Source organism: Toxorhynchites rutilus, chromosome 3 (genome assembly GCF_029784135.1).
Source record: "Toxorhynchites rutilus septentrionalis strain SRP chromosome 3, ASM2978413v1, whole genome shotgun sequence".
NCBI lineage: Eukaryota > Metazoa > Arthropoda > Insecta > Diptera > Culicidae > Toxorhynchites > Toxorhynchites rutilus.
In genome coordinates this window covers 304,185,931-304,287,472 of record NC_073746.1, presented here as the reverse complement: position 1 = coordinate 304,287,472, position 101,542 = coordinate 304,185,931, and the positions used below count along the sequence as shown (strand labels likewise).

The 101,542-nt window shown below is 39.5% G+C and overlaps 1 protein-coding gene across 3 annotated transcripts; it reads left to right on the top strand.

The window, feature by feature from the left end:
• The first annotated feature begins 217 nt into the window (after positions 1-217).
• On the top strand, positions 218-91,178 carry LOC129779352 (calcitonin gene-related peptide type 1 receptor). Of its 3 annotated transcripts, none has more exons than XM_055786764.1 (10): positions 218-597; positions 33,132-33,290; positions 43,469-43,646; positions 43,739-43,829; positions 45,088-45,179; positions 65,190-65,316; positions 75,331-75,432; positions 90,121-90,239; positions 90,407-90,587; positions 90,651-91,178. In XM_055786764.1, exons 1-10 carry the CDS (start codon positions 558-560, stop codon positions 90,918-90,920), a joined length of 1,359 nt encoding a protein of 452 aa, XP_055642739.1. In that variant the 5' UTR covers positions 218-557; the 3' UTR covers positions 90,921-91,178. The 3 variants fall into 3 exon arrangements, with proteins under 3 accessions (XP_055642739.1, XP_055642740.1, XP_055642738.1); XM_055786765.1 differs by having other exon boundaries at positions 568-686; XM_055786763.1 differs by lacking the exon at positions 218-597 and adding an exon at positions 3,732-3,836.
• The last annotated feature ends 10,364 nt before the right edge of the window (positions 91,179-101,542 follow it).

Genomic DNA, 101,542 nt, shown 5'->3' with positions numbered 1-101,542 from the left:
ATTGATAACGAAGATGTACACAGAGAGACTTTTCATCACTATCTGCGAGAGATTGGGAGAGCGATGAGCGACGCCAGAACGCAGCACAGCATCCCGCGCTTAAGAACAAGAGATGTTCGTTCATTCTCTCGCTCACATCTTTCATCAGTTGCGTGTTGCCACTTGAACTTGGGTAGCCGTTGAATTGGAAAATTTCTTCACACTCAGCGACAAACGATGGGATTGTTTATTTGGGATGTCCTTTTTGTTGGGATGCTGGAAGAGGTACATCGTAACGATTGGTTCAGTCGAACATTGTCTTTCGACCGGGTCGGGTTGGAAATTGTAAAGTTGCTGCGGAATGAACTGTTTGATCCTTCGGACCGTTTGATGTTGTAGTCGATATGGTTTGTTGCAAATTTACGAGGAAGTGTACAGGCCAAATAAAAAGTTTCAATTGGATTGTTTAGAAGCCAAAGATGTGTTGTTCCGCGTGTTTAAATGTTGGAAAACAAGTGGAAAAATAATCTTTATCAAGAGTGATTTTGTAGTATTTGAAATCAAGTGCGAGTTTAAGGATGAACAATACAGAGGAAACGATTGGAGAATCCTTGTTGGGTAGATACATTTAACAATGTTAATAAATAGTGTTTATGTTGTTCAGATTTGCTAGTATCGGTAAAACAAATTAAATTAAAATATAAACGGTACATATTATTTATTTGATTTTGAATTTAAACCTTTGAACATAACGATACACGGCGGAGTCTGCTTCCTAATTACCTTCCAAGTCCTAACTTATCCGCACAATTCATCTGGGTTCGGTGAACCCCTATTCTCAATGGTTGAATGGTTTCGGCGCTTTGTGTAAAACTGAAAACAATGAATTTGGATTATAAGCGGTTTTATCATAGAAAGTATGGAATGGTAACGACTGTGGATAGCGACAAAAAGAATTAACTGTGATAGTGTGCTTTCCAAAAGGATGCAGATCCATATTGAGATCAAATATAAGTTTTGAATCTGTTCGTTCGTATCTAGTTGGAGGAATCATATTCCGTACCACGTATCATCATGGTTTCTAGGATTCATATTTTATTGAGTTCTCTGATAGTATTTGAGACTGTGTTGATTCTATTTGGCGTTGTTTTGATTCTAATGAAACACGTAAATTCTTGTTCAATAGAGCTATACTACTGGGTGAGTGAATGGGTTTATATTTTGGGTTCAGTAGAAAGATTATGCAACTAACGAACATTACAATAATAAAACTCGAAATCTGTCAATTCATTCATTTCATTTTCTTCACGATCGTATGCTTACAAACAAGCTAACTGATGAACTCTATTACATCTCTGAAGACTTGGCAGCCTGTATGAAATGGCCAAATGGCGTGTTTATTCGAATCAGTTCTTCCCAAGGATATGAGTAAGGGAAGGTAAGGGAAGCGGGTGTGAAATGGTCATGTTAAAAAGAACTGCAATCGTATCTTCCGGAACTTATTAAACTTGAATGCAGTTTATTACAATTCAATATACTGTTTTTCGAAAAAAATCGACCAAATGCTTTACGAAAAAATATTTTTCAATGTTTTTTACTGGATGGACATATAGTGGGGGAAATATGGACAGGTTTGTAATATACGAAGTGAAGAAGTTTATCGCTCGTGAGAGGAATAATTTTACTCATCCAAGTCTGAATTCATCACGAATTTCCGTTAAATAACGGAAAATTAAATTAATACACCTAGAAGTGATATTGTTCTTTTCAGCAGTATAAACGGAAAACCTTTAACTATTTTGCTATAGGTTCCAGTCAACTTCAAGACGGTCCACCTTTGGCGATTTGATTTCCGTTCATGGACGCAGGGCATTCCTTAGGAATAGAATAAACAGAATTTTCACAGCCCATCTCACTCTCACTGACAACTGTTCGTCTCACCCCACCAGTACAATTATTTCAATAATTTAAAATTTTCACTCACAAATGGATTTACTTTTTCGTACATACCTAATATTGTATCTCTGTTACATCACAAATCGAAATATAACCATCAACGAATTGAATTTTGAAATTAAACCTGAATGCTGAATATCGTAGCCGTAAAAATCACATCCACGCGTGGAATCATGTTTTATTTTCTGGTTTTTGTTTTCGTTCTCCACTTTAGATCATTACTCATTGGCATATGTTGGTTTGAAAGTTATAGATTAGCATGTAGAAGGGGTTCTCATCAACATAAATTTGAAATTCATAATGTAACTATACAAATCAACCACTTGTCCATCCTACCCCCACTGCCCACCTTATACCAAAGACAGACATACAACTGTACTAACGTTGTAAGGTACCATCGTAGCATGACACACATACTTTGGTTGTACATTGTACCGTATGTCAAAAATACAATCAGAAATTTGACCAATTTTCACCACATATTTCAAAATTTCCACTTCTAAGTTATTAACTTAAGAAAAAGTCAATGGAAAGAATGTTTACCAAGTATTTTGATTCGGTGTTGTCAATATTTGTTGACGCTACCCACCACTACCCGTCTATGGCGCTGCGCACGGTTGGAATTGACAAGCTGTAGCCATGTACAATGGTGAAACAGGTTGGTACAGATACAGCGATTGTACCGAGTTGCTTGCATGGTTCTAGCGCTGTACATGGTGTCAGACATACAATTTTCGATGTACAACGCTAGTACAGTTGTATGGCTGTCATAAGTATTACCCGCATCTCCCCTAATGGTATTGTGAACGGTGGACTACAGTGCACTATTCGAGATACCCTAAAAGTTGAAAATAATAAACAATAAAATAAGTAAAAAAAAACTTTTTAATTTAAATGGTTTAATTGTGATTAAACATAATAATGTACTAAACGCTAGAAAATAATTAGGCAAGTAGCAAAACGTTTTGTTACTTTATCAACACACTTACACTTATGCTAAATCTTTCACAATACACGTTCGGTCATTGGTATGTAATTTCACGAAGAAATGAACATTAAGGTTCCAAATTTAAATTTGATTTGTTAGAATAAATCGTATCACTCACGCAATACAAAAATGTCCCCGACTTGCATATACTTGCAATGCCGATTTCCCCCAGGCAGCTTGGTTTCGATGTCTCTGTTAGGGAACACATTCCGGAAAGAACAAAAGTCCCCCCTACTTTCATGTATTCACAATGCTGATTTCCCCCGAGCAGCTTGTTTTTGATGTCTCTGTTAGGGACCCGCCGCATGTGTCGTCAATTTCGACCAATCACAAGTGGGTATTTCCGTTAAGAGTTAGTGAGTTTCATTACATATATTCTTTTCCTCAATATAAAAATTTGTTATGGTGTGCCGAAATCGATTGACGCAAAAATTTCATCAATCCATCATTGAATGACTGAGCAATAAGCGTTGGAAATTGGGCAATTTTCACTATGTACTCGATTTTCATCAATATATTCCCGAAAGTCGTAATCTTACGTCAAAACATGCGATTGAAATCACAAAAATGTGTATATGAACTGATACCCGCTTGGAAATCCACTTCATTCAGTCCCCGGCTCTAGTGCTATTCGGACGCGTTTAAAAGAAGCTTGTGCAAATCGATACAACGGTCGAAGTTAGTAACGTGATGTCGAAGCGGAGAAAGAAGACGAAAAAGTCTTCCCTTAATTCAGTTGATGGTACGAGTGGTGGCTCTGCCCCTCAACGCAAGCAAAAGAAACAGAATATTCTGTCTCCGAGCCAAGCGAGACAGTCATCAGTGTCATCGATGTCTGGTGCATCGGTGTATAGCACCGAGTGGTGTTCCAAGTGTCGCGAGTGGAAAAGTACAAAAATTACCGCCTACAACGGTAAAATCTATAGCGGTTGTTAAACTGATAAAACAGTGAAATGAGCTTGGTGTATCTGCTCAGTATAAGTTTTGCAGTTTCGGTACAAAGATAATGGTGAAAGACATGGCACACTATGATAAAATTTTGTCATATTTGAAGGAGCTGAAGGCAGAGTTTTTCACGCACGATCTGCGAGTGAAAAACTGTATAAAGTGGTTTTGAGAGGGCTTCCTGACATCGAAACCGATGATATCAGGCAAGATCTTGAAAACCATTACAAGCTGAAGACGCTAGCCATTCATCCGATGAGAAGTCCAAATTATTTTTTTTTATTTAAATCGTTTATTTTTACAGGCTCAGTTACATAGGTTTAAAGGAGCCGAACTCCTTACTGTATTGTTACTAGTATATAAACATTTTTCCTTAATTCTAATGTTAATAATATAGGAAACCGATTACTCGCGGTCGACTCGAGTTTAGAAGGGTGACATATTTTCTTCAGGAAAAGGAGGGGATATGAGGATATATTGACAATGATCACACTCACACTCTCAATCACACTCATCATACTCAATTCTTAAACCTATCTTATATCTAATATGTATTTACATTTCATCTTATTCTTAAGAAGGGATCCGATCTCTCACAAAGGAAAAGGAAAAGGAAAAACTAAGGGTATAAGGACAATCACATACGAAGATCGATAGCTTTAAGGAATACATATATTTGGGACATGTAATCAAGGTCTAACCGAGCCAACACGTCTCTCACCGGCATCATGGGCTGCCTTCCTCGGGCCCGAAGGGTGACTACTAAATTCGATCTGGCGACAAGATACAGCTCGCACGACCAAACAACGTGCTCGATGTCGTGGTAACCTTGGCCACAAACACAAAGATTGTTGTCGGCAAGATTAATACGAAAGAGTAGCGCATCTAACGAACAGTGATTGGACATGAGTCGGGAGAAGGTGCGAATAAAGTCCCGACTCAAGTCCAGACTTTTGAACCATGGTTTGAGGCTAACCTTAGGGATAATCGAGTGGAGCCACCGGCCCAATTCATCTTCGTTCCATTTGCGTTGCCAGTTAACTATGGTATTTTTGCGGACTAAAGAATAAAATTCATTGAAGGTGATTTGACGCTGATAAATATCGCCTTCAATTGCACCTACCTTTGCTAATGAGTCAGCCCTCTCATTACCCGGAATTGAGCAATGTGAAGGGACCCAGACAAAGGTAATGACATAACAGCGTCTGGATAAAGCACTCAAAATTTCTCGTATTCCCTCAAGGAAGTACGGCGAGTGCTTTTCCGGCCTCACTGAACGGATAGCTTCGACAGAGCTAAGACTATCCGTTACAATGTAATAGTGTTCAACAGGTCGTGAGGCGACGCTGTCCAGCGCCCAGTGTATCGCTGCCAATTCAGCAATATACACTGAGCAAGGATTCTGAAGACTGTGTGAAGTGCTAAAAAATTCGTTGAACACTCCAAATCCTGTGGACTCATTCATAGAGGACCCATCAGTAAAGTACATATTATCACAATTGATATCCCCATACTTTGCATCGAAGATCGTTGGAACGATCCTCGATCGAAGATAGTCTGATGTTCCATGGATATCCTGCTTCATGGACAGATCAAAATGCACAGAGGAATTGATGTAGTCAGGAAAACAAACACGGTTGGGAATATACGAAGAAGGATTAACCTGCATGGAGACGAATTCATGATATGAGCTCATGAATCCAGAATGAAAATTTAGCTCGATCAGCTGCTCAAAATTTCCGATCACCAATGGGTTCATAACCTTACACCGGATGAGGAACCGAAGAGATAATAAATTGAAGCGATCTTTTAGTGGGAGTAGGCCTGCCAAAACCTCGAGACTCACGGTATGCGTTGAGGGCATACATCCCAACGCGATACGGAGACAAAGATACAGAATTCGCTCGAGTTTAATGTGGTGTGTTTTGGCAGCTGATTGAAAACAGAAACTGCCATACTCCATCACTGAGAGAATAGTTGTTCGATACAACATTATAAGATCTTCGGGATGGGCTCCCCACCAGGTGCCGGTAATTGTACGGAGAAAGTTTATTCTTTGTTGACATTTTTTACTCAGATACCTAATATGGGCCCCCCAAGTACATTTAGAGTCGAACCAGACCCCAAGATACTTGAATGACATAGCAAGAGTGATCGGTTTACCCAAAAAGGTTGAAATTAGTCAACAAGTAATTACCGTGATCGGCTTTATTTGATTCACTTCAAGCGAGGAATGATTACTATGCAGGTGTTGCGAGAAATAAGGTCGATGTTTTCGCTCACCATAAGCTGGGAATCATATCGGGGTGGTTCCAGAGATGTCACACAGTGTCAACGCTGTTTGAATTTTGGACATGGCAATAGAAATTGCCACATTACACCACGATGTGCGTTGTGTGGGGCTTCTCACTCAACAAACGAATGTCCCACTCGTGAAAATCTTACCGAATACAAGTGCGCGAACTGTGGAGGAAACCACCAAGGCACAGACAGGCAGTGTACGAAACGCGAGGAATATAAGCAGATCCGAAAGAAAGCTTAAATTCCGAAACAACGCAATGGTAAACCGAGTAAATTTACTCTGCGCGGATGAACTCATGCAGATTTTTACCTCCATGTGTGCAGCCTTCCGTCAGTGCCGAACCAACTGAAAAATTACAGGTGTTAGGTTCTTTTATAGGTGCTCCCTTGGCCGAGTGTTTAGCGTCATAACTAACATGCCGGGTGTTCGGGTTCGATTCCCGTTTTGGTCGGGGGAATTTTTCGTCAAAGAAATTTCCTCCGACATGCACTGTGATCACGCGTATTCTAGAGCTTGCCACTCAGAATGCATTCAAGGCGTGTTATTTGGCATAGAAATCTCAACTAAGTACTAATAAAAATGACGCAAGTAATACTACGTTGAGACGGCGAAGTTCCTCTAGGAACGTTAGTGCCAGAAGGTTCTTTTATAATCAAATATGGATCATAATTCCATACGCTTTATGATATGCAACGCTCGCTCCCTGAGAGCGAAAAAACTTGAGTTGGCGGATGAAGTCCTAATCAAGCTGTTGATGTTGGTGCGCTGACAGAAACACTCCTGAAACCGAATGATAACTTTTCGTTGCCCAACCATTGCATTGCTCGGTTTGATCGTGACAGCTCCAGAGGAGGTGGAGTTGCAATCATAATCAAGAAGGGCATTTGTTACTCTATCTTGTCGCATCTGAAGACCAGTGTCATCGAAGCCGTCGGAGTTGTAATTCATACTGAAACCGGAAGTGTGAGGTTCATAGCGGCTTACTGTCCCCAGCAATATTCGGCTAATACTGGGCTGGCGGAACAGTTCAAGCGTGATATTCTTCATATTCTACATATTCTCACCATGAACAGTGGCAATACTCGTTTCATCGTGTGTGGTGATTTCAACGCTCGTCACTCATTGTGGAACAATCAACGGAGCAACACAAATGGTACCTTACTATATCATCATTACCAAGCGTATCAATACGAGATTGCCTTTCCTGACGATCCTACGTTTTACTCTCCAGCGGGAAATCCTTCGACATTGGACATCATCATCACCAACACAAACGTAACCAAACCGAAGGTTTACAATGAGCTTAGCTCTGATCACTTTCCGGTGGTGTGCGCATCGAACATAACTGTGGAAGCTGCTCCTCTCCTCAAGAGGAAGGACTACTACCGGGTTGACTGGATGGCCTTCGGTCGATTGGGGGACAATAATGTTAGTGATGACATGCCATTGGTGACGACAAATGACATAGATTATGCCCTTAACGACCTACAGCGTGCGATAACAACGGCAGACGAGGCTCTCATCCGCCAGGTTCCTGTTCGGGGTAATTAAGATAGATTCCTATACGCGGCATATTATTAGATTACGCAACATTTATAGGCGGCAATTCCAACGGACCGGTGAGCTTGGTAGAAAACATGCTGCAGCTCTCCTCTCAAAAGTGATTTCCTTCAGGCTAGACGCAATCAAAAATAAAAACTTCGAGTGCGATATCCGCAACCAAAAGGATCACTCTCGTCCCTTCTGGAAGGTTGCCAAGGTATTGAAGTCTCGTCCCAAACCAATCCCACCTTTCAAGGCCGGTGACTCATTGAAAATCACCTCTTCAGAAAAAGCTAACGCATTTAGCGAACATTTTTCCCGTTCGCATCGTATTGGGCTTGCCTTCCGCAGTCCGTACGAGCGACAAGTAAAGCATTCAAAATTCACTAAAAATATAAAAGCCCCCGGATTTGACGGTATCTTCAACTTAGTCATTAAGAAACTTAATGATAAAGTGTATCACTCCTAGCCAATATTTTCAACAGATGTATGGAGCTTCATTACTATCCATCTGTTTGGAAAGTGGCGAAAATAATACCTGTGATCAAACCGGGGAAAGATCCCACATTACCCACCAGTTATAGGCCAATAAGCTTGCTCTCTGCTTTCAGTAAACTGTTTGAGAAACTTCTTCTCAACCCTTTATCAGCATTTATTGATGAAAAAAAAATTTATTCCCCCAGAGCAGTTTGGATTCCGAAGGGGTCACAGCACTATCCATCAACTGCTGAGGCTCAAAAATAAAATTCATGAACACAAAGCTGTATCTAAGTCGACAGCCATGGCATTGGATGTTGGATGTCGAAAAAGCTTTCGACAATGTCTGGCATGATGGGCTTATTTACAAACTTTGCCTCCTCAATACTCCAGTTTATCTGGTTAAAATAATCCGCAATTACCTTCAAGATCGAACATTCAGAGTTTCTCTGGGTAGCGTAGAGTCAGAAACCTGCCTCATCACTGCAGGTGTTCCCCAAGGTTTCTAATTTCATATAACATTTTTACGTCAGACTTCCCGAACCTTCCAACTGGTTGCAACTATTTCTTCTTTGCGGATGATACTGCAATTACAGTAAAAGGGAGAACTCAGAGGGAATTGACGAATAAACTTCAGATATGCCTTGATATCTTTGTTTCGTATGCGGATTCGTGGAAAATAAAAATTAATGCTTCGAAAACTGATACCATCATCTTTCGTCATAGATTATCCTCCAAGCTTATACCAGCGCCTAATTGCAAAGTAGTAATCGATGGTGAACCGATTGAGTGGTCATCACAGGTCACTTATCTTGGTGTAACCATCGACTCCAAACTACTCTTCAGCCAGCATGTGGATAAAGCTTTAATCAAAAGCACGATTTTGATTAAAGCTTTATACCCGCTAATTTGTCGGAAATCCAAGCTTTCCGGATCTAATAAACTTGCCGTCTATAAACAGATTGTAGCCCCCGCCACATTTTATGGTACGCCGATATGGGATTCTTGTGCGGAAACACATCGCAAGAAAATTCAGAAAACCCAGAACAGGTTCCTCAGGATGATCCTCGGCGTGCCACATTCTACTAGAATAACTGAAATGCATGAAGAAGCAGGCATAGATACAGTTGAAGTAGCACTTACTGAAATGCATCAAATTTTGATCATATGAGATCTCTCACTTAAATTCTTCATATAAATTGATGTTTTAGTAAATAGTGTAAATAGTTGCATTAGTTCTAGGTTTAGGTATTAGGGTTAAAAATAACAAGTGCCAAGTCACAAAAAACTATATATTTCATTTGAGGTCAATAATGATAGCAAAACTAGTTTCAGTAACGATAGATAACAAAGTTGAAAAGCGAATGATGCTGTATCACTTATAAACAAATAACAAAAATGTAAACCCATCAAAATGTGGAATAAAAATCAACTTTTAGTTTAGTAGTAGAAAATCCACTTAGTTATCGAATGTTCACGAATGGCGCTATCGATCGATGATTCCAATAATCTGGGAGGGGGTATTATTTGCGCTGGGTATGAAAATGTGGCTACACTACACTACAAATTGTTTTGGGTGTAACAATTCGTGTATCAATCTTCCGAAGCATGGCTAAATTGTTTCCGAATCTAGAATCGATTCATTGAACGTGCATGTAGAACTAACATAATAAATAAACAAAGTACTGTTAAACTGCCTGGCTGACAATGAAAATCCTGTCATCTGTTGGTGCAATTATGTGCTCAGTCACAATAATTCCACACCAATCTCTGTACCATAAAATCGATTAATACTCCATACGGTACAACACATTTCCATTTCTCAACCTGACAGTCAACAATGCATCGCATCGCCACCCGTACCATTAGTGTTAATCAACTGATAATTATTATTTTCCATTACTGGTGCTGAATGCGACTGACGCATTCAATTATGAATGAACTTCCGGTGGGTCAGCAATGTTCCTGTGCACCGAACGAGTCCTAAACGAGTGAAAACAAACCCGATTCCTAAGCTTCTCTGAGGTTGAGGTTGGCAGAAGGATAACCAAGCTTAATTAAAAAACCTTTTTTCACGTGTAGAATACAAACCGGTACCCGATGATTGATCCGTCTTTGTGTTTTCTCACTTCCGTAATTGGCAAAAGAGAAAGGATTTGCACCGGTCGCAGAGCTTTTCTATTCCACTGAAAAATTCATTGCACGCTCGTTTGGCACAAGTTCAGAAAGCTTCCATTTGCGAGATTTCCCACAAAAAGCAATCGGACTTGGGATCGCCGCCGTTTCGTTTGATGTTGTTCATACTCCCGAAATATTTTAAGTCTCTTCGCGGGAATAAATTAGCTGATGGCGTGTTATGTTTTATTAAGTAAGTCAACTTGGGCGGAATTAATGCGACGGTGTGAAGGGGGGTGATTTGACCAGCTTGTCTTTGAAGCCTGGCTACTGATTGACACCTCATTTCACCAAATTGGTTCGCCCCATAAATCTTATCAGATCTATTGATGGGACCACTTCAATTTATCACTCGCTGCACCAAAACAAAAAAAAAAGAGTCTCCGATTAGACATCCACTTCTAGTGATTAATAGATTTTGTTTGTTTATTTAGGTTTTTTGTTTGTTTCTCAGTCGAAGGCAGAGTTTCTTTGCCTCAGGATAACGTGCAGATTTTTATCCTATCATCTGGATATTCATTAGGGGCCGAGGAAGGTTCATATCAGGAAAACATAGGCGAAATTACTCACAGTACATTAGAAACCGGTGAATATCTATCACGCATGACGATATGCCAATGATATGGGAGCTGAATAATTAATTTGATGAATGTATTTTTTCTTCGACATGCCTAAACGGAGCTCCTATAGCAAAGCGATTAGTGTGATTAGCATTGATGATGTGGATGGCCTTGGGTGTACATCTAAATTTGACTACAACATATTCGGGAAAAAGAGGACAAATTAATAATGATTAATTATATCGACTGGTGATAGTCCGTGGTACTAAAACAATGTCTCCATTCTACTTTCCACCGATACATTATTGAGTAATGATAACTCTTCCACAAGATCTCAAGTCTTATGTAGTTTCTTCGCCATGTAATGGCCAATACAAGCATGTTTTTATTTTGTTTTTTAGTTTATTAGAAAACTTTTTGAGGTTTTTGACGTAGAATTGAAAATTCCGTTTGGTCGATTGGCACATGCAGAAATAGGAATAGGGACTGTACAGGTGAAGAAAGATATTGAAATTGCATTTGCCAACAGCTCCAAACATCGAGGTTTTTATCGACGCGAAGTCTGATAGTGAAACACAGTCAACTCTTCCTAACTCGATGTTCTGTATATTTTCCTTAAGGGGGTATTCTAGTGTAGAGACACGAATTTCGGACGTTTTTTCGAACTCCGTAAAAATAAAACAAAGAATATTTTTACTATCCATTATATCATTATTCGTTTATCTATCTTTCAACAATAAAACAAAAATAGGACGGAAAAAAAATATTCATAATTAGAATAGTTACATGCTGGTGAAGTGAGGGTGTTCAAAAAAAAGTTGTGCCATGGCGTACACGATTCCAGTCCTTCTGGTTATCTGAAACAAAAAAATCGAACAGATTCTGAATCAGTAAAGATGTCGCTATGGCATGAACCTCGGATAAGTCAAAAACATGGGTTTTAACAAAATGGCGGCCGTTTGAAAACAAAAATGCTGTTTAAAACGTTTTTTTTGCGTTTACCGATTTTTTAAAAATAGTAAAATTAAAAAGTTATAATTTTTTATTGGTTCATGCGATAGAGAGATGTATGCAGATTATTTTCATATAAATTTGACATAAATCGGTTCAGTAGAACTTGAGATATCGTGTACGCCAGTTAGACAAAAACTAGTTCCGAGAGAAACGCGTTTGAAGTTCATTGTGATGGCCGTAACAGGTTAGATACCACATCACTAAGATGGCTCTAACTAGGTAAATAATAGGATTTTCGATAAGTCCTTTCTAGAGTATATTCTTGAATGCCTAAACTACAGAAATATGGTAAAAAAAAAATTTCGATTTTTTCAGATTTCTAGACTAGAATACCCCCTTAACTCGATGGATTTCATCGCACCTTTGATTGATTTTACAAGCATTCTTCTCTCCATAACTCGATACCTACCTAACTCGATGGTCCCGATGGTTACTGTAACTTCGTCTGGAAGATAGAGTGTTAAGAATAAAAGGTGCAATTTTGGTCTTTTTTAAATTTTTGTTCTCAAATCCGAGGTAAAAAGATGAAAAAGATTCCCCTTGTTGGTTTTTGTACCATCAGGCAGTCTTCAGAAAACAAACTCAGCGCTGCGCTTGAGTTGATTTTCATCAGCGGGCGCTCAAAGAAAACTCTTATTCTATCTTGGTGCGAAGAGCACAAAATTCATAAGCACGACAGCGCAAAATGTACCCGGCGCAGAACTCAGATACTAAACATTTCCCGCGTAACTTTTGAAAAGGTCCTATGTAACAAAAGTAAACAAATCAAGTTAAGGGATGCACACTATTAGTTTTCAATCATTGAATGCATTACAAAAACAATCGTTCATGTATCTATCTTCTTCATCTTTTTATCGCCGATACAAAAAATATCTAATGTGCAGATTCGGATTTCAAGCACTCGGCCGTTACATCGGACGCCACTTTTCACCGACGCTCGGAACGTCCGAAGTAACAAAGCAGTCGAAACAACACGAAGTCGTACTTTGGTCGTTTTGAGTTTTTGTTTCTTACACGCGTTGTTAGCGATTTCAGTGCAATTCAACGAGTGATAACAACAATAATCTGTCTTTAGAACGAAACGCTGATATTTGGATTGCTGTTTAGTAGTTAGTTTTAGATTCTCATCGTGCAACGTAATATGTCCGCAAACGCGGCAGTCAAACCGTCCAATGTAACATTTTTCGTTCCTAGGCTTCAAATTTAAGCTCAAATCACGGAACAACAGTTACGATTGGTTTTCCAGAGTTATTCTTAACTGCTAGGGGTGAAAGTAGTGATAGAGATCGATACCTTTCAAGACAATTCGCGGATTAATGTTCGGGTCTTCAACTTAGTTTTTCTCGAGTTGACGAAAATGTTACATTGGACCTTTTCAAAAGTTACGCGAGATTTCTTCTCACTTGTGTGATGCGCGTCTCATTCTACATACACACACACATACACATCAAATTCTAGCGCCCGCTTTGTCTTCGTTCATTCTAAGCAAAGCATAAAAACAACAGCGCGTCCCCATACACACCGCCTCAACAGAGAAAGCAAAGCAGACAAACAAGATTCGAGCGCGGTTTAAAATTGGGCATAAAGGGTGTGTCACATCAAATTGCATCACGGAAAAAACGCTGTAGAAATTTAATTTTTAGGAATTATATCTTCAGCTTTCGCTTATAATCAGATAAGAGTGTATAGATCACGTTGGCCATGCTTCACTGTCAATTTTTCGTAAATTTGGAAAAATGTCGTCGAACGAAAAAGAGCGTCGTGAATTAATCCTGCGCACTCATTTCAAGAATCCGGAGTTGTCACATCGGGACATCGGTAAGATGCTGGGAATCGTCCAATCCACGGTCAGCAGAGTACTAAAACGATACTTCGAGAACCTAACCATCGACCGGAAGGTGAAGAACGGCAAAAATGGATGCTCCGTCAGTGAAAAAGATCACAAGCGCGTAGTTAAGCAGTTTAGACGTGATCCGAGAAGTTCGGTCCGGGATGTCGCCAATAAGCTGAATTTGTCAAGTTCATTCGTCCAGCGGACCAAGCAGCGGGAGGGCCTGCGTACATACAAGGTTCAGAAGGCTCCCAACCGCGACGAAAGGCAAAACATGGTGGGGAAGACGCGAGCCCGGAAGCTGTACACCGAAATGCTGACGAAGCCGCATTGCCTGGTTATGGACGACGAAACCTACGTCAAAGCGGACTTTCGTCAGCTGCCGGGCCTGTTGTTCTTCTCCGCAGAGGACAAATTCAGCGTTCCGGAGGAGATTCGCAAGCTGAAACTATCCAAGGTTGCCAAAAAGTACATGGTGTGGCAAGCGATCTGCTCTTGCAGAAAGCGTAGCGCCCCCTTCGTGATGACCGGCACGGTAAACGGGCAGGTTTACCTTAAGGAGTGCCTACAGAAGCGCTTACTACCACTATTGAAGCAGCACGAGGGCCCGATCATCTTCTGGCCGGATCTCGCTTCGTGCCACTATTCAAAGGACGTGTTGGAGTGGTACGAAGCCAATGGGGTCACCTTCGTGCCAAAGGAAATGAACCCGCCCAACGCGCCGGAGCTTCGCCCAATAGTGAAATATTGGGCGATTATGAAGCAGGCCCTCCGGAAGAACCCAAAAGTTGTCAAATCGGAGGCGGAATTCAAGAGAAAATGGATTTCTGTTTAAAAAAAACTACAACCTGACGTTGTACAGAACCTTATGGACGGGGTAAAGAGGAAGGTGCGAGCATACGGGCTTGGGCTCGAAGTATGAATAAAAAGAAAATGCCAAAAGTTGTTTAATAGTTTTTATTTTACTATCTAAAATTTTCAAAAGGATCGGTCTACTGGCGAATTTCTACAGCGTTTTTTCCGTGATGCAATTTGATGTGACACACCCTTTATACACCGGTGTAAGGATATGGTGCAGAAAGGATGTTCGAACTTTAAAGCGAACGGTGTTGAAACTAAACATTTAAACTTTGTTTCGGTGCGCGTTGATTCGTCCGGGCGCAGGTGTGCGCAAGGAATGAGAGTTCCACTGGGTACAAAACAAAAAGTTGCACATCAGCACCGCGTTGCTTTCCGAAGACTGCCGTCAGGCGGAGAATGTTTGTGTATTTTTAATTCACCTTTATGCGTTATTGTGTTATGCTTTTCCAAAGGTTAATAATGGTGGAAGTGGATTTAGTATATAATATCCTGTGATCACTGTTGCCACATTTTAATCTGTACCAGAGGGGTTAAAAATCTGTAATTAAATCTGAATTAAAATTTAAAAAAAAAATCGATATTGCGGCGTACAAGTCGTAATGTACCTTAATGTTGTTTTGTTCGATTGTAAAAAATTTCACACACGAAAAAATCTGTACCAATCTGTACAATTTGACGGAAATCTGTACTCTGTACCGTACAGATTCTGTACCAGAAATAACATTCAGAATGTGTACTTTTCCAAATAAATCTGTGCGTGTGGCAACACTGCCTGTGACTACATTATGTGTCAGCTGCGAAAAAGACTGATAGTTTCTTTTGATCTTTTAGAAGAAGAAAAAGTCACAGGAGAGTTGTGTCCAAGACACGACCGCATAGTTGACGTAGGATTCCGTTAGGCTATCTGTTGATTTTGGATATGTTAGAAGAATTACATCGTTCAACTCTTTGATAATGATTTGGTGGCCCTGAAAAGGACCATTTTGTGTGGTTGTTGGGTATTGTTTGTTCACTCCACCAGTGTTTACCGAGTGATAATGACAGTGAGTGATGATGACAGAAAGGTGGTAAACATTCGTTGGATGGTGCGTATCAGATAGAAGATGCCGAAGTGGAATGAGATATGATGAAAATCGAGATGCCTCTTGTGTTATGTATGGATGATATAGAGAAAAATAATATAAGATAATTATCAATACCAAACACAATTATAAATTATCACACCAGTTAGAACATGTTACTTTAACATAGAGAAAACATATTTGAAATGGAAAAGGTTATTTTCTTTTATAATTTTTACTTTCTGAGTGTTCATTTAATCTTTTATTCTACCCAATGCGAATTTTAATTGGACTAACAACTCTTAGTACTATATGTAGAGCATATGGGAAATCACTTTTTCGAATATTTATTTCTTCACTTTTCCAATTTTTTCGCCGTATGAACGTATGGTGAAAATGAACACAACAAAACAGACAGCTTAAACGGAACGGTCCGTTCTCGAGCTTGAACACACTTTGTTTTTATTTATGAAAATTGAAATGAATCGTTTCATAATTCAAGTCATTTTTAACACTACTGCTACCATATACAATTTTACACTTACACTTGTGCTAAATTTTTCTCAAAACATAATCGGTCATTGATATGAAATTTCACGAAGCAACCAACATTAAAGTTCAAAATTTAAATTTTATTTGCTAGAATTAATCATATCACTCACCTGACTTGCAATATAAAAATGCCCCCGACTTGCATATACAGGGTTTTCCAACTTTAAATTCCGAAAGTAAATTGAAATAAAACACACTTAGAATTCGAATTTCGATGAAACTTTTATTTCAAATTAATATTTTGGTTTATGCCATTATGCGTGAAATACAACATCATTCAAATGTCCACCTAGGGCTTCCTAGCACACCTTGATCCGGAACAGGTAATTTTCGATGACTTTTCGGCAGATATGGAGCGGTATCTCGGTCATAACTTCACGGATGTTGTCTTTCAAATGTTCAAGAGTTTGCGGAGAGTTGGCATAGACACGGTCTTTCGCATAACCCCACAAAAAAAAAGTCTATCGGGTTCAAATCGCATGATCGCAATTGGCATCACCAAAACGCGAAATTATGCGTCCCTCAAATATCGTTCGCAATATGGTCATGTTCGGTCGTGTTGTGTGGCACGTAGCGCCGTCCTGCTGAAACCACATGTCATCCGTATCGATATCTTCAATTTGTCGCAAAAAAAAAATCGGTTAACATGAGGCCATAGCGCTCACCATTCAATGTTACCGTCTCGCCGTCCTCATTTTCAAAGAAATACGGCCCGATGACTCCACCAGACCATAATGCGCACCAAACAGTGACTTTTGGCGGATGCAATGGCATCTCAACAATCACGTGTGGATTTTCTGAGCCTCATATACGGAAATTTTGGGTGTTCACATAGCCACCGAGCTCGAAATGTGCCTCATCGCTGAAGAAAATTTGATGCGAAAATTCAGAATTTTGCTGCTGTTGTTCGTTCACCCAACCGACGTATGCCCGACGCATTCCATTGTCACCACGCTCTAATTTTTGTACCAGTTGGACTTTATATGGATGTAGGTGCAAGTTCAAATGCAAAATTCGCCACAATGATGTGTTTGACAAGCTCAATTGCTGAGCACGCCGTGGAATCGAAATATTCGGGTCATCCTCCGCACTGGCAGCAACAGCAGTAATATTTTCGGTCGAACGTACATTACGATGATGCACAGGTTTCACAACATCCGCTACGGATCCAGCTTGTTCGAATTTACGCACTACATTAGCGATTGTGTGCTCTGTAGGCCGTCCATGACGACCAAAATCCGTCCGTAATGCTCGAAATTTGCCGGTTTTCCATCATTTTTATAGTATAATTTAACAAAATTAACACGTTGTGCGATGCTAAAACGATCCATATTGTAAAATGGAACTAACGATATGACGCTTTGGTTGACAGCTATGTCAAACGGTTGTCAGCGCTGGGCTGTATACTTTCGGAAGCCCGAAATGGAAAACCCTGTATTTTACGTATTTTATGTTTTACGAAACTTACTGAATTTTCCGGTAATGAAGAGACCTTATTTCAACTTTTTGCGAGGATCTGCGTACGCAAATCCTAAAAACCTCACCACAGGGCACATTATGGTGAGATTGGATTTTTCCAAACAACATATTGGTTGAAACACAGAAAGAAAAGGACGATGAGATTTTTTCATTCGAAAAAAGTGTAATCTCGATTGTCCTGACTGCTGCTGATTGCAGTTCCAGGATAGCAAGCTTATTTAAGGCACGTGTTGTATGAGATTCCATTAAAAAATGTTGGAACATTTTAATAGTGAACCAATTAACTACTGTTTCCATATTTTATTCGTAGAAAGTCTAAAAAATGCCTTACAGTAAAGATACATCTATCGTTCGAATGTCCATCATTTGGAATGGCTATATTTTGTTACTGTTCCATCGACATCGAAAAAATAATGTGTGTGCTTATACTGTGTGTGTATAGATTTAATTGTACCTTCTGTTCCTAGGAAGAAGAAGAATGTACGATAGAGGAATATATTGGCGGGTCAGAGACATAGAAATTAATAATTACCTATTGTTCTTTATTTAGTTATCAGTTGAATAATATTTTTTCCATTTAAGAAAAGGAAAAGGGCGACATTTTAAAATATTGAGCTGTATGTAATATTGTGATCTGTATGGCATAGAAATATTTAATTTGATTTCAAAAGCAAAATGACGAATATGACGGCAAATATCTGTCCTGAAGATGACGATGACAAAGCAGGCTATTGAAAGAATTTGCACTCCGAATCATTTGACCGTTTAGTCATGAGCACTATCTCGAATATTCCCTTTAAATTGTAATTAAGATGGCTCCCAGCCATTGGCTTGTTCGCCGCCAGGTCTTAAATATCTCCATCTCTCGCTTAATAGGTTATTTGATTACTATTAAATTAATTTTAATAATAACATCCGAAACCCCACAATTATCCCTGCGGATGCAGCACTCTACGAGACTCAATATCAGCATGCTTCGGTTCGGTATGCTTCTTTTGGTAGGGTTCGATCTCATCGACGCTGCCCCATTCCAGGCAGCTGCTGAAAACAAATCTGTGGGATACGGGAAACTACACATCCCGAAGGAGGATCATTTTTGATGATGGAGAGATGGCTCGTGGCAACTCGGACAATGAACAGCCTATTAGTATTTTCAGTTCATTACTTGTTTACTCAACCCATCCTAGCTGCCACTTTTGATTGTGTCTCTTATCATTCAATTCCACTGGATTGACGCAGTGGTATGAACGAAAATCACGCGCAATTAGCCACATAATATATCCTCAGTCCTCAGAGTTTTCTCGGTTGCCTCCCGAGTATTATATGAATTGTTTTATTAACATATATTTGTTTTTCGGAAGTTCGTTTCGTCAAGGGGTTGAACAGAACGCGTTTATAGAATAACACCATTGCTGTCAGTGAATCATGATTCAGCTTTTGCCTCAGTTCTAATGAACGCTCGTCTCTTCTAAACTTCTGTAAGGGTAGATTCCAAATCTGTGGTATAGATGTAATGAATTCAGCAAGTTATTTACAAATAAGTTACTTTATGTTCTTAGAATCGCTAGATTTTTTCTCTTTACGTTTTCGGGTAGCTATGAACCCGAAAACATAAAAAGAATAAATCGCATTTTTCGATTTTCCAGATTGAGGTTCCCCTCAATACTAGACGGTCTATAGAGGTGTAAATACGCACACTCTTCACAGATACAGACAGAATTGAAGCAAAACTTCAAAGCTGTAATTTTAATTCATTTTAAAAGCCGTTTTAAACATATATAAATTCATTATATTTTAAATTGCAAATTTAGGATTGATTGCGAGTACAAATTCATTCATCCTCCTACGTTCAGAGGGGCACCCGGTCGCACATTTATCTGATGCTGTCCCTACAAGCTCAGTACCAGCAAGTACCATATAATTCTGTTTCTCGTGTATCGATTGCATGTTTTCAAACTCTGCTATACAAGGAACAGAATCACCATGTGAACAATCCTTTCCAACGTTACGCCCGCCGTTTCCGGGAACTGTACGCGTACACAGATCTTTCTCTCTCTCTTTATAAGCATCTACCCCATCAGAAGACGAACAGAATGAATTATTAGATGCGAAATGAAAAGTGGCTTCGGGACGATGGTAAAGCTAGTCTTGTTTTCTGTTGCATTTCATCCCGAGAGAGAAACGAATTCGGGTGGGATTCTGGGTTTTTGATTGCTTTGGCACTATATGGGCACATGTTTGCGATCAATGACACTCATATTTCGGTAAGTTCGTTGGAAGGTCTTCGTATCCTGTTATGGTCGCGTGGGAGACACGAAATATTGCTTAGTGTTGGTCACTTAGATTGTTAGTGGTATGCCGTAGGTCAAAATATTTTTGGGGTTTGGCTTTGTTGAGGTTTGAATATCAGGACGAGAATTTTTTACTATTTCATTATGCTAAATGATAATCTACTCATATGGAGTCGTTTCTGATGCTCCGTGCAATTCTTACATATGAGATGGGCCATAGTAACGTCCTTTTTTCGAATAATTTTTTCTTAGAAGTGGCATCGTCAGGTAGCCTTGTTAGTCGTTATGGAGCAGTTCACGAAGCAACAAAGTGCTCTTTGTATTTAAGCTTTTTCGTGAAAGTGGCTCTTGTCTTCTGTAAGTGATGATCGTTTTCTTCGTTTCAATCGAGTCCTTCGAGTTTTCAGAATACACACACCTAATTACACATTTTAATTCTCAATGTTTTTGTAAATTCAAAGTCAAAAACAGACGAGTTACGGTGGAATCGAACGACTTTGAAGTTCGTTTTCTTGATTTTCCATTTTAATGATTTCCTAGAATTGGCGGGTGTGAACAAAAAAAAAACAAAATAAATGGACCTTTTGGAATAAATAATATCGTTTCCACACGAATTCGAATGCGTCAGTCGATAAAGTCTGTTCCATTTGGAATTTGGCCGCACAAAATCTCCAGTTTATCCATGAAATAATACAAGATCGTAGAAAATATATTTTTGAAGATTTTTTATTAGATTTTAAAGAAAAAATACAAGAAAAATTATACTTTTTGAAGATGAAGAATTAGAGACAATACTCGATCAAGATCAAGAACGCAAGCAGAACTTGCAGTATTATTGGGAGCCGGGCTTGGAAATATTGAGTTTGTTAAGTAAGATTTTATCAGTATGACGCGTTTATTCCACTTGTCTTCTGTCATTCATTCGACTGTTCATTTTCAATATCCCGATAAGTGTATGATTTTCTCATTGAGACAGCGCCTTGCTTATTCAGTTATTTCTGAAATTACTCCGAAATGGCAACGCAAATTGGTGTTTCAAGCAGAAATGCCAACAAAAGAGCAAGATCTGCTCGCACATTCACAAAAATTGCTAAGGATTACATAAGCTTGGAAGGCGAAGAAGCATTCCGCAAAATCGATCCGACTAGCGAATGCATTCTTTGTTTTTGTTATTCGGGTTTAAGAGCGGTTTGGAAAATAGCGGATTGAAACTTTGGTTCATTGATTCCAGCTCGTTGTCGTCTACGATGACCCTTGGTGGAAGGTCATCATATATTTTGTTTTGGGCACATTTTTTTTATCTCATTTATTTATTTGTTAGGCTCATTAGCATTTTAGCTGTAACAGAGCCGGGTTTCAATCGTGTACATGTACATATGTTTATGTTTCTATAAATTGTAAATTACACAGAAGTTAGTAGTAGCCATTTAGGCGTAAGGGTATTCTTTCTGTTCATCCATTGTTCAGCAGACCGGACAGCGGAGACAGTTGATATTGATCATTGTTGAGTTATTTATAGAACAGCAGCCCGATGTGTCTTGCAGAGCAGAGCAGTTGTATGGATGAATCGATCTTATTTCGACCGTGGATCGATTTCCATCGCTGATGATGGTTGCGTGGACGTAGTTATTCTATAACAACATAAAGATGGTCAATTGAGGGCCCTGAGTTTGAACTCACGATCGATCGCTTGGTAAGCGAACGCGTAACCAAGTGGCTACTAAGACCCCCTTTTTGGGCACATTAATGGACTTATTTCGGAAGCCAAAGAAAAAAACCGCAAAAGATAATCTAATGGACCAAATTTGTCTCAAATCCTACGTTTATTATGCTTTCTACAAAAATGCTTCGAAAATGTCTCCTGGCTGACCTTACGGTAGCTGGCGGGATCTTTAGCCATGATCAGCTGCTTCACCGTTTTGAACACGAAATTATTAGAGTAGATCCAAAAATTAGCTATCGTTTGCAGCTGGATGACGTTGGGAGGGTTGGCAGTGACTGCCAGAAAAATGAAGCATACATTTCTGCATAATTCAAGAAGAACTAATCAAGCAAACGGGACCAAATTTGGCATGTGGAGGTTTTAGGGGTTGTTGAACTTCGATCAACAGGACTGAAGATTTCCGAAATAATATCCTCCGGCACGATCCGATTTTATATGGAGATATAATTTACCTATAAGTTAATTCATATTATAGTGATTTCGTTTATATATTAATTCAATCGCTTACGTTTAGTTTCCTTTTCAATTCTTCTAGTCCTTTGATTTCTGCTTCAACTAACTGCCCAACTAGCGTGTAGTCCGTAACCTATATCATTAAGATTCAGCTTTTTATTATTTTATTTTATTTTGCTGTAGGTTTTAGAATTGGACTCACCACTAGTATTAAGTAGAATAATAGAAATTTTAATTATATACTATATATACTAAGTAGAATAATATAATTTTTAACTATATAAGAAACGATCCTGTGATTCCAACTGTGATAATAGTTTTAATAGGCACTAACAAAAGACTCCTTCAACACGCAATGGTTTGTCTACTCCTTTATTCGGCTGTCATCGTTGCTTCCGCTTTGCTGTCAATTGTTTCATCGTTGACGCTAGGTGCAATACCTTTGACGGTAGGTGCGTATACAACATCCTCCCCCCAGGTGAGCTTAGTGACTCACTACTCGTCGCGCCGAACGTCCAGAATAGCCAACTTAGTTACTGGCCGCTCATACACGCCATTGATGGTGCGTACAACTGCTGATCGGATACGGCCGTCTCTACCCGCGCAAGTTCCTATGACCCTTCCTTTCGGCCAACAATCACGCGGAAGCTTCGGGTCGACTATGACGACGACATCATCAATAGCTATTGGTCTGGCATCGGAGAACCACTTGGTTCGTTTAGTGATTTCGGGTAAGTATTCCGATAACCATCGCCGCCAAAATTGGTTAGCAAGGATCTGTGACATTCGCCAGTCCTGCTTCAGGGCAGCGCCACTGTCGTCGGGAATCGTCAAGGGCTTAGAACCGTTGGATGAAACGAGCAGCAATTCGTTCGGAGTGAGAGCTGGAGCAGAAATATCGTCGATGGGAACGTGCGTCAGAGGACAGTAGTATTGACAGTATTTTCGATCTCTGTCAACATGTTGCGCAAAACCTCATCAGACGGCTTTCGGGATACTTGGATAGCCATCAAGTTCTTCTTCACTGTTCTGATGAGTCTTTCCCAGCAGCCGCCCATATGCGGGGACGCTGGCGGTATAAATACCCACGAGGTGTTGCTGGTCACGAACTCTTTCATCAACTCGTTCTGATTCAGTGCTGCATACGCTGTCTCCAGTTCTCGGTTTGCTCCGACGAAGTTGGTCCCACGGTCACTGTAGATGGTGCTGGGCACCCCACGTCGAGAAATAAAATTACGCAATCCCATTACGCACGAACTTGCAGTAAGGGAGTGCACCACTTCGATGTGTATCGCTCGAACTGTAAGACAGGTAATCAACATACCCCATCTTTTCTCCACTCTTCTGCCGACAGAGACTTCGATTGGTCCGAAGTAGTCGACTCCTACGAAAGTAAATGGTCGCGAAAATGCGGCAAGTCGAACCGGTGGTAGGTCGGCCATTACTGGTGGCTGTGGAACCTGCTTCTCGTTTTTGCATCGTTGACAACCCCTGCGGACACTTGCGTAGTCGCGGGATCCTGTACTTCTGACGTATCTCGTTCATAACAGCCTCGTGATTTTGGTGGTGGAGTTTTTCGTGGTAGTGCTTAATGATCAAATCGGTAACGTGATGACCACGAGGGAGGACGATAGGATTTTTGGCATCTTCGGAAATGTAAGTGCAAAACCGTGTTCTCCCGCGCATTCTGATCAGTCTGTTGTCGTCCAAAAACGGTGTCAATTGGTACAATTTACTGTCCTTAGGAACCGTGCCAAATGAGGCTTTCATATCTTTTTTGGCCGCTCGGAGGATTGCGTATTCGGCTGGGTATGATTCCTGCTGTGCACAACGAAGAAGATATCTCTCGGCTCGTTGGAGTTCCAGCATAGTCAGTGGTTGGGTGTAAATCGGATGTTTCTGGTTTTTACGTCGACAGTTCTCGGGGAAACGATGAACAAGTGCGACTACATTGATGAGCCGCTTCCATTTTGAAAAGTTAGACGCGGAGATCAGTTGAATTGGTGCAGTATAATGGATAAACAAATTAGGACGAAGCTCTGTGTTGGTCGATTTACCTCTCGACACAAATTGCGGCCATTCTGAATCGTGTCCCCATAGAAAGTCAGGAGCCTGGAACCATCTACCTTCGGGGGATAAATCGGGACGACCATCCCACTTCGTGGCATCATCTGCTACATTCTGCTTGGTGGGCACCCAGTGCCACTCGTTGGTTTCAGTGATGTCCAGGATGTCACTCACGCGGGCCGCAACGAACTGCGTGTATCTTCGATGGTCGGAATTAATCCAGCAAATTACGTCCCACGAGTCGGACCAGAAAAAACGTTCGGAGATGTGTACGGAAAGCGTCTCGATTATCGTTTGAGCCAGTTTCGAACCGATGACAGCCGCAAGTAGTTCGAGCTTGGGGATGGACAAGAACTTTAACGGGGCCACTCGGGTTTTAGCTGATACTAAAGCACATTCTATGACGCCGTCTCGAACGAAGCGAAGATATGTAGCTGCGGCGTATCCATTTTCGCTGGCGTCCACGAAAGTGTGGAGCTGTACGACATGTCCATCGCCGAGTGTGGTGCGAATCCGATAACAGCGAGGAACTCGGACATTTTCCACCTCTGGCAGAACATTCAGCCACAACCGCCATTTTTCGTAGGACACGTCGTCAATTCGTTCATCCCACATCACTCCGGAGCGCCAAATTTCCTGTAGAAGCACCTTAAGAAACATGAGGAAATGTGCGATAAGCCCGAGAGGGTCGGATATAGTCATTAGTACTCGGAGCACCTCTCTTTTCGTAGGACATCGTTTGCCCTTCAACAGAGCTTGATCGTATCGGTTCCACCCGATTTTATACGCAAACGAATCCGATGTGGTGCACCACCACATCCCTAATACCTTCTCAGCAGCGACATCGGACGAAAGATCCAGATTCTTTTCCTGGACAGCCCCTTCTAGAAGTGCTTTTAATACCTGGTTTGAATTGCTGATCCAGTTGCGGATCTCAAACCCGCCTTGCGAGTGGATGTGCTTTACTTCCTGTGCCAGTTGAATAGCCTCGTTCTCTGACTCAACGCTTACCAGCATATCGTCGACGTAGTGTCGTTTTATGATTACGTCCGCAGCGGCAAATCGTTCTACATTGACGTTTTTATCGTACTGCGCACAGCTCGGTGAACAGCATGCTCCGAAGGTCATAACCTTCATTACGTACGTGTCGATATCTCCACCTGGATTGCGCCAAAAAAATCGTTGGCATTGCTAGTCGGCTTCCACAATTTCCACTTGGTGGAACATCTCCCTAATATCTCCTGTTAGATCGATACGGTTTTCACGGAACTGAAGCAAGATAGAGTACAGCGAGCACAATTGATCCGGACCTTTCAAGAGCGCGGAATTTAACGACTTTCCGTAGGGTGAGGCCGCGGCGTCCCAAACGATCCTGATCTTCTCGGGTTTGTTTGGGTTTGTAACCGGACAGACTGGCAGGTACCAGACCCTGGAAAATGTTCGAGATAGTTCCTGTGGTAAAATTTTTCGGATATATCCTTTCTGAAGATATTCGTTGATTTTGCAGTTAAGAGTTTCCGCTAAGACCGAGTCTTTCTGCATACGTTTTTCCATGGAGTAAAACCGACGGAGAGCCATCTCTCGACTATCAGGCAAACGAATATCGTCGTAGCGCCAGAGTAAGCCCGATTCGTAACGACCGTTTTTGAGCTTGGTAAGGGTTTTTAGAAGTGTTTGTGTTCGACGTTCCTCTGAAGATAGTGGGATGTTGTCTGGCTTTACGATTCCAAGACCCTCCAAAGCGAAAAATTTTTTCATTGCAACATGTAAGTCTTCATCCGAACCCGGGGAGTGAAAAGCGCATTGCACAACATTCTGTGATTCATTTGAGCTTCCACCGAAAACGGTCCATCCTAAGCGTGTTTTTGCTGCTACCGATTCGTTCATCAAACCTTCTTTGTATTTTAAAATCAAACCGAGATGGGCATGCTTCACGCCGATAAGAAGACGCGGTTGAGCGTTTTGATAGGAATCGACTGGCAAGCGTCGAAGATGCGGGTAGAGGTCAGCTAATTCCTTCATGTTGAGTGACTGACAAGGAAGCAGCAGCTCCTTCACCGTTCTCACGTTGTGGAGACGGAATTCTTCGTTGCCTTTCTGAATCCCGGTTATTCCCAGGCTTACGATTTGAGAGGTACCCTCGAAGCGCTCATTACCGCCTGTCCAACGTAGACTCAGTGGACTAACCTCTCCTCCAAGTTGAAGTGCATCGGCTAGTTCTTGGTCGAGAAGTGTCAATTCAGAACCGTCATCAAAGAAGGCAAATGTCTTTAATGTTCTACTGGGACCGCGAAGAATCACGGGAATATAGCGGAATAGTGCATCGCCTGACATTGAACGATGAGTATTACATCCGTATGATTGACTTGTACCTGGTTGCTGAATTGCAGTAGCACTCTGTGACGGTGTGGCTTGCTGTACTGGCTGCCACGTTTTTAGCTCATTGTGCAACATCTCGTGATGTAATAGAGTACATCCATTTCTACCGCAGGGTTTTGATTTGCATTTTCCATTATGCTGGCGGAGGCACTTGCGGCATAAATGAAACTCCCTTACAGCGGCCCACCTTGCGTCTCGGGAAAGCTCCTGAAATCTCTTGCATCTGTCTGCCGTCTTGCAGCCCCCTTTACATACAGGACATTCGTTTATCGGCACGTGTGGCATCTTCACAGAGGAGTGATAACTAGAAGATATTGCTGTAGAGGGTCCGTCTGGAGATTCAGTATGTGCGTTGAGAAAGACGTTTCCTTTTCTGAAACCATGGCTTTCGTTTCTAATTTTATTTGGTTCAAAGGATATTGGAGTTGTCACGGTACTAGCCGCTTCGGCTAGAGAATACAACTAGTTTCCGAAAGTCCCCAAGTTGACCCTGGATATCAATTGACGATAGTAGCCCCAATCCAACTTAATTGATGGAGGAAGTTTACCTACCAATTGTTGTAGGAGTGCAACGTTGTAAAGGTGGTCTTCTAGCCCACAAGCATCCACGGTGGCACAGAAGTTTTGGACACTTACTGCGAAGTCGACAATGGTTCCTCAGGGATGGTAAAGCATTGATCTTGGCCATTAACGAATGTATAATGGCCTCCGGTTGGCCAAACAGCATTTTGAGGGTGGCAATTATGCCCGGGACGTTTGATGGATGCATCAGTCGACTTTTGACCGCTTCGTAGGCTCTGCCTTTTAAGCACTTTTGCAGTCTGACTACGTTTTCAGCATGAGTGAAACCGCACATCTCCGTAGTACTATTGAAAGTTGATAGAAAAATTGGCCAGTCATCGGGACAGCCAGAGAATAGAGGCAAATCTTTCGGGATGGCTTGGCGAGCAGCTAGATGTTCCTTCGAAAGCACCTCACGTGTTTGTACTATGGGAGTAAGCGATGCGGAGGGACCGAGATTTACTGGAACGCGCCTACCTTCGAGTTGGTTGACAACGGTAGGATGCGATGGCATGCCGTCGAAGTTCACGGGAGCGTGTCTATCTTCGGAGGGATTGATAACATGGCTATGGTGAGGGGGAATATCCGCGATCGGATCTAGATGACTGGGATGATCAGTTTGAATTACGGAACTGCGCCTATATTGATCCATAGGTCTCGAATCAATTCTCTCCTAATTTTGTGATAAACATTCCCTGGATCGCAGCGTCTCTCGTGTCAGTCGTATGGATCGGTTCTCGTTGTTTTCATTGACTACTTGGCTTTGGTTGCACGTCGAATGTTGCTGAGGATTGAATACGTTGCTCATCGCTCCCTCCTGCTGTACACGGTTTACGTCGCAGACCCAACTTCCCACACAACTCATGCCTCCGTGGTGGCTTCCTTCAAACGGCTGAGTCCTCTGTCGTAATAAATTATATTTTTTGTCCACGTACGAACGCCTCTTTGAAGTTTCCATTTGATCAAGAGCACGTTCCTCTTCTAGCTTCAGAAGCTCCAACTTTACTAGATCATTATTCGTCGAAGCATGAGCAGCAGCCGGTGATACCCTCCGTGGTTGCTCCGAAACTGCCTTTCTGCTATACTGCTTGCTGGCTTTGGCCTCTTTCAGTAACATCGTCTTGAACGGCAAGATCTCATCAGTTTGCTTGAGCGATGGAATTGCTGTAAACAATTGATTCGGGGCGATCGCAGGTTTCTGCTTGCTGCAACCTGCTTCACTTTTGGCTAGCGTAGAGTTTTTGGCGGGATTCGAACTTTGTTGCTGGAGCCCTTTTGTGGCAACACAGTTGGGACAGACCCAGCTTTGGTGTTCTATATCCGCAGTTACGTCCACGCACGCGAAGTGATGCCATTTGTCACACTGGTCGCATTGAACCATATCGTCCGTATCGGCTCCTCCACACGTTTTGCAAGACCGACCGGGGATGGTTCCATCTTGTTTCGGCGTCGAATCCTTCATTACTACCACTGGGTTTTTTGACGGGACATTTTCCGATCGCGCTGTTGGTTTGGTACGACCCGGCATTGTGACGGCAGTCGATCAGTCAGTTGGTTAAACGTAAATTATATGATGTTGAACTTCGATCAACAGGACTGAAGATTTCCGAAATAATATCCTCCGGGACGGAAATAAAATTTACACGATCCGATTTTATATGGAGATATAATTTACCTATAAGTTAATTCATATTATAGTGATTTCGTTTATATATTAATTCAATCGCTTACGTTTAGTTTCCTTTTCAATTCTTCTAGTCCTTTGATTTCTGCTTCAACTAACTGCCCAACTAGCGTGTAGTCCGTAACCTATATCATTAAGATTCAGCTTTTTATTATTTTATTTTATTTTGCTGTAGGTTTTAGAATTGGACTCACCACTAGTATTAAGTAGAATAATAGAAATTTTAATTATATACTATATATACTAAGTAGAATAATATAATTTTTAACTATATAAGAAACGATCCTGTGATTCCAACTGTGATAATAGTTTGTCTACTCCTTTATTCGGCTGTCATCGTTGCTTCCGCTTTGCTGTCAATTGTTTCATCGTTGACGCTAGGTGCAATACCTTTGACGGTAGGTGCGTATACAACAAGGGGTCATGAAACATTTCTAAGGTGGTACAACGCTCCTCCTGCCTTTCTAAGGGGGGCTGCTCTAGATTAGCTTTGACAGCTACTTCTTCAACCGTTGACTTGTTGTCCTATTACTGTTTTGTTCCCTATTACTAGTGTAACTATAAACTCCTTAGGGGTTTAGCACGAGTTGGCGACGTGAGCAGAATTTATCATTGAATTGTGACTTCTGTCTGCGTATCATGGTGGATATTTCTGAATCCTACTCAAACACAATGGGTTTAGTCCATGGACCATGGTTAATGGGTATGGAAGCACATAATATTACCATCAGTCATTTTTGTCTGATTCACATTCGTTTCACATCATGGAGATCGTCTTTCTCTACACCTTTCTACACACCAATTATGACTGTTCGTTTTTAAATCCTTATTCGACACTTTCATCTTCCAGTTTTCTATAATGTTCCATTCTTAATGAATCTTCTTCGTGTTACTGTGATCCACCGATCGGGGCGACTACTATAGAAGAAAGTATAACAAATGTTAATATAATATAATCCGAACTGACTTCTACGAATCGAAATGCTACCTTCATTTTCAAAATTACCGATTTTCCATCGTCTCTGTCAAAACTGCTTTCATTTAATGCATCCTCATCTTAGCCGTAAACATCACCGATCGAGTCGAAAAAATGCCGTTGTTATGAGAATAATCAGCAGCAACAACCGAAATGAGATGAAGAGTGATCATCAACACCAACATTCAACACCACCATCATTCAATTTATCATCCTCATCTTATTTGTAGATATCATAGGCTGAGTAAGACTCGTTGCTCAAACGCTTCGAGTTCGCTCTATTCATGTCATTTCTCAATAGCTGGTGTTTCCAGCTGTATGTGTTCCCCAGGATGGTGTTCGCCATTCGTAGTTTTTTCCAGCACATGAAATATTAGCCGCAACAGCAACAACTGAAATGAGGTGGAGGTGAATTTTTGTGGTTCAAAAGTAATGTTAATAAAGACTTTCTGTACGAGCAAGTAATTTGACTTAGGCTTGATTATCTTGCTCGCTGAAAGAAAAATATCTTAGCATAACTTACAACATGGAACATAGTTGTAATTGTAACAGAAGATACTATTTGCGACTGTTTCTTCAAACAGCTAATACGTACTCGCCTTGTTATTTTGAGTGACAGTTCAGCGAAAGGGTGAAAAGGAAATCTATGCAGTGATACCATTTCACTCAGTACAAGGAATTATAGCTTAAACGATAGGCGGTGCTGCTTGAAGGGGACATGGCGGGGATACATTCCAGCACTTTTGTAGCACTTTCCGTCGCTCGGCCGACACTGTGCTTATAACCGCTCGAAAATATAGGAAACTGGGTTTCCAAATGTTTCCGAAGTTCTCGCATCTAAAGTAAGGGTGGCGTAACTCACAAATATAAAGCAGTGACGCTAAAATTCGATGGAAATATCAAATAGCCGCTTTGTTGACATAGGGCTATAAATTTATTTTATTTAATTCGCTCGTTTATCGCTTCGGATGTTAATTTAGATTGCATCGAAATAAAAAAAAGTACCTTTTTATTAAAAAGTTTTGGTGGGCCTCAAATGAGCCATGGGCCATGGTAAATCCATGATTATTTTTCCCTCACGATAATAAAACACTGACTATGTATCGCAAGCGTTATTCTTTTTCTTGGTTTGTTTGGCTATAACAATTATCGTGGTGGTTTTTTTTCCAGTTGATCATTGCCAATTATATGTTTGTTCCCTTATTCCACATTTAGAATCATTGGGTTAAATGTAACCATTCCCAACTACATTAAGCAACGCATAAAAACAACAATGTGTGTGAGTGATGTTTTGCTTTGGCCATATCAATTAGTTGTTATGTTTCCAGTATCCATACACACGTAGCAGTGTCTATTCTCTGCATTTTCAATTCCAGGCACCGACTGACATATGACTGATTTGCAGTGGCATATTAAAATAATCTCTCGCAGATGTACTAGTTGTTAGGTATTGACGGTGCTTCTCTGCATTCCAATGGACAGAAAAAATGCATGTAAAATATAATACTTCCAATTTTCATCAAGTTAAACCTTGTCTAGAGGATTGAAAACATCAAGAGAATTTCGATTGATATGCAATCATCAGTTCTGTCCGAAGCACAAACAGTTATTAATGTTACCGTTCCATAGAAACCTGACCTGTTTTCTGATTTGTCACTATTTTTGAAAGACGAAGTTCTACGTCAAAAAGAATTCAAAACGGGTGATTGATGGTGTGATAATAATGAATAACACAATATTTTCGCGAGGAATGGTTTCACTTCACCCACGAATTTCCACAAATTTTCTGGGACTAATAGCAAACCAAAATACAATCAGCATATCTAACTCACAAAGAGTGAAACGAAGCTTCCCAAGGCTATGACCATTTTTCTTCGAATCAAAATCGGTGGTGGCTAGGCGGCAGGAGAGCTGTGATTCTGCGGAATTTCCAATATCCGCCAACACGACGGATCCATCTAAACATAATCACTTCATTACCATAGAGCCTTTTTTCGGAGAGGTCACCATCCGCTCCGCTAGAAGAGCTGTGGCTTCACGAGATGTGTATGTCTCCCAAAGTTGTTTTCCGGTTGCGAACATCGATGCACGGAATGGAGAAGGCAATAGCCATCCGAAGCAGAGAGACGGATATTGCATTTTCTCTGTTGGTTTATTTTAAAATTAATTCTATCAAGCGTCGACTAAAACAGTTGGGGGTGTTTCTATGTTCGATGTTATCCTTCCTCACAAAATTATCTACTGGCCATGTGAGTGGAATTTTCTTGGAGCAACCGAAAATAAATGGTGAGCCATAGCACAGCACGTCAGCTGTCCAGTTGTGGGACTTTCAATAAAATATGAATTCATTTCGTATTGACCGCAACGGGAAAATGCGATTATACGTGGGAACGGGAATGTTCCACGCTCGATGATGGAAATTCTCCTGATCCTGTGAATTGAGAAATGGGATGCGGTATATCGGCATTGAGGAAATGTCAAACGGAAATTTTAAATTTATTTTGTACACAATCAATTTATTGCACTTTAGTTGAAATGATAAATTGTTTCTGATACGGTGGATTAATGATGTACAGAGCTCTCGCAGTTGCATATCATATATTTTCGTCAGCTTACGATGCAGCATTTGTGATTGATGCAACCCATCCTATTGCTATTTTTTGTGTGAAAAATCCAGCTGAAATATTGTCAATAACCCGCTTTCCTGACAAGCAAAGGCTCATTATTACCCACTTGTGTTGAAGCAAATGCGACTCAAGTGTAACCTATTTCCCATATTGCAATCAAATTGGCTAGATGATTTGATGTTTATTTTTCCTGTTTTCGTAACATTGCAAAAGTGTACACACACGGGATAACGTTGAATCGTTGCGTGCAGAAGAACGCTGCTGCAAGTGAACTGTGCAAACGGAAGGGAATCAATAACAGAATTAATATTTTTGAGGAAATCTCGTCCAGCATCACATCCGAGTGGGTCGCACATCGTACTACGTGGTATACCATTCCATTGCCAACCATTGCCGGTATGTAGACGATTCTATCCAGTATTGACAATAGGGAGGAAATTCTGAATTAGTGCATATTCTGTTTTACTTGTATGCACTGGCGTTGTTGGTTGAAGGAAAGTGAGTGTAATCAGCTGCCGTCTGAAATATTTTATGAAATATGTGCAAAGTTTGGTATCAAAGTTGGTAGTTTATGACTTGGAGTCATGAAACAAATCTTCTTCATATGGAAAGTTGAATATTTAAATTTGTTTTTTTCTTATTTTGCAGAAAACGACGAGTATTACGCCTCGGTAGTGATGAGAGATCACGGTGCAGCTCAGGATGGAATCCATTTTAACAGACTGAAATACTCCGACCCTGAGACGCTTATGCGTCATCTCTATTACAGTTGCTTCAAACGGAACTCGAACAAATCGCTAGAGCAAGGTACGTATTTTACAAATGGTTTATTTAGATAAATTGTTGAAAGAACATGTCACAGGAGGCTCATTGCTTTCCATTACTTTTACCATATTCCGCGAATCTCGTTGATGTTCACAGAGTTTTACACACAATTTTTTTTTTCGCTGTATTACTGTATTCATTATCCGTCGCTACACTCAAACTAGCGTTGCCAGAAAACATTTTGTTTTCGGCAGAAAAAAATGCTTTTTTTGTGTCCTGAAGTGTCAAGTGAGCAAAAAAAAAACATCTGTCTCGAATGCTTCAAAGTGTTTGTATGTATGTGAGCAGACATCTCTTTCTTTTGACATAGGACTATGTCTTTGATTTCTATATTGGGGGGTCACTCTACGAAAAATGTAACGATTTATTAAGAGTTCTCAAACGCATATTACTCAAAATGGTTATTGCGACATATGTTGTGTTATATATCATTAGACAGGAAATTTATCCAGAATTGTTTTTGCTTGAAACATAAACAGTGAATATAGTAAAAAAAAGCTAACAATTTGACGATTTAATTGGGTATGTTTTCTTTCGATTGCAATATCCACTCGTTCCTCCCCGACGCAACGAGCAATCTTTTTGCCTGAATTCGGGCGTTAGCTCATGATGTGGGTTGATGCATAAAATGAATTATTCTTCATTTATCGATAAAAGGCATTAATTTTATATTATATTGTATGTTGTCCAATCAATTTGTGCTCAATTCATGTTTTTATCGTGTAGGTCTCACTACTAATAATTTGTGTAATTGTGGTCCAGAATGTCATAATATCGAGTATGTTGTTTGGTTATGTGAAATGCAATAAATGAATTTCAATGGCTGCTGATTTAGAAGATCGAAAGGGTATACCCACGTAAATCAGATTATGATAGTTTAAGTAGTCGCGATTTTACAGGGCTATAAAGTTATTACAAACAATGTTCCGGACAACGTGGTAACGAAGGAGATAATGCTATTTATATCTATAATATATTTTTGTAGTCATAGATTGATTTGACTCAAGCTTATATTTATGTACGTCTTAACTTTTTTTTTTCTTTATTATAGTGACTTTCAACACATTTCGGCATTTCCATTTTTGGAAGAATGTCGGGAGTGAGAATTGAACTCGTGATCTCTGCGTGAGAGGTATGGATGTTACCACTACGCCAGATCGCCTCCCGAAACGTCTTAACTATTTAGACTTGTGTTTAAAAATGATACATGATGACTCTTTGTCTTCTTCTGCATGATTGAATAAACAGAAGGAAAGGGTAGTAATGGCTTTAATGGTATTTTTGTGTACATTTTTGAACAGAATGCGGTACCGAATTCTACCACGTTATGTCACCTAACCCGTTGAAAGGATACAAGTACATACAGGAAACTATTTTTCCAGAGCATCCATTTGATGTATGAAAAGAGATAAAAATACAGATTTTGAACAATGAAAAACTCAATTTAAATGCAATTACTACACACAATCACAGTCCTATGTCAAGATCCCGTCCGTGCCCCTAGGCTCAGACCCATCAATGCAAGGCTGCTTTACACCTAGGTAGTGCGGACTGAATCAAAACGGCTGTCAAAAAAGATCCAACAATCAGGAGTGTTATTTTTCTTATGATGATCAACACAATAAAAAAAAATTATTATCAAAGGCAAAATTAATTGAATTTATAAAATGAGCGAACTAAATTTTTCCTTCAATTGTTTAATTAACCACTGCATCTCTGAAAGAGCATCTCATATTGCAAGGTACAGAACCTGACAGAATATCAACAACCTCCAAAAACGAATACAACATTTTGATGTTTTGAATTTAGATATAGGATAGGATTTTGCATGGCTTTTTGATGCTTTCGGAATTCTACAACAAGATTCTACGATGTTGTCAGAATATGGATTAGGATATTCCCGAATGAAATCCGCGTAATTATGATCCGCTAGAATCATACTTGGCTGGGGTGCGAGATTTTCAAAAAGTTACCCTATAGAAAATGTTTACCACCTCTAAAAAATATCCTATGCCAAATATCAGCTCAATCGGACTTACGGGAGAGTGGCGCAGAACGGTTGAAGTTTGAGTTTTTTGAAAATCGAAAATCACCCAAGGGGGATTAAAGGAAATCGGGGTTTTCGAAAAAAAAAATGTGATGCCAAATGTCTTAAAATTGCATGAAACTAGTGTCATCTCGAAAAAATAATTTGTTATCAAAAATCGACACTCTGGGACTTTTTTTCGAGGTTTTGTTTCGGAGTACGAGACGAAAAATATGGTTTTGGGTACCAATAAAAATAATTATCTCGATTTTTCATTCAGAACTTGTTGCGAAATGTTGATTAGCACGATAATATACCCTAGGCAAAATATAAGCTCATTCGAACTTCATTTATTAGTGTTGCAGACGTTAAAATTTGAGTTTTTTGAAAACCGAAAAATCGCCGGAAATCGGGGTTTTGAAAAAATGTTTTTGATGCCAAATATCTTAAAATTGCATGACACATCGAGATTTACAGTTATCTAAAAATTTTTTTTTGTTAAAAATCGACTTTCCAGACGGAAAAACGACCAAGTGCAGAAAAACAATTTTTTTTCGGGATAACAGTAAATCTCGACGAGTAATGCAATTTGAACACATGAAGAACCAACAAATGTTTTTGAAAACCCCGATTTTCGGTGATCTTTCGTTTTTAAAAAAAAATCCAATTTTTACATCTGTGACACTAATAAATTAAGTTCGAATGAGATAATATTTTGCAAAGGGTATATTATCGTGCAAATCAACATTTTGCATCAAGTTCCGAATGAAAAATCGAGATAATTATTTTTATTGGTACCCAAAACCATTCGTTTCGTCTCGTATTCCGAAAAAAAACAAAGTCCCAGAGTGTCGATTTTTGACAAAAAAATTTTTTTCCGAGATGACACTAGATCTCGACATTTCATGCAATTTTAAAACATTTGGCATCAACTTTTTTTTTTCAAAAACCCCGAATTCCTTCACTCCCCCCTTGGGAGATTTTTCGATTTTCAAAAAAATCAAACTTTGACCGTTTTGCGCCACTCTCCCTTGAGTCCGATTGGGCTGATATTTGGCATAGGGTGTTTTTTGGATGTGGTGAAAATTGTCCCATCTGCGTGATGCTCGTTCAGGAACGGCAGCTGGATTTTATCGAAGTACTCTTCTCGATAGATTTGTTGGTTGATTGCCAGACCGCTCGGCTTAAACCAAGGCTTTGAAATGCCCCGGTCGGAAATGGCGATGTACAACATAACCTTTTTTTCAAACTTGTGCTTGAACTTGTATTTCACTTCAGGCGGTGTGGATGACTTGTCGCTGGAGTAGTAATTATCATTTCCTGGAATATGCGTTTTGTACAGCGGAAAATAGCTTTCGTCGTCCAGAACGAAAGACGTTCCGCGGAATTTTTTGGTCATCTACCGACACTGTGTTTTAACTGTCTCAATCTGCTCCTCCGTGTATTCCGGCGACCTCGTCTTCTTCCTGCAGACGATTCCTTTCATCTTGAGGGTCCGATGGATCAATACGTGGGAGCAGCCATATTTCCGACCGGCGTCACGCAGGCTGGTTGCGTTCTTGTTGTCAAACAGCTTCTTTAACGATGTCTTCCTCTGCTTCGTCATTATCGTCACCGGACGACCACTTCCGACCTTCCGCTCTACGTTCAGGGAACCCAGGATACGATATACCGTACTGACAGGTACATTTTCTTCCTTAAAATGTGCCACCGTGAACTTTTTTCCTTGCTGGAAATGCGTTTCGTAGAACCGTACAATGCGTTCGCGGAGCACGTGCTGTTTCGACGCCATCTTTGCTTTGACTAAATTCAAACTAGCAAAACCAAACACGCCTACTGTTTCTAGGGAGCCCAAAGAGCAATTTTTTTGGAGAAAGAAAATTTTACGCTCTTTATTTGAGTTACTGAGAGGTATTGAAAAAAATCTCATTTTTTATTTAATACCCGTTATTTCCCTAGCTCGTTTACACTTTACTCACAGGTGTTTGGTGCAGTGTGTCTGGGCCCGCCGTTGACTCCTCTGGTCGCTGCTGCGGTTCCTGTCCTGGACGTCGTTCTGGATTTGGGTCTGCTGCTTACCGGAATATCCGGTGCGGTTGACTTCAGGTTATGTGGGTTCTGCTTTACGGGTTCATGGATTCTGCTTCACGAGTTTGTTGCGATCTCTATACCAGGATGTGGGTTCACTGCAGTATCCTACTCTGTTCTGTCCGGGTAGTATCCGGGTTCAATCCGGGAGCTCACCTGCTCGGTCGGATGCCAGCGCAACAGGAGCACGGACGACGACACAGATAAAATGATCTATCGTCACTAGATGATGTGGGTGGGTTTAGTTTCGCCTCACCATTTGTAGCGCTATTCGATGTTCGCGCAACTTCCTATAGATGGACGTTCTGTCCTTATAAATCCGTATTACAAAAACTTCCACTTTACAAGTTGAGGTTGAATAAAAACTCTTTTCGTGAGCGCGTCTGGTCTTGTTCCGGTGGCTCAAGCAAGTGCCCGAGTCAATCATGGCGAAACTTCGAGGAGCCCGCTGAGTCACATTCGGGTCGAGTCATCATGCATCTCGTACAGTCGTATCAACCGTTGCGATGAATATGTGTGTTGTATTGTGTTGTGTGGGCTGTGTATAACACCTAAGTTGGTGTTGTATGTATCTCTGCCTTATGCCGTCTTCCTAAGATCTAGATAACTTTTTTAAATTTATTTATTATTTTTATTTATTATATTTATGTTTTTTATCAATTTTATATATTTGTATATGTGTCCTGTCTAGCTATGGGTGTGTTCCACCGTTTTTGAATGAAAAATGCAATTTATTTATAACCGTGGGAGGAGACCAAGCCTCAAACAATCCGAGCAAACAGGTGACCTATCACAAGACATCAGAAAACAACTCGGAATCGTGCAGTCAACGGTGAGTCGTGTGATTAAACGTTACTACGAAACTCTGACCATCGAACGGAAGGAGAAATGCGGTTAGAATGGATGTCCTATTTGTGATCAGGATCACAAGCGTGTCGTGAAAGCGTTTGAGCGGAATCCCAATCCTTCGGTAAGGGATGTGGTCAAAATATTGAATCTGACCAGGTCTTTCGTTCAGAGAGTCAAGGACCGGGAGGGACTGTAAATAATGTACATAAAATAAATTGTAAATAAAAACAAAAAAAATATCTACAAAGAGCAGCTCGACGGCGCCAGTGGTTGTATGGTTAGCGTAACAGCCTCACAATCCGATCGGCCTGGGTTCAATCCCAGCTGGCGTCGTTGGGATTTTCTGAGGCGAAAAATCTCTGGTTACGTCTTCCTTCGGAGCGGAAGTAAAAGAAGTTGGCCCGGCTCATGAGTTGTTGAGTCTGATAGGTAGGAACAGGTGGAGTCGCCTCCCTGATGTCGGTGATTGGCACTAAAGTGGCGGAAATAGGCCGACGAAAAATAAGCGAAGATAAAAAAAAAAAAAAAAAAAAAAAAAAAAAGAGCAGCTCGATGTAAATTTTCGTCAGCAGATAATAAGGTTCTCATTGTTATCGATTTATTTTTTGGGACATTTTTCGTTACGTGAATACTCTACCATCACTTCTTTTCTAATCTATCGAATCAGCGGTGAAGTTTTCTCATTTTTACTCCAGAAATATTGACGAAAATAAAATACTAATCAAGTCGAGTAAGACGGACACTCCACCGACAAAATACAAACATTTAGTTTTGAAAACAATTTGATTATCTCCTCCTTCTTTTATTAAGAGTTGTCCACTAACTACGTTTGCGATTGCAACCAGATATCATGGACGAATCAGCAGAGGGATTTTTATAAACGTAATCCCAAATTGTCATTCCGAATACCTGTAGCTATTTTAGACATGAAAAATTGAAAAAAATTACAAGCACTTCTAGGTGATTTTAGTCTAGCCTTTTTATTAGATTTTTTTAGGACATATTTGAAGACATCCAAAACTTATCGAGTACATAAACTTGAATTTCCAGTTAGTGTCCATCTTTCCCACCCCAGGTGTCCACCTTCCCCGCCAAGTGTCCGTCTTTCTCGACTCAATCTTTTTTTTTTCAAAGATGCCGGACACATTAATTTTTTAAAATTTCTGCCTCAAAGATAAACTTTATTATGAAAAGAGACATAGACTATTGATTTGTGGTGAGATAGCTATATGTTTTTTGTGAATTTCAGGAAAAAAATCAACTTTTACTAAGAGTGTCCGTTAGGGTGGCAGCGAAAATGGTCATGTAAAATTTCAAAAACCGACCATATACATTTTGTTTATTGGCCCAAAAAAATTATCTGTGCAAAGTTTCAGCTCGATCGGACATGATTTAGGGGTGCCTCAAATCGCTCAAAATTTTGATTTTTTGATCCTCGAAAAACTCGAAAATAAAGGAAATTTAGAAAATCGTTTTTTTTTCGATGCCAAGTTACTTAAAAATGCATGAAACGTCGAGATCTGGTGTTATCACGAAAAAAAAATTTTTGGCCGAAAATCGACTTTTTGGGAAATCAAAACTTTGAGTGCTTTGAGGCACCCTTAAATCATGTCCGATTGAGCTGAAATTTTGCACAGGTCATTTTTTTGGACCAATAAACAAAATGTACATGGTCGGTTCTTTAAATTTGATAATTATTTTTTTCCATACTTTCATTGCCTCTCAGGTTATGTCCCAAAAGGTCGATTTTCGGCCAAAAATGCTTTATCTAGATGACACCAGATCTCGACGTTTCATGCATTTTTAAGACATTTGGTACCGAAAAACAGGAAGATTTTCGAGGATCAAAAAATCAAAACTTTGAGCGCTTTGAGGCACCCCTAAATCATGTCCGATCGAGCTGAAACTTTGCACAGATCTTTTTTTTGTCAATAAACAAAATGTACATGATCGGTTTTTGAAATTCGATGATGAAATTTTTCCCATACATCCATTGCCACCCTAGTGTCCGTCTTTACCACCCTTCCCCTACATGCTCCAAATCGTGACGAACGGTAAAATACGGTGGGCCCGGACACTGTACACCCAGATGCTGACGAAGCCTCATTGTCTCATCATGGATGGATAGATGATGAGACTTTCGCCAAGGCGTACTTCCGGCAGCTAAAGGGTGTGTCACATCAAATTGCATCACGGAAAAAACGCTGTAGAAATTTAATTTTTAGGAATTATATCTTCAGCTTTCGCTTATAATCAGATAACAGTGTATAGATCACGTTGGCCATGCTTCACTGTCAATTTTTCGTAAATTTGGAAAAATGTCGTCGAACGAAAAAGAGCGTCGTGAATTAATCCTGCGCACTCATTTCGAGAATCCGGAGTTGTCACATCGGGACATCGGTAAGATGCTGGGAATCGTCCAATCCACGGTCAGCAGTGTACTAAAACGATACTTCGAGAACCTAACCATCGACCGGAAGGTGAAGAACGGCAAAAATGGATGCTCCGTCAGTGAAAAAGATCACAAGCGCGTAGTTAAGCAGTTTAGACGTGATCCGAGAAGTTCGGTCCGGGATGTCGCCAATAAGCTGAATTTGTCAAGTTCATTCGTCCAGCGGACCAAGCAGCGGGAGGGCCTGCGTACATACAAGGTTCAGAAGGCTCCTAACCGCGACGAAAGGCAAAACATGGTGGGGAAGACGCGAGCCCGGAAGCTGTACACCGAAATGCTGACGAAGCCGCATTGCCTGGTAATGGACGACGAAACCTACGTCAAAGCGGACTTTCGTCAGCTGCCGGACCTGTTGTTCTTCTCCGCAGAGGACAAATTCAGCGTTCCGGAGGAGATTCGCAAGCAGAAACTATATATATATATATAAGTTTGCCAAAAAGTACATGGTGTGGCAAGCGATCTGCTCTTGCGGAAAGCGAAGCGCCCCCTTCGTGATGACCGGCACGGTAAACGGGCAGGTTTACCTTAAGGAGTGCCTACAGAAGCGCTTACTACCACTATTGAAGCAGCACGAGGGCCCGACCATCTTCTGGCCGGATCTCGCATCGTGCCACTATTCAAAGGACGTGTTGGAGTGGTACGAAGCCAACGGGGTCACCTTCGTGCCAAAGGAAATGAACCCGCCCAACGCGCCGGAGCTTCGCCCAATAGAGAAATATTGGGCGATTATGAAGCAGGCCCTCCGGAAGAACCCAAAAGTTTTCAAATCGGAGGCGGACTTCAAGAGAAAATGGATTTCTGTACAAAAAAGAAATACAACCTGACGTTGTACAGAATCTTATGGACGGGGTAAAGAGGAAGGTGCGAGCATACGGGCTTGGGCTCGAAGTATGAATAAAATGAAAATGCCAAAAGTTGTTTAATAGTTTTTATTTTACTGTCTAAAATTTTCAAAAGGAACGGTCTACTGGGCGAATTTCTACAGCGTTTTTTCCGTGATGCAATTTGATGTGACACACCCTTTACTGTTCTTCACCGCGCAGCACAAGTTTAATGTTCCGGAGGAACTAAGGAAGCATAAACTTTTAAAGTTTACCAATAAATACCTGATTTGGCAAGCGATCTGCTCATGTGGCAAACGGAGTGCGTCGTTCGTGACTAGCGGGACTGTAAATGGGCAGATCTATCTTAAGGAGTGTGTACAGAAGCGTCTGCTTCCTCTGTTGAAGCAACACGAGGGTCCTACGATCTTCTCGGATTTAACTTCGTGCCACTGTTCATAGGATTTTCTGGAGTGGTACGAAGCCAACGGGGTCACTTTCGTACCCAAGGACTATTAAGAAGTGGATACTACGGAAGAATCCCAAGGAGGTCAAATCTGAGGAAAAGATGATGAAAAAGTGGGTTTCCGTAAGGAGAAGAAGAAGAAGCTGCAGCCAGATGTTGTACAGAACCTTATGAGTGGAGTTAAGTGTGAGGTGCGAGCATACGATTATGGTATTGAAGTTGAATGAAATAAATATGCCAAAAGATTACTAATGGGTTAAATTTTTTTGTCTGAAAGTTTGAAAAGGATCGGTCAACTAGGTAATTATCTATAGCGTTTTTTTCTGTGATGGAATTTGATGTGGGACATCCTTTAGTCAACTGTGAAAAAATATTTTAGTTTTTCTATGTTAACTTTACCACAAACCAAAATAGAAGCGGGAGGTAGAAACAAAAAAAATATATATTGTCAAAAACAGAATATCTGAGAGATAATTAACTCACCGTATTGCGTTTGGGTAGCCCACAATAGAAATATTTTCTCTTAAGATGTGCTTACTTCACTGGATTATATCGAATCCCCCAAGTGAGTCCGGCTTTCGAAGTTCAACATTCAACTGTTAGTATATCATCTCAACCCCATGGTATTAGTCGGATGGCTTCATTTTCATCCCATAGTTCGAGAGAAGTTCAACAGAAAACTTTACATTGTCTGCTAGCGAAGCACGGCACTTTCGCATTCCATCGGGTAAAAGGGGCGCTACTAGCCTCCAGTGATTCTGAATAAAAATGAAAAGTATTTCTTTCGAAGAATCATCAGTACCCGATCCAATCAAAATGCGAGGAGAGATGAGAAAGTTTTTCTCGGAGACATCCATCTGAGAATGAATCGGTTCTGTTTGACTTTGACACATTTGAGCTTAACCTGATTCAATTGCAAGCCACCACCGATGGGTGGGTGGCTGTTTGAGGTCGGAAGCACATATATGTTAGAATGGTATTCTATCTTGGGAGTTTGTCAGTAGGACGAAAGTTATCCTCTGTTTGTCATCTCGCTCAGTATTTTCCAGTGCAAATGCCAGTGGTTGGCACCGTATTTTTCAACGACAGCAATTCCGTTGAGTGGATGGGAATTTGGAAAAACAAGATAAGATATATGACTTTAGGAAATTGTCCTTCTCGTTGCAACTTGAGATAAACACCCGTCGGCACCATTTTGATGAGCTGTACAATTAAAACAGCTTTACTGGCAAGATCTAATTAACTAGCGAAAACAACTCATCATTGTACACGAATCATTGGAGTCAGCACTGTTTTCAAATGTTACTATTTTGGTTTATTCTATCGGCGATTGGAATAGCCCTTCAGTGAACACAATTAACAAATTCATCAAAGTGCAATAATCATATTTAAACCGAAATTACGGTCGACTAAGTTCTTGCATATTAAGGCGTGACAATCCTATTTCCTGTATTGCAGTGGCCTCCGCGGATGAAAGCCGCAATCCGGATCAATATCAACAACAGCTGCAGCTGTTCTGCCCGCGACGTTTCGATGGATGGATATGCTGGGATCCACAGCCGGCCGGAACGGTTGCCGAAAACAATTGTCCAAACTTCGTCCTAGGATTCGATTCCCGCCGGATGGCATACAAGGTGTAAGTACAACATTTAACTCTAGAAAGCAATTGTTTTCCACCGAAATGCGTTGCCACCGCCCTTCAGCGTCGATATTTTCCATCGCACGCAGATGTCATGCCAATGGTTCCTGGTTTGCTCATCCCGAGTCGGGCAGGGAGTGGTCCAACTATACCAATTGCATCGATATGGACGATATGAAGGTAGGTTAGTTAAAGCATCATCATCATCCCGGATGATGTATTGCGTATATGTGAAGCTTTATTGGCCTCATTCGGTCCAGAATGTGTCGTTCCGACATTACCGCTGGAATTGAATTAGAATGGGTTTACAAGCAGTCCCACAAGCGGGCATCTGGGATTGAGCGGTGGAGTTGGGGCAAAGTTTAGTTTTGAAAATTTATCTTTCTGTTGTAGAGCGGAAATTGCTCGGCAGGATATGGCTCCGATGAAAATAATTATAAACTACTAACGAGTGGGTTGTGCTTGTTGTTTGTTTTCCATTATAGTGTTTGACTTTTGTTAATGTAGAACTCATAGTATTCCCTATCATTACGATGGAATCTAGTTTACATTAGGATATATGTGTTATTTCAATTTCAAACAGCTACCGGGTAATCTCGAAACAACAGATCCATTTTGAAATCATTTATCTCAATCAAATCTTTTATCTCTCGCAGATAATTTTGAAGTTATTATTATTATTGGGATAGTTACAAATACATGGAACTGATTTTCCCAGAAAATTAATGAAGCTGTAGGAAATTTATGGTTTCAGTTCCGAGGATTCATAATACGAAGAACGCAAACTAGTTTTCTTCTTTTGAGAACCGTACGGAACCATTATTCAACCTGTCAATTAATCTCACCGTTTTTTTCAACCTTTCGACGGTGCACAAAAAGTGCTATAAAAACGACAAGAAAATAATAGTGTTCCGTTGGAATAGAGTTAGTGGATGCAGTGGATTTTCCTTTCCGTTACCATTCATCTCCTGGAATTCGTTTAATTTTCACACTTCAATGTCAAAGTGTGAGAAATGATGCCCTTTCACTGCTTGGCTATAATTTAACAATTCAAATGTATTTTACATGAATTCTAACTAACGAAGCGACTCCATTTGAGCGATAATTGGGCACACCTCAGTGGGTGCATTGGCATCCTAATTGGTGTTCGGTACAATTGTGCAAATCAAACGTAACAATAGCGCTTTGGTTTTCGCTGCGTTCGACGAATTTTGGTTGCCCAGCATCCACCGCTCGCTATGGATAGTTCCATTCAGTTTAGAATCTATTTGATCTTGTATGTTTTGGTTTCACTTTTGTAGCTTTGATGTGCCTTTTTTGCGTTACCGTTAATTGAACCAATTGTACGATAATTATATTCGGCAAGTTGAATTGGATGATATTTTAAAATGTCAATTATTTCTGTATATTTATTTCCTTCTTCTTCGAACAACGCCAGCTGCGTCGTCTTGTGAATGATCTCTTCATCGGTGGCTACACCATCTCGTTCATCACGCTCGCCGTGTCCTTGTGCGTATTTTTCAGCTTTAGGTAAGTTTTCAATCGATCGCATACCTTATTCCAGATAGCATTCCGGCTAGAATTGTCAGACTCGTTATTGTTACACGCTTATTTGGTGCTTCGGCTGTGCGTCTGCTTCGCAGCATAACTTCAAGCGGAGCACCGATTCGATGGAAAAACTTGTTACGAGGCGCGAATCATTTCAGCTTTTTGTTCTCTGCTTCAACGGAAAAGCTACGGAACACTGAATACCTCTCGTTCAACATATGAAGATAAAGTTTCATTTATTACAATTTGCGAATGGTATGGCGCCATTTCTTGTATAATGCATACCTTCGAAATATTTATGGTGTTGTTGAAAACTTTGTATTTATTCAATTCAGTTGTTGTGCCAACGAAAAAATCAACATTCTCACGATTCTCCTTCCCGTTTTGTCATGAATTTTTACATTTTATCTACAATGTTGAATGAGCAGTTCAGGGATAGTTCATTTTGATTTTGGGAAAAAAGTACACCAAAAAATAGATTGTCTGTTTGCTGCCTACCCACAAGATGTCGAAACAGATCATAAATGTAGTATAGAGGGTAATCAAACAGCAATTCCATGAAAAAGAATCTACTGAAAAATAATCATGCTCGGGTTTCGCTCAGCCTTCCTATATTTATTGCTTTTTGAAAAACTCTAGACTCGTATTTTACAATTTCGCCCTCAGGTTTCATCATTTAGAACTATGACAGTTTTAAAAATCGTCAATACATTCATTTTTTAAAAATTGTTGTTTTTGGACAGCTATAGCTGTTTGAACTTTATATTTTTTTTTTTCGAATGATAAAGCGTGAACTATTTGCTTGCATGCACGGAAATTACGATAACCTTCTAGCATATGGATTCTACCGATGGTATCTTGGTTAGAGTTGTGCTTTTTGCAATGTCGTAGTCCGAGAGTCCCGGGTTCCCCATAATTATTCTCAATACACTTAACCCTTGATCAGCGTCAAGCCTAACATGCCGGGGGCTCGGGGGTTCCTCCGACATGCACTGTGGTCGCGCGTATTCTAGATCTTGCCACTCAGAATGCGTTCAAGACGTGTTATTTGGCATAGAGATCTCAACTCAAGTACTAACGAAAATTACGCAAGAAATACTACGTTGGGACGGCGAAGTTCCTCTAGGAACGTTAGTGCTGTTTAAGAAGAAGAAGACCCTTAGCCACAGCTTCCGATCGTAAGTTTCATTACGACGCGTCATCTGATCCATCCGAACAACAGTTGTGCGTTCACGGGAACGTTTCAGCACGTTTTTCACGGTCGATTTCGCGGTTTCAGTACTTGGCCACGCCAAAATCAAATTTCTTCTCTTAGCTTCTATCACGCACAACTTCTTCAAATCAGAATGGTTTATAGTTTACGGTTTACGGTTTACAGAAATGTTTAGCGTCGAAGAATACAGGTTTTCCAAAAAAATTGCTGTCAAAAGATTTCAATGACGCCTACTACGACCGCTGCTATAAAGTGATTCCGGATTCTAAATATTTCAAGCTTTATTGATAATTATGGCGATGGGATCATATTAAGGACGGATTTCATGCCAATTCGTTTTAGTAGTTGGCAGCACCATCTGAAATAGCAGTGAAATGTTGTGGGTGTGAAGACATCGGTCAATTCATCTTTGCATACTTGAAATGTTTGAAAAATAATTAGACTACTTTTTGAAAAGGGCCAAATTCTTTTCTTTTTTTTTAAATTTATTCAAACTCAAAAACTCTACTACAGTGAAAGCTCTCTATACCGACATCGTAAGGGATCGTCGTTATAGAGAAATGTCGCTATAAAAAACTGTCGCTATACAGCAATTCCAAATGAAATCGTCCTAAAAATGCAGATTTTCAAAATTTGTATTTTTGATTCCAATAAAAGTGTGTATTCCGTTTGGGTTGGAGGAAATATGAGTTTTTCACAGCAATTGGGAATTTTTTGACTCAAGCGTAATTTTTGAAAAGGGCGTATCGATTTGAGTAAGAGAAATCTTTGATAATTTAAATCTCAAAAATTATGAAAAAAATGTACACTGAGAAGAAAAATTAGTACTCTTTCTTTTATTTATAAAATAAACAAACAATTTGCAATATCCAAAATATATATATTTTTTTAATTTTTTCATACAAAATGTAAATGTATGTAAGCAATCATTCTTAGCCACAAATTATGAATTCTGATGTGATTTAAAACAAAAAAGGTTATTATCAATCTCCTTCTAAATGCAACCATTCTCGAATTTTTTAAATAATATTTCTAATTTATAATCTTTTTTATACTAAATAATCTCTTTTAACATGTTTGTCGTGTTATACCGTCATGTTCATGAAATTTTATGAATTTTGTTATAATTTCCAACAATTTTTTTGATTGATTGAAGTTTGTCTTAAGATGAAAAAGATTTTTTAGTTTCGCTACGTTTTGTATTAGCCCACATGTCTTCGAATGTTTCGTAACGTAACTCCTAAACATATGTCTTTACCATAACGATGTATTTGGAAAAGTTGTTGGAAATTATAAGCGAATTCATAAAATTTCATGAATATGATGGTACAACACGACAAACATATTTAAAGGGCCTATTTACTATTAAAAAGACAATAAATTACAAATATTTTTTTAAATATCTCGAGAATGGCTACATTTAGAAGGAGATTGATGATAACCTTTTTTGTTCTAAATAACATCAGGATTCATTATTTGTGATTAGAAATGACTGCTAACATACAAAAACTCGAAGTTTCGAAAATTCCTAAAAATTTGATGTTCCACAAAGTTTGTCAAAAATAGTTTTACCATCTTGGGCCCATATTTTAAATTTTCTACATGACTTCTATTTTATACGAAAAAATAAAAAAAAAATATAAAAAAATTCATATTTTTTTATATCGCAAATTAAAATTTTATTTTGTAAATAAAAAAAAGTACTAATTTTTCTTCTCAGTGTATATTTTTTTCAAATTAAGCCAACAATACTCTATAACTCTTTCTAACACACTATTTCGGTACGACTCATAGTTTTTGAGATATAAATATCAAAGATTTCTCTTACTCACATCGATACGCCCTATTCAAAAGTTACGCTTGAGTCAAAAAATTCCCAATTGATGTGGAAAACTCATATTTCCTCTAACCCAAACGGAATACACACTTTCATTCGAATCAAAAATACTCATGTTTTGTCATTTGTCGATTTCATTTGGAATTACTCTATAGAGAATTCGGATGTCGTTATAAAAAGAGAAACGCTCAAGTCCCTGCGAAACAAATCAATGATATTTATAACAAAGAAAACTGACTGAAATAATTGAAACAAATCGTTAACCAATAGACACAACATTCAGCCCCCAAAAATTTGTCCCGTAACAAAGTTTTCTTTAAATAAAAAAAAAATTGAACAGCTGTGCTTTGGTAATTCTTTTTTAGTTAATATGCCAGCATAAACCGTTTGGAAAGCATCTTCTAGCTGGTTTTGAGAGCCCATTCCTTTTTACGAATTTTTGAAGCCATCCGTCGCTGGCTTTGAATGATTTTTGCTCTAGTTTCGCAGTTTTTAATTCTAATTAAATCTTTCAATTATATCCAATTTATTTTTTAGGGTCAAAGATTTTCTTGTCTTTGAATTTATTTTGGACTGGAATTTAGATTGGAACAAATTATAGTTCAAACTGTTGCGTGAGTATGAATTTAAAAGCTTGCCATGTAACAATTGGGCGGACAATACTTTTCGTTTTAGGTTCAATGCAAATACTTTATTTTCTCAATGACGGGATTCTGGTACAACAATTTATTTGTTTCAATAAGCTTTCCCTATCTCTTATCAGCTTACAGGTTTCCTATTTGTGTGTATTGTGAAAGCTGAGCTGAATTCGTGTTGAATTCAGATGTCTCGAAACTGAACAAAGATAGGGAAACTGACATCATTCTTTTTTTGCCTCGCTCTATCACTGTTTTGGCGGAATGAATTTTATTAGCGCCAGAACCATTTTGAGTAAACGTGATTCACAACAGCTAATCCGTATTGTATTCCTTTTTATCCACACGGTATTGTTTAGTTAGTTTCCCACTGCGCACCACGAGAGCTTCAGAGCGATCATGTCTCTTTCGAGAGTTTTTTTTTTGGTTGCCTTTCGTTATACGGAATGGTACAGCTTATTATGTGCAGCAGGGTTTTGAATACACTGAAGTCGCTTTTTACGCAGTTTTATTTTACGCGGCTTTTTTTACGCGGTTTTTGGAATTTACGCTGTTTTTTTTCGCGGTTTTTGGAAATTACGCGGTTTTTTTACGCGGATTTCGGAATTTACGCGGATTTCGAAATTTACGCGATTTTTTTTACGCGGCATGCATTAACATCGTAAAATTCATATGTTAATTGATGTGACTTTTAGCGAAATAATTTAGTGTTGTATTACTGATTAGTAGCTGAAAAATACTAGAAGATACAGATAGCAGGATTGTAGCATGCAAAAAAAAACAAGTAATCAGTTGTTAGAATATGGGTTACATTTTAAACTAATAATTTACTGTTTGTTAGATTTTTACACAGATTTTCAAAATTACCCGGTTTATTTTTACGCGGATTTTGGAATTTACTCGATTTTGTTTTACGCGGCACGTATCCCCTGCGTGAAAAGCGATTCCAGTGTATATGAAAATTTACCGTCAGCAGAATCACGTCTGAATATATGTTCAGGTTGAGTGATGTTTTTTTTTTTTGGCAGACTTATCTCACTTCTTAACTAGGCGAACCTAGCCAGAATTTTCACCTGCCCCCGGGCTTCTGAATGCCAAAGGGGGACTAGGCTCTGCGGAATGCACGTATCTGCATGCTCGTGCTGTTTTAGTCCTGATCGAGGAATTGTCGGACAATCGCGCAGGTGCTAAGGATGACCGACTTTTGGATGCCGGCCAATTCCTTCTCGATGTTCAACACCTTTAGCGCTTCCAGAAGTGTCTTCGGGATAATTCCAGTTCCAGAGAGAACGACTGGAACAATTCTTGGGACCTCCCTTAGCCCCCACAGTTCCTTGAGCTCCACGGCCAATGGTCGGTACTTGCAGATTTTGCGACCGTGGGTCTCCTCCAGATTCTGGTTCAGTGGAATAGCGACATCGATGATGGTGACTTTGCGGTCGCTCTTGTCGTAAACCATTATATCTGGGCGGTTGTGGTGGATCGAGAGGTCGGTCAGAACAGTGCGATCCCAGTACAGCTTGAAACGGTCATTTTCCAGGACAGGTGCAGGCAGGTACCGGTAGTTTGGTACGTTGTCTTCCAGTAGAGCACATTGGAGCGCCAGTTGTCGATGAACAATACGGGCCACGTTGTTGTGGCGCTCGGTGTAGGCTGCGTTGGCCAAAACGGGACAGCCTCCCATAATGTGCTCTATGTTTTCACCTGGTTGATGGCACATCCGGCAAATGTCATCAACGTCTTGATGCCAGACGTACCGCCTGCAGTTTCTCGTCGGCATTATCCTGTCCTGGATGGCTATCATGTCGGCTTCTACTACTGAAGAGAGTTCACCACGCGTTAGCCACAGATTAGATGCGGCCTTGTCGACGTGTGGCCGGTCCAGTTGATGGGGGTGGGCACCATGCACTGCCTTCTGCTTCCAAGCTGCAATCTTCTCCTCCACTGTCTGCAGATTGCAGTTGAGTTGGTACTCCGCTTGCGCCAAGTGCAGAGCGCTGTATCCTCTGTCGGCGGCGCAGACAGCCCGGTATAGCGCGTTTTGGTTGGCGCGTTCTGCGAAGTACTCGCGCAGTTGTCGTACCTGGGCAACACACAGTGCAGATATGTCGACTATTCCAAGTCCCCCTTCTTTGCGTGGCAGTGAAACTCTCTCCAGTGCCGATTGAGGATGGTGCATTCCGGCCTTTTTAAATGCTTTCCTCATCCTCCTCTCAAGGTCCTCTAGGTCAGTTTTGCTCCATTTGACTACACCAAAACTGAAGGTCAGCAGGGGAACCGCGAATGTGTTGATCGCGCGTACCTTGTTCCCCGCGTTGAGGAAAGTCCTCAGGACACAGTTCACTCGACTCAAGAACTTGTCTCGCAGCTCCGTCTTGATGTCGGAGTGGCGAATCCCGGTGAGCTGTCGGAATCCAAGATATTTATAGGATTCGCCACGAACCATGTCTCTTATGAACTCGCCGTCATAGACCTCGTAACCTCCGGATTCGGTAAGCTGCCCTTTCAGCAGATGGACACAGTGGCACTTGTCAAGGCCGAACTCAATGCAGATGTCCCTGCTTATGTCTTCGACAACCCGGATAGCTACACCTATACGCTGACGTGAATCAGCGTAGACCTTGAGATCATCCATGTAGAAGGTATGGGTCACATCTTCGTGGGCGCCGTCGCCATACCTTATTTTATAGCCATGACCGTTTCTATTGAGCGTCCTACTGAGGGGGTTCAATGCCAGACAAAACCAAAGCGGGCTGAAAGAGTCGCCTTGGAATATCCCCCTCTTTATCTGCAGCGTTCTAGACTGCAACACATTTTCCCTATCACTAAGGTGCAGAGACGTGCTCCACTGCCTCATCGCATGCTGCAGGAACCTAACGACGACGGGATCAATTTTGTAGAGCTCCAATACCCGGACGAGAAACGAGTGAGGTATGGAGTCATAAGCCTTCCTGTAATCGATGTAGGCCATACTTAGGTTCCGCTGGTTATATACCGCCTGGCCGACTATGGCTGCGTCGATGATGGCCTGGTCTTTGCAGCCATGCGTATTTTTCCTGCATCCTTTCTGCTCTTCTGCGATGATGTGATGCTGTTCGCAGTGAGCAGAAACTTTGGCGGTAATTATGCTGCTCAGTATTTTGTACAGACTCGATAGGCACGTTATCGGTCTGTACTTTGATGGGTTCAATGTGTTGCTGTCTTTCGGGAGGAGGAAGGTGACGCCACGGGTGGCGAATTCAGGAAGGTTGTGTGGGTCACGTAGCACCTTGTTGAAGCACTCAGCTATCTTTGGATGTGCGACGGTCAGCTTCTTGTGCCAACAGTTCTGGACACCATCGGGGCCCGGTGCTGCCCAGTTCCTCAGGTACCGCGAGGCTTCGCGGACATCATTCTCTCCGACGATGATAGCTGGCATCTCTCCAATTTCACCACAACTCTCCTCCTCCCGTCTTAACCACATTTGCCCGTCGCGATGTTGTACTGGGGTCTCCCAAATACCAGCCCAGAAGTTCGTCACATCGCTAATATCTGGCAAACCTTCGCGGTAGTCGGGCTTCTCGTCGCTAATGTGGTCGTAGAACGCTTTCTCGTTATCTCTGAACATCCGATTTTGTTCCTGGCGCTTTGCAGAGTCAGAGTAACGTTTCAGCCGTTTTGTAAGGACGCTCAATTGCTGTACCAGTGTGTCGAGTTTTTCCGTCAGCTGGTGAGCTCCCAGCTGGCGAAGTTCAGTAGGCCGCACGATCACAGCAACTTGGCGACATAATTTCACCGATCTGCTGCCTCTTTTGTACGCCATCAGTCTTCCAATTGCGGCGCGCTTGTTTAGGATCCGTTGCTCCAATCTCCTTCGCCATGGAGGCTCACGCCTTTCACGGAGATGTTGGAGCAGTCCGCCTCTTGGCCTAATACGGTATCCTAAACTTTTGGCGGTCGCCACAGCAGCACAGTAAACTTTCAGTTGCAGCTCCTCCATGTTCTCAGCATTAACCAAGTGCAGCGGAAGACGCTCTGACTCGCTCTGACTCGCTCGCACCCCCTCACTTAGCCACTTTCGACACCCGTTCTCGGAGCCAAGACCAGGTGTGTGTTTCCAGTTCACGCCCGATCTAAAAATGTCGTCATATGATCTTCGTGGAGGCGTGAGATAGGAACATTTGAGACCAACAGGTAGGCTCCTACCCTAGTGTTGATCCCCATTTGAGAACCAATTTTTTTGGCAGACTTATCTCACTTCTTAACTAGGCGAACCTAGCCAGAATTTTCACCTGCCCCCGGGCTTCTGAATGCCAAAGGGGGACTAGGCTCTGCGGAATGCACGTATCTGCATGCTCGTGCTGTTTCAGCGATTTTTTTTTTTTTTTTTTTTTTTTTTTGTTTAAATTACATTTTATTTCAGCATGTTAGTTACAATTAACAATTGACAATTAAAATTACTACTTATACTTATTGCTATATTATCTTACTATCATTATACTTTGTCTGTCTTACTATTTTATTACTCTATCCTCCTAGCATATGTTCAAGTTAATTCCGAAAATATTTTTAAACGTTTGTTTATTATTCCATCTCATTTCTCTTAACTCCTTTTGGAATACATATAAGCTTGATCTGGGATAAAATTTCAAATTATGTGACATTGCTCTAATACATAGGAATAAAGCTGCATTTTCATTCTTTTTCCTTGTGTCGATCTCGAATGATAAAATATCTTCCAAACTTTCCATTTTTAAGCCACAAAATCTTTCAACTGCATTCAACGTCCAATTAGAGATAATCCGAGATTGAGGGCATTCAGTTATTCTGTGTAGATTGTTGTCTTCACCTGCACACAGTTCGCAAGAGTTGTCTGTTAATTGTCCAATATAAGTCAACTATTTATCCCTGTTCGGAACTAAATTGTTACAAAGACTGAACATTCTCGCACGGTCTTCTGTTGGGATGAAATTGTAACTTATGTTTTTCCAAATAATTCCCCAAAGGATTGAAGGATGATCGTTTTTTATTTTCGGTATAGTATTTTTCTCAGTTATAAAATGTCTGTAAATTGATAGAGTGCTGTTTAGTTTATTATCTTGTTTGACTATGCGCATCTCTTCTATCCAATCTCTGAATATTCGTGGCAATTGTTGTATCCTCTGGTAAATATTGCTCTGTTGGATCATTTATATTATACAAAACATTCTTGATGAAAAGAGATTTCATTTTTAATTCGGAGTCCACCAACCTAATTCCCCCTACACTATAGTCAAGATATAATTGATCACGGTGAGTTTTAAACATATAACCAGCCCATAAGAATCTTAATGCTGCCGTGTTGATAGAATCGATATGTTTTTTGAAAGGGGGGAATAATTGCGATGTATACCAGAACTTTGAAAGAATAAATGCGTTTAGTAACCAGCTTTTTTGAATCAAATTGAGTCTTCTCGTACTATGAATTTGTAGAGTGTATTTTACGTTAGAAAGTATTCTATTATAGTTTAAATTGATTGTTTCGCTAATACTACTTGTGAATTCAACTCCTAGTATTTTCAATTTCCGAGCCTCGCGAATCATTTGAGGACCCAATCTTGCGTTATTTATTCTCATATAAACCGACTTTTCATAATTCATTTTAATGTTTCCAAATGATTCAAAGGAGTTTAGAATTTGGATTAGTAAATCGAACTCCTGATCATTCTTAATGAAAATATTAATGTCGTCGGCGTATGCGATAGTTTTAATGAACTTATCGTAAATAAGTACACCCGCAATGCCATCACTTATTTTCCTCAGTAGAGGTTCAATGTACAGAACGAAGAGTAACATGCTCAACGGACATCCCTGTCTCACGGAAGAACGAATGCTTAATTCATCTGTAAGAAATCCATTGAAAAGAACTCCTGAAGAGGCATTGCTATAAAGGTTTTTTATACATGCGATAAAGCTGGCAGGAAAATTAAATTTTTCTAAGATTTTCCATAAATATAAATGATTAACCTTATCAAAAGCTTTTTGTAAGTCAATGCTAACTAATGCTCCTTTAAACCGTAAAGTATCGTTTGCCCGTAGAATGATCCGTCTGATATTTTTCAAATTGTCCGAGCAGGATCGGTTAACTTTGCAAGCTGATTGTTCACAACCCAACAAATCTTCTATGAAGGTTTGAATTCTGGTAGCAATGATTTTTGTGAACCATTTGTAGTCACAATTCAGTAATCGGCCTGTACTGGTTTAAATCGTGTTTATCGCCGTTTTTATGAATAAGTGTGATTATACCAGCTGTAAATTCTTTTGTGGGCTTGACAGTCCCAGATAAATAAGAATTAAATATATTCATCAAATCTTCTTTTACTAAATCAAAATGTTTTAAATAAAATTCATAATTGAGACCATCTGGCCCAGGAGATTTTTTTGTCGTACACATTTTCAAAACATCTCGCATCTCATACACAGTTATGGGTTTTATCAAACTTCTTTGCTGCTCGTCATTCAATTGCCGTGTAATGTGATTCAACGGATAGTCTGTTGAATGATTTGAGGGATTATTGTCCGAAACTTGTTGAAACTATTCAAAATAATCATGAATTATTATTTTAAGCCGAGTGGGATCACCAGTTATCACGTTGCCTTCCTTTAGTTTTAAATTATTGCTCTGACTATTTCTTTGTAGTTGAGCAGATACTTGGAAAACATTTGATAATTCTCCTTGCATAAGCGAAAAATTGTCAAATTTGCGGCAGTGATGTTTCAACCTGTCGTTCTCTATTTCAATTAGACGCGATTTTACTAAGCTGATATCACTATTTACATCTTCTCCGGAGCATCTTCTTCTATATAAATTTCTCAAAATCTCATGAAAATAGATTTTGGAATTTGAAATTCTTTGGTTATTCGACCAACTTTCGCTTTTGTAAAATTGTTTACATTTACTTTTCATAACTAAGTTCCACCACGCATTTTTGTCTGTTGTGTATAAAAGTCTACTACGTACATTTGAATAAGTAGATGCAAATTTGTCAGCTATTGAATCATTCTCTAAAATAGTAGAGTTTATTTTCCAATACCCCCTTCCTCTCCGTGAGAAAGACTCCGGATTAATTTTCACCTTCAAAACGATCGCACAGTGATCTGAAAAAGGAACTGGAATCGTTTCTGCATTCATCACCATTTTTACAAAATTAGAGGGCCCATAAAAACGGTCCAGTCGCGACGCGACACCTGATCGGAAGAACGAGAACTCATTCTTTTTTAGTTCAAGCAAAACGTCCTTCCAGTGAAATGAATCAACTAGCCTTTTCAGGCCAGTAGAGAAATTTTTTACTAATCCCGTGCAGTCGAACGAGTTCAATATGCAATTGAAATCACCTCCAAGTACTGAATATTCAATCTCTGATTTACTCAAATGAACCGTTAAATTATTTAAGAACAAATCGTCTCTCTCTTTCTTTTTGTTTGTTCCCGAAAAGGCGTATACATTCACATAATTGATATTGTTCACGACAATAGAAGATATTCGACCATTCGGATCAAGCACCACATTCTTAAACTCAAACAATTTCCTCAATAGAATACCGGTACCCATACCCAGCTCATTCATATTTACAATAGAGTGATGAGACGGAATAAAGGAAAGATTTTCATAACAAAGCTCTTGAACAAACACTAGATCGATATCATGATTCCATATGAAATCTCTCAATAAGTTCTGGTTAATTGTCGTCGTAGTGCTATTCAAGTTAATTGTAGCTATTTTAAGGACGTAGTTCATTTTTTTCCAACAATGCAGCGGAGCCTCTCATTATTCTTAACAGATTATCACTGCACGATCCACTGGTCAAAAGTTTTACTCCAAGCCAGTGTCAAATTATCGGAATATATAACGTACCTGGTTACTAATGCCTACATCTAATTCATCATCTGCTCGCGCTCTCCTGCTTTGCTCGGTTACGGTGCTGGTTCATTCATTTTCAAGATCTGATCTATTTTGTTCGGCTTCGGTTCCAGTTCATTGACAATGTTCGGCTTCGTGTTAAGACCATTCTTATAATTCGACATCAGCTTCAACCTCATTTGTCACCACGTGTTCACTCATCCTTGGCTATCGATGTAGGGGAAGTCTGCTGATCACTGCATGTTGTCGCGGTTTTCCGGGGAGTTGCTGAACGGGATCGCCTTTGCTGAATTTGTGCCAGAATGGGTTCTCTTGGAATAGCGAAGATTTTCTTCGCTCCCGTTTGTCCTGAACCAGCTGGGTCGACTGTTTGCCCAGTTTGATTTCTTGTCCGTTTCAACTGCTCCTTTGATTTGATCACCTGCCACCCCGCTCCATTTTCCTCGTTTTTCTGAATATTATCGACTTCCATGTCGCCATTGCTTTGGCCAGGAAGATTCGGGAACTCTTCCGGTCGGATTATAGACTGACGGTTTGCCACGTCATTGACGAGGCACGAACTACTTCCGCCGCCGCTGCCATTTCCGCTGATGCTGTCATTGCCATTCGATCCCTTGTTGTTCGCATTTGATCCCAAGCGATCGTTTACCGAAGGACGTTTCGGACAATCTACTTTCAGATGTTCTGTCGAGCCGCAAGAGAAGCATTTGTTCTGCAATCCGTCGTAGTACACCCTTGCCTTGATGTGCTGAATGAACACCTGCGCAGGTATTTCTTCCTTTACTTCCAAATGGATACCGCGTACTCCAGTCCATATTGGAAATCCGCTATTCGCATGGAAGCGTTCTCTAATCATCTGCTGAATGGTTCCGTATTTTTCAAAGACAGCCGCGATGTGTTTATCCTCCACTTCTGGTGGCAATCCGAAAACCCGGATGTACTTGAACGTTCCGCCCGCCGCCGAAACAGCAACTTGAAGCGTTGTTCCATTCTCGTACTCGAACGTGACGACTGGTCCTAGTTCCATCAGAACACGTTTCGTGATCCGCTCTGACTGAAACTTCACCATAATGCTGTAGTCCTCTCTGTACATCGCAGATAGCATTTCACTGTCCCATCCTTGCTTACGGAAGAAGCTAAACATTTCCTGGTTCGACGGATTAAAACTTTTGGAGCCAAAATGTAACTTCACCGTGTTTTGGCGGACGATTGCCCTATCCATTTCCAAAATGTTTCCTTTCAACTACAGATGAGGTTATGTTATCCGGAAGAAGTCGCGTGTTGAATTATATCGCACAATGAATGTATTGTTTATTAATCAGAAGAGAGTTAGCTGATAAGCGTCCGTCTCGCTTGAGATCTGAGCGTAAAAAGTTGTTTCAAATTTAAATTTCTCTGTTTTTGTAATGTAATACGAAAATTAATATTAGTTGCGCGCGAACATTTAATCGTTCACAAAACATAATATAGACTATTTTCGTTCATAGTCATATGCTAAGTTCAATCAAGGTCATTATTATTGCACTGTGAATGGCGTGACCTTGAAAATTGTCACAATAGAGAATGATATGTATGAGCGGTAATGTGTCGTTACAGGGAATGGTCGTTATACAGAAATGTCGCTATAAAGAAAAGAATTTCTATGTGATTTTGAAGGGACCTTTGGATATGTCGAAGATGGAGAGATTTGTCGCTATAAAGATTGTCGCTATAGAGAGCTTTGACTGTATCTACAAAATTCTGATCAATATAAAAAATGTTATAAATTGTTTAAATTTTCATAAAAAAATACCAAAAACAATTTTAGAGAAAAATTACACTGAAGAAAAAAATATTTTGAAATTTGAAATTCACTTTTTTTAAAATGTGTTTTTTTTTAAATTCACAAAAAAATTATCTGAATAGCCCTTATAATTTCAAACAAGTCACTCATACATCGGAAGAAGGGCACACGGGGCTTTACAGGGAAAAAGTTTTTATAACAACAACTTTTTCATGTTTTCTTCGAAAAAAGCGCAACTAATCCTAATTTTGTTTAAAGTTAATATGGTGATATAGCGTATTCGCCAAAGTTTTGGATCTTATAATATGAAATATGAACTTTGATCCAAGACATTGACTTTCTATCTAAGGAACCTACTATCTAGACTATAAGACCTACAAATAATTGGTTAAAGAATGAAATGTACGAAATTTTTGAAGTTTCCATTAAAAAATATCGAATTTTTTTTTTAGTTTCAGTGAAAAAAAATATTAGAAATATTAAAATTCATATTTCTCGAACATATTTTTTTTCAATTCTGGAAAAGTAGATATGAATAGCCCATAAAATTTGCAACCAGTCACCCATACATCGAAAGATGGGCACTTTTACAGGGAAAGAGTATTTTCAGCAACATCTTTTTCATGTTTTATTTTAAATTACAATTAATGTTTAACTCGTAACATTTTTATACATATATTATCATGTTTGGAAACATATCAAGAACATGTCAAACGCGAGAATTTACACACAAAAATGTTATGAGTAAAATATTACTTTTTCAGGAATCTCCATACAAAAATGAAGTACAGGAATGAGTAACGCCTAATGATAAAAAAATACTACCGAAATTGGGAGTCGGTGGTTGCAACTTTAAGAGCGCTCCCGCCAGTTTTTGGCCACAATAATCGTCCCAGCCGGCAGAAGTCGAGAAGCCGCCCTCCACGAAGCAACGAAAATATCGCAGTCGCAATGTGAATTCATTCGAAATAACCCAAATCAATCAATTGCACGGTGTTCTCAAGAATGGGGCATCTCCCAAATTTCATTGTGACGTATTTTGCGAAAAGATTTTAGGCTCCATTCTTACGAGATCAAATTGATTCAAGAACTGAAGCCACTTGACCGAAACTTTTCCGATTGGGCTCTGGCGAAATGACAAAATCATCTTCAGCGATGAGGCTCGTTTCTGGCTTAATGGCTTCATCAACAAGGAAAATATGCGCTATTCGATGAGAATCGTCATGTTACCGTTAATGGAGAGCGCTATCGCGACAGGTTGGGAAACTATATTTGGCCAGAATTGGAGGATCTTAACATCAACAACAACTACAATGGATTTATTGGAAAATAACTTGTTATTTCGAAAAATGGACCTGTTGATTGTCCGTCTCGTTCATACGATTTGACGAAATTGATTTTTTTTTTTATATGGGGCTATGTCAAATCACTGGTGTATGTCAACAAGCCAGCAGCTCTAGAAGAGTTCAGAAACAATATCCAACGTGGAATTCGATTGACCGCAGAATAAATTTAGAAAAACGAATATATTTATTTATATTAGAAATTACGATTCTTTCTGTAAGGCCTAGGCTACTTGTGACAATCGTAAAACAAGTGCATTGACTCGATTTGAACGATTGTAAAATTAAGCTACGCGAGTTAGCCGTAGGCATTTCAAAAGAACGAGTGGGATACATTTTGGACATGAAAAAGCTATACGCGCGATAGGTGCCGCGTTTGCTGACCGTCGACCAAAAACAGCGGCGCGTTGATGATTCAGTCAGTTTGGCGTTGTTGAAGCGTGTTCGAGTGGACTTCTTTCAACGTTTTGTAACAATGGATCGATTACTGGCTATACCAAATGTATTGCCCTCGAAGGAAACTATGTTGAGGATAAATATAGCTTTGTCCAAAAAACGATTGCTTTCATTAAAAATCCCGGGACTTCTCAGCCCATGTAGTAACAGCAGCTCCCATGCGGAGATTCATCAAAGAGCTAAAGTGAACGCCATTTAATAATAATGGATAATGTAGTTAACAGTGACTCTTTCAACGAGTGTGCTTTCCACGTTAAAAAAAGGAGACGATAATCCTATTTACAGACTGCGGGAACTCTTAACGTTGATTGTGCGTTGGTTGAAAGTGCCCACTGAAGCAATTATGTTGGTCTTAGTAGCCACTTGCTTGAGTAATAATCGTATGTTTATTGATGTTGGTCTGGGAAAAGATACTGAGATGTATAGAAAGCGGATCCACTTTGGAAATTCGCCAATCGTGCCAATATTGATACTATATTGACTATAAAAAGGCAAATTGTTAAATGCAGAAAGGAAAAGTTAAGTTTACGGCACGGGTGCTGTATGAAACTTAGGACGCAGGTGTGGTTTGTTCGAATTCATTCTGGATGTTTTTATGTCAATGATCGACCTCGCTCTGGTCGGCCAGCCACTTCCGTAATAATCAACAATGCGATAGTTTGGCATTATTTGAAAAGGCCGGCTACGCAAAGAAACGCGATGGAACCACTGAACTAACGCAACGAATAAAACCCATTTCTGAAGTAAATCATGAATGGGTAAAATACAGAAATATCTTTTTTTTTAATGGTCATGGGGTAAACGCGGTGAACTACCACAAACAACTTCGAAGCCTAGTTTAACGCTAAATAAAGTGATGCTGTGGAGTGATTGAAAGGGAGTCGTCCATTATGAAGTGTTAACACAAGTTAGTTAACACCTAACGATTAATTCAGAGCTGCACTGTTCACAACTAGACAGATTGAACAAAGCGATTGAGAGATAACGACTAGAATTGATCACACAGAAAAGGTGTTGTTTTCTATCAGGACAACGCGAGACCACACACTTATTTGATGACGCACTAAAATTGAAGAGTTTGGTTGGGAAGTTTTGATGCATCCACCGTATAGCTCGGACTTTGCTCCGTCTGATTACCAATTGTTCTCTACAGAGTTTTCTGGAAAACGTTGGGCTGCATAAGAGCTGTCGAAAATCACTTGAGGCAGTATTCTAGTCTAGAAATTAAAAAAAAAATCAAAATTATTTTCCTGCATATTTCTGTAGTTTAGGCATTCAAAAATATACTCTAGAAAGGACTTATCGAAAATCCTATTATTAACATAACATAACAATGAACTTCAAAGGCGTTGTTCTCGAAGCTAGTTTTTTCAAACTGGCGTACACGATATCTCAAGTTCTACTGAACCGATTCATGACGAATATATATGGATACAATTTGCAGGCATCTCTCTATCGCATGAACCTCTGAAAAATGATATATATGGGAAATTTTACTATTTTTAAAAAATCGATAAACGTAATAAAAAACGTTTTAAACCTCTTTTTGTTTTTCAAACGGATGCCACTTTGTCAAAAAATATGTTTTTGGCTTGTCCGAGGCTCATGCGATAGCGGCATCTTTAGCGCGGGGCAAAGGTTCGCACAGGGCAAAAGTGCGTAATGGCATTTTTGAAGCAAACGAGCATAAAAAATCTACAACAGTGTATTCGTTTGATACATTATTACACCAGCAGCGCACACATATTAACACGATACATTTCATGAAAGTGGCTAAAAGTTATGAGGTAAAGAGAGTTTTGCGATGTTTCGATAAATTTTTTTCAGTTTTGGAGATGACGATTTACTTACCTAAAATAACTGGAAAGTTCGAAACTGCACTGTTAAGGAAATCTTCATTCTATAGTAGATGACAGTGCGTATTCGTTTTTGTAAAAAAGTTTTTAAAAATTTGATTTGTTCAAAAATTGATTGTGGGGCAAAGGTGCGCAGTGGCTGTGGGGTAAAAGTTCGCACTTGCGTTTTGCTCTGAAAAAAATTATAAAATGTTTTCAACAAAATTTTTAACGGGACCCACATGAAGACAGCTGATTTGAAGAAATGCACAGAGACTTCGGGAGGAAGCCTCGAAGCGTCAGATTGCGGTAGACCTCGGTATATCTGAATTAGCTCTGAGGAAGAGTCTCATATCAGATAGTGATTTACGATTTGAATCTTCTTTTATTGACATTTCTACTTCTGTTGGGATTTGTCAGCGAGCACCTAGGGCGGTTCAGATAGGTATTTACGAGTGAGCAGTCTAAAAATCTGGCGGACCACTGCAGGGCACTGGGCAAAGCTTTCTATGGTATGACTCACAAAGATTTACGGCGTCTGGCGTTTGATTTTACGGAAGCCAACAACCTCCAGCACGAATTCAACCAAGTTGCAAAACTGGCAGGAAGAGATTGGGATTCTAGCTTCATTAGGAACCATCGTCTGTCTCTTCGAACCCCACAACAGCACAACGAAGCATCAGCGCTCCAAGGCAATGCGTCGGAATCCTCAGTACCGAAATCCAAGACGAGGAATAAAAATAAACAATTACTTTAAAATAATTCAAAATGAATTTCAAATGAAAATTGTTTTTGTTTTCACCATGCATTCAATTCAATAACTGTTATGTTTCGTTTATGTTTATGTTTTCGAAATAAACTTCAAATAAATATTGTTTTTTTCAACAATAAGTTTCAAATAAATCAAGTGACGTTAACTATGTATTTATAAACTTGATCTATATAAATAAAAATGATTCGGTGTCCGTACCTCACGATTTAACTCAAGAACGGAGAAACTGATTTAAACAGTCAGTATCAGGACTGATGCGTCTTAGTCTGCATCAGGTTTATATGTCAAAAAAGAAATTATATACCACGAGTATAGATTACGTACATAAAAATAATTTCTGTGGGAACTTGAGTTTTCGAAATGATTTATATCAATATATCAATTATGGAAGGGACGAAGTTCGCCGGGTCAGCAAGTTTGTTAATAAAAACGAATTCTGTTTCAAATGTTGGACATTTTCGGATGACTTATATTGTCAGTCTTCTCATTTTCAAAAATTTCCACGTGGTATATTCGACCATAACACCCACTCTTCTCCACCCATAAAGAGCCATAGAACACCCCCTCCTGCCTACTGGACGGTGCCTACCTCTTTAGTAATGATGCTTCTCCCGCTTCTGATGATAAATCATTTATTTTTGGTATGCGTTATCTCAGAAGTTCAATTCAATAAGTGCGTACCTTTGCCCCCACTATGAGGCAAAGGTGCGCATTTGTATTTTTGTATTAAAATTGTAGGTATTTGTCCAATTACAAAAACAACTCGAGAAATACTTGTACTACGTTTCGAAGGTAATATATATAGCTACAATTTGGTAAGAACAAGGAATTTTATTTGTTTTTATTTCAAGAGTTAATGGACGATAACAGTTAGGTGCGCACCTTTGCTGCACATTACTCTACTGATTTAGTATCTGTTCGATTTCATTTGTTTCAGATAACCAGAAGGGCTGGAATCGTGTACGCCATGGTACAACTTTTTTTTGGATCTCCTCATTTCATCAGCTTGTAACTATCCTAGTTATGAGTCTAGTTATCTAGTCTCTACACTAGAATACCCCGTTAAAATGTTCGTCCATCTCTCGTTGAATGTACTGACGGTAACTGGTTGATGTGATATGATTTTGCATTTTGCATGATCAAATTATTCATAGTTATGCTAATAAATTATTAAGATGGCACCATCTCATTACAATCAGAGTTGTTATACATTGTTTAGGAGACGATGCTCCACTGGGGAACGTAGTGTCACCTAATAAAAAAGAAATGGAAAAACTCTCGCAATAAATTATACAGAGATAGAAAAAATTCATTGGAATAACATTCTGATTCCTTATGCAATGTATGATTTATCAGACTCTGCTCTGAACCAATTCGCAACCTGCGCACGGGTTTTGCCAACGTAACCCCTGCCCATGAATGCCAGGATCAGGAGTCGCTCCTTTATGACGGTTAAATTGCGATGACAATCAATAATTTAGACTTTTATATTTTCTCATCCCCGCTAGCACAGTGCACAAGGTGCCACGTGGGATCCGCAGCCTCGTTTATGCATTTGCTTCCACCGTTATGTTGTCAATTTCGAAGCCTGGCAGGGAATTGTGTTCGAATGGTTTCCATCGTTTTGTGTGTTTCTCGCTATATTGCCGAAAGATAATGGTGTATATCTATTGTTTATGTATACGAGAGTTACCTTACGAATAAAATATGCTATCTGTTCGTACGGTATTACATCGAAATCCACCAATGGGACAATGGAACATCGTTTGTCGATGCTGTTGATGCTGAACTATGTATATGGGCCGTCTTTACATTTTTACATGTCAGTTGTGCAATTAGACGGAAGGTATGAGCGCATGTAGAGCGTTTGTCAATCGTCAGTACGAGGAATTTTAGGAAAAAATATTGTAAAAACTAAAACGATTGGACTGGTTCGAAGGGCAGCACACACTCTCACAATGGTTACATGCGATCTAACAGATGTGTCATATTTTCCAATCGAATATTCCTTTTCGTATCCTGTGACACACTCGATGTTACGAGTATAAACATATTCTCTCGTTATATGTGCTATATCACATTCGCAAGCCAGCGAGTAATTGGTTCACATGTTTGATGAGAAAATTAATTAATCGTGGAATCGAAAACGTCAACAAAATTGTTATTTTCACTCTGTTAGCCAAGAACGTTTGTTCCCGACAGAATGAAGCATTTTCATCTCGTTTTTTCTCTTACACAGAACTTTAAAATGCACTCGGATTCGCATTCACATAAACTTGTTCATCTCACTGGCGTTAAGCTGCATCTTCTGGATTGTGTGGTATAAATTTGTGGTCGAGGCACCAGAGGTTACGAACAGAAACGAGGTGAGTAAAAAGGATTCAGTTTGTCTAGTTCTATTGGTGTATACAATCGACTCAATATCTCATATGTTAAATGCAAATATCGGTCATCTTTTGGCTACATTCAACGGCAACTATCGTCGGAAACTCTATGCTTTATATTGAATAATCATGCTACCATTGTTGCAATAGTTGTTAGTTTTTATCCTAAACATAAAAATGAATTTATCAGAAATTCATTGTTACGAAATGCCATCAATGTCATGCATATCCTATAGAGTAATTTCGATACAGGAAAACTGAATATTGTTTTCTATTTGGATGCAACATGCAAAAGCAAATCAACTGATGATGTAAAAAGAAAACCATCTTTTTAGGTGCACTAGTGATATTTTTTCGACACATGCAGACTTGTTGTTTCAGTTTGTTATTCTCTTGGTAGATAAACAAGGTTCAACGCTTTATTTAAATAATAAAATGGTATGTAAGCTCCAGGTTGTATCATTCTTGTTGCTTTCTGTATCTTTTTTTATAGGATCTATTTTCGTGTTTTTTTTGTCTAGAATTATGCTAAGGCTCCAATCGACATGTTAGTTTTCCGAACTCAAACTCACAAAAAACGCTGCTCCCAAAAATAAAATTTTTGTTACAATTTAACCCCGACCTTTTTTCTGGAACATGCACCTATCGTAACGATCTTACTCTATTTGTTGTTACCACCTGTTCTTCAATCGAACTGAACATGTCTTCCAATAATTATCATTTCCATTTAATTTAATTCTCTAATAGTGTCAGTTTTGACTTTGAATATATATCATAAAAAGGATCAAAGATGATACCATAGCCAGGATCCAACATTTTAGAAGCCGAAACATGAAAATCGATTCTACTCTCAGTCACTTCACTTCGAGTACGACTACTTCGGCATTCGCCGTCAACATGACTAGTTCATCAGTCATCCTCGCTCTTAACGCTCGTCAATTCATTTCTAGTCAATTCAATTCTAGTGAATGTCTATTCTAATTAACATGACGAATGAATACAAATCTACCTCTTCATTCAACCTGGCCTCAATTCACCACTACTATTCCACCCTGACATGTACCTCGCTGCTCGCGTACAGAATGTTAGTAACGTTCATATAAAGTGAAACGAAAACTAGATTCCTGATGCGAAAAGGTAGTTACACCATTAATGGACGGCTACAATGTTTACCCACCGTGAACTCAAACATCAATACATGCATACATGATACATGATTACTCTCTCTCATGTATCATGTATGCATGTATGCAATTCAGTCTAGGGGGAGTCACTTCAATATGCCGTGAAGCCCATTTGACCGTGAAGAATGAAATGAGCACGAAGCGTTGTAGAGAAAAGAGCAACGTAAACGCCCGAATGACTGTTGATTCATGTTGACAGCGAAACTGTTGTCATTTCCAATTGTATACGAAAGCTGATGGTTCCATAGTCCTCTGACTCAGTTGAATATGACTTTTCCGAGTCCTGACCATAGCTCTTGACATGACGAACCTGATTTTGAAATCTAACCGCACCATGCACAATAATCCTCTTAACACATTATGTTCTAGTGTATGAAATTTCATATCCCTTTTTGAAAACCTATTAACTTTGGAAACACAATATTTCAATATTGATATACCACGACAAGAAAAATAACACCTCAAACCGATGTGTGTGTAAGTCAGTTCCTTAAATGCTGTCTTTGAAATGAGTGAAAACTTGTGCATCTTGTGACGACACGTTACGTGACAAGTGTAAATAGCAAAACCTCTAACAAAATCCGACAAAAATATGTAATCAACATGAAACTTGGATTGTGTTACATTTGCCCGAAAGACAGTTACCCGAACGACACTCACCCGGATGTAGCAAATACCCGAATGCGCATTGACCCGATTGTGACATTTACTCGAATGCAACATTGAAAAAGTGAGTTTAATATTAATTAAATCAATAGTTTTATATAAATAATGGACTTTAAGATTCTATTCGCAAGGCACACAACTAAAGGGTGTGTCACATCAAATTGCATCACGGAAAAAACGCTGTAGAAATTCGCCCAGTAGACCGATCCTTTTGAAAATTTTAGACAGTAAAATAAAAACTATTAAACAACTTTTGGCATTTTATTTTTAATCATACTTCGAGCCCAAGCCCGTATGCTCGCACCTTCCTCTTTACCCCGTCCATAAGGTTCTGTACAACGTCAGGTTGTAGTTTTTTTTGAACAGAAATCCATTTTCTCTCCATTTCGCCTCCGATTTGACAACTTTTGGGTTCTTCCGGAGGACCTGCTTCATAATCGCCCAATATTTCTCTATTGGGCGAAGCTCCGGCGCGTTGGGCGGGTTCATTTCCTTTGGCACGAAGGTGACCCCGTTGGCTTCGTACCACTCCAACACGTCCTTTGAATAGTGGCACGAAGCGAGATCCGGCTAGAAGATGGTCGGGCTCTCGTGCTGCTTCAATAGTGGTAGTAAGCGCTTCTGTAGGCACTCCTTAAGGTAAACCTGCCCGTTTACCGTGCCGGTCATCACGAAGGGGGCGCTCCGCTTTCCGCAAGAGCAGATCGCTTGCCACACCATGTACTTTTTGGAAAATTTGGATAGTTTCTGCTTGCGAATCTCCTCCGGAACGCTGAATTTGTCCTCTGCGGAGAAGAACAACAGGCCCGGCAGCTGACGAAAGTCCACTTTGACGTAGGTTTCGTCGTCCATTACCAGGCAATGCGGCTTCGTCAGCATTTCGGTGTACAGCTTCCGGGCTCGCGTCTTCCCCACCATGTTTTGCTTTTCGTCGCGGTTAGGAGCCTTCTGAACCTTGTATGTACGCAGGCCCTCCCGCTGCTTGGTCCGCTGGACGAATGAACTTGACAAATTCAGCTTATTGGCGACATCCCGGACCGAACTTCTCGGATCACGTCTAAACTGCTTAACTACGCGCTTGTGATCTTTTTCACTGACGGAGCATCCATATTTGCCGTTCTTCACCTTCTGGTCGATGGTTAGGTTCTCGAAGTATCGTTTTAGTACTCTGCTGACCGTGGATTGGACGATTCCCAGCATCTTACCGATGTCCCGATGTGACAACTCCGGATTCTCGAAATGAGTGTACAAGATTAATTCACGACGCTCTTTTTCGATCGACGACATTTTTCCAAAGTTACGAAAAATTGACAGTGAAGCATGGCCAACGTGATCTATACACTCTTATCTGATTATAAAACCAAAGCTGAAGATATAATTCCTAAAAAATAAATTTCTACAGCGTTTTTTCCGTGATGCAATTTGATGTGACACACCCTTTATAATAAATACTTCTGTACCCTAGGAGGACTAATCTTCTTATACTTGAATATCCGTCCAAACGACACATTTGATTTTCTATTTCATTCTATGATGAAAATGAAAATTGTTTTGTTTATACAATAACCATTAGTTATTGAATTGAAACAAGTGTAAATTAGTCTATATAATTTGAACTCAATCAATCGGAGATAAAAGAACACTATTATAACACAGCGAGATTCTCGAGCATTTACATGAAAGGTCATTCGAATACCATTTATCGAGGTAGAATATTCGCTCGAATGTTTAATCATCGAATGAGAAAGACAGAAATACTATTCAAAAAAGATTAGTTAGGAAAATTTTTTTGAAATTATTGAATTTGGATTTTTACATTTGATAATTTCAAATTAAATACATATTTAGAAGGAAAGAAAGTGAAAGAACAGCTAATGTTGAAAGAAGGAAAAAATATAAATAAAATATTATATTTTGATTTCGTGCCAACATTTTCAAAACATTTGTGCTTTATATGTTTCTATGTTATTACCTGATAATTTGTCGCAAAATATTCCAAAGGACGCGTGAATAATTCATGAATAATCTCTTAGCCTTGCAGAACAATACGGAAAGAAAAAGGTGAAGGCATATTAACACGTTCGTCACCCAGCGCGATTCGGTTGAGTTTCTTGCGGGGCCCAAATTCGTCTGTCAATAGCTAGAAAATAATCAGAAAAAGAGAAACAATGATAAGGAATCAAGCAATGATGATGGAATGCTGAAATCGTTTCAATAAAACAAGAAGTGGGTTACATCTGTGATACAACCGCGAGGTAGACGTAGGACTACCGTTGACTCGGTAATCATTTATTTGAAATTGCATCTGAATCAATTCTAAATGATTGAGTGAATGAATATTTTGAAATTTTTTTCTTGTTAGTGTGTGGTTTTATGAGTATAATTATGGAATTGTTATTAACATAAAATTCAACTCTTTCGAACTTGTTGGTGTTCCCGAAACGAACCGATGGAATTTGAGTGGCCTGTAAAAGCAAATGAAGATGTTTGATACATGATTCATTTTTGTTTTCGTGAGAATAACACGAGATTGTTCATGATCACTCCATGCGCAGAATAGAAACAGAGGGCGCCATTTTCACGGTGAAAATGAAATAAAGTCTATATAACCTTGCATATAATTCATTACGTTTTTATTGTTATGTGGTAATTTTTCATGATTGTTCCATGTGAAAGCAGAAACTGATGCTATTGACGAATTTATGCTAGATTTATAACCAGATGGCGCAGCGAGTAAAGTGATGATGTTTTGTTTTTTTGGTCGTACAATTGATTTTAAGAAAAATCAGAATTTATCTTCAAATTTCCCGGTTTCACGTATTATTTCTACGCTTAAAAGGTTAGAAAATCGCCATTTTACAATGTTGTATGTATATTTTGAAGAATGGCTTGGTATAAATGTTGTAACTTAAAAAAAAAACGATGAGTAGCATGTGTTGCACTAAAAATACTGCAAATCCTTCTTGTATCGGCCCTCACATTATCAATGATATCCTTAATACCAACTTAATACGATTACGATTTCATCACCATTATCCACAGTATTCATAATCTGTATGCTTAATCAAACTCGAAATTTTCGAAGATTATCAATGATTTTGGTCCAATCGCGTGTTGAAATCATCGTAAATATAGAAAGTCCTAACTTTCTTATACTTAAGACATTTACATCTTTGTGGTCGTTTGTCTGCTCTCAGCCACCACAGCAAGAAACTATGCTAATCTTATGTTTTCCGCGACCAAGTATCAGTTTATGCTTTTCCTAAACGAAGCTTGATGTCTAATGAACCTGTTCACGAATCAATACGGCACTCCAACAAGTAATAGATAACGGTAATCAGTATCAAACAAAGTGGTCACCACACAAAATAACGCAGTGGGCGTTGAATGCATAAGAATGTGGGACAAAATATCATCACAGCAGAATTTAGCCATTGTAACACTTTGGTGTGATGGAAAAGATTGTTCGTAAATATCAGAACTACTGTTTGCATAAATGTCTCAAGCGACAAAATCTTCGTTCTTCTAAGATGAAAACTTTTGATCATTTCGGATACGCTGAAATCATTTTTTGAGTAAATGGTTTGAGAAGTGAACTTTTCGGATACACATTGCTGGCATCCATTATACATTTATTGCATTAATGGCAAAAGTGTCTCATATTTAACGGATAGTAAAAATAAAATTATGTATTGATTATACTTAATATGATTTACTCTTGGAGACTATTTCGAAAGATTTCGCACAAAATAAATGAAAAATGTTTATTTTTCATAATCTTGCATGTTTCACTGCAATTCCGACCTGTACGATACCTATGCCCATAATTAATACGACCGCAAAGGGTTAATGGTTGAAATGAGTCTAAATAGAAATAAAATGATTAATCACGACCGAATCTTGCTTTTCAGCGCGTAGAATAAACAAACATCATCACTTTTGTGGTTCTGAACTGTAATGTAGGTGTCGCATGAGCTGATTCAGCTTTGTGTAAATTCGTCAATTGGATTGCATCACGGGAACACCAAGTCGAATGCGCAAATGCGAATATTCCTTCGCTTGGACGCGTTCACATGCAAACAATTTTCATGACTGTTCCATGCGAAAGCAGAACAGAAACTGATGCGAGTAAAAGTACTCACGCCTTGCATGAGTCCGCTATAGTTTCTCAAACACTAATGCAAGCGAGCAAAAGAAGTCGCAGCTTGCATGTATTCGCTATGACGGTTTTCACCAGGTGCCTAGATTTTGCGTCCGTGTTCGGGAACTTATACCGCTCCATTCAACCGGTAAAGAGGTATTAACGTGCAAAAACTTGCACTCCAGCGTCACTCTCTCGTTTTCGAAACTTTGAACTTACACCCCGGTACAGATGTGAAAGACGTAGTCCTACGTCAATACTACGCATAAGTATTGCCCAAAATTATTCCCAGATAGATCTGGGTGACGGGACGATGAACGTGTTAATTGTGTCTACACTAATTTCTAGAAAAGAATCAGCGAAGTCTCTCGCATTATTCTAAAATTTCGTCTTTGCAATTTTTCACTTTATTTCGATTTTTTGTTGCTCTCTCATATTGTATTGAATTAATCTTTTTAATTGTTAGGAGATTCGACAAAACTCATAACTTGATTTGTCGGAATTTTTCCTTCTTTATTCGGGCAAAAGTTGCATTTGTGTACATATTGCATTCGGGTAAACGTCGTATTCGGGTATTTGTTCGTACATACTACGCGACAAATGTCAAATTGGTCAGTATAACCCAATATAAGCAGTCGGTTCAACGTTGGTTTAACATATACCCTAAACATGTTCGAAAATGATTCGAAATAATACTACTTTATTGTTGATACATTTTTTTATAATCAATTATTACCATTACCAATTTTTCGCTAGTAAACAATAAATAAAACTATTTAGATTCATTTGCAATCAGCTGACATAAAATACGAAACTCTATCCCTTCCACTTCGGCGCGGCTTTGGTTCTTATTGAAAAAAATCTTACTTCCATCACGAAGCAATGGATGATTCCTCGCCGGCCGGCGTTAGATTAAATCCCGCGAGTTAGCGCTCTAGCGATCGATAAGTCACTTTCAAATCCGCTTCCCGTATTTTGCATGGGGGTTTTCGTATTATCTGGCAGTTTATAGTTTGCTCGTTCTCTGCATCGTCATGTTCCGTGAGAGACGAGAAAACTTCATTAAGTGATGTCAATAGCGACAAGAAGCGACCGGTTTTGGCAACACAACACCAGCCGTGTGGACCGTTTGAAAGATCTCAGTAAGATTTATCCTTCTGTTAATCTCTCGAATCAATTTTGGAGCCAAACGTTTTGAGCGTAATTTTTTGTGTACACTCAATATTTTCAAAAAATAAATTCTTGTTGCGGTTACCATGGCAAGGTTCTGAGTCAGGATTGCCGATTGCTCCAACATCAACATCACAAAATCCACGGTCCACGGTTCTTTGCAAATAAACTACGGTTCAAAAAAGAGCGGCGGTACAGAAAAGAGTCGCTTTCCAAAAGAGTCTCGGTTCAAAAAAGAGCCCCGGTTCAAAAGAGTCTCGGTTCAACAAAGAGCCGCGGTTCACGAAAGTCTCAGCTCAAAAAATATCCGCTTCATGTTGTTGCTGTCCGCACGGTGAAATTAGAAATGATGACAGTTCATTAGAAATTTTTGCACAAAATTAGGAAAAAAAACTTTGACCCCTTTAAAAAAGTAGTCCAACTTTTTGTGGTTTTAAGTATGCAATGTTGCTTAAATGACCAATGTCATTACACCCACAACGTTTCACTGCAATTTGAGAAGGTGCAGCCAACTAAGACGAGTTGGTATGATATTTGTCTATTACTAAATTGGACACGTTGGAGTTTGCCATTCATAAAATCAATTGTGATGTTTTTTTCTCTGTCTGAAACTTTGACTTTCTCCGCTTTCTCCGTAATGTACGCTTGGATCGCAACTCATACGTATGTTGCTATTGGGGTACAATAAATACCACTATTTTACCAAATACCACTATTTTACGCATTTTACATTGGAGTATCGCGTCTACAGCTTGAGCTTGAGCTTGGGTAGACTGTACACTTAGCAGATGCTCTCCGTGATTGACCTTAACCAGCAAAATTGCTCAAAGAACTAAATGGCGTTTGGGAAAATTAATTTTTTTTATGGGCTACGTCAATAAAAATATGCTAAATATATCGAACGGGGGTATTGAGATATAACAGTTTTTAATATTGAATTCAATTTTTAGAGTAATATTTTTTAGCAGTGCATTGTTATTTTCTTCTAAACAGTTCATTAATTTTCCAACAACTTTGTTAAACATATTTTAATCAGACATCAGGATTTTGAGTTACAATTTGTTTTGAGTCAGTTTTGAGTCAATGATTTTGATTTTGAATACACCCTTTTAAAAAATCAGTCGTAATTTAAATTGTTCATATGATAATGAAAATAGTGAATTTAGATAGTTTCCGTCATAAGTACAAAGTTTCAAAAAATAAAGGAGAGGGTCGGGTCAGCTGCCGACTGATTTGGCGTGGAATTGCTCATAGTTCAAGATTGTATTGCTGTCCTTTTTTCATAGAAAAGAAGCGTTCTCTTTTTTCTGATTTGTGAAGTTTAATTCTTCCGGTGAATAGAGAAAATTGCTTCTTGAAAAGTGTTCCAATTTGGAAAGAAATCAAAATTATAAAATGAGTGTAAAAATTCTAACTTTGTCACTTCTTGTAGTGCTACTTTCTGCTGTTAAATTCCAAACTCGTCAGAGTTTTTCAGCTCCATGGGAATGAAAACTCGATAAATTTACTCGCTTGGATGACGATACAAAGACTGAGTGCTTGAGCTTTTTATTACATGCGACTGCAGAGGATACGATGTGAAGCATTTTTGTGCATTTTGATTCCTTTGTGCTCTCGGTGGTACTGGCATTGCTTTGATTGTAACGGAGAATACCAGATTTTATTTATTCACTAAACTGTTTGGTTAAACCAGCGGAGTATCAACAGTATCAACAAAGATGATGGAAACGAAACAAGACAGTACATATATAATGATTTGATTAATTTTTCACTTGTCCACCGTGTAGAAAAATTGCAGAAATAATACACCAGAAACAGACTTTAAGCCACTAGCATGCCCGATTTTTTTTAAACCTGGAATATATATATTTCTTCTGTACACAAACTATCCAGAATGCAGACCACGTCCTTCGGTGGTGTTTCCTGTTCGTCCTTCAAAAATATGTTATTACACGTTTGGGAATGGAAAAAGCTCACGGTGATCGCTTGGTCAACCCACAGATAGTGGAGCTTAAGCTAACAAACCATTCTTCTCGTATGTCGTTTTACCACAAACTGCAGCTTCGAACATGCACCGTTTGCCCATCTGAAATTCGCGTACGACAATGTGGTAACGTACGTGTGGTTGACGATAAGCTGTAAGCATCCTGTTTTTCTCCTGCAAACATAGCCCCGTTCTACTTTTAACTTTCACTTCCGCAAGCGCTTTCCTGTGTAGGTCACTTTCACGGAAATATCGACAGTCGGGTATGGTACCACTTGCCCAGGTTAACGAAACGCACTTCCATCCCTTGGATAAAAAAAAGAAGCACAGGTCCAACTATGCACCAATTAACGTAACTTATGCACTAACATTGCACTCATAATGAAGAGAAATAAAGCTGGAGGTGTCCAAACGGAGACAGCCATCAAGCGTGCAGTGAACGTCAAGTGGCACTCGTTACGTCTAATTAGCGTGCCGCTGTCCGACCAGGCGGAAGTGGCCGTGACAGCCTTTATGTGCTTCCTGTCTGCGTGCCCCATTGTTGCATCTACCTACATCTTAAAAGCATCCAAACGCTCCCGCAGAACGTGCACACTGTTACAAGAGGGTAATAATTGTACCGTGTTCAAGTATTTTGGTCCAATTTATTGACGAGGCTGCTTGTGGAAAGCGTGGGGGTGGAGAACGGATCATTTATGTTGCTTTAGGCTTTCTATTTTCGCACTAATTATAGGATGTAAATGTATCGTCGGGGGAGGAATCACTTCGCCTCCGATCGAAGGTTCGCAATGCACCCCCGATGAAGGAAAGGAGCCACCATTGAATGCATTTCCTGTTGTTTTTATTCGCAGATCTGGTGCATCGGGCTGCACATCCTGTTGCATTATCTGATGCTGGTGAACTACTTCTGGATGTTCTGCGAGGGACTTCATCTCTATCTGGTGCTAGTCATCGTAAGTATTCGCTGAATAATTGAAATTAATTTGCTATGTTTGGTTGTTGTCTAAGCACGTTCAGTGTAAATGAGAAAACAAGAGTTTTAATCCTAGAATTGAATTAAATTTACACTACATTCTCCTCTTAGTTCGGTGTAATTTGTGCAGCGATTCCAATTGCATTTTCATCCCGGTAGAACAATGCGTTCAGTTAACCATTAAAGCGCTCTGTCGGAAGAATTCGATAATACCTTCTAGGGCTGTTTTTGATTTGTCCTCAGGTGAGAAATGTTGGAGATTCGTGTTCATAGGGTGCATATTTATGTGCAAGGGTATGGTTTGACCCACAAAAAACACCTAGCCCTAGTGTTGTTTGAATTGGAATATGAATGAAATTCTATTGATTTAATAGAATTTCTATTACAAACGAACGACTTCGTTTAAAGAGTTTAACATGTTTAAACATGTGTCAATATGGAAACATTCACCACCAGTTTCGATTCAATAAATGTTATCGCTGGTTTTGAAGTTACACAAACGATTACAAGAGATTTTTTTTATCTGTATTATAGTGATATTCAACTCATTTGGCCACTCGTCACTTAATGCTTCCATTTTTGGAAGAATGTCGGGAGTGAGAATTGAACTCGTGACCTTCAGCGTGAGAGGCATGGATGTTACCACTACGCCAGATGGCCTCCACGAATTACAAGAGATTAAACTTTGTCACAATTAAATTTATAATGACGACTGCCGCTGAATTTCTGGGAAATCTTCCGTGTCTTAAAAATGATTTGTTTTTCGATGAATCTCGTTGTGTCAGCATGCAGAAAAGACGACTTTGGATCTCACTCTTTTCCACGAAAACCGCGGTTTGGGTTGCGGCAAAATATTGGGAGAGGGTTGAAGAGGCAATGCCAGGGTTTTATTATTTTTGAAACCCGCTAAAACATAACTGTTTATTCAGAACGCTATGTTGAGGGACTGTATTTGGTGAGTATTGTATGTATACATGAGATGGGGGGTTTCAACAAAAAAAAAGTTTTGATGCCAAATGTCTTCGAATTGTATGAAACGTTGCGATCTGGTGTTATGACGAAAAAAATTTTGGTCGAAAATCGACCTACACTTCTAAGTCATTTGGCGTCGACAAAAAAATTTCGATTTTCCTAATTTCATGCATCCATTAATGTTTCAAAAACAAAGCTATTGTTTATGGATGCTGCTGTAAATCTGTAAATCTGAGCTGTAATCCATTGCAATCATTGCATCAAACTAACGCCATTGCATTAAGGTTCTGAGCTACACAATAGTGTGGGGAATCATCAAGCTAGGCTATCGTCAGCTCACCAAGAAAATAAATGTTCTGGAATTTTTTCAGTGATTTGATTTCGCATGACGGTAGGAAAACTCTCTCCACAAAGGATGACAGCTAAGCTAATCTAGAATGACAATATAAACAGAAAGGGCTTCTGTTGAGAAGAGCGCAAAACGGAGATAAGCCATTGGCCCTGTAACGATGCAACAATCGCCTAATTTTTTATGCTATGGTTGACGATTGTTTTGTGTTGCAACTTATGCAGTCGTAATGATGAATATAAACAAGGAGGGGGGATAGCGGGACGAAAGTATTTACGCTAGGGTATTAGTAATGAATCTCCGCTGAGGCAAATATTCAGCCTTTTTCCAAGCAGTTAACATTGTTTGTTTTCTGTCATCAATGCATCAATGCAACTGACGCTATGGTGAAGCAGGTGTTAAGGTTGTGCACCAAAAAATTATTTGGGGAATACCAAGTTTAATAAGTTATATCAAGTTATTAATTTATTTGGGCTCGCGTGTCTGTCGCAAAACTGCTTTAAACTAGGATTGCATTTGCGCTAATCTTGATCATAATTAAGTAGTGCTACTCTTTTCGAGGTTGTTGAGATTAACAGGTAGAGTTTATTTCGTTTATTTAGTCACCAAGAAAGTAAATGTCGTTCTGGATTTTTGTATGTGATTTGGTTTCGCTTGCCAGTAGCAAAACTTTATCCACTAAGGATGACAGCTGCGCTTATCTCGAGCATGTATTGTTCTGCGAGCACAAGAATGAATCATCAAACAATCATCGACAAATGATAAAAACATTTCAGAGCGACCAAACCGGTAGAATGGTTATTTTAAAATTTTCGTAGCATCATAAAATAATATCCGCAGTTATAAACAAGCGACTTGAATTAAACCACAACGTAGTTTTACGTCAACAATGCGGTCGTGTCTTGAACACAACCTCTTGTAATTTTTTGTCAAACTCGGACCACTCGGAACTCGACTCCCGATTTGTTGATGAGGAAAATGATTGAGAAAGATAAATATACAAAAAATGGATTGCCGACATTTTTACTGTGTTGCCAAATATATTCAAATAAATAAATACAAGTTGATGGGGGGCACGGACGGGATCTTGACATAGGACTGTGATGATGTGTAGTAATTGCATTTGAATTAAGTTTTTCATTGTTCGAAATCTGTATTTTTTCTCTGGACGCCCTGAAATAACCCGTTTCCGGTATCTTTTACGAGTTAGATGAGATAACGTGGTAGAATCCGGAACCACATTCTGTTTATTATTTTTAAAGACAAGTCTAAATAGGTAAGACCTACATCAGTGGTGGCCAGGTATAGACATGGTGCGGGCCGCATTAGAATTTTCTTTATAGCCGAGGGCAGCAATGATTTTTTTTACTACAGTTACTAATGAAATGTAAAATATACGTATTCAACTGGTATATTTGTTGACTCGCTTTTTATTTCAAATTGGAAAGCATTCAGTTCTATACCTGTAAAATTCATAACTCGAGAACAAAATGAGATAAAAGCCCAAAACATTCATTGAAGGTATAAACATATCTAGAAATAACATTTTTGGCAGAATTATTCGACCATCGCTTCTTTACGCAGAGTCGAAAACGCTAATGCCAATCGTTAATCGCTGAGCTTCTCGATAGAATTCTTTGACGATTTGCAATTCTAATGAGAACTGTGAATAATCCGATGGATTGGCAAATGGCCAATGATTTGCGGAGATGCAGTTTGATAGGTTTGTTGCTAGTTTCGTTTTCAAAACGGTTTTAAGTTTTGTTGCATTGTTCCAAACATATTCGCTTCAATCCGGGCGTCAAAAAAAGACGGGTGGGTAATGTCGGGGACATAACCGGAGTGACGTAGGACTATACAAAGGGGACAGCTTTTGTTAAATATATATTTTAAATATATTGTTTTGTTTTCTTCTCCTACGTGAATACCTACCATGGATTATGTTTACTGTTTACTCTTTATGAACATGTTGATGGTTCTGAAAAGAACCTTTGGTGTTGTGTTTTTGTTATCACTCGATATTCCCATCTTGTTCGGTTAAACCTTCCTGTTTAGCTATTGCGTTTGCCACTCGCCACAGCTTTCACAGTTGGAAATTTCTTCCTATCCAGCTTGTACATGTTGTTCAGTAAATTACATTTAATGCGACGTGCCGGAGAAACACTTTGCCACTCACTGAAACTAATTGTTGCCTTGATGAGCGCCGAACCGAAGCTGCTCTGTTCTTGATGCGGGTTTTCTGATTGTAGTGAGCAGCTTTCCAAGCCAACTCGAGCACTCCGACGGCCGAGACTTGTTTGCATAATCGCTGTTAGGTATACTGGTGCTCCGACACCAATCCGTTCGGCCTAGTTACCCTTGCGGAGCAATCAGTGAATGCGACCAACTGGGAACTGGAGACCTGCACGGTTCGAGTGAGACTTTGCCTTTCCCTTAACTTGTCCTCCTTTGTTACGTCCACGATGCCGATGCCGTACAACCACACGGGTTTACGGTTTGAAAGAAAATAAGATTTTTTTTTGGGATCCGCGTGTTTTATACTCTAGCGGTACACACTCACAGGATAGAGAAAAATCGGCAGACTCAGCCAGAGGGGCGAGTCCAACGAGACGAACGAATGAGCGTTAAAAGGGAGCGATGGCAAAAAAATACATTCATTACGATTTGTTCGCTCGTTGGATTCACATGCAGGCTAAAAAGGGTCCTTTTCAGGATCACAAAATTATCTTCAATCTAAAGAGTTTATTGTTTTGTTATCACTCGATATCCCCATCTTGTTCGGCTAAACCTTTCTATTTAGCAATTGCGTTTGCCACTCGCCACAGCTTTCACAGTTGGAAAATTTCTTCCCATCCAGCTTTGTGACATGTTGTACAGTAAATTACATTCAATGCGACGTGCCGAAGCGCCACTCAGTGTCGCATTGGAGGCGATTTTAACCTGTAATTGAACATTTGCGATGACAGTGGTACAGTGTCGACTTTCAATGTGGGGTCATAATTTGGATCTCTATGTTTACAAAAATGTCCAACTAAATAAGTTGCATTACATGTCCGTCCAATTAGCTAAATGTCGAACTAATTGTAAATTACTGTACTTTCAATCTGGAAACAATTTAAGAATTGGTGAAAATTGAAAAATCAGGAAAGTCCCCAACTATCAATAAGCTCAGAACAACTGCCAAATTCACATACTCATCATATCCTGGCAAACAAATTATGAAAAAATCAATTTGTGTTTTATTATTATTTTGGATAATGTTTTAGAAAACATTGAACTGTATTTCCTAAACTCTTTTTTGGAAGGTTTAATGGCCCTGAAAAGCGCCTTGTTTTATGGAATGGTTTCAATTTAGAAAACTTAGTACTCGTGGTTTTGAAAAAACCATTTCGAACGCCCTCGATGCCGCCTTTTTCTGGATTTGCCACCAAAGCAGTTTGTATAAAGAACAAACTTTTTTCTTCTGCTACCGGCTGCCGTTTTGCGTTTGCGTTTGCCACTCGCCACTCGCTGCAACCGCCTGTTGTTGTCTTGATGTCCACCGAACCGAATGTGTTCTGTTCCGGATGCGGGTTTTCTTATCGTCGCGAGCAGCTTTGCCAGCTAATTCGATCACTTCGGCGGCCGAAACTATATAACGCCGGCTAGGTGGACTGGTACACTGGTACTAACGCGCTCGGCCTAGCTACCCTTGCGGGGAACTCCAGATCAACACGGTTCGAGAGGGATTTTGCCTTTCCCTTCACTTTTCCTCCTTTGCCATGTCCAGACATGGCTGCTTGGGTTGGTTTGTTGATGTGTTGTGATGCGAACCGATGTGGTGTACGGTTTGAATGAGAATGATCGTTACGGAGGGAAGGAAGGAAGGTATTGTATTATAGAGACTTTAAACTTTTGCAGTTCATTCGTCTCTAGCCTTGAGAAAGGCCCTTTGAAAACTCTACTCTACTCTATTACTCTACTCCAGCGCTACCACCTCCGCCCTCTTGCCTTGAGAAAGGCACTCGATCCCTCGCCGTCCAGCAACGATGTTGTCCAGTCGGTGTTCACACGAAGAATGATCGTTACGGCAGCGGAGCGGGGATTTTTAAGCTGACTGGCTGGCTCGAGAATTACGCATGTAAGAGACTGCGACCAATGTTTCGTTCATTTTTTTTGACGTGGGACTACGTCTAACCGGAGTATATGGGGGGTAAAATGAAAACCTAAACACAGAACATGCAGGAAAAAATGAAAGATTCCGAATGCTTATAACTCGTACATTTCTTACTGGATCGGAAAGATGTTTGCATCAATTGATAGGGAATATTTCTTCGCTTCTATCGCAATTAATAAAATGTTATTTTTTATTAGAGAAACAATTGAATAACTGTAAAATGTTAAGCGTGATCAAAACGCCCTACCTGCCTTGTTTTGATTGGCCCGATTTACGGTTTCCCCAACACAGCCATCAAAACCAAGCAGACTTGGGGAAATCTGCATTGCAAGTACATGAAAGTTGGGGGTATTTTTGTTCCGACTGAAATGTGTTTCCCTAACACAGACTTCAAATCCATGGAGCGTGGGGAAATTGGCATTGCAAATACATGTAAGTAGTGATTCCCGATTTTTGAAATTAATCGTTCATCAGCTAATCGAATACTTTTCAGCAGTTTGTTATTCGATACGATTAATCGCCCCAAATAATAGATTAATTGATTAATCGTTACACTGAGAGAAATAATTAGTTATACTAACGCTTCCCTAAACTGGTTAAGGAATCTCAATTCGCGGCATTGAGCTTCTTTTGCGAGTTTAGGGGAGCGTTAAAGATAATGATTGAATTTCAGGATAAATCTGCAGCGGCCGTACGTTTTTTTTCTCTGGGTTTGGATCGATGAATCGATGTAAATTATTTGTTCGCATCGATTATTAGTTGCGCAGTATTCGTTCGATTAATAATCGATTTCTGTAGGAAGTATTCGATTAATCGATTAGTCGAACGATTATCGGGGATCACTACATGTAATTCGAGGGCATTTTTGTTCCGACTAAAATGTGTTTCCTCAATACAGACATCAGAACCAAGGTGCCTGGGGAAATTGGCATTGCAAATTCATGAAACTCGGGGGCATTTTTGTTCCGACTGAAATGTGTTTGCCTAACAAAGACTACAAAACAAAAATGCCATCATACCAAACGTAAAAGGATAACAGTCCTAAATTTACTTGTAATGAAGAACACAATCTATCACATTGCATGGATTAACCTTACATGGCATCATACAAACTTTTTACTCACAAAGCAAAAAAAATTTTAAAAAAATTAATCAATACAAACATATGATTGCTAAGCTAAGGTAGTCCCACGTCAACCTTGCGGTTATATCTTAGATATAACCCACCCATTTTTTTCTTTTTCCTTTCCAATCGTGCTTCATTCTATTTCGCTGCTGCTCTGGTTGCCCGTTTTGGTCGGTACGATTTGAGGAGCACAAAATGGACCAATAAAAAATGGGCACATAGTGCATTTTGACAATGCTTGATATTTCACAATTGTCCAATTATTTATCTCAAGAAAATTGAAATGTTATTCGTTATGATAGATGCGTAGATATATTTCCTATCAATTGATGCAAAAACCTTTGCGATCTATTGAGAAATGCTCGAGTTATAAGCGTTCCAAATCTTGCATTTTTTCCTACTTGTTCAGTGCCTAGATTTCCATTTCACCCCCTATATCTTCCGGTTAGACGTAGTCCTACGTCAAAAGACTCACACATCGTTGTACGCAACGATGAATTTATTCAATTCATTTCGACTGATGAACGCTTTTGTTTCCGAAGAAGAATGCGTTGATGTGCTTTGAAGTGGCTAAATCTATGAGAAAAATCAGCATTAATCGACCGTAGTGCATTAACATTTTTCCTTGTTATCCACACTTGAAAGAATCTCATTGTCAGAAAATGGGTAAAATGGAAATTTCCCTTTTGTTGTTTGAACTTGAGTTTGTTTTCGAGTGAAATAAAGAATAAAGAAAAGAAGAAAAGAAGCTTGGAACTCACAATGATCCAATGTGTGCGAGTTGATTGGAAATAGGCAAGCCAATTCTTCGAAATCCTTCTCTCACCTATCACTACTGAATAAAATACATAGTCGGCAACTCGTTCTATCAAACTTTCAAACAAACAATTTTTGCTTCTAACTCAGCCAATTTTACAGCACAGAATTTGTCAACAAACTTGTCCATTTTTGACGCATTTTTCGACTCATTTTCGTTCCAGATTGAACCTTCAAAACAGCAGCTTCATTACAAATGATACAATACAATGAACTCCGATTTCCGGTGATTTTTCGGTTTTCAAAAAACTCTAATTTTAACGTCTGCAACACTAATAAATGAAGTTCGAATGAGTTAATATTTCGCATGGGCTATATTATCGTGCAAATCAACATTTCGCAACATGTTCCGAATGAAAAAGCGAGATAACTATTTTTATTGGCACCCAAAACTATACTTTTAGTTTCGTATTCCAAAAAAAAAAGTGTCAATTTTTGATAAAAATTTTTTTTTTCGAGATGACACTAGATCTCGATGTTTCATGCAATTTTGAGACATTTGGCATCAAACAAAATTTTTCGAAAACTCCGACTTGGGTGACTTGGGCCGACTTGGGCTTTGCGCCACTCTCCCTTAAGTCTGATCGAGCTGATATTTTGCATAGGGTGTTTTTTCGAAGTGGTGAACATTTTGTATAGGGTAACTTTTTGAAATTTCAGGGTCGATTTTTTTCCATACATTCATTGGCACCCTAGTGAACCCCCTATATAGAAATCAACGACATTGTCCTATGTCAATAATAATTGGAAACATTGCATGTTAATGTATAATTTCATCAATATTTCAGTAATTTGATCGAAATCAGGGTTGAATTATTGGGCCTTATTCTCGTATACACTTCACAGTGAAAACGAAATGAAGTGTATCGATGTTTTGCGTTGCGATGACAACGGTACGGTGTCGAGATCTGGATTCGAAACTAGTTTTTAACAAGGATTACTACTCTCTATCAGATTAGCCGTTATCTAGTTTTCTTTATTCTTTATTATTATTGATTCATCTGACAGAAATAGTCTTAATGAATAATCTATCACGTTTTAAAATACATGCAGTCTTCTAATACTATTAACAAATTGTGACGTGGACATTCCAAATTCAAACACTGATTCAACGGACGAAAACATGCGGATCATTGCACAAACAGGTTGGTTGTATCCATACAAAGTACGATGAAATCCCGGCTGCATTAGGGATCGGTATCTCAGCATCCTACCCGAGGCTTGAAAGTCCAAAAGCGATAGGAGATACGAGCAGTCGACATCGCCATTGAGTAGTTTAACTACAAACGTCGCTTGTTGAATCTTTCGTCTCCGATCAAGTGTTTCAAGTCCAAGCAAGCGACACCTGTCAGCATATGCTGGTAGGTTCAATGGGTCACGCCACGGTAAATTTCTGAGCGCAAGCCGTACAAACCTCTTTTGCACTCGTTCAATCCTTAGGTTCCACGTGACATCATTAGGAGCCCAAACAGCAGATGCATTCTCCAGGATCGGGCGAACAAGAGAGCAATACAATGCTTTTAGGCAATGTGGGTCCTTGAAATCTTTGGCAATCTTGAATAGAAAACCAAGTTGTCGGTTTGCCCTAGATATGGTCCAGGTATAATGCTCTCTCCACATTTAATCTCTGCTCTCTCCACATTTAATTTTTTGCATACCAAAATAACAGAAAGATTCTAATTGTTTAAAATATGTTACATTCGGTTGGATAATTAATACAAAAAAAAAATGTACAGTTCAGAAAATACATGATACGAAGAACACATGTTTCTTTCATAGGCAAATTATGTTATGAAATTTTCTAACATTTGGCAACCTTCACATCTCGCGTGGCTCGGCTTCTCTGTTATCTAGCACAATGCTCCTCTAATTTACTCCAAACTTTGAAAAATCGGCTAGGAAAAACGGCTGAACGTATCAATATGAAACGTTCACGGATGTTTAGGGAATGCACAAGGCTAAAAATTTCCCTGCAAACATTGGAACTTACTGCGATATTTGCAGAACTACAGTAGATTTTGTAAAGCACTATGAAAATCCTGTTTTTGGCACTTTTTTGAAATCGATGCAAACAATTTAAATAATTTTCTTTTCGTCAAAGTAGTAAATCATCTCTATGCAGAATTTATTGGAGTTTTCAAAACAGCTTTCCGATTTGCGATGCGACGTTTGTTTATTGAATTACTCATTATCAAAGACGAAGGGTAATTTTTCATTCAAATTGAAATATGTCTGTGTGGGAAGGTCCTATAGGAACGTACTTGGAACCAAATAAAAGCTGGTTGATAAGGTTAATTGAGTTTGCTGTTGAGTAGGTTAGCAAAAAATTGTGTTAGTACAGAATATTCTTCAAAAAAAAAAACAAACGAAAATCCATTTCTCATTTCTTCCCGATGTTGTTGCCGACTACACCTACACACACCAAGATAAAAATAGCTACGTGAAATATTCTAATACCTTCAAAATTATAGCTTCAAAATGATGTGCATCCCATCGATATGCGTTGATTTTTCACGAAGTTACAGCATGTCAAAAGACACTTAAAATTTTCGACTTCGTATTCTGTTCCTTTAATTTTTTTTCGAGTGTAGATCAATTCACTCATCAGATTGTGTGATGCTTCACTGACACGAGTCTTAGAAAAACAATTCAATACTGAAGTTAAATGTATGAACAATTGAAAATATAAATATATATAAAAGGTGTAGTAAGGTGTATATGTGTATAGGTGTATAGGTGTATATGAAGTAAAATTCTGATTATACGAGAGCGTAACATGAGCAAATTTATAACACATGCGAATTGGGGTTCTTTTGGTATTAACAAGTTCTTCCGCACAGTAACTCGATGTTGATAATTCCTTTTTTTCTTTTTTTTTTCCCCCTGTTGGATGTGAACCACTGCGTCCATTATTCTGAACTATTGTGGTATATCCCATTTTTTTTGTACTCCGCTTCAAGCTTACCTACTACTTATTGATGAAGAAGTAGACTGAATGCTATAGCGAGATAGGTGCCAATCAGGAATACTCTGTTTGATAAATTTTATAATCCTGATCGGCGACGCAGACCAAATTTCCTTGGGCTCCAAAATAGCCTTATCAAGGTATTGCAGTCTGCGTCTAGTTAGAGCTCCACAATCACAGAGCAAATGTTCCGAGGTTTCACTTTCGGTATAACAAAAACGACAAATATCATCTTGCACTAAACCTATGTTTTTGAGATGGTATTTACTCGGACAGTGTCCTGTTATAAGGCCTGTGATTGTGCCTAAGTCTTTCTTATTAAGACTCAGCAATTGTTGAGTAATTTTAATACTCGGCGTGATAAATTTTTTTGACTGGTTAAGTTGTACCGCCAACCAGTTGGCTAATACTTCCCGGTCTTCCCAGTTCTTCAGCTCACCTTTCAACACACAGTCAGATATTCCACAGAAAGGTTCTGGACCAGTGAAAGGTGAGCTTGAGCCGTTCCTGGCAAGTTCATCTGCTCGTTCGTTTCCCTCTATTCCACAATGGCCAGGAATCCAGTACAGTTGTACCGAACTTATCCGACTTAGTTGCCGTAAGAGGAGAATGCATTCCCAGACAATTTTTGAGGAGCATTTAAAAGCATTTAGAGCTTTAAGTGCCGCTTGACTGTCTGAGAATATGCAGATGTTAGCATGTCTATATTTTCTTTTTAGGCAGACATTTGAGCATTCTATTATCGCAGCTATTTCTGCTTGAAAAACTGTTGGCCAGTTTCCCATAGCTACAGAGATTTTTGTTCTGGGACCATACACTCCAGCACCTGTTCTGATTCCCATTTTTGACCCATCAGTGTAGAACATGATTGAACCGTTACGAACACTGGGACCGCCTTCATTCCATATTGAACGAGAAGGCTCGATTACACTGTATGGAATGTCGTAGTTAGTCCTAGGTTCCATCCAATCACTGTTCATCTCTGAGGATGGTCCTACGGGTAAGAGATTCAGGATGCTCAAGTGACCAATTTTGTCTTCGTCTAGTATTTTTTTCCATTGTTTAAGCTTTAGAGCGCTTTTCTTAGCCTCTAGCTGAACATGTTGGTTCAGAGGTAGCAAGTGAAGGATAGCCTCCAGTGCCTTCGAGGGTGTGCTTCGCATTGCTCCAGTAATTGCAATGCATGCTAGTCGTTGGAGTTTGTTCAGCTTTTTTGTAGCTACAGTCTCCTTGGTCTTTGGCCACCAGACTAATGAGGCATAGGTTATTCTGGGCCGCACAATGGCAGTGTAGACCCACATTACCATTTTTGGTTTAAGACCCCATGTTCTTCCTATCATTTTAGAACATGCCCATAGGGCTGTATTGGCCTTACTGATTATTGCATCTAAGTGTGCATAATTCCTTAATATTATCCTTTGTTGATCGTGTTGTTTTCACATATTCACCCCTTAACCCTTCTCTTCGTTGGTCGAGAAATTTTGATTGAATGTAATACTTTTCCGTTTACTATTTTTGAAAGCATAGGTAGCCGTAGCAGTGTTCCGAACTCTGCAATACAATTTTCTTAACCAATGTTGAAATTGCTAAAACTTACTTTATGGACCCATTGAACGTAAAAATAATAATTGTATGGATATCAACACATTTTCATTTTATTGATTTTCATGACATGAAACACTATAGGCCGTATGAATAAAAACAAAATTCACCTTTACTTTACTTCATTCGAGCAGTCGAGCAGTGAGATTAAGTTTTTACTACGTTTGGTATGAATAAAAGAAACAACAAAGTATTTACTTTTCGAAAATGGATGTTTAGCTGATTTCGTATGAATAAAACAGCATTCATCAAGTATTTACTTCGTTATTATCAAGTATGCTCATGAGCATACTATGGATCTGAAAACCCTATCATTCGTTTTGGTGTCATATCCGATTTATGTTTAATGCTGCTATCTTGCGCTTGAAGTTAAACAAGTTAACGATCCGCATTGATGGCATTGAGCTTCGTTTACTAGTTTAGGGGAGCGTAAAAAAATTGATTGATTTTCAGGCGGAATGAACACGTTTTTAAAATTTAAATTATGAATGAAAAATAACCTTTCCGTACCAATTTGGCATTCTGTTTAAATAAAAAACACTTTTGTTTGCAGGTGGTGAAAAAATCTTGTACGATATTGTTTTTGAAGACAACTTTATATTATAATGAAAAGTTTCAGTAATGATGTTGGAAATGTATAGACAAAGGGTCCAATAAAAGTCGGAAAAAGTGTTTCAAATGATTAAATAACATGATGTGAACATTTTCATTCAAATTTTAACATTTGAAAACTGGCTTCGTGTCTTCTAATATGATAGGTATTACACTAACGAGATAGGGACCCAAACTATGGTCCCTAATTGGAAGTCGCCACCAGACGTCGACACTATTCCTTTTTCATCGCGAATTCACGCTTTGTCCAAACAAAACGTTTTGAAACGAAACCTAAACAATCAGTTGATAGATGCTTGACAAAGTAAAAACTATGTTCGAATTCGAAAATCAAATTAGTAAAGTAAACTTTTATTCATACGGATTCAAGTAAATACTTGGAAAGTTTACTTTACTTGGAAACGGGCAGAATAAGTAAATACTTTGTTTTATTCATACGACCTTATGACTCAGGAATAACATTTTATTGAGTGGTTTTTATATCTGCTTCGATGATGTTGTCTGGCAACAGTGTCGAAAAAATAACGATGCCTTCACCAATACAAGCAAAACCATTGCGGAAAATTGAAGAATGAAAATTTAACTTTCAGAGCACAAGCTCGAGTTTTCCGACGTTTTTCACTATGCAGTGCAACGGCAGATGAAAATCTAATATCTCCTGAGTAATCGATTAGAGTTTGGTTGATGTAACTCGATGGGAAGTGTTTCGAAAAATTATTGATTTTCGGGCAAGGGGTGAGGGAGGGAGATGAAAGAAATGAGCGCCATTGTGGCAGCCATTTGTGGCTTCCTTCCTCCTTCACCGTAAACGTTAATACCTCTTTGCCGGCTGAACGGAGTGATAATCACTGCATGCCATTTAATTGTTATTGCGATGTGAGATGAGGATGGTCACGCTCACACGCCTATGCATTATGCTCTTCTCTCTCTATACCATTTCGTTTCTGCAGCCGAACTGAACGGAGCATTTAGTGAAAATCGTGGTATCGATGATAATTTTATATCGATAGGTGCCATTGACTATGGATTTGAAGTGAAGAATAGCAAATGTTTGAAGTGGTGTAGTGGATATTTCACGATATCAAAGAAATCACTTTGACGAAAGTAGCGTTATGAAATAATTTGTTTACGAAAGCAGTCGATCGTCGTTTCCAATTTTTGGGAAGTGGAGTATTATTTTTGCTCGATTCAATTGTTATTGCGATGTGAGATAAGGATGGTCACGCTCACACGCCTATGCATTTTGCCCTTCTCTACCAATCCCATTTCGTTTTTGCAGCTGGACTGAACGGAGCCGCATTGTTTGGTGAAAGTATAAGTTCTATTATCGAATGCTCAAGAATGCCGTAATCGACCGATGATTCCAATTGTCGGGGCTTGGAGAGGGGGTATTATTTGCGTTGGGAATTTCCGAGGAGGAATCGATATCTTCTTTGAGCATTAATAATTCTTTCTCGGTATGATAAACACTTTATCCGAAAAATGAAATGTTTAAGAGTTATATGCTTGTTGCTTTTGTTTTGTTCAGCCAACCTTAGTTCTACTTCCACTTTGCGGATATATCACAGATATAACGCATTTCTAATTTTCCAGGCTTCTTGCTATCGCAGGAAATAAAGCCAAAAAATCATTCAAAATGTAGCTTCTGTAGAACATTATTCCACCTGAAGCACCCCAGTATCAAGAACTAAGAATTCCGAGTGCAACCATTTTTTTAAAATTACAGCCGCAAACCAAAAGCAGGAACATGAGTGGTCAGCTGCTGACAGCTGACAGGCCGAATATCCATCACTGGCCGTCAGCGATAAGAAACATGCCACAAAACTGACCATCATCACATGCCTAGGTCTTATCCCTTGCTGCACCGAATATTCGCTATCATCCTAAGCCAGTCCACTTTTTTTTGCGGAGTTGGTTTCCTGAGAATTGTGCGGTTTCTCTTGCTTCTCGAACACATCCATTGCACATCCCCTGAGGGATTGCACTTTGTTATTCAACTTTACTCTGCCGCACGGAGCCGCTGTGGCCAAGTTCAAACGCATTTCTAAAATGAAACTATTTTCTCATCAGGTCTTCATTAAGGATGCCATCGCAATGCGCTGGTTTTTCACCGTCGGATGGATTATGCCCGTGGCGCTTGTGTCGGCCTATGTAGCTGTGCGAATACAACACACCAACGATACTGAGCAGTAAGTGAAGATGAAAATAATTTGCGTCATGACTTTATTTTATCCCTATGCTCGTGGTGGAATATGCGTTACGACTAGTACCTATCCTATAACGTCTGCAAATGAATATAGTGGATATGTAAAACACCATTAATACCCATTAATTTGCCATTCCTTCCTACGCAAAGCTGCTGGATGGACGAAAGCCACGCCATGTGGTTACTCACGGTACCTGTTTGCTTCACACTAATCGCCTCGCTGGTGTTCCTTATCAGGGTAGTGCGAGTATTGCTGACCAAATTGAACTCCACCTCACCCAATCCGGCCCCTCTCGGGCTGAAGAAGGCCACCCGAGCGACACTTATATTGGTGAGTATATCCTGCTGGCGTTTTTCTCATTTAACGAAACTTGTCGTGTATTTTCCTCTGTAGATTCCTCTCTTCGGCCTACAGCACATCCTGCTACCCTTCCGTCCCGATAGGGGATGCGAACTGGAGCGCTACTATCAGGTGGTGTCGGCCGTTCTTATCAGCCTCCAGGGTGCGTGCGTATCCTGTCTGTTCTGCTTCGCCAACCACGACGTGATCTTCGTCGTCCGCTGTCAACTGAGTCGACTGCTGCCAGAGTTGGTGACCCATCCGACCCGCGAGAGTTTCAACGGGGGACAACCGGGCACACATAGCCGCGATATAGTGGTATGATTGCTGGGGTTCCGGCGCGGAACGCCGACGGTTGGAAGCCATGAAGGCATTTGCGAGCGCGTCAACGGGGATGTTTGAGCGTTCGGAGTTCTAGTTACCTGTTAGATGTGCGACTGGATTTCTGCCATTGATGGGCGATTGATGAGAACTTGAAATTGTATGTTCGTGTGGGTTTCAATCGGTGTTCACTACTGTCCTATCACATCATATCAGCAGATTCTGGTTGCTTTCAACGCGATGAATGATGTTATTGGTAATGGCTAAAAACTTTTTTCAATGTAACTACTCTGTTGACGTATTTATTTAACCACAAAGGTTTTGAAGAATCCATCACATCTGAGCAGTTTGTTTAGTTACTATTTTTTCTGGTCAGTCGTAATATACATTTTTGTGCGAAAAAGTTGGAACGGTGCATAAATTGATGCGATCAAACCCTTTCATATTTAAATTTTTATCTTTTTTACTCTAAATGTTTACAGTTTTAATCCATTCTAACATAGGTGTACCGGTAAGTTTCTTCGGTTTTACAACAGATGGCGTAACTTGATTATTATTCCAGTGAATCAAATTTCCAGACATTCGTTGGAAAGCTACTGTCTTTCTCAGTATATGTCAAAAAGTTGAAGCTTTTTTTGCGTTTTGAAGTTTTAGTTTTTTGTCACTTCGAATTTGTCGAATTTCGTACCAACGAGAGTGTTTTTGCGGGGAGTGTTACTTCATTATCTCAATATGAAGAAAAAAGCTGCGGAAAGTCATCGCATTTTGGTGGAAGTTTATGGTGACCATGCTCCAACTGAGCGAACGTGTCAGACGTGGTTTGCACGGTTTAAAAGTGGTAATTTTGACTTGGAAGACGAAGAACGTTCCGAACCGCCAAAAAAAGTTCGAAGATGAAGAATTGGATACTTTACTCGATCGAGATCCGTCACAAACAAGTGAAACATATGTTGGAAATGTCCAAGGTAACAGTTGCATGTTTAACAGAAACCTGGTTGAATGAAGTGATTCCCGACAGCGCAATCAAGATACCCGGTTATAAGTTATTACGAAATGATCGGTTGTACAAGAGAGGCGGAGGTATAGCAATCGGTATTAAGAAACATGCTCGAAGTAAAATAGTGCACAGTACCACGTTTGATGTTAACTCCACCCTTAAAACTGAGTGTTTAGCTGCCGAAATAAGCATTGGTGATGTTATTGTTCTTCTGCTCGTTGTTTATAACCCACCACATAGTGATTGCTCACTTTTCCTTGAAACGGAATTGGCAAGCAAATTATGAGCAAATTGTTAGCTGGGTGACTTCAACACTGATCTGCTGCAGCGAAATAAAAATGTGAAAACTCAAGTCTATTGAGACACGATCTAGTCCTTTACCAGTAACATATCGAGACTGTGTCAATTTTGAATCTCTAAATTGGGATCAGTTTTACTCTTTGCGCGATGTCGACCAGCAATCAAACTTTTTTATTAATACTATTATGAATACTCATAACACGTGTATCCCTGTCCGTGTAGTTAGGCATCGTAGACAATGTAACGGATGGTTGAACGAAGACATTATGCGTGCTATGTATGCTAGAGATCTTGCTTACAAGGATTGGAAAATCGCATCACCAGAACATAAGCCTCGATTGAAGACTGTTTACAATCGGTTAAGGAACAAAATCAATCTCTTAACTCGACGTGCAAAAGTGCAATACGTAAACGATCTGTTTGGCTCCGAAGGGACGGTGCAAGATTTTTGGAAAAAAGTCAAAACACTCGGCGATCTAAGGAAAATGAAGAGTGTCTTTTCGATCTGGACTCCGTGAACGCATAATTTTCGAATAATTTTACTGCTCGTGACTCACTACCTTCAGACTTGGTTGTTCAACGCTAGGGAGGAAACGCCACTAGGTTAGGATTCCAACCCATTCTTACTCATGAGGTTGTAAATGCAATCTACGAGATCAAATCAAATGCGGCTTTTGTAGACGGAATATCCATGAAATTTTTGAAGATAATTCTTCCGTTGATCGCTGATCATATTACCTGGTTCTTCAATAACATTCCTGCTGATGCAATGTTTCCATCTTTCTGGAAAAAAGCAAAAGTATTGCCACATCGCAAGAAAAAGCACATCAATTGATAATTTGCGTCCTTTAAGTCTTCTGTGTGGATTATCTAAAGCTTTGGAAAAACTAATCAAGAGACGGATAATAATAACACATATCAAAAGATTTACCCTTCTTTCTGATCAGCAGGCTGGTTTCAGAGAAGACCAGAGCGTCAAAACAGCCTTACTTTGGGTTTACATCGCAGTAGCCGTTGATAACAAGTGTTACCAAAATCTTCATCCTATGTGCGCTCTTGGCGCCAACATGCATGCAGTAATTAGAAAAGAGGGTCACCCCGCACTCACCAGTTATTTCCTTTTGCTGTCATCATCAGACCAGCGCCGCATGGGTCGGCGGAACCTCCGCAATGCTGTCCGGCTGTCGTCGCTCGTGTCTGCAGTAATTAGCGGCGGGGATGTTGCCTCGCTCTCTTCCCTCAGATGGCGGCCGCAAACGCCCACTGGAGCTCGCAACGCCGAGCGCGTCTGGTTCCTCCTCCGCAATGCGCACCAGCGAGCACTGGTTGCCGATTCCCCGTGCGGCAGCTTCGGCAGAACTTATACAGCAGCCACCACTATCGAGTCGTTCTGCGCTTCTGCCGGTAGTTTTCCACCGACTCTGCACCACCAAAACATTCACTAGCCCCACAGTTCACGTCCGTGTTGGACCACCAATCAACGGGCCATAAAAAAACAAACGAATCCCAAAACTCAGCGCACCAGCGCTGCAGATTCGTTTCTCACCGCCGACTCAAAAAGCCACACCAGGTCGAAGAAAAAAACTACGCGCACCAGAGCCAAAACTTGTGTCTTTCTCGGACAACAGCTAGCATAGAAGAGAGAATACAAAGCGGGCTTCACCTTTTCCAATTTTCTTTGTCACCCTTTTTCTTTTGTTGCTTTGGCGCGATGCTGTCTCCGTGACAGTTGTGGTGATCGATATTGTGCAGGGGTGTACTGCATGCATGCGTCTGATTCAGACGCTCAAACATAACACAAGTATAAAGTGATGTTGTTGGACTTCTCAAAAGCGTTCGATACGATCTCACGTACTCGTTTATGCAACAAGTTGTTCAACCGCTATTTCATTAGCAACACAGCTATATCATTGATTCAATCCTATCTGAGTGAAAGAACGCAAGTGGTTGTTTGTAACATCCGGTGTTCCGCAAGGCTCCATGCTTGGACCAGTTCTTTTCGTGATGTACATTGACGATCTTCCGAATGTATTGAGGTATTGTGAAGCCCAAATGTTTGGTGGTGATGTTCAGCTTATCTGTATATGTCCTGATAAAGCGCCTTCTGAGTTGATACATCTGATTAATGAGGATCTGACTAGACTTCATCGATGAGCTATGAGAAATAAGTTATTTATAAACCAGAATAAAAGCAAGGCTTTGCTGTTTGGAGCGAACAGGGACGAGAGCATAGTACTACCAGATATGGTTATTGATGGTAATAACATCGAGCTCACCAGTGAAGCAGTTAATCTTGGGATAGTGTTTCAAGACAATCTAAAATGGGATAAATCTGTTTCACGTCAATGCGGAAAACTCTACAGCGGATTGAGGACTTTAAGAGCAGTGACGAAGGACATGCCTATGCAAACGAAGCTAAAATTATTTAAATCACTGCTGTTACCGCACTTCATATTTGCGGATGTTATCTACATGAATATGACCATGGGACAATTTTCTAGACTTGTTGCTTTGAATGACTGTATAAGGTATGTTTATAACATAAATCGATGGACATCAGTACGTCATCTTCAAGGTACTCTTCTGGGTTGTCCTTTTCGCAACTTTCATGCTTTAATGTTTGTTCTTGAAAAAGATTCTGAATCGGAGAGCACCAAATTATCTTTTTTCCAAGTTACGCCACTTCGAGGGAGACGCACTATGGGTTTTGCAAACCATATCCGATCGTTTAAAAGCAATGGGAATTATCCGAAAGATAGCACATTGGGTGCCGTATGAATTGAAGCCACAAGACGCGGAACGCCATTTTTTCATGTGCGAACAACTGCTCCAACGGCATAAAAGAGAGGGGTTTTTTTGCATCGAATCGTTACTGGCGATGAAAAGTGGGTCCATTGCGACAACCCTAAACGTCGGGCAACGTATGTATACCCCGGCCATGCATCAACATCGACGGCCGCGCGGAATATTCACGGCCAGAAGGTTATGCTGTCTATTTGGTGGTACCAGCTGGGTGTGGTGTACTGCTGTGGGTCTGCTAAAACCGAATGAAACCATTACGGGGGACCTCTACCGACGACAATTGATGCGTTTGAGCCGTGCACTGAAGGAAAAACGGACACAATACGAGCAAAGACACGATAAAGTTATTTTGCAGCATGACAATGCTCGGCCGCAAAATATGCTTGGAAACGCTGAAATGGGAGGTCCTATCCCACCCGCCGTATTCTCCAGATATTGCTTCGTCCGATTACTACCTTTTTCGATCGATGCAACATGGCCTGGTTGATCAGCATTTCTCCAATTTTGATGAAGTCAAAAATTGGATCGATTCGTGGTTAGCCGACAAACCGGCCGATTATTTCCGCAAAGGGATCCGTGAATTGCCGGAAAGATGGGAAAAAGTTGTGACTAGCGATGAAATACGTTCAATATTAAATTTGTAACCATTTTTGCAGAATGAAGTATTGATTGTTGAAAAAAAAGAAGAAACTAAAAGAAAATAATCTGTACTCCTGGTAATACCGGTATATAAAGCTGGTCATGAAAAAGACAACGACGATATCATTTTTTTGTTCATATGATTTCTCATTTCCTTTTTCTAAATGTGATTGTCAAATGTCCATAATTGAACGGTTTATTCCGTGCTAGTACACTCTGTCCAACTTCTATAAGACCAGGTGATGATCATGCTGCTTTGTATCATTGTAAACAAACAATGCTTCAGTTTATATTCTAGTGTGTAGGTATTGGAGACTATCATACACTGCATGATTTTAATGTGTGTGTGCTGGCGCTGAGCGTAAAGGAATGTTATCGTATTTTTCAACTGTCCAGTTTCAATAAGACCAGTTACATTTTCCGTTGTTTTAGTTGTTTTGATCAATAAATCTGGAAAATGCCTAAGGGGAAAGTGCTCACGGAGGGAAAAGAAAGACAAATCGATGCATTTCACCCAGAAAATGTTGGTATCTTAGAAATTTATCGTCGGATTGGACGATCCCATCAAGTAGTGCTCAACTATTTGGCGAATTCTCAAGGATACGGTAAGAAGGAAAGAGCTCCACGTAAATCGAAGCTCTCTGACCGAGATAAGCGGGAAATAGCTAGAACAGGTTCAAATATCTCAAAATCGCATGTGCAATTAAAGCAATATTTCAACTACTCAACTACTCGGGTGACAATTCGTCAAATTTTGGTAAAAAAATCCTCACACAAAGAGGGCCTGAAAGGTTAAAGCTCCTCATCTTACACCATCTCACATCGGAAGACGTCTGAGTTTTGCCAAAGCTCACATGAACCGACAGTGGGACATGGTATGTCATGACAAAGAACGTTTCCAAAAGAATACATTTTATATACCACAACGAATAGTTTTCCGATGTATATGTTATCTTCACTGACGAAAAAAGGTCAATTTGGATGTTCCTCATGGTTTCAACCGGTACTGGTGTGATTTACGGAAGAAGGAACAGTACCTTTCAACCAGGAATTTTGGTGGAGGCTCGTGCATGGTTTGGACTGTGCAACCGGAAAGTTCATGATAGTTAGGTCACATCAGCGCTTTCCATGCTGACCACTTCAAGAAAGCGAAAGAGCACTTCACGGGAAACGCTTGTGCAATATCAGTCCGTGCCAGTGTCAGTCCTAGCTCCCAAAGATAATTATTTGATAAGGATAAAAAATAAAATGATAAAAACTCAAAAGTAGTCACATTCACATCCGAAAACAAACCATTTTTTCATTATTTTCTCACTTTGTAACCCTATCGGTCCCAGTGATCAACGCTCTCATAAAAAACCGTACATTGTCGGTCCACAGCGGACCAAGAACGAGAATAGTTAAAAAATAGAATTTAAAAGGATCAAGTGTTCTAAACTTCTTTACAACATGTTATGCTCGTCACAGCATACGAAACCTAACCGCCTACGAAAGTATCCGAAAGAATGATTGAAATATTGTTACCTCTCTCTCAATAGATCAGCCAGAAGGGCTAATCACAAATGTCCTCGATCCCTGGTCTAAGCCGCGGGACCATTGAGGGTGGGCTCTAAAGAGCTCTTTTCGATGGCTAGCTCGAGCTTGAAACGCGGAGGATCAAGATCGGCATATTTCACATCCGTGCACAAATCAAGGGATCAGTTGACAATTGAATACATACTAAATTTTCCTTTTTTACAAATTTTTATTAACCTACAGTGTTCGTATGAAGTGTGAAGTGTGTGGAGGCCGACCGGCAAGAGTCGAGCGAAGGACACTTGTGACGTTGTTGGCGACCGTCGTCGCAAGCTGGGTACCACAGCTGTGTTGCGCGTAGAGTTTCCAACGAGTTGCCGACTCCACTTCAAGTCTCTCGTTGACCGCTGGCTTAGCGATGACACCAATTGTTGCCAATCTATTTGAATTGGTGCCGATATTATTGGGTCCTGTTGGGGATAGGAAAGCACTATTTACCACTGGGTCTAATTCTTCTTTTATCAAATGCCAATTGGCGATCTAACGTACAAATCTACACCTAGGCGGCGCTGCGGTGAAAGTGATGATGGTTTTAAATTTTGCCATGTGAGCTTATGGAAGGTTTGTAGTTCTTTCCATAAATTACAATGTTTTAATAACAAAAAATTATTTGATTGCGATGAGTTTGTAAGAAATTTAATTCTGCGCAATTTTATATATAACATGTTATTTATTTACCTCTTTCAGTAGTGAAAACTATAAAAATGTTGACAACCGTTGAATTAAAGAAGGAAATTTGAGAGCACAATCAAACACAAGTAGAAAAATGCACGATTCCTGCATGTGAGAACTACCTTGGAAAGCCCGGAAGTAAAATATACGTGATTTGTTTTTGAGTTTTAGGTTACATTAGCATCATTATCTTAGTTCAAAAACAAAATCCAGATGTCTCACCGATCGTTTACGTTTTGCGTTAGATCGCCAATTGTGGTTTAATGGTATATCGCTCAACTCCAGGTTTGTGTATTTGGTGTGTATATGTGTGTGCGTGAGATTATAGCTAACTTATGTCCTAGAGTAATTCTAATGTTTTACATTCTTATTTCAACCTACATATATTTATTCATTTATATAAACTAATTTATTTATGTTCTTAAAACTACTATATTCCTGAACGGTAACAATATATAGCATTTCATGATTAGCTAAATTCATTTAAACACGCGTTTATGGATTTGTAATTCGTGAAGATTATACACTGCGTGTAATAACTATAGAATTACTGCATTTTTCTGAATTTCCAGAGATATGTAAGAAGTCGTATGAATTGAAGTATATAGTGTAGGATATAATAACTATATTCATTTATAAGTCTGATGATTTGACTTTATTATTGTGTCCAGGCGTGAAACATTCGAAAAACAAAAATTCCAGTGTTTTATAACTATAGAACCAGATGGAAAAACTCTCACTTCTATACAAAATTAACGTTAATTTTACATGAATTACAATACTAACGGTTATCATAAAAGTTATCATTAGTTCTCAATCAGTTCAAATAATCCATCCGGGGTGGTTTCGACCAAGGTGCGTCATTTTGTAGTGTGTATCTCGTTCTACGCAGAGAATACTGCTCGTTTGAGCTCTTCAAATCACTCATACTGCTTGTAAGCTGTATCAATTATTCGTACGATCACTCTTCATAAGTTTTTGACAGGGTTTTGATCTGGTAAACAAGCTGACCCGTCCATAATCTGAAGGAGAATAGGAGATGACTTTCCGGATTTTATGAATTGATGCCAAATTACCCAATTATCACATTATTGTTGATACAAAAATAGCAGTAAATGATTCTAAAGTACTTCGTTGCACTTCTGACAGTTCATTCGTGTTGATGGTAAGCTATCTAAACCAGGGCTTTTTGAGACAATTGTCCTCAAACCATAAAAATCCCATCTCCAAAGATGCGAGTCCAATAACTAATGTGGAATCTAATCCCATGGGTTTCACTATTTCAGTAGAACTTTAGTTAAAAATAAAAGCAAATTTATTTGGGTGAGTGCGAAGCACCTTGTATATTTAACACTAAAAAGGGACTGTCGGTATGTTACTGCCTTACTGCGCTATTTATGTTCATGCTAGAATCCTACAAAATTTACCTGGCTCTAGCATTATCTTCTGTATTATTCTTATCCGTTTATGATGTTTATAGCTGTTTATGATTTTATGGAAGGGTGCGAAATTCTAGGGTCCGGGTTTTATGACGATTAATCATTTCAGCATGAGTGTTGATGTTCGTAGTTGTTAAAATGGTACAGTACCGATTGCTGAAATGTATATTAGCTCTACTCTGATGAAGAAAAATTCAACTTCAATAGAACTTCTTCGTACTGAGAGGACTCACGGAACATGTCATGAAATTTTTCAACTTGTAACTTCGCAGGCAACAGTTTGATGGTTTGAGGAAAATATTTTCAAAAAGTCCTGGCTAAGATAGCTTTTCATCAACACGAATGCCCCCGAATGGATTATTTGAACAGATTGAGAACTAAAGATGACCTACGAATTGCAATTCATGTGAAATTGACGTTAATTTTGTAAAGGAGTGAGAGTAGTTCCATCTGGTTCTAGGGTTATGAAACACTAGAATTTTAGGTTTTTGGATGTTTCGCGCCTGGACACAATAATAAAGTTCAAATGGCCAGTCTTATGGATGAACATAGTTATAATATCCTACACTATAAGTGTAGTGTAGTTTAATGATCCAAAACTACATCACAATACGCAACATTTTCATAACTAAGATTGTACGTGATGTAGCATGTTTGAGAGCTACAATGTAGAACTGCTTGACAAGCATTTGGTGGAAAGTTACGAATACATTTACTGTAGCATTTGTGGACTATCGACCCATGACTTCTTTATTTTTTGAACATCAGCATATTTCTATTCATTAAACATCATCATAGCTTGTTCCAAAATATTTAAATTAAAATATAACGAACATCGTAACGTAATCCTACGTCAACTATGTTGTCATGGTTCGGACATAATCCTTCAACTTTCTTGTTTTTCAAAAAAAAAAACATAAAATATAAATAGAAACAAACTTCAAATGAAATTCAAATGCAACTTAATTATTTTCTTTAATGTTTCTACAAAAAAATGAGTGGGTTATATCTATGATATAACCGCAAGGTTCACGTGGAACTACCTTAGCTTAGCAATCATTCGTTTGTATTGATTAAATTCTTGATTGAATGAAACAGTTTCCAAATTCAATTGAGTTCAATATATTTGCTCTGTGAGTGAAAAAAATGAACAAATGCCGTGTAAAGTCAATTCATTTATTGTGATTGATTGTTCTTCGTTACAAGTAAATTTAATGACGGACCTTTTACGTTTGGTATGATGACTAGAACAAAATATATGTACGGAAGAATTATCAAACGTTTGATGAACCAGCCTAAGGCTGAAAATCTTTCCAATAAAGACAAAAAAAAAAAATTATCAAACGATTATTTTATTTTACATTTCCCTCTGAAGTTTACATCCCAAAAGTGTTCATACTTCTCGAATCTCGAATTTGCTTGAAACTGGGAAGTTCATTCGCTTCTAGTGGCTGCACGATTTTCCCAGGTTCCTAAGTTTAGAAGATCATGTTAGGACAGACATATTCCACTCTGCACAAAGCCAAGCGAGGACAAAAGTACTCGCAGTTTGCATTTATTTGCAGAGCCGATTTCCCCAGAAACCTCGGTTTTGAAGTCTGTGTTAGGGAAACACATTTCAATCGGAACAAAAATACTCCCGATTTGTATGAATTCGCAATGCCGATTTCCCCACGCTTCATGGATTTGAAGTCTGTGTTAGGGAAACACATTCCAGTCGGAACAAAAATACCCCCGACTTGCATGAATTTGAAATACCGATTTCTCCAGGCACCTTGGTTTAGAAATCTCTATTAGGGAACACATTTCGGTGGGAACAAAAGCTCCCCCTACTTTCGTGTGTTCTTCTTCTTCTTTTTGGCTTTAAGAGGGTTTAAACTTTTCAGTTCACTCGCCTCTAGGCTCTTTCGTGTGTTCTTCTTCTTCTTTTTGGCTTTAAGAGGGTTTAAACTTTTCAGTTCATTCGCCTCTAGTTTCGTGTGTTTGCAATGCCGATTTCGCTGCTTGGTTTTAAAGTCTGTGTTAGGGAACATTTTTCGATGAGAACAAAAGTTCCCCTACTTTCATGTATTTGCAATGCAGATTTCCCCAAGGCTGCTTGGTTTTGATGGCTGTGTTAGGGAAACCGTAAATCGGGCCAATCAAAACGATGCAGTTAGGGCGTTTAGATAACGCCTAATATTTTACAGTTATTCAATTGT

What these genes read in the sequence shown, in the direction of transcription:
- LOC129779352 (XM_055786763.1), top strand. Translation starts at nt 3,755, where the DNA reads ATGTCTGGTGCATCGGTGTATAGCACCGAGTGGTGTTCCAAGTGTCGC. An exon ending in GAACAAATCGCTAGAGCAAG is followed by an intron (nt 33,291 to 43,468) that starts GTACGTATTTTA and finishes CCTGTATTGCAG; the next exon opens with TGGCCTCCGCGGATGAAAGC. An exon ending in AGGTTACGAACAGAAACGAG is followed by an intron (nt 65,317 to 75,330) that starts GTGAGTAAAAAG and finishes TTTTATTCGCAG; the next exon opens with ATCTGGTGCATCGGGCTGCA.